Source organism: Saccopteryx leptura, chromosome 1 (assembly GCF_036850995.1).
Source record: "Saccopteryx leptura isolate mSacLep1 chromosome 1, mSacLep1_pri_phased_curated, whole genome shotgun sequence".
Lineage (NCBI taxonomy): Eukaryota > Metazoa > Chordata > Mammalia > Chiroptera > Emballonuridae > Saccopteryx > Saccopteryx leptura.
Genome location: NC_089503.1, coordinates 41,549,492 through 41,658,639, shown reverse-complemented (window position 1 = coordinate 41,658,639; position 109,148 = coordinate 41,549,492). Strand labels below are relative to the sequence as shown.

Genomic DNA, 109,148 nt, shown 5'->3' with positions numbered 1-109,148 from the left:
GAGGATTGAAGCATGAGAATGAGAGAGACAGGAGGGAATGGGAGGGAAGAGAGAGAGTAAGAAGCATCAACTCATAGTTGCTTTCACTTTAGTTGTACATTGATTGCTTCTCATACGTGCCCTGACTGGGGCTGAGCCAATGTCGACTTGCTCAAGCCAGCTACCTTGGGCTTTTCATGCCAGTGACCTTTGGGGCTCAAACTGGCAAGCTTTGAGATTGTGGGGATGATTCACCCACTCAAACCAGTAACACTGCACTAATGATCCCACACTCAGAGCCAGCCACTTTGGAGTTTAGAACAAGCAAGCTCAGTGTTCCAAGTCAATGCTTTATCCATTGTGCCACAACATGTCAGCAATTGCCACCTTGATCATCTGTTCAGTTCTCAGCAACACCTGCAAATCCACTTATTGGCCAATTTCTGTCCATGCCATCAAAGAAATGCCTCCAGTTTTTCTTCATTATTTCTTATTACCTTATTTCAAGCCTATATGCTGATATAACGCCACCTTACATGTGACTATTTCCTCACAGCTTCTGCATATTTACTAGCTCAAGATTGTGGGTTGATAGTGAAGACAGAGAGCAGCACAGAAAAGAAACCTTTTATCTGTCAGGGTCCTGCCAGGAGACAGAAACCAGGTGGTAATTTGAAAAGGGAAATTTTAATAAATGGACTATTAACTGATAGAAGGATTTAACTGCTAAGGGGTTAAGAATACACAAGGCTGAGATCTGGATCTTGTTGGAAAGTCTGTGCCCCATCAGAGGGCTGACAAAGATCTCTGGGTATCAGACGCCAGAGCTGACAAACAAGAACTCCTCCACAAGCTGCCATGAAACTGCCCAGGGTTGCACTTGAATTCACTGGGAATGCCACTTGGTTCCTGCTAGCTCACACACCACATGGGGGCAGGAGGCGGAATGCCTCTAAACTCCCTGGAAGCCAGCTGTGCAAAACGCAATGCTCTGGACAAAATTATGTTCATGTTCCATCCCCCTCCCAACACCCCCTACCAAAGTAGGTGTTGAAGTCTTAACTTACAGTGTGGTTGTATTTAGATTAAGGAAGTAATTAAGGTTAAACGAGGTTCCACAAGTGTGGAACTCTGGTCTAATAGGATTAGTGTCCTTACAATATCATTCATACCAGAGAACTTGCTTTCTCTTTCTGCCCAGAGGACACAGCAAGGACATGGCCATCAGTAAGAAAAGAAGAGAGCTCCCACCAGGAACCAAATGGGTTTATACTTTGATCTGGGTCTTCCCAGCCTCCAGAAATATGAGAAATAAATTTCTGTGGTATAAACCACCCAGTCTATGGCATGCTGTTAGGCACCTCACCTAACACAGGCAGGGTGCTGCTGAAAACATTCAAATCCAGGCGAAGTACCACAAAACTGGTCAGGAAACTTTAGTGGTACCACTGAAACTCTGCGGAGTGAGTGCCACTTGATGTCCTGATAATGAGAAGAGCACTACAGAGCTAGAAAGAGCCTGACCAGGCGGTGGCGCAGTGGATAGAGCGTCGGACTGGGACGTGAAAGGAACCAGGTTTGAGACCCTGAGGTCGCCAGCTTGAGCACGGACTGGTCTGGCTTAAGCAAAAAAGCTCACCAGCTTGGACCCAAGGTCGCTGGCTCTAACAAGAGGTTACTCAGTCTGCTGAAGGCCCGTGGTCAAGGCACATATGAGAAAGCAATCAATGAACAACTAAGGTATCGCAACGAAAAATCGATGATTGATGCTTCTCATCTCTCTGCGTTCCTGTTTGTCCCTATCTAACCCTCTCTCTGTCTCTGTCCATGTAAAAAAAGTAAAGAAAGAAAGAAAAATAAAACTAAGCCTTAGGAAAAAAAAGAGCTAGAAGGAAGAAGGACCAGCACATAGGACCTGGAAGAGGTGTCTTTGTTTACTGCTATCTCTACAGCGCCCTCTACCGACAAATATTAGCATTGTGCCCAGCTGGCACAGTAGAAACCTTAACAGGGTCCAGCTCCAGTATCACAAACAGGGCAAAGAATTGTGGATGTGGAGCTAAAGGTGGGATATAAAATTGAGACTCATAGACATAGACAAAAGTAAAGTGATTACCAGAAGGAATGGGGTGGAGGGAAGAGAGTAAAGCGGGCCAAATATATGGGGACTGAAAATGGTTTGACTGGGTGATGGGCACACAATGCAATCAATAGTTCACGTTTTGGAAATAGGCACCTGAAACCTATGCATTCCTATGGATCAATCTCACCCCATTCCATTTCATTTCTAAATTCAAAAAAAAGTACATAAAGTGATAACTGGGCATTGAGAACTCCAAAGGGAAGGAGATTAACGGTAAAACGGTATGTACAGAGGAAAGACAAATTTCAGGAGAAAGAAAAAGTAGCAAGAGTCACAGCAGAACTTTCTCATACAGTGCCCAGCAGAAGGCACTGACAGAAGGGTGGGCAGAGGAGATTGGGGAGGTTTGAGGCTGAGTCTCAGAAGAGTGAGTCTATGTCAAAAACAAAGCAGAGCAGGACAGACAGGTGGAGACCGTGACGAGGGACACTGACTGGTGAGAACAGGACACTGCGGAGGTGAGGGTGCAGTGGGGTGCAGTCGAATGCACCCACCTCACTTCACGAGTTGAGTTTTCATTCTGTTCAGCTTTTCCTTTGTGGTGAGGATGAAGTGGTAACTTCCAAGCCCCTTACATGTAGAACTGAAGCTGATGTTATTAATTTTGCAACTGAATATTTTATGAATTTTCCATTGAACTTTGACAAATTAAATTTTTCTGCATATTGAACTTCATGTGTTGTTCTTTTTCATAATATTCTCCTTATACTAAAGAGAGTTTTAGTGGCAGTGGCTAAGTATTTCTGCACACAGTAAAGAATATCTCCCCTTAGGTCAGTGTAGGTCAGAATTTGTGGCATGGCCCACCCACATTTCAGTTTTCTGGGAGTGCTTGTAGAAAAAGTGCCCTGCTGAGCCAAAAACTTGGAGAAAGAGTGGGGCTAGGAATTGGCATTTTTGAACAAATACCTCAGATTATTTTGTGCACAATACAAACGAGAACAACTGTGTCAGTTTTTTCTACCACCTAGTGATAGAATTTGTCAGGTGCTTGGAGAAAATGCCCCATCCATCTGGAACACATGAAATGAATGTCAAGCAGGCATCAAAAAAAAAAAAAAAAAAAAAAACAGAAAGAAAAAAGAATAGTCATTATGCTCTGACAGAGACATTAGTTAATATCATAGAATCACCAAATAATAAATATAGAAAATTAGTAGGAAATATTCCATAGAACAAAACATATAAAGAAAAATTAAAGCTATTCATCATCATCTTTCTTTTTTTCCAAATAAGTTAGTTTAAAGAAGTCCTGGATGTGTAAGTGACAGCAGAACTCAACAAATACTTAATGATTGAACAACTCAGGCACCAGCAGCTCTTCCTGGCTTAGACCTGTTTTCAGCATCTATTTTCCCACTAACCTTATTTTTAAACTTTTTTTCCATAGAAATATAACTTACATGTACTGAATAGCTCAGTGAATTGTTATATATATAAAAGTCCATGTTATCACCATAAAACTATGATGGCATCTTTCCAGTGCCCCAGAGGATGCCTCATGCCCTCTCCAGGTATGGTCCGCACCAGAAGTAATCCCTGTTCAGACATCCATCACTATAGATTAGTTTTGCCCATTTTTTGATCTTCAAATAAAAGAAATCATGCAGAATGTACTCTTTTGTATCTGGCTTTCTTCCATTCAACATACTTACTAGATTCATTCACTATTAATAATTAGGCTGGGCCTGACCTGGCGGTGGCGCAGTAGATAAAGCGTCAGACTGGAACGCGGAGGACCCAGGTTCAAAACCCCGAGGTTGCCAGCTTGAGCACGAGCTCATCTGGCTTGAGCATGGGCTCACCAACGTGAGCACGGGGTTGCTGGCTTGAGCGTGGGTTCATAGATGTGACCCCATGGTTGCTAGCTTGAGCCAAAAGGTCGCTGTCTTGAGCCCAAGGTAGCTGGCTTGAAGTCCAAGGTCACTCACTCTGCTGTAGCGCCCCCAGTTGAGGCACATATGATAAAGCAAGCAGTGAACAACTAAGGAGCGGCAACAAAGAATTGATGCTTCTCATCTCTCTCACTTCCTATCTGTCCCTATCTGTCTCTCTCTCTCTGTCTCTGTCAAAAATAAAAAATAAAACAATTAGGCTAGGATACTAGTCGCTGAGATTGTCCTTGAAAACCAGGACACAGGGACTCATAGGAATCTCTATGAGTATATATCCATGACAAGATGGCTTTATTTTAAAGCATAAATAAGTGAAAATAGCTGACTGCCACTATTGCCCATTGTTCAAGTATGGCCCTGCAATGAACTGCATGTCCCTCCCAAGAAGACAGACCACAGTAAGTGACAAAGGAAGAGGACTTGCAACGCTTGTCAAATTCCCTGTGAGGAGTTAGCTCCTCTCGGTGTCTAGAAATTGCACTTGCTTTCTCTCTGCTGATTCTGTCAAAGAAGAGAAGGAGTAAGATGACATAAGAAAATGGGGAGTGAATTTCCAGCACTGAACAGCCCCAAGGTAGTCAAAGAATTACAAGAGGACGTGATCACTGGCCCACCATTTCTGCCCTGAGGAAAGTAGGAGAACGAGGGTGTGGACGTCACACGCCCTCCTCTGTGGAGCAGTCCCCCAAGGTGTGGACGTCACACGCCCTCCTCTGTGGAGCAGTCCCCCAAGGTGTGGACGTCACACGCCCTCCTCTGTGGAGCAGTCCCCCAAGGTGTGGACGTCACACGCCCTCCTCTGTGGAGCAGTCCCCCAAGGTGTGGACGTCGCACGCCCTCCTCTGTGGAGCAGTCCCCCAAGGTGTGGACGTCACACGCCCTCCTGCCCTCCTCTGTGGAGCAGTCCCCCAAGGTGTGGACGTCACATGCCCTCCTCTGTGGAGCAGTCCCCCAAGCACGCTCACGACCAATGGCTGAGCAGGGTTGACAACTGCCCCCTTTCTCTGCCATGTCCACTTCTAGGACCACGTGAGCCAAGGCAGCCCAGGCACCTGGACTACCAGACCTCAGCGCCCTGCCTTTCCCAGGAATGGAACTTGTGCGGGGCGGTCCAAATGCCGCTTAGCATTGCTTTGGATAAGAACCAAAGACACAGGGAAGTCCTTGACAGTTACCTGCCCCACAACATTCATCTCACTGTACCAACCAGAATTTAAAATGACCCAGATCCAGAAAGAGGAATCACTCCTAATTTGGGCAGCCTCGAATCTCACCCAGGAATCCAAAACACTAGTGTGATCCTGGGCTGGTTTGCTTCATCCTGGGTCACCACTGCTTTCTGATGTCCTAGTCAGAATCCTCCGGTCTCATAGCATGGTGGAAGTCTTCCGTCCTCGTCCTTCTCTGGGTGATTAGCGGAGCACAAGCCCCACAACTCTTTCCTGGTTGTTATTCACCATCCTCCACACCTCAGCCCTCAAGCCTCCTAGTGGATTTTAAGCCCCTCTAACATAAACTAACATTTGAGTAGTAAATTATAGCTTATAAAACACTTTCATTTCTATTATCTATATAACTTTTCACTTGACAGTGGTTATTGTTCTAGAGAGAAAGTCAAATATGTGGGTAATTACTTACAACACAATTTAATAAGAACCTCTAGAGAAGTACACGAGTGGCAATCCAAACTTTGCTGGGAGGCTGGTGAATAGGAATTGTAGTAGTGGCTATTTTCTTTTATTGCAATCCAGACTATGCACTATACTGTACACACCTTACTTAAGCTATAGAGAAAGTCTATGCAGTTCTCAATTGGAGAACTGAGGTTTAGGGGTATGTACTTAGGCTGTAAACGAGGCAGAGCCAGGACTGCCAGCTGGCGTGTCTGACTGCAGGACCTAGAATATGCTGTAAGGTCAAGGGGAGCAGCTGGCGACCCCTCTCCTTCCCGCATCTCCAGCACTTGGTGTGAACAGTCAGGAGAGCACGTGTGTCTGGAGATGGATGACCCGTAAAAGGACAAGCACTACGGCTCATTCATCCCTGTGTACACGATGCCAGATCCAGGCACTAAGTAACTGCTTTCTCAGTGATAAACCACATGAAAATCCCTGACTTCAAGCCACAGCACTCTTTACTTTTGGCTCAGTTTCCTCTTCCTCTTAAGAATCTAATGTCTTCAAAAAGCTGCCCATCTGCACTTTCTGTTTCCTTACTTCTGACTCACACTGAACCCACTCCCGCCTGGCCTCCATCCTCAGCTAAATAGCTCTTGTCACCACTGACCTCCCTGTTGCCAAAAACAACTGACATTTTTCTTTTCTCTCATTAGTAGGATCTGACCAACATTCAGCTGTTGCCCGCTCCTCCTTCCTGGAAGGGTCTCTCTCTTGGCTTCATAATACCACACTCTCCTGGCGTTTCTCTTTTCATTCTCCTTTATTTTCTTAGCTGGGTCTTCCTCATTTCCTCCAAACTCTGAGTGGTCTCAGACTTCGTTCTGCACTCTCACTTTTTATTTCTCTATACTCTCAAACAAATGTAGACGTGTCTATATGATGATGGCTCTTAAATTATATCTTTACCCCAGAACCTCATTTCTGAGCTCCATGCTTGTCTATCTAATGGGCCTCTTGACATGTCTGATTGGATGGCTTCCAGAGATCACAAACTTAACATGTCCCAAAGCAAACTCTCATTTCTCTCCAGATCTCTCACCACTAGGCTTCTCCATTTCAGTGACAGGACCATTCTCTCTGTTGCTCAGCCCAGAAATTAGAGAATGTGCTTGCTGCTTCACCTCTCTGGACCCCTACATCCAATCCACTGCCAAGTCCTGTGATTCTATTTCCAAAATTCATCTCTAGTCATCAGCACTCTCCCACGTACTCCCATGCTTCTAGCTGCATCAGTTCTCACCTGGCTCCATGCAGTAGCCTTCTAACTAGTCACCCCATTTGCATGGTTTCCCGATTACTCTAGTTGACTGCATAATCCATTATGTGAGTCTTTCCTAAATCACTCTTTCTTTTTTTTTTTTTTTTTTTTTTTTTTTCATTTTTCTGAAGCTGGAAACAGGGAGAGACAGTCAGACAGACTCCCGCATGCGCCCGACCGGGATCCACCCGGCACGCCCACCAGGGGGCGACGCTCTGCCCACCAGGGAGCGATGCTCTGCCCATCCTGGGCGTCGCCATGTTGCGACCAGAGCCACTCTAGCGCCTGAGGCAGAGGCCACAGAGCCATCCCCAGCACCTGGGCCATCTTTGCTCCAATGGAGCCTTGGCTGCGGGAGGGGAAGAGAGAGACAGAGAGGAAAGCGCGGCGGAGGGGTGGAGAAGCAAATGGGCGCTTCTCCTGTGTGCCCTGGCCGGGAATCGAACCCAGGTCCTCCGCACGCTAGGCCGACGCTCTACCGCTGAGCCAACCGGCCAGGGCTAAATCACTCTTTCTTGAGAGGCACCTTCCCTGATCACACTGGTTGGCTGGTCCCGCATATTCTTTCCTTCTTAATAATGTCTATAAGTGGGATTATTTTATTAATTTCTTGGTTATTCTTCTGATTTGTGTTTAGATTATCTTTTGGTCCATCTTCCTCCTGGAAGTATAAAATCAATGAGAGAAGTGACCATTTCTGTCTTGTTCGCTGCTAATTATCTAGTACTATGTCAGCACGAGGCATATAGTGGGATCTCAACAAATGCTTATTGAGTGAATTAGTGAATTACTAATAAAATGGTTTTCTTTCATAATAAGTCAATCTAGTTCTAAGGAGCAAGAAGGAGCTAAAAAAGAGGGAGACACCAATGATAAAGAAGGAAAACACAGGGCTCCTGTGGTCCCTCTTCCTATTGCTCACCTTGCCTTTCTATGCCCAGTGTGGGGTCTAATGGAGCCAGAGCAAGAATGGTGGAATGGGTGATTCCCACCACCTCCTGTGGGTGCTGTTCTCCCAGTGGGAGGGGTCACCCCAGAGCTGGGTGGGTGTGCCCAGGTGGGTGTTTAGCCCCTCTTTCCTGGCTCCTCTCAGAGTCATTAATCACTGGAAAGGGGAGGGTTGGGAGGGTGGGCCCGTTTCTCATCAGCCCCTCATTCACTTCCTATCTGCCCTCCTCCATTCCAGTGATACCAGAGAGCTTTCTCAGAGAGTCACAGACCATTTCAAGTATGGAAACAGCTGCCATGGAGTGGAGGACTCGAGGGCTGACAAGGAGGCCAACAGATGGGGCCAAATCACCACAAACTTCGCGGCCTGCCCAGCAAGTACTGAGCTCCTTCACTCTGCTCTCTCAGGATTCGGGGCTGCGAGCCCCTGAGGGCAGCGACACCCAGCCATTGAGTTCTACATCCCCAGATGCTGACAGAGGGCATCTAATAGATGTCTAATAAATGATTAAGAGATTGAATTTGTTGAATATTGTTTGTATTTCCTTGGTGTGAAGACTGCCTGTTTGATACCACAGGGTGATGGATTAATATCCACGTGACGTCTGAGACTGTGCCTGTGTGTTTGGTGTGGGAGACACATTCTCAGTGACATACAAGACAGTCACTGTGCATCAACTTTTCCCCTAATCAGACCTGCTCCTCTTCTGGTGCCTCAGGTTATACTTGTGCTCCGTGACCTCCTGTGTCCAGACTCCCTCACACCCAGTTTCTTGTGTACTGTCACCTTCTAGGCCCCAGGACCTCGTTCTGTTAGTGTTGCTCCTCAGTGGTCGCTGTCTGGGGGAAGGGCACGCAGCCACGGGAAGCCTGGGCAGAAGGATCCTGCTCTAGCAACTGCTGCCTTTTCTTCGGTTCTTTTCTCAGCAGCACATACTAATCCAATTATTAACTAATCATTTTCCATGCCATCTAAAGAATGCCTCCAGGCAGTGTCCATTGCATTAAGTCTTTGTCTTATGCAAAGATCCAGGCACAAGACATGTCAAGGTATGGAGTCGTGGTAACACTATCAAGATTAAGTAGTTGAACTAACTTCCATAGTGCGTTTAAACAGGATGTTCCCTCCACCCAGAACACTCTTCCCACCTGCTCCTCGGTGGCTGTTCACTTCCTTTCCTGACCCCTCATTTGAGCTCCCTCTCAGAGAGGCCTCTCTGACCACTCTATCCCTTTCTTGCTTTGTCTATCAAAAGAAAAAAAGAAAGAAGGGAAGGGAAGGAAAGGAAAGGAGAAAATTAGTGGTTGCCTAGGAACTGCAAGGAGGGGACATGGGGAGTGACTGCTAAAGAGCACGGATTTCCTTTAGGGAAGATGATGAGAATGACACAGAGATCATGGCTGCACCGCTTCGTGACTATAATAAGCAACACTAAATTGTATACTTGGCAAGGATGAAGTTTTTCGTATGTGACTATATCTCAATTTAAAAATTGTATGAGCAGCCTGACCAGGCGGTGATGCAGTGGATAGAGCATCGAACTAGGATGTGGAGGACCCAGGTTCGAGACCCCGAGGAGCTTGAGCACGGGCTCATCTAGTTTAAGCAAAGCTCACCAGCTTGGACCCAAGGTCGTGTTTTAGCAAGGGGTTACTCGGTCTGCTGTAGCTCCATGGTCAAGGCACAGATGAGAAAGCAATCAGTGAACAACAAAGGTGTCGCAACGAAAAACTGATGATTGATGCTTCTCATCTCTCTCCATTCCTGTCTGCCTGTCCCTATCTATCCATCTCTCTGACTCTCTCTCTGTCTCTGTAAACTAATAAATAAATAAATAAATAAATAAATATTGTATGAGCAAAATTATTTTACAAATAATAAAGTCGAGGGGTAAAAGGAGAAGGCGCTTGTTAAATACTGTGTGCCATGGACATAAAATGAAATACTATGCAGGTGTTTTAGATAATAGTCATATTATGTAGAATAGCATTTAAAAATTCTGTTTAGTAGTATAGTGATAAGGCAATAAAAGAGTGTATTGTTTATCTTATACTGTACGTAGAGAATTTTCTAAGAAATATTCTCATTAACTTCCTAAGAAAAAATTAACTCTATTATGTTTAGTATGAGATACAACCCTTTTTTTTTTAGATTTAGATAATCACTTTATTTTTCAGATACAATATTCCATCACTATTTAAGAAAGATATAATTTTATTTTAAGAATGCATTGTGGTATTTATCTTTTTTAAACTAGTTGATGGACCACAAGACACAGCGCTGTTCTGAGGAGAGGAGTTTATTCGTGTGGACACATAGAAGGCCCCAGCCTGGTCAGAGCCTAGTCACAGCTCCTTGTCATGTTATCCACCTCATTCAGATGGTGCCCTGAGTCCCACCCTACCCAGTCTGGCCTTTCAGACATGCCAGGGAGCCCATCACAGCCAAGGTAGATCCAGGAAGAGCTTGATACACCATCCTCAGAGGAAAATGCCTGGACGAGACAGAGCCAGGACAGGGGTAAACAGGGACCGAAGCTGGTGTCAATTTTCTTTTATATTCACCTCACTATATAAATAGGACACTTATTTCTCTCTTTCCTTCCGTTTATAGTCTTAAGAAGGCTCAAAAGAAGTTTATAGTCTTAAGAAGGCTCAAAACGGTAGGTAGTGTCAGTTGCTGGACACTCTTTGAGCTTCAGGTTGCGTGGATGATTAAGTGTGCTATCCCCTTGATGTCCCAGGCCCTTTGGGTCTCTCACTATCAGGTCAGTGGGTACATGTCACTTTCCTCTGTACTCAGGGTATAGTTGGAGGGTTGCTAAGAGACTGGAGATTGAGGATCTATCAGTGTGTTCTACATTAACTCGTTAGCTAAGTTCATCATTATGGGGAAGGTCAAGGGGCTCGGCTGTGGGGATCTGCAGACATCAGAGTGCTGGAGCAGAAGGAAGCATTTGTGTTGGGGGAGAGAAAACCCATGCCACAGTGATGGCTGGGTAAGTACTGTTTCTTACTTTATGGACCCTTGATCCTGGATAACAGGTAAGTCTAGGTATGAAGCCTCCAAAAAAATGTAAGAATCTTCCCATTTCACTACGCCCTCCCACCCAGTGGTTCTCAGTCCGGGTGCTCAAATATTTTATTTGGAAACTGTCCCAGGGAGCAGGAGTGAGAGACTGGAGGTAACACAGGGCAAGAGCAAGTCCAAGGTGAGGATGGCTTATAGAGCTGGCTGTGAGTGACAGTCTCGGAGCTGGAGCTCATCCCCCTGGGACCTGCTGAGGAACCGAGTACAAAGTGTCTCCGCACCGCCCAGGAGGCAGATAGAAGCACCTACCAACCGGCTCCCTCTGCATGGTCGTGGGTGAGCCCTCGAATGTTCACTTTCTTGCATTTTGTGTCTGTGCACATGTGAGTGCCCATGAGTTGCCCTGGGGCATGGTGTACAAGGTCACAGAGTGGACTCATAACAAGGTGCTTCCAGGCTCCACCTGCATGAAAAGCAACAAAGCCCACATGGAACTCACCACTGTAGCAGTGGCTGTAGGAAGATGAGGGGCCCGTTGAGTCTGAAGGATGTTTAAACCTTGTCCGATACACCAGTGGTCCCCAACCTTTTTTGGGCCATGGACCGGTTTAATATCAGAAAATATTTTCACAGACCGCCTATAGGGTGGGACAGATAAATGTATCACGTGACCAAGACAAGCGTCAAGAGTGAGTCTTAGATGGATGTAACAGAGGGAATCTGGTCATTTTTTAAAAATAAAACATCGTTCAGACTTAAATATAAATAAAACGGAAATAATATGTTATTTATTCTTTCTCTTCGGACCGCTACTAAATGGCCCACGGACCGGTACCAGTCCGCGACCCAGGGGTTGGGGACCACTGTGATACACCACACCCGGTGCTTTTCTAAAGCATGTGGAAAACACAAGCCTCCCCAAGGTGTGGACACAGTCAACTCACTCAGGAATGAAGGGATTGATGGAATCTGAGGCTGAGGATAAAAGAAGAAGAGGAAATTACACTGGTTAGCAAGGAGAGTTGAGAGGTGGAGGCAACTGGGAAGAACAGAGAAATGCAAATGCCGTGGACGTGTGAAGGCAACCAGCCAGGACTCTTGGGATCCCACACAGACAGAGCCAGCCAGAGGCATGTGACCTGGAGCAGTGTTCTCTAAGGCAGTGTTCCCCAAGTCCCGGGCCGCGGACTCCGCAGAGAAAGAATAAATAACTTACATTATTTCCGTTTTATTTATATTTAAGTCTGAACAATGTTTTATTTTTTAAAAATGACCGAATTCCCTGTTACATCCATCTAAGTCTCACTCTTGACACTTGTCTTGGTCACGTGATACATTTATCCGTCCCACTCTAAAGGCCGGTCTGTGAAAATATTTTCTGACATTAAACCAGTCCACAGCCCAAAAAAGGTTGGGACCACTGCTCTAAGGCACTGGAAACGCAATGGGGCTGTCATAGAACTAGGTACATGGTGGCATTCCTAGCAGCAAAATTATATCTTGCTATCCACCACATCAAATTTTGCTCAAAATAACTTGTTTTCTTAACCAAAAATAGTTTGTTAGAAGCTGGAGTAAAATTAAGGTACCATGATGGCCATTATGGCCATGGAATCCATGGACCATAGGAGTGACAAGATGGCCAATGGAGATCAAGTTCTGATAACAGTGACCAGCAACTTTCTGTTAACTCGGCTTTGGCCCCAAACCTCACAGCCTAGCTCTTGTAGCCTGGCCTGCCCTGCCTGGCCTGAGCTGGAAGGCTGGGTGTCTTCTCCTCTAATTCCAAACTCAATCGCCAGTGCCTGGACCGTAAAGGCCATTGTAGGCAGCACCCACTAGCACAGGAGAGAACCGGAACTGGTGCTTGACCCAGCTGGAGCCGATTATACAGGCACAATGCACCTAGAGACTTTTCTCCTTAATATTTGTTTTTTCCCATTGATTTGAGAGAGAGGAAACAAGTAAGAGAAACCTGAACATGTCCCATTTAGTTGTACATTCACTGGTTGCCTCTAATGTGTGTCTGACTAGGGACTGGGCTCGTGACCTTGGTGCACCGGGACAACGTTCTATTCAGTGAGCCGCACGGCCAAGGCCATTTCTCTAAATAAACTGAGGCCAGAACAGATGCGCAACTGCCCTATGTCATTGCTTTTTGTTAAAGCTAAGTTGCTATAAAAATTTCAGAAGCTTAAGAAATATAGAAATCAACGTTTCACCTAACGGTTTTGGGCAAGTAATCCCCCAGCCAGGGGCCTGGGCTCCACACTGACTTACAGACTCCAAGTTTCTGCTTGTCAGACTTCAGACTGAACCTTGCTATTCACAGGTGGTCCAGGGACAGGAAGCTTCTGCCCCCAGGATCCTGTCAAAGTGCGACAGCTCAGCCTCCACCTCAGGACTGTGGCAGCCAGAACAGCTCCAGCACGTGTGGGCACCAGTGCAAAGTAAAACACGGTTCCTTTGCTCAGAAATTATTAAAAATTCCGAAAGATGAAAGCAGAGCACTAATCCAAGCACAGGGCTCAGAGAAGCTCAGGGCGCTGCGTGAGCTGCACAGCCAGGGGCTTAAGAGCACTGAGACGATGTCACCAAAGCCAGGGTATCCTACTAGTATCAGGTAGAAATACGCCTCAGTCCCTAGTGGAATGTTACATAACTGAATATTCAGATTAACCAGAGCCGTCCATCTGGAATGAGGGATCACCTGGCCAAAGGGAAACCACAATCTGGGAGATGCTCTCTGTGTTTAGGGCAGAGCTGTGCCAGTGGGTGTTTGCCCTTGCCCTCTGGAAGAACTGCCGAGTGGGGATTTTCCGGGCCTCCCCTGGGTTTGTATTTGATCCTCAGACCAGGGCACCTGGAAACTCCAGGTTCATCATCTCAGCACAGCAGCTCCCTGCTGTGGGCCTGTTGTTATCCAGGAAGTTTACTGAACCCAGATTCCCTAAATGAAGGTGGGGGAGAAGCCTGTTGTGGCTGAGACCTCACTCTGAGAGATTTCAGCCCCTTGTTCTGCCACAGAATGGTTAAGATGGTAAACTTTTTTTTATCGGTATTTTACAATTTTAAAAATCCTTGCCTGACCAGACGGCGGCACAGTAGATAGAGCGTCGAACTGGGAAGCAGAGGACTCAGGTTCAGGACTCTGAGGTCGCCAGCTTGAGCGCGGGCTCATCTGGTTTGAGCAAAAAGCTCACCAGCTGGACCCAAGGTCACTGGCTCGGGCAAGAGGTTACTCAGTCTGCCCAAGACCCACGGTCAAGGCACATATGAAAAACAATCAATGAATAACTAAGGTGTTGCAAAGAAAAACTAATGATTGATGCTTCTCATCTCTCTCCGTTCCTGTCTGTCCCTATCTATCCTTCTCTCTGACTCTCTGTCTCTGTAAAAAGAAGAAAAAATCTTTGATGTGCTGAACCTGAAGGGACAGACACTGGTAGAATTTCTGCAGGTGGGCACTGGGCCAAAGGGCATGTCAGGGTTTTCGGGGCACAACCAGAGGACCTCCTGTGGAGTGGACCATAGATACAGAGACCCCAAGATGAGAGGCTAATTTGGGCTCTAAGACTGAGAAAGTGAATTTGGAGACAGGTCACAGAGGGCCTTAAATACCAAGCTCAAGGGTCCGGGCTTTATTCTGAAACAGACGGGAGCCACCAAGGCTTCTGCTTGGGAGGAGGCCTGATCAAGGCTGTGCCTCAAGAGGACAGGGATTCTGCCAGATCTCCAGGTGACTTCCCAGAGACCAAGACAGGGAGTCTTCCTCAGGGGCCTTGGATTACGTATAAATGAGCGCTCTACATCTAGGAACAATGTGGGGGTGGGAGGACAGTTGAGGGAGAATAAATTAGGATCTTGACGTACAAGTAGCAGGTCTGGGTACTATCTTTGGCATGTTATTTTCAAGAAGCTCCTGGAAATTCTGATGTGTAGGTTTGTGAACCAGCTGACTGGGTGGTACCTAAGGGTGCTTACAGTTTCATGTGCTGAGACTGGGAGGTGGTATGGGAAGACAGAGTTTAGAAGAGAAGAAAGGTCTTATGACACTGAGATAGCTATGCAAGATGTAATGGGGCCCTGGCCTGCTGACTCAGTGGTAGAGTGTGCCCAGTATATAGATGTCCCCAGGTTCAATTGTCCATCAGGAGAAGCAATCATCTGCTTCTCCCCCCCTTCCCTGTACCCCACCCCTCTTTTCTCCTCCCACAGCCATGGCTCAAGGGGTTCAAGCACACTGGCCCCGGGCGCTGAGGATGGCTCTGTGGAGCCTCTGCCTCAAGTGCTAAAAGGAGCTTGCTTGTGAGCACAGCCCAGATGGGCACAGCATTGGCCCCAGACTGGGGTTGCTGGGTGGGTTCCGGTCGGGGTGCATGAGGGAGTCTATCTCCCCTCCTTTCACTTGGAAAAGAAGGAGAATAAAAGTAATGGGAATGAGGGCAGTGGCAATATAGAATGGGGAAAAAGTGACAAATGAAAAACATCACATTGAATTCAGAGGATTTACCTAGTAACTGACAGCACTAATAAAATTCAACTGAGCAAGTGAGCCAGGACATCTTTCTCAAGGGAAGAGATCAGGAAGGATTTTTATCATTCAGATTGCTTCTTCTTTGTATGGGGGATAGAGAGAGACCATAGTAACAGGGTATCTCCTTGGTGTTGACAAAAAATTCCAGACTAGTAGATTATGTTTCTGGCAGAGCCTAGAAATCTAGGTTTGGCACCATGTGCTTTTAACATGGTGATGCCATTTTGAGTCTGCCATTTTCTCTTTAGCAATTACCCCTTTCTGATCAGACTCTCAGCTTAATTAGGACACGGTAAAAAAAATTAAGGCACTTTTGTCACTGTCAGCTACCACTCTACAGCTCCTGTGATCCTTGGTTGGCATGATGTTTTACTTAATGCTGTGACGTGGCTTGTGGATTTGTCTTTAACAGCAGTGAGGGTTGAAAAGAGGAAGAGGCAAGGATGACTACAAGATTTTGAGCCTTGACCATGGCACTGACAGATGTAATACATGCGAATAAGTTATTGACTTCAATTTTGGGCTTCCTACTTTCTCTGAATCATGCAAAACAATTTACATGGGTCTGATCACTACTAGGTAAAACAATAATATTCTAGACCTTCCAAAGAACAGCTAACATTTATCACCCATACAGCTTGTCACAGCTACTATGCACTACTGTAGTGTCTCATTTAATTGTCACTATTAGGTAGCTCTGACCTCACTTGATGTGCTGTATGCTTCACATTTATTATCTTATTTAATCCTCAAATTACTCTCAATGAGTACTGCAATTATACCTATTTTACAGATGAGAAAACTGACGCTTAGAGAAAGAAACTTCCCAAAAGGTTAGTTAGAAAAAGAAAAAGAAGATATTCAAAACCATACAATCAGCCTCAGAATCCAAGCTCTCCAGCACTATGCTCCCTGGCTGCCATGTAAAAGAAAGGTCAAGTGTATAAACAAAAGAAGTGCCTTACCAGGTGGTAGCAAAATGGATAGAGCATTGACCTGGGATGCTGAGGACTCAGGTTTGAAATCCCGAGGTTGCCAGCTTGAGTGTCAGATCATACACATGATCCCATGATTGCTGGCTTGAGCAAGGGGTCACTGGCTCAGCTGGAGCCTCCCAGTCAAGGCACATATGAGAAAGCAATCAATGAACAACTAAAGTGCCACAACTACAAGTTGATGCTTCTCAACTGTCTCCTTTCCTGTCAGTCGGTCTGTCTCTACACTTCTCTCACTAAAAAAAAAAAAAGTAAGACAACCATGAATCATAGTCTGTCTCACATTTTTAAGGAAGTCACAGATACAAGTTGTATTGGAAAACACTGCCTAATATTCAAGTAGACTGTTCAGATTTAAAGACTCAACTGAAGGAGATTTATTTTGTTTTGTTTGCCTTGGAAAAAAAATTCTGGTGATGTGATTTTTTTTTTTAATGCTCGAAATTTCCCTCTGTACCCTTTTGGTAAATAAGAATTGTTACATACCCTAAAAACATCTTTGGAAAATGACTGCACAACTGTGCCAGGTCAGGCTGTCTCCTGAAATTTCCCCTGGGCTGTGTTTTGCACAGTCACTGTGGGATGACAGTCGGACAGTGAAGGGTGGGCTCTCACTCTTTTTTTTTTTTTTTTTTTTTTGACAGAGAGAGGGACAGACAGGAAGGGAGAGAGATGAGAAGCATCAATTGTTTGTTGTGGCTCCTTAGTTGTTAATTGATTGCTTTCTCATATGTGCCTTGACCAGGGGGGCTACAGAAGAGTGAGTGATGCCTTGTTCAAGCCAGCAACCTTGAACTCAAGCCAGTGACCCCACACTCAAGCTGGTGAGCCCGTACTGCTGGATGAGCCCACAGGTCAGATTTCGAACCTGGGTCCTCCACGTCCCAGTACAATGCTCTATCCACTGCGTCACCACCTGGTCAGGCAGGGCTCTCACTCTTTACCTTAGGTACAGACTCACATTCAACATAGTCCATACATCTGACACCCAGCTGATGCTAGTGGAAAGATGTGATATTGTGATTTTATAAGGAGAAATACATATTTGGTCTTGGTTCGTTTCTGAAACTGAGCTCCTAAAACTCTCATAATTTCCTACATGATGAGAGAGAGGTAGCTTTATTTGATAATGAGGTGACTTTGGATTTCAACCAAGAGTGTGGGGCTGGTTGCCAATGGAGCCAACCACCAATTAGAGGGTTGCAACTTTCAGCCTTACCCCACCCCCACTCCACCGTCAGAGAGGGGAGAGGGGCTGGAATCCGAGTTCAATCTCCAATGGCCAGTGATTTAATCAATCATACCTATGTAATTAAGCCTTCCTAAAAACCCAAAAGGACTGGGTTCCAAAACTTCTGGTTTGGTGAACATGTGGATTCAGGGAGAGTGGAGCTCAGAGGGGGCACGGAAGTTCCTGCCCTTTCCCCACACCTCCTCCTATGCCTCTCTTCCTCTGGCTGCTCCTCAGTCACATCGTGTCGTAATACACTGGTAATCTAGGAAGCAGAGTGCTTCTCTGAGCTCTGTGAGCCACTCGAGCAAATTAATTAGCCCAAATGAGGGAACTGTGGGAAGCTCTGCTCTATAGCCTGTCGGTGAGAAGCACAGGGCATGAGTGTCTGAAGCAGGGGGCAGACTTGTGGAACTGAGCCCTGACAAGAGAAAAATCCCCAGATATCCAAATTAAATTACAGCTGGCTGCAGGGTGGGGGAAGAGACAACAGGAGTTATGCAGTTAACAGCTGTAAACTGAGACTAGCAAAAGACTACCCACATTCCTGAATGCATACTGAAACTTTGAATCCACTACCTAGAAGCTATCTAAAAAAAGTGGGCCACCAGGCACCACGGCACCCTGCTTCTGCATGAACTTCTGGACTCCTGTCCACAACCAATTCAGAAGTAGTAAACAATTTTTCCTTAAGGACTATGCACCTATCCTCAACTGCCCTCACTTGACCCTTTCCCACCCTCCGTTTTTCTAGTCAATGTAAATTCTTTCAAAACAGCTTGCATTTTCCTTCCCTAAACCACTGGACGAAAAAGTCCCATCAGCTCCAGGACTGTGGACAAATACTCATCTTCATCCTGCCCTGCTGCAAGTGGTTTAGACTGTATGTCCAGGGCCTGGTCCTTTTTCTGACCGGTACATGCCTTAATAAACCTTTTCTTTCATAAAAGCTTCTGGCTGTGAAGGTTTTTCTTTAACATCTCTTAACCAACAGAATCTGATGCTATCTCCGAGTAGATAGTGTGAGAACTAATTTGAATTGTAGGTCACTCAAGCTGGTGAATGGCTTAGTATGGAGAACTGAAAAACACACACACACACACACACTACAAATTGCTGACCAGAATCATTAGGTTTCCCACATTTCTAAGTTTTGTAAACTCTCATTTGATGATCTAATCTTTAACCCATCAGGTTACATCATACCTGAACATCATGTGGAAGTATGACAGCAGTTTCTGTCTACAGATCTCTGGCATGTTATGAATGAAAAAAAAAGTGCGTCATTCAATGTACCCAACACTTTGCTTACTCCACACTGACTCTATCCCATACATCCCTGAACACTGCTCACAGCATCATGTCTATATTGTACTCAATGAAACCTCGAATCAGATTTTCTACTTACTGTTACTATCACATGCTACGTGTGTACAGAGCCTGTCAAATGGTGATCAGTTTAAATAATACAAGCGCTTGCTTCAGGCTTTATTTCTACTTAGCCTTCCTTTATTGTGACTTTTAAAATATAATTTCTAAAAGTGCATGATTTCTTTGAACTACTCTCAATTTAGGAAAGATCAGGGAGAACATTTCCAGGAATTAATTAATCAGCTGTATATAGGTTCAGATTAGAAAATGTCAAATACTGAAAAAAAAAAATAGATTTTAAATTAGCTCAATTTAAACATGGAGCTACTCTTCTTAAATATCTAGTTTGAGTCTTCAGTGTTTCACTTCTTTTACGTGTTCATTCCATTACACCAGGTCATACTTCAGTAACTTCTCTACTGTCCCAGAAAACATATTAAAAAGAATTGAACTCTTGGCAATTTCATTATGTCTTCACATGACCAGAACAGGAAAAGGTCGGCTCCTCAAATCCACAAGCAAGGAACAAATAACACTTGTTCAAAATGAGACCGCAGAGCTGTGCACACTCACATTCTGATTCCAGGACACTTTGTGTCGGCAAACAAGGACTGGTTCCTTTCAAAATTCAACTGTGGTCGAGAAACACTAAGGCCACAGATAAGCTCTAAATGCAGAGGTTATAGGCACTGGCCAAGAACTCCCAGAAGGTGGCAGGGTTCCAGGGGCTGCCTCTCCTTCCATAACAAATGCATTCTGAAGATGCAGAAGCATGATTCCATTTTCCTCAAAATGTCATAATATCCTGCTGAATCTTCTTCCACTAGGCCTGCTGAGACCAGAGAAATCGATCACATTTCTCAAGCATGCTTTGTATCAAGGCTCTGAAAACCCAAGAAAAAAAACAGGTAAATTTAGTTCTCATTGTTCACTCTTCACAAAAAAAACTTTAAAAACCACAAATAATTGGAAGAGTCAAAAAGCTGACTGACTCTACACATCAAAAGACACAATCAACAGAGTGAAAAGGCATCCTATGAAAGGCACCCACCCTGCCTACAGAATAGGAGAAAATATTTGCAAATCATGTATTTGTTAATGGCTTAATATACAGGATATATGAAGAACTCATACAACACAAATATAGTGCAACTTGAATATGAGCAAAAGGACTTGAATAGTTATTTCTCCAAAATAATATAGAAATGGCCTATAAGCATATCAAAAAGATATTCAGCATCACTAATCACTAGGGAAATGCAAATAAAAACCATGAGATAGTACTGAAAACCCATTAGGATATTATTTTTAAAAAATACAGAAAATATGGCCAGGGCACACAGGAGAAGCACCCATCTGTTTCTCCACCCCTCCCCCTCTCCTTCCTCTCTGTCTCTCTCTTCCCCTCCTACAGCCAAGGCTCCATTGGAAGTTGGCCCGGGCGCTGAGGATGGCTCCATGGCCTCTGCCTCAGGTGCTAGAAAGGCCCTGGTTGCAACAGAGCAACGCCCCAGATGGGTGGAGCATCGACCCCCGGTGGGCATGCCGGGTGGATCCCGGTCGGGCGCATGCGGGTGTCTGTCTGACTGCCTCCCCGTTTCCAACTTCAGAAAAAAAAAATAATAATAATAATACAGAAAATAACTAATGTCAAGGATGTGGAGAAACTGGAACATTTGTGCACTGCTGATGGGAATGAAAAATTGTATAGCCTCTATGGAAAATGGCAGAGCAGTTCCTCCAAAAAATTAAAAATAAAATTACCATATGATCTAGCAATTCCACTTCTGGCTATAAGTACCCAAAAGAATTAAAAGCAGTATCTAGGTCCTGGCAGGTTGGCTCAGTGATAAGACTGTCGGCCCAGCCTGACCAGGTGGTGGCGCAGTGAATGGATGCCGAGGACCCAGGTTTGAGACCCCGAGGTTGCCAGCTTGAGCACGGGCTCATCTGGTTTGAGTTAAAAGCTCACTAGCTTAAACTCAAGGTCGCTAGCTCTAGCAAGGGGTTACTTGGTCTGCTGAAGGCCTGCGGTCAAGGCACATATGAGAAAGCAATCAATGAACAACTAAGGTGTCACAATGTGCAACAAAAAACTAATAATTGATGCTTCTCATCTCTCCGTTCCTGTCTGTCTGTCTCTGTCTATCCCTCTTTCTCTCTATCTCTGTCTCTGTAAAAAAAAAAAAAAAAAAAAAAAAAAAAAGATTGTCAGCCCGGCATGTGGAAGTCCTGGGTCCAATTACCGGTCAGGGTACACAGGAGAAGCAACCATCTGCTTCTTCACCCCTACCCCTCCCTCTTCTCTCTCTGGCCCCGGGTGCAGAAGATGGCTTAAAGGCCTTGCCTCAGGTGCTAAAAATAGCTCTGTTGCCAAGCAACAGAGCAGCGCCCCAGATGGGCAGATCATCAGCCCCAAACAGGGGTTGCTGGGTGGATCCTGATCAGGACATACATGGGAGTCTGTCTCTCTGCCTCTCACTTGATAGATAACTAAATAAATAAATAAATAATAAAAAAATAGAGTCTAAAAGAGACATTTGTACAATCATGTTCATAGTAGCATTACCTACAACAGCCCAAAGGTGGAAGCAACCCAAGTGTCCACTGCTCAATGAATAGATAAACAAAATGTAGTACATACAGATTATAGAATATTATTCAGCTCAAAAAGGAAATTTTGATATATGCTATAACATGGATAAACTTTGAGAACATTATGCTAAGTGAAACAAGCCAATTACAAAGGAGACTATACTTTCAGGGATCACTTCTAGTTTGTAACAAAAAGGCAAATACTGTATGATTCTACTTAAATGAGGTACTTCAAATAGTCAAAATCATAAACAAAGTAGAACGGCGGTTGCCAGGGGCTGGGTAGGGGGGAAATGAGGAGTTATTGTTTAATGGGTAGAGAGTGTTGCAAGATGAACAAGCTCTGGAATTGGGCTGCACAATGATGCAGATAGATAAACACTACTGAACCAAACACTTAAACAGGGTTAAGATGGCTAATTTTATATTACCTGTACTTGACCACAACTAAAAAAACAAACAAAAACAAAAATTCCTAACTGAGACAATTAGGTATCTGGTGCCAGTATCATTCTTAAAAAACCGAGTACACCTCAGATTTGGGTATTTATTCACATTAATCTAAATAGTGCCTTGCTCAGGCTTGTGAACAAAGTATTACCTTAGCCTCTTCCCTTAATCACCTTCATCAACAGTGATCCTATGTCCCCTCATCTGTTGTGAGGGGCTGGGGATAGATGATCTCTCTAGTCTTATCCACCTCTGTAAATCTTGGGGTTCCACATTCCCCAGTTCCCCCTGGAGAGGGCATGACAAACAGATATTACCTCTGCCTTTTCTCAGCGATCCTCAGGATGTCGCAGGTTCTGGTAAACCTCTCTGACAGCTCAAGGGTCAAACCACATTCCTGTAGCAGCGACCAGGCCCGATCTGGACCCATGGCCTTAGCTAATAGCAGTGCCACATTCTCCACATTGACAGGTGAAGGCCCGTCACTGAAGTTCCCATTTGGTGACTTCTGGGACGCTGGCTTTGCGCTCTTGTTCTGTACCAGATGTAGGAGAAGCTTCCACTCCTCCGTAGTCTCAGGGATCCAACCTACACAAACACACGGAACATAGAAGTGCTGGCTCGGACTGCTCTTGGCACTCTGCCTGCATACAGGAGACAGTCAGAATCTTTTTGTGAAAACATTTAATAGCAAAATGTACAAATATTAGAGAACATAATCTCATTACCCTAACAAAGTTATTCTCTGACCATCTGTTGAGGAAGCCACAAAATTAGCTTCAATGTTCTTTTATTGGTTCCCTCAGTAATTACCCAGGACGTATTCATTCTACGCTGGGCACTGGGTACACAATGAGGAAGTCTTGTGGAGCTTACAGTAAAGGAAATAGAACTTAGACAAACACATAAATCCACTATACTTATATAAGTGCTATGAAAGAAAAGATTAAGGAACCATTAGAATCGTAGGTTTTTCTGGAAACCCTAAGAAGAGCTCTATAAGGAAGTGACATTTAGGCAGAGAGCTGAAAGATGAGACAAGCTTAGACAGACGGCATGTGACTGTGGCCACATATACACAGACTTGAGGTACAGTATCAGGAAAGGAAGGTGAAGATGCCTACATTTGACAAAGGAAACATGGAGTATGTCCAGACACAGAAAAGAACTTGAATTCCAGGAACTCCAAAAAATGCCAATACTGCACAAAGGCAGTAGTAGAAATGACAGGGCCAGACCTTGAATTTAGCTTAAGAATGTGGATTTTATTCTGAGCTCAATGTAAGGGGTTACATAATCCAGTTATTGTTTAAAAAGAACCATTCTAGCGGCTGTATGTAAAATGGATTAAAGAATAAGGAAGAATTGCCTGACCTGTGGTGGAGCAGCAGATAAAGTGTTGACCTGGAACACTGAGGTTGCTGGTTCAATACCCCGGGCTTGCCCAATCAAGGCATATACGAGAAGCTACTACTATGAGGTGATACTTCCTGCTCCCCCACTCCCCCATTCTCTCTCTCTCTCCTCTCTCTCTGAAAACAAACAAACAAAATAAAAAGAATGAGCCAGAATGGATGCCGGATGACCAGTTATGAGATTGTTACAGTAGTCTAAGCAAGTAGCTAGGACAGAGTGATGGGGAACAAAAGAAAGTCAATAGATAGAAGATATACATTTGACAGTACAATCAATACAACTTGAAGGAATTATCATGACTCATGAGAAAAGTATCAAAAAAAGGCCCATTAAATACACCAATGCCAAAAATAGCTATTATTATTATTTTCTCTTTTTTTTTTTTTTTTTCAGGGACAGAGAGAGAGTCAGAGAGAGGGATAGATAGGGACAGACAGACAGGAACAGAGAGAGATGAGAAGCATCAATCATCAGTTTTTCATTGCGACACTTTAAGGTGTTCATTGATTGCTTTCTCATATGTGCCTTGACTGCGGGCCTTCAGCAGACTGAGTAACCCCTTGCTCAAGCCAGCGACCTTGGGTCTAAGCTGGTGAGCTCTTTTTTTTTTTTTTTTGCTCAGCCAGATGAGCCCGCGCTCAATCTGGCGACCTGGGGGTCTTGAACCTGGGTTCTCCGCATCCCAGTCTGATGCTCTATCCACTGCGCCACCTCCTGGTCAGGCAGCTATTATTATTTTTATTAACAAAGTATCAAGAGTACTTTTCAATACAAACTTCAGGAAGCATAAATACCCTCCCTTCCCAGATAAAAGTACTCTTGATACCCTTCCTGAATTTTGTATTGTTTTCTGTAACAAACATCACGTAACTTTAAAAATATAAATCATTTATATTTTAACTTTTTTGGTTATTGTTCAGAAGTGTAATTATGTCTACAGTTCTAGCCTTATAGAACCACCTGGCCCTTTTTCACTTCTGAAACAGAGATGATCTCAGCACTTTTGCTATAGATGTAACATCTGAAGTTCACCCTTGACAGTCAACTGGCTTCTCTGTGTTCTGTGTTCCCTTTCCCACCCTAGCAAAGCTGAGAAAGACTGCGGATCACACTGCTGCATGAAGAACCCTGATGTCTTGCTCTTGGCATCTGTGCACTGAAATGAATGAAGCCACACTACAAATCAGACCAAAACTATCTTTGAGTGCTGATGGACTCTTATACTTCAGATGTCAAAGTCTTAGCCTTCTGTTTGCCGTTTTTATATATGTTGGACTGATAAAAAAAATTAAAATTTTTTTTAAAGTATCTAAATACTTGTAAAAGCTTAGGGAAATCTGACTGCTACTCCACTTTAAGTTCATCTTAATGATCATTAATTTTTGGCTATGAAAAAATCAGTACAACACAGAGAAAAGAACCTGAGCACAAGGTTTAGAGACAAACGGGTCTGAACATCAGCTCACCAGTTGTATGATTTTGGGGACTTATACATCCTTTCTCTGGGCCTTTGTCATAACTCCTGTACAATAAAAATAATAGTAACTACCAAGGATTTGTTATCTCACTTAAACAGTAATTAGAAAAGCACACAGTATAGTGCCTAACACATGGCAGGCACTCATTAAATACAAAAGTTGTCTAGTTTATTTCTAATTATGATTTTGTAATTACTAGGCAAAGATAAAAAAAAATAACTACAAATTTGACAGCAAGCTAGAATTATATACATGATCACTTCAATGTTCACCAAATGTCTTTATTGAAAGGTCTGAAGTAACTTCTAAAATACTACAACCTGCCTGACCTGTGGTGGCACAGTGGATCAAGCATCGACTTGGAACGCTGAGGTCACTGGTTCAAAGCCCTGGGCTTGCCTGGTCAAGGCACATATGGGAGTTGATGCTTCCTGCTCCTCCCCCCCTTCTCTATCTATCTCTCTTCTCTAAAATGAATAAATAAAAATAATTAAAATTATTTTTTAAAAATTAATTAAATACTACAACCTAGGGTAACCAACTGGATTTACATACCATTGTCCCCTTCCATCAGGCTCATGTCATTCAAATACACAATGTTGGTGAAGGCCTCTCTTCTTCTCTCCAGCTCCAAACAGAGAGTAAGATATCCGGGCCAGAAACTTTAAAGAGACCAAAGTTGAAGAAAGGTATAAAAGGCAGTGAGTTTAGCTGGAGCTGTGCTGTCCATTACAGTAGATACTAGGTACATGTAACTATTTAAATTAAATAAAAGCAAATAAAATTTAGAAGTCAGTTCTTCAGCTGATCAATCCATACTTCAAGCACTCAGTGGTTACCTGTGGCTAATAGCACATGTTGGACAGTGCAGTAGAATATTTCCATTATCACAGAAAGTTCTATTAGACAGCCCTGATCTGGAGTGTTTAAGAAAAAAAAAAAAGCTAATGATAAATACTGACATTTGAGACCAAGCACCAATTATGATATATATAAGCTTATACACTTTATAAACTTTAAAATTCAACACAAATTAGCATATTTCTTCCCCAAATATGAAAGTTCTCCTTGACTCTTCCCCCTTTCATTTGCTATATCCAGTATTGTAAGTCCCACTGCATTTTCCTTTGAAATGTCCCTTGGATGTGGTCCTTTTGCTGCCCTACTAATCACCAATTCAGTCAAGAATAAAAGAACCCTTGCTGAGTAGCTCAGTAATGGTTAGCATTGTTCCAATATGCTCTATTGGTTGTGGGTTCAACCCCCAGTCAGGGCACATACAAGAATCAGACAATGAATGCAAAAATAAATGGAACAAATCGATGTTTCTCTCTCTCTCCCTTTCTCTTTATATGGTCAATCAATAAAAATTTTTTTAAAATAAATTACTGCAACAGCTTCCTAGCTGGCCTTCCTGTCTCCAATTGTTTCCATGTATGACACAAAAGATGATCTCCAAAAAGCTCCATTTTTATGTCATTTTCATACCAAAATGTCTAAAGTGTCTCCACTGATGACTAAATTCTTCTGACCAGCTTGCAGGGTGCTCCATGATCTCATCACCCACCACCTGGCTAATCTTATCCCTCATTATCAATGAACAAACTTGTAGCAAGTACCTGCCATTATGAGGGATCAGGAAGAAACAGATCCCCATCTCCAAAAGATTATAATCCAAGTGGAGCCATAAGATAACATAACCGGGCAAAAAATAATGACTAATGTGTGGAATGAATAAAAAGCACTGTCAGTTTTTCATGCCCTTATTCCTGTAGCTTCTTTCAACTACCAGCCCTCCTCCTGGCTCCTTTTAAAGACAAATCCTATCCATCCTTCAGGGCTTACCTCTAGAGCAGGGATAGGGAACCTTTTTGGCTGAGAGAGCCATGAACGCCACATATTTTAAAATGTAATTCTGTCAGAGCCATACAATGACCCATGTACATTACGCATTATCCAATAAAAATTTGGTGTCCCGGAGGACAGCTCCAGCCACCCGCAACCATGAACATGAGCAGTAGGAAATGAATGGATTGGAATACATGAGAATGTTTTATATTTTTAATGTTATTATTACTATTTTATTTATTTATTATTATTTTTTTTGTATTTTTCTGAAGTTGGAAACAGGGAGGCAGTCAGACTCCCACATGCACCCGACTGGGATCCACCCACATGCCCACCAGGGGGCGATGCTCTGCCCATCTGGGGCGTTGCTCTGCCGCAATCAGAGCCATTCTAGCACCTGAGGCAGAGGCCACAGAGCCATCATCAGCGCCCAGGCCAACTTTGCTCCAATGGAGCCTTGGCTGTGGGAGGGGAAGAGAGAGACAGAGAGGAAGGAGAGGGGGAGGGGTGGAGAAGCAGATGGGCACTTCTCCTGTGTGCCCTGGCCAGGAATCAAACCCGGGACTGCTGCATGCCAGGCCGACGCTCTACCACTGAGTCAACCGGCAGGGCCAATGTTATTATTTTTTTTATTAAAGATCTGTCTGCGAGCCAGATGCAGCCATCAAAAGAGCCACATCTGGCTCACAAGCTATAGGTTCCCAACCCCTGCTCTAGAGTCTCACCTCCTCCCCAAGTCCTTCACCAACAATTCTATTGTGCTTATTTTGATTCCTCCCTACTCGACATCCCAAAGCAATTATAATTCAAATCACAGTCTGGTGCTTAATGAAATACCTGCATGCCTGGGGTTAGCAACTAAGCAGAAGGGGAGAAAGAAGAATTGGCAAGGGCCAGTCTCTTCACACACAAAAAAAAACATATGCACAAAATTTAAAAGAAAAAATTTGTTTACTATCACTTAAAATAAAGATACTTTCCCATAGTGGAGAAGTAGCAAATGATAAAAATCAATTTAGGACTTAACAACAAAGTTATTCACTGAAATGATTTACTTCAGCTTCTAAGAAAATTCTCTTACCCATGAGATCTGCAGATGTCAGTCATTTTCTCTTTGGTTGTAAAATCTGCAGGTAGTTTAATTAGATGAAGGATCAGCTGACCATAACCCCAAGATAATAAGTGTGAATGAGGTCTGTGAAATAAAAAACTCTATAGATTAGATAGAAAATAAACTCTATAAAATGCTTGTTGGTCATGTAATAGGTAAGAGCAGAGTTTAATTATATTTGTTCCATGATTAGTATCTTTTTTCAAACATTTCTACTAGGCTTTTGAAAAATTAGAAAACGAGGTAATTCTCCTATAACAAATATAATACTTATTTTATTTTTAAAAATTAGACATTTTAAGTAATCAAAAACAAGAAAAAGAAGCCTAATTCCATCACTCAAAGACAACCACTGTATTTCCTTCCAGGTCATTTGTCTAGGCAGGTAAGATAGGCATTTGGGGGCTTTTAAAGTTTCTCTTGGAGGAAACCACAGGAATCATTCCTGATCCATTATAAGTATCAGTGTATATTTTCAATGATTTTTTTTAAGTGAGTGGAAGGGAGATAGAGAGGCAGACTCTCGCATACGCCCCAACCAGGATACACTCAGCAACCCTGTCTGAGGTCTATGCTCACAACCAAGCTATTTTTAGCCCCTGAGGCAGAGGCTCTACGGAGCCATCCTCAGTACCCAGGGCGATACACTCAAATCAATCAAGCCATAGGCTGAGAGAGAGAGAGAGAGAGAGAAATAGAGAGAGGGAGGGGGAGGGAGGACGTGGAGGAGGAGGGGGATGAGAAGCAGATAGTCGATTCTTCTCTGTGCCCTGACCAAGAATTCAACCCAGGACTTCCACACACCAGGTCAACACTCTACCATTGAGCAAACTGGCCAGGGCTGAATTCTATTTTTTTTTTTAACCCTAAATCAGGTTATGTCTAGAAATTTCTAGGAAAAAACACACACATACAATTTTTTCCCTTTTAAAACTGGTTTAATTATCAAGGGCTCTTAATGTGAGTCCATAAAAGAGCTTAAGGGGGGCCAGTTCAATTTTAGGAAATTATGTGCAAAATTTTGCATGGATATACATTTTTCTAAGAGAAATCATCAGGTTCTTACAGGAGCTATAACTCAAAAAATGTTCAGAACCACTAAGAAGTACACGCAAGCTCATTACTAACATGACTTGGCTCAGTCTCTCCCACAGCTGTTCCTGAAGCCCAGAATGCTATATGTGAACAAACCAGTTCCATTCCAAAAGAGCACAGAGCTCAGAGAGAGGACTTCTATACCTGGGGTTTCCTTCATCATCCATAATGCTTGTGCTTGGGGGGGCATCATGGGACACTGCCAAAAGCAGCCAATCCAATCTTAAAGACTCTGGTTGTAGAAGGGACTCAAGGAAGGATGGCCTAAGAGAAAGTAGGGGAGAAAAGTCAATCTTCACGCTGAGAAAGGAAACATAAAATGTGGGGATGTGAAAACGTTACTGAGGGATCAATACAGTGAATGAAATAGCTTGAAAACCCTTCTGCTACAATTTGTCTAGAAAAGCTAATGAAATTCTAACAGCCTTTTAAACAAAAAGTTGAGATCCAAGATAATAAGGAAAATACCAAAGGGTCAAAGAGAAGAGAAATAAAAGCAAATGTGAATCGATGGGGGGGGAGGGGTGTGTGCAGTGTAGGAAGAATGACCAGTCTCAATAACCAGAGGCCATGTGGAGATGGAAAATAAGGTCTCATTTAAAAAGAGGCAAATAGCTGGAACTGAGATCCACCCACAAAACACTGGGCTATCATCACTAAAAATGGTAGCCATCGGCAGAGACAACAAGGAAGCTTATCTGTCTATGACTTTACTATGATCTGAGAATCCCTAAGAGAAAGAAATGGAGGAAGGAAGAAGTGTGACATGTGCACATTTATGGTGTGTATTGTGAACCCTGAAAGAATGTACACAACTGCCAAAAGCCTCCTCTTCCACAGTAGATGCCTCAATTCTGTGGCAATTGATAGTAAAAATGCTTACACAAGAGAAGTAATACCCTATCAGAAGAAAGAAGAGTTTGCAAATATTCTCGCTTTCTCACCGTTGATCTTCAGGCCTTGATTTCACCAGGCTGTCTAAATAAGCCAAAAACTGAGCAGGATGATGGTGACAAAGCTGCATGACATCCGAAGGCAAAATAGATGGGTAAAACTTGATTAAGGATCGAAGGGCAGATTCCCCAAACTTCTCATACAATCTACATTTTAAAACAAAACATATTAGTAAAATGATATAATTTGGTTACATTTTCTAAGTACTTATTAGAAATCAAAGTAAATATACTAACAAGAAGCTGACCAACATGTAATTGAATAAAACTTTAAAGGCCAAACAAATGTACATGCTTTATTTAGTTCATATAAACAACATATATGACAACTTACTGAGTAGCATAAGCAATCAACAAAGGGCTGTCAAAAGGGACCGAGTCATCCAGTAACTTTAATCTTGCTGGTAGATCTCCTTCTTCCATCTCTATATAGGTAGGATTGGAACTTGCCATTTCTGAAAGATAAAGCATACCCTTTTTCCTTCACTTCATAGCTGTAAATATTCAATTCATGAACACCTTCATTCAACAACTGTTACTCATGCACCTACCAGGGCAAGGCCCAATGCCTGTTAAGCATTGTAGGCAAGACAAAAAAAGAACAACATACAACCTCTACTTTTAAGAAACTTAGAATCAGGCCCTGGCCGGTTGGCTCAGCGGTAGAGCGTCGGCCTGGCGTGTGGGGGACCCGGGTTCGATTCCCGGCCAGGGCACATAGGAGAAGCACCCATTTGCTTCTCCACCCCCTCCCCTCCTTCCTCTCTGACTCTCTCTTCCCCTCCCGCAGCCGAGGCTCCATTGGAGCAAAGATGGCCCAGGCACTGGGGATGGCTCCTTGGCCTCTGCCCCGGGCGCTAGAGTGGCTCTGGTCGCAGCAGAGCGATGCCCCGGAGGGGCAGAGCATCGCCCCTGGTGGGCGTACTGGGTGGATCCCGGTCGGGCGCATGCGGGAGTCTGTCTGACTGTCTCTCCCCATTTCCAGCTTCAGAAAAATAAAAAAAAGAAACTTAGAATCAAATTGGAAGACCGGGCATATTTAAAGTTTTAAACAAGACAAAGTAACAACTGATATACTGTATATATCTACTATCCTTGAAAAACAGATATAGACAGTTATAGATAGATAGATAGATAGATAGATAGATAGATAGATGAATAGTTCCAAAAGATGGAGTAGCGGTACTGATCTTAGGGGAAAAAATGAGGAATTTATATAGATATATATAGATGTAGATATAGATAAAGTTAGTACAAAAAATTAGCTATATATCTATTATCAATGTCAAATTCCTCAGTTTTTTTTCTAGAACCAATGCCCCTACTTTTAGAACAAAATAAATTTATCAAATTTATTGAAATTAATTCACAGGGGTGTTTTTACCTATTTTTTTAAAAACAGTTATAGCAAATCATCTTTCTCTGAAGGAAGACTTGACTTTTGGGAATAGCCAGGTCATTTAAAGCTAAGCGTGATAAATAAAGTGAATGATGATCTAGTTAAAACTACTGTAGTTAAAAAGCTGTTTTCAGCTCTGGGCCGTTGGCTCAGTGGTAGAACATCGGCCCGGTGTGTGTAAATAAGTCCTGAGTTCGATTTCCGGCCAGAGCACACAGGAAAAGCACCCATCTGCTTCTCCACCCTTCCTCCTCTCCTTTTTCTCTGTCTCTCTCTTCCACTCCCGCAAACAAGGCTCCATTGGCCAAACAAGGCAAAGTTGGCCGGGGCACTGAGGATGGCTTCATGGCCTCCAACTCAAGGCACTAGAATGGCTCTGGTCGCATCGGAGAAAGGGCTCAGATGGGCAGAGCATCGCCCCCTGGTGGGCTTGCCGGGTAGATCCCGGTCAGGCGAGGCGCATGCAGGAGTCTGACTGCCTCCCCGCTTCTCACCTTAGAAAAATAAAAAAATTAAAAAAAAAAAAAGCTGTTTTTCATCTGACCAGTGGTAGTGCAGTGGATAGAGCATCAATCTGGAATGCTGAGGTTCCCAGATTCTAAATGCCAAAGTCACCAGCTTCAGTGCACAATAATCAACATGATCCCAAGGTCACTGGCTTGAGCAAGAGATTACTGGCTCAGCTTGAACCCCCAGCCCCCAGTCAAGGCACATATGAGAAGCAATCAATGAACAACTAAAATGATGCAATTATGAGTTGATGCTTCTCATCCCTCACCCTTCCTATTGGGGGGGGGGGGGGGAAGCTGTTTCTCATAATTACAGCATTATTTTAAGGGTGGGGGCCTACTCAACCTACCATTTCTGAATCGCCAACTTTCAATTTCTTATATATCTATTTTTAAAGATAACATTTCTTCCCAGTGTTTTGTTGTTTTGGGGGGTTTTTTAGCTGAGGGGAAGAAAAATAGACGGATTCCCATGTGCGCTCCAACCAGGATCCACCTGGCAAGCCCATCTGGGGCCAATGCTCGAGTACCAGGCTACTGAGCACCTGAAACTGATGCGCTGCAGCGGAGAAATCCTTAGAGCTCGGGACCATGTTTGAACCAATCGAACCACCAGGTGCGGGAAAGGAAGAGGGGAAAAAAGAGGGACAGAATGGTGTGGAGAAACACATAGTCACCTCTCCTGTCTGCCCTGACCGGGAATCAAACCTGGGACGTCCATATGCCAGGCCGACATTCTATCCACTGAGCAACCAGCCAGGGTCTTTCCAGTTTTATTATTTGCTATATGATTGCATCAGGCAGTAAGCACTTAAAGAAATTCAAGGAGAAAACCATCATTTAAAGCTTGAGAAGTGAAGGAAACTTTATGATTGGGTGAAAGCTAAGCCAAACTTAACCCTAAATTCAAGCAACCAGTGTATCATCCCAAACTACACATCACGCCTACTTTAGACAGCTCTGGTAATAACTTAACAATCAATCAGGCTGATTGAGACTCTTTTCTGTTCTTTTCCTGTGACCAGGGTTGGGCATGATCACATAACAGGGATATACATGGCAACACTAAGTAGTAATGTCAAACATCTTAATCTATTTGAAGATAAGTAATTTTTCTTATTTCACATAAAAGACAGTCTACCTCAAAATCAGAAAAAGAAACTAAAATCATTTCTTACACTTTTAACTGTTAAATATCAGCTGAAGCAGAACCATAACTACAGATCCATTTTCTAGAAAATAAAAAGATCTTTAAGTCAGTAATACAGATATGTATCTCAACTTGTAACTATTCACTTTTGGTAATGAATAAAAAGTGTGCTTAAAAGCTAAATCAATTATTAGACATATGGCATCTTTTATTCAAGCAGAAGGTTGAAGAAAATTCACCTCTTCCAAAACCTGGGCCTATGCACTAAAAAGGGCATGCATGGTTTCTAGGGTATGAGAGCTGGTTTTATATAAGGACAACAAATAGTGTGACCTTCAATCAAGTGTGAAGTAGAGATTACTGGCTGTCAACCAAAATCTCTGAGGCAGATATGCAAGCTTTCCACGCTTGCATCCATTCTCTCTCTTCTGGACACCTGGTTAGATTACATTAGTCTCCTTTGCAGTTAAATGGGGCCATGTGACAGAATTCTTACCAATGCAGCATGACAGAAGAGATGTAAGCCACTACCAGGCCAGGCCCGTAAGAGAGCGTGTTTGCCCCTTCCACATGCTTTTCCAGGGACATAACAACCCAACAATAATCACAAACCTAAAGGAGGATGAGACTCAAAACAAAAATGGAAGGAGCCCTGCCCTGGTAGCTCAGGTTGTTAGAGTTGTCCCAATATGACAAGGTTGCAAGTTCAAACCCCAGGCAGGGCACATATAAGAATCAACCAATGAATGCATAAATAAATGCAACAACAAATCGATGTTTCTCTCTCTCTCCCTAAAATCAATCAATAAACATTTTTTAAAAAACAGAACTCGGAACTCTGAATTGCCACATGGAAGAGTGCTACCCACTGACCTGAAACATATCTTGAACTAGTAGTATATGAGCAAGAAATAAATTCTATAAATCTGAGTTACTATTTCATAAGATACTTATTTCAGCAGGTTAGCTTACTTAACTAGTATAATCTCCCTGTGCCTTAGCTTCCTCACCTATCAAATAGAATAACATCATCTACTCAGAAGTCTGTTGTAAGGATAAAATGAAACAATGCCTGTAAAGAGTTTAGCAAAATATGCGGCATACAATAAGTACTCAATAAATGGTCAAAATTATTTCAGTATTAGTAGGTTACAGGAATTTTCTCATTTTTAGATATATCTGCATTTATAAGTCTTACTTTAACCCAACTTCAACATTGCTATGTCATTTTCTGAATATGACTGAGAGAAAGAAAACTAATAAAATACAGCTGCAAATTAAACCAATATTTGAAAAACCATTAAAAATTAAATTAAACCCTGGCCGGTTGGCTCAGTGGTAGAGTGTTGGCCCAGCATGTGGAAGTCCTGGGTTCGACTCCCAGTCAGGACACACAGGAGAAGCGCCCAACTGTTTCTCTACCCTTCCCCCTCTCCCTTCTCTCTCTCTCTCTCTTCCCCTCCCGCAGTCAAGGCTCCATTGGAGCAGAGTTGCCAGGACGCTGAGGATGGCTCCATGGCCTCTGCCTCAGGTGCTAGAATGGCTCCGGTTGCAGTGGAGCAATAGCCTAGATGGGCAGAGCATCACCCTCTAGTGGGCATGCCAGGTGGATCCCAGTCAGGTGCATGCAGGAGTCTGTCTCTCTGCCTCCCCGCTTCTCACTTCAGAAAAATACTAAATAAATAAATAAAAATTAAATGAAGTGGAAAACAGAATGAAAGTTGACCAGAGAACTGAGGCGATTTTCTACTTACTTCTTATACAGTGTGTCCGTCAAGTCATGGTGCACTTTTGACCGGTCACAGGAAACGATAGAACAAAAAATGATAGAAATGTGAAATCTGCACCAAATAAAAGGGAAACCCTCCCAGTTTCTGTTATGATGACATAACGCCGTGTATACAGCGGAGCAGCTCACGGCCATGCCAGTCGAGATGTAGATGGTTCAAAGGAAAGTTCAGTGTGTTTTGTGGCTCGCTGAATTCGAATCCGTGACCAAAGTGCAACGTGAATATTGGCGCGTTTATAAAGAAGCGCCACCACATAGGAATAACATTACTCAGTGGGATAAGCAGTTGAAGGAAACTGGCAGTTTGGTGGAGAAACCCCGTTCTGGTAGGCCATCAGTCAGTGATGAGTCTGTAGAGGCTATACAGGATAGCTACCTAAGGAGCCCTAAAAAATATGTGCGTGAGCCCACATCGAACTGCACTGAATAGGTATGAAACTGGGAGACTTTTCCTTTTATTTGATGCAATTTCACATTTCTATTGTCTTTTGCTGCTTTCCTATGACCGGTCAAAAGTGCACCATGACTTTACGGACACACTGTACTTCAAAGTCAAAAATACCGAGGCACGCTAAACCAATTTCTATCTTCGGTAAGGTGATGTGATTATTACCTTTCAATCCTTCAATAAAAGTGTCCCAAACACAAGGACTGTTAGTGTAACTAAGCTTGATACTCTCCTTTGCTCTCTTCAAGTCCAGGAGAAAAAAGTACTTCTTTAGGAACTGACAAGCCAGAATCTCAGGATAGCAGTGTTGCAAAGTGTGGTCCAAATGTCCACTTGTGCTTTCAATCTCAGAATTCAGGACAGTCAATTCCAAACACAATGTTGTCAATTCAGCCAGGTCCTTCCAGAGACCATTTGCTATGCTGCATGGAGAACATACTCGGAAAAGGTCATTCAAGGGCTCCTTCAGACTATCTACAGAGTCCCGTGCCATTTGGTCAACAGTTTCTTCAATGCTTAAAGAGTCCCTTTCTTCTTTTTCATCATTTTTATCTACTATTCCATTTTTTGACTCTTCAATTAATAGCACATCCCCGTTCAATGTCATGGATGAGTTGCCAGAGTCTGAAATGACTGAAAAATCTTTCATGGCAAATGTTTTTTCTAACTGTGGAAGCCACTCCTGTAAAACCGTTCTCAGAGACTTGGGTTCAAATAAAACCAGTGGGTCCTCCAGCTTGGTCCTATACAAGACAGACAAATAAAAAATTTGTTTCAGGTGTTATTTTAAAACAAATTTTTCATGCTAAAAAACCTAAGAAACACAATATACTTATCTATTTTGTTTCTACTCTTTAACAATTAGCTTGGCAACATGATGATACATAGAACATTAACTGTATACTAATTCTTTAATCTCAATTCCAAATAAGACTACCTCTGCCCCACATCATCTCAGGACCACTAGTGATGATCTCAAAGTCATCCCATTCACCATAAACCTTCCTCATTCATACTCACATTGCTTCCGCTGTTGCTATTGTGAGCTCTTGGAGTACATCTTCTCCTGGAGGTTGACTAGTTACTTCTTTTTTTTCTCTAGAAAGGTGTGAAAAGAGTGAGAGGGGATTACAGCTTCCTTAGACAAGAATTTATAATTGCTTACTAAGGAGTAAGTATTGTACTTAATGTTACATGAGATAAACAAATGAATGTACAAAATGGTCAATGGCCTTAAGATGAGTAAGCTCAAGTCAGAAAAAAAGGCAAACAACTAAGGGCTGTCTTAAATGCCACTGCAATATCTGTCTGGTTTTCCTTTATAAATATATGGATTCACTAAGTTATTCTAAGAATAACACACCTTCTAGTTCATATGACTGTCCAGATACACCAGGTCAATGGGTCTCTCTCAATTCCTGAATAAGTATGGAGCTTGTCCACTTTTAATGCTCAGATCCCCTGAACTGTGAGACAAGAACAGACTAGATGGACAAGGCACTTCACTCTGTACCTCCACAAGGACTACTGCACTGACATATCACAAGGAGGTACACAGCAAGTCATCAACAGAATGCTCTCATCTTATAGGCCAGAGAATATTAGTGACTTACCCAAAGTCACACATTACTCAGAAGCAGAGCCAGTACAAGGCCTATATCCTTGGTCATGGTACCCTTAATTTAATACTCCTTCTCTAATATCCAAAAAGTTTTAAGAGATCTGGAGGGGAGGAGGTTGTGCAGGAGATAGATGGAAGAGATGGTAAATTAAAGCTCTGTCTTAACAGATTTGCCCTGGGTAGAAGTATGTTTCCAGTACTTCATTTGTGGTACTCACAATTTTCATGAGCTACATAAACAATCAACAATAAACAGGGTAATAGCTGTGCCTTTTCCAACAGGACACAGCCTATGGCTTTTTCCAAACTGACAGATGACTCTTCTAGCATTTACACAGATTTATATGCGAGAGCTTACTCCGTGTCTTCCTCGCTTGGGCTGGTGACTAGACTCACATCTTCTTCACATAACTGTTCATCACCCAAGGGTTCTGGTCTCACTTTCAGATCAGGGCTTGTATGAAGGGTGCCAATTTTCTCAGTAGTTTTACGCACAAAGCTAGAAACACTGGAAGTCAAATGCCAAAAGACCAGCATGAAAAATGAATCTCATTACTGACAAAAAGGAAAATTCAGTATCTAGTTCTCTATGTTCCTATCAGTCCCAGAAAAGCAACTTGGATTTTACAAAAAGACTCTGTTTACAGTTATTTCCCTAATCAAGTACATATTTCACATAAGGTCCATATAAAATTTACTTAAGGACTCACTTCATTTACTAAACTGCCTTGAGTAAGTGCTAAAATCAAGGTGCTTTAATTCTAGTTTGTCTGTGATATTTCTGACAGCTTTGGCAAAGGAGGCCACGTGACCACCTACCCAACCTGGCCAGAGAATTAACAAAACTGTTCATGAAACTCAGGTGCCAACTAGTCACACCATATTTTTCTTAATAAGTAAAATGTATACCCAGTAAGACAGACAAGCAGTAACCCTTTGTGTAGTGAGTTTTTTTCATGTTTGCTGACTTCTGGGAGTGAGTTTTTCAAAAAATGAAATTAGTTCCAGTTACAGTTTTATTAACTTCAAATCATGTTTGTTTGATAACCAATTTATGGAAATAAGAAGAACATACATTTGCCTTTTTTTAATGTTGCCTTATACATTTTTAAAATAAAAATTTTTGTACAATCGTACCGTGGATGGTTAGGAGGCATGAGGACGTACATGAACATTCGTACTACTCAAAGGGTTAAGTTACTGTACAAAGTCTTCTCTCTCAAACTCAAATGACAACCCTGGTCCCATGCAGTTGCTAGAAAGACTTCTAAAGTTTCCAACTCAGAGCCCAAACTGCGAAAGAATCAAGAAATGACTAATGATATATGGAAACTGTTCCTATGAAGGATGAGAAAAAAAAAATCAGATTTTTAAACTTTTGCTGCCTGTAGTTTAAAAAACCACATCTATAGGCCCTGGCCAGTTGGCTCAGTGGTAGAGCGTCGGCCTGGCGTGCAGGAGTCCCGGGTTCGATTCCCGGCCAGGGCACACAGGAGAAGCACCCATCTGCTTCTCCACCCCTCCCCCTCTCCTTCCTCTCTGTCTCTCTCTTCCCCTCCCGCAGCCAAGGATGGCTCTGTGGCCTCTGCCTCAGGCGCTAGAATGGCTCTGATTGAGGCAGAGCGAAGCCCCAGATGGGCAGAGCATCGCCCCTGGTGGGCATGCCAGGTGGATCCCGGTTGGGCGCATGCGGGAGTCTGTCTGACTGCCTCCCCGTTTCCAACTTAAGAAAAAAATACAAAAAAACAAACAAACAAAAAAACCCCACATCTATAACAACTCAGTTATCCAGCTACTCAAAGATGGAAGCTAAATTCCCTAAGAGGGAAATGAGAAGTTAACAGCTCCCTATAACACGTGATATGAGAAATAACCCAGAGACATTCTTTTTTCTTATTTAAAATGTCTTTCTATTCTCAGCACACAAGTACGAAAGGTGACACACGGAGTAAAACCAGAACGGGATTAAATGCCAAGACGGATCAGTTTACCTTTCCTTGACCGCCTGAAGAGACACAAGGGGAGATGGAGAGCGAAATGGTAATGGAATGCCGAAGGGGAGGAAAGTTTCATTCTTATCTGTCTCAAACGTCACTGGACCATGAGAAACATTGTCTGATGAATGAAATCAGGGGAAAGAAACAAAGTCTAATCACGTGGGGTTTCTTTAATCTTTAAAGAAATTCTGAAATAAATAAACCAAAGGAAATGAAGAATTCAATACCAAAATCACACTGACCCAGATACAAATGAGCAGAACACAGGTTTACAAGATGGCATGGGATGGTCCACATATAAACACTCAGGCATGTACCTTCATTTTCCTACTAACCCTGAATCCCCATAAGTCAAAAGGAAGTTTAGAGTCTTTATTAATCTCCTCTCAACAGTTCGGTCCCAGGAATGCTCAAACATCAAGAAGTATAGGCAATGGCCCCAAAACTGTAGTAACTTTTTCATTCCTGATGGAAAATAATTTGGTTAGTCAGAATAAAACTGTCCCTCTCCTTTGGTTAATGATTTCCTTCCTTATCCGTTCCAGCATTTTGATGCATGATTAAAACTAGGTACTTTACCAATGAGCCTAATCATAAGGGGGGGAAAAATAACTAAACACAAATCTACTCTTCTACTGGTGAGCAGATCTCTAAGTCTGGATGGAAAGTCCATCAACAGAATAAAAATTATTAACACCTTAGAGAAAACTCTGTGCATGAGATAATCTCGGCAAATGAGTCACAGAAAGTAAGTGCTTCACATCTGCAATCAATAAAAGACAGTCATCACCTTCATTTCCGTGTGAGCTGCAACACTGATCTGGCTGGTCCTCTTCTTGATGTGCGATGAATTCTTTCAGTCTCTCGTCTTCTGAGAGGGTCTGGCTGTGGAGGGAACATGTGTCTTCATCTGACTGACTGCCTCTTCGACTGCTAATGATACGGTAAATACCACAGTCCAAGATGCTGAAACTTTCCTAAAAATAAAAAGAATTCCAAAACAATCAAAAGTAAAACTTTCCTTTAGAACATAAAACAGCTTTTTAAGAGAAAAATCAACAGTAAAAGCAGGTCAAGAATAACAATTATGGTTTATTACGACAAAGCGGTGAACAAAGTGTAGGCTCCTGGCAGCTGGGTCACTCTCATTTGCTAGTGGCATCATGCTGCCCTGTTTCTGCAGCTTGTCTACACAAAGCCTCAGTGAGAATGGGGACTGAATGAGACGATCCTCAGCTGCACTGAGACTCAAATAGCATCAAGAAACTAAAATCACAAGCTGTAAAACCATAAGCATCTTAGAAGAAACCATAGGCAGTAAGCTCTCTGACATCTCTCACGGAAATATATTTGCTGATTTCTCTCCACGGGCAAGTGAAATAAAAGACAGGATAAACAAATGGGATTATATCAAACTAAAAAGCTTTTGCACAGCTAAAGACAGTAAGAACAGAATAAAAAGACAAACTACACAATGGGAGAACATATTTGACAATACGTCTGATAAGGGGTTAATAACCAAAATTTATAAAGAACTTGTAAAATTCAATACCAGGAAGACAAACAATCCAATCAAAAAATGGGCAAAAGAAATGAATAGATAATTCTCCAAAGAGGACATACAGATGGCCAATAGGCATATGAAAAAATGCTCAACATCACTAATCATTAAAGAAATGCAAATTAAAACCACAATGAGATAACACCTCACACCAGCCAGAATGGCGTTCATCAACAAAACAACACAGAATAAGTGCTGGCGAGGATGTGGAGAAAAGGGAACCCTCCTGCACTGCTGGTGGGAATGCAGACTGGTGCAGTCACTGTGGAAAACAGTATGGAGATTCCTCAAAAAATTAAAAATCGAACTGCCTTTTGACCCAGCTATACCACTGTTAGGAATATACCCCAAGAACACCATAGCACTGTTTGAAAAGAACAAATGCACCCCTATGTTTATGGCAGCATTATTCACAATAGCGAAGATCTGGAAACAACCCAAGTGACCGTTAGTGGACAAGTGGATTAAAAAGCTTTGGTACATATATACTATGGAATACTACTCAGCCATAAGAAATGATGACATTGGATCATTTACAACAACATGGATGGACCTTGATAACATTATACTGAGCGAAATTAAGTAAATCAGAAAAAACTAAGAACTATATGATTCCATACATAGGTAGGACATAAAAATGAGACTCAGAGACATGGACAAGAGTGTGTTGGTTACAGGGGCGGGGGGAGGAGAGGGAGGGGGTTGGGGAAGGGGAGGGGGGCACAAAGAAAACCAGTTAGAAGGTGACAGAAGACAAATGAACTTTGGGTGATGGGAATGCAGCATAATCAAATGTCAAAATAACCTAGAGATGTTTTCTCTGAACATATGTACCCTGATTTATCAATGTCATCCCATTAAAAATTTAAAAAAATAAATAAATAAAATACTCAAAATTTTAAAAAAAAAGAATCTAAAATCACATATTGGGAACAACTTGTACTGGAGGCTCTATAAGGTGCATTTGCAAACAAAATGTAATTAAAAAAGGCTCCAAGACAAACCTAAATGTAGGCTTCATGTGGCTGTCCAAGAGCTGAAAAAAAGAACCCTGGTGACCCCTCACAAAAAAGTCTACCATATGGAAAGGGAGAGAAGCATTGGGCTCCTAGACATGAGTACAACCTAAGGTAGAAAATATTACTGTATCAAAAAACCTTTTTAAAAGTGAGAATACCTACATGTGATGAAATAGAGCTTCTTCTACTGCTACAAGCTGAATCCAAAGGTTCAAATTTTAAGATCAAGTCTTCCAGTTGAGAAATCAAATCATTATAGGTTGTGAGGTCCAGCTGAGATTTCAAATGCTCCAACTTATCCACAGTCAAAGATTTTCTTCCCTAATGAAAGGACAAATAGAAACCCAATAGAATAGCCTACTTTGTAACTAAATCTATATTCAAATGGCCAATACACTGAAAGGGGGTCTAACAGAAGATATAAAGCCTCAGAAGTGCTTTAAAAATGCTTCACAGCTAGTGAAAGACAATGAGAATCACCTCAGGAATTAATCATTTATTTAGGAGTAACCGTATGCAGTCATGCCCCTTAAAACAAGGTCTGAAATTCAAATAAAGTTTGTGGGTAAACTTGATTTTTTTTAAAATAGAAAAGTACACCCTTGGCCCTGGCCGTTTGGCTCAGTGGTGGAGCGTCGGCCTAGCGTGTGGAGGACCCGGGTTCGATTCCCGGCCAGGGCACACAGGAGAAGCGCCCATTTGCTTCTCCACCCCTCCGCCGTGCTTTCCTCTCTGTCTCTCTCTTCCCCTCCCGCAGCCAAGGCTCCATTGGAGCAAAGATGGCCCGGGCGCTGGGGATGGCTCTGTGGCCTCTGCCTCAGGCACTAGAGTGGCTCTGGTCGCAACATGGCGACGCCCAGGATGGGCAGAGCATCGCCCCCTGGTGGGCAGAGCGTAGCCCCTGGTGGGCGTGCCAGGTAGGATCCCGGTCGGGCGCACGCGGGAGTCTGTCTGACTGTCTCTCCGTTTCCAGCTTCAGAAAAATGAAAAAAAAAAAAAAAGAAAAAAAAGAAAAGTACACCCTTGTGCTCGCTTCGGCAGCACATATACTAAAACTGGAAAAGTACACTCTTTTTCTTATCCTCCATCCACCCCTAGATTTATGTCATGCTGCCTTTGGGAATTCATTGCTGCTTTATCTGTCGGTCATACAGCAAGGGCTAACAAGCTAAGCAACTCTGTAACACAATCCTGCACCCTAGAATGGTTTTTAACAACCCACATGACCATGTAAGCACTCTAACTCACTCTGCTGGCAATGACAGAATTTTGAAAAAGACAGCAAGTGCGAGCAGCCAGGTTCCACAGGCCTCTCCTGAGCAGGCGTTCCACACAGCGTTCCACAGATAAGAGGGAAAGATGGGAGATTTTCCCATTCAGGTGCAGACAGAAAAGCTCATTCTTGTAGACAGCCACATCCTGAATATCTATAAAAACCATAGGGGTGAACATGTAGGACATTAACCAAAACTCCTTTTCCATTTCTTCAAGGGTTAAAATTGTTCTAATAAATTCACTTTTTATATAGATTTGGCTTGATTAAATTTCATCTTTTTATATTTACATTTCAATAAAGAAATCATATTTTAGACACTATTTAAAAAAAAAAACAGAATAAAAGTTACAGAGAAAGAAACATCTCTCTCTGATCTTAAATCCTATGTTTAAAACGCTATTTTCACCTGACCTGTCGTGGCACAATGGTTCAAATGTCGACCTGGAATGCTGAGATCACTGGTTCAAAACCCTGGGTTTGCTTGGTCAAGGCACATTTGAGAAGCAATAACTATGAGTTCATGCTTCCCACTCCTCCCCCACTGCCTTTCTCTCCCTCCTCTCTCTAAAATCAATAAATGAAACCTTGAAAAAAAATAAAAAGATTTAAAATGCTATTTCCTATGAAATGAAACTGGGACTTTAAAAGAGGGTATTCTACATCAGAGACCAGACTATAACATTTCTGAGTGTTATAATTTAATGTCAGTGAATGGATTTTAACATAGTATGTAAATCAAGAAACAGTTTATGGAAAAACAGATCATGAAAGTACTTAAATATAGAATAACATGAATGGGCTTTAGAAACTGGTTTTGATATTACTTATACATAGAAACTAAAAAGAGTCTCATAGAAACAGTGGAATCGTGGTCTCTAGGGACTGGGGGTGTAGAAGAATAGAGATATGATGGTCAAAGGATACACACATGCAGCTAGGAAATGAATAAATTCTAGAGGTCTAATGCAAAGCATTGTGATCACAGTCAATAATACTGTGCTATATACTTCAAAATTATCTAAGAGACTAGACCAGGGGTCGGGAACCTTTTTGGCTGAGAGAGCCATGAATGCCACATATTTTAAAATGTAATTCCATGAGAGCCATACAACGACCCATGTATGTTACACATTATTCAATAAAAATTTGGTGTCCCGGAGGACAGCTGTGATTAGCTCCAGCCACCCGCAACCATGAACATGAGCGGTAGGAAATGAATGGATTGTAATACATGAGAATGTTTTATATTTTTAGTTATTATTTTTTTTATTAAAGATTTGTCTGCGAGCCAGGATGCAGTCATCGAAAGAGCCACATCTGCCTCGCGAGCCATAGGTTCCTGACCCCTGGACTGGGACCTTAAATGTTCTCACCACAAAAGGTAATAATCTTTTGCAACATATAAATGTATAAAATCAACACATTCTACAATCCTGAACTTATACAATGTGTATGTCAATTTTAAAAAGTCCAAAAAAATAAAACAAAAAAACCCACTAAATTTTCATGGGACACCCTTAGGGTACTCAATCCACAAGAAATCAATGTTGATTAGATTGGTAAATGATGTCTTCTTTCCTTTTCTGTTTTTACAAAGCAGAAAATGACCCAAAAGTCAGATATACTCCCTGAACAGCAATGCTGAAAAACATCTAGATTTCCTCTATTTCTGGTTTTAACCAAAAGAATACAGAAATTAATTTTCTCTGTCTCAGCCATATACAATGGCTATTGTCCCCACAAAGACTTTTTGAACCCTAACTATTGAGACACAAAATAAGAGTTAAAGCAAGACTTCTAAAAGGAGTACAGATTCAGGATAAGTAGAAGGGGTGAGGGAGGAACACATTCAATCCTTATTTAAAAGTTTAAAGGGCATGAAAAACTAACACAAATTCACAAATGTATGCTTGTGAACTACCTTACAATGTGAAACACCTATGATGTTAACGTTTATTTTATTTTTTTCCTTTGTTGAATTTATTGGTGACACTGGTGTCAAAAATTATACAGCTTATCTCCCTAAGTCCAGTCTCCAACCATCACCATTTTTCCCTCCTATACTCTCCTCCACCTCTCTCCACACCCCCCATGTTGTTTAAAAGAAATGTCACCTTGTTCTATTTTTCTACTTTTTACACTATAAGAGAATCCTCCTACAAGAATTCAATCTTTCACAAGTATGAGATTTAAGTTACATAAAAAGGAAAAATATAATTACCTTTGACTTCACTCCAAAGAAGAACTTGAACATTTTGAGGAATGAAAATATAAATTCCTCTTTCTGTCCAAGTCAACACACAGTGCTCACTGCAAGAGGAAAAGGAAGGAATCAAAAGAATTCTGGTTTGCTCAGATACAGAAGTTTATGATAATTCCCTGAATTCAGATCCTACATCAGCTATCAAAGTAAAATCAGTCTGTATAAAGAAAATACAACAGTGAATCAGCAAATCAAGTCTTAAAACCTCTTTTCTGCCTATAACAACATAGAACTTTAAAAAAAATTGTATACGATGCCAAACTGGTATAAATTCAGATACATATGCTAAATATCTTCTAGAAAAGGAAAAAGCTGGTATTTTTGCTGATGTTTGTTAAAGCTGCTAAACTTCCCACATGGTATGATAGCAGTACATTTAAAACAAAGTCTAAACAAAACACCTCACCACCAATCACTGCTTCAATGAGCCGCTTTTAGGAATAGTAGTATTTAAATCCTTAGTTTAAGCAAGAAAAGGTTGAAAATTCCCACTCAACTATGTGCCGGGAGCTTCACTAAAGACATACTATCATCTCACTCTGTAGTAACTCAAAGATAAATATGCTACCCCTATTTCATTAAAAAAAAAATACTGAAGCACAGAAACATGAAAATGTATGCCCATGGCCACTCATACTTCAGCATGAATGCAAAATACTGAGTCAGAATTTATACCAAGGACCACCTGGTTCCAAAATCTAGGCCCTGGCCAGTGGCTCCGTGGATAAAGCATCAGTCCAGCACATGGATGTCCTGGGTTTGATTCCTGGTCAGGGCACACTGGAGAAGTGACTGTCTGCTTCTCCTCCTCTCCTCTCTCTCTTTCCTTCCCACAGTCAGTGGCTTGATTGGTTTGAGTATGGCACCAGGTGCTGAGGATAGCTCGGTTGGTCCAAGTGCATCAGCCTCAGGCACTAAAAATAGCTTGGTACTTGAGCATCGGCCCCAAACAGGGGTTGCCAGGTAGATCCTGGTCAGGGCACATGCAGGAGTCTGCCTCACTGTCTTCCCTCCTCTCACCTAAAACAAATAAACAGAAACAAACAAACAAACAAAAACCAAAATCCAGACATTTTTCTGTAGGCCTCATAAAATCCATTTCTTCTCTCATTTATCCTCACTAAGCCACCTCATGACCTGGGATCCTGGTTATTCCATTTAACTGCATTCCCAAAATGCCACAGATTCCCTAAGTGCCAAACCCAATAACCCTTCCTTATTTCCCTTCCTGATCCCCAAGCAGGGCCCTACCCTGCTGGCTATTCCTTCCTTCCTGAATCCCACTCCCTGGACTCTGGGACACTGCACTTTCTTGGTCCATCTTCCTTTCCAGTTCCAGCCCTAGTACTCTTCATCTCTGCCTATCTCTTTCTATACTCCTCTGCTCATAGATCTCACTCTCTCAAGGCTGCTACTATTTTTAACATATCACTGGTAATCTCTGCTTCTTGCCCCCCACCAGGGCCCTCTCCAGCTTACGATGTCCTCATTCTAGCCACCTCTCAAGGATCAGCAGAAGCTGTACTCACCTCTGAAATCCTTCTCATATGGCTGACAGCAAGTGCTTTTCGTCCTGCACCCAACCTATCTCTTGTCTGCTCACATGACACTTAATCATGTACTGTGCTGTCATAACTCTTATTTTATTATTGCTGCTAAACTAAACTACATCTCTCCAAAAATAAAAATATACATATATATACATATATTTTACATTTTAAAATATATATACACACATATATTTTAAATATATAAAAAAAATATATATATATATATTTTTTTTTTTGGTGACAGAGGAAGAGAGGAAGAGAGAAAGAGAGAGGAACAGACAGGAAGGGAGAGAGATGAGAAGCATCAATTCTTTGTTCTTCATTGCAGCACCTTAGTTGTTCATATGTGCCTTGACCTGGGGGCTACAGCAGAGTGAGTGACCCCTTGTTCAAGCCAGCGACCATGGGGTCATGTCTATGATCCCACACTCAAGTCAGCGACCTCGGGGTTTCAAACCTGGGTCCTCTGTGTCCCAGTCTGACACTCTATCCACTGCGCCACCGCCTGGTCAGGCCAAAAATATAGTCTTAACAACAGGAACTTTTATTTTTTTAATGCACCCAAAAGTACTAAAAATGGTACCATGTAGCCATGAAACTAAGAATGATAAATTTAACACAAATATTAAACACTATGCCAATATAAAACCAAAATAATCTCTGTCACAAAGATGGAAGACATGGTAAAGAATCCTAGTCCAAAGGAAGTAAAACTGGAAGGTTGCCTTCAGGAGCCAAAGGAAAAAAAAAAAAGAGAGAGGCCAGAGGATCCCTGAGTAAAGAGATAAGAGGATCATGATTTTGATACTGAACTTGATATTCAGCTTGGAAAGGTTCCTAAGGAATAGCAACCTATATTAGATGGAGGGGGTAGGGAACAGATAAGAGCTGACACTTCCTAATTTATATCCTTCAACCCTTTGCCCCTTCACTGATAATAAACAGACTGGGACACAAGCTTAACAGCACTGTGTAGGGAGGAAGTGATACCAGTGTACCCAAAAAGAAACAAAGTATATGTTTGCTCTATTATGGGATTTGTGGGTGTTAACAGTAAAGGATACTACACGACTCAAGCATATAGGTAGGAAATAATAAACAGAAACAAGAGCCCTCCTATTCTTGGTTTCTCAAAAAAAAATCTTTGTTGAATTCTTTAATTTAGCTATTATTTGAGAGCCTTCTAAGTGCCTAGCACTGCACCCATAGTAAAGGAGTGGACAATCTCATGCTGGGATGGCGATCTGTCGTGAGTGAAATAACGGTGATGATGACGGAATGAACAAGGTGTGACAGTACACAGGAATAAGTGCCTACTCTAAGCTGCATTAGGAGGCAGTGGCATTAATTATTGATTATGCTTAGCATAGAGGCAGAGCCAGACATGAAAGGCTTTGTTTGCTTGAGCAGAAACTGTGCGGGAGCTTTAAATAGCTTTAACTCAAAGGAATAATAACTCTACCAGGAGAGCAAAGCAAACTGTGGCCTCACCATTAGAAAACATACTTTTGGGTAAGGGACTTATAAATATTTATTGTCTATATATATACATATATATGCCAGGCACTATACCAAGGACTGAGAATAAAATAGTGAGCAAAACAAAACACCCTCACAGAGTTTACTGTCTAGCAGTAACACAGGCATAAAGAGTGCATTAATATAAAATTTTAAACTGTGATTAAGTGTCATAAAGAGTTTTTAGTATGCTTTACCTAATTATGTGCAAAAAATAGTGGTCTTTCTCCAGTAACTTCAGGATGCATTATGGATTTATGAAAGTGTTATATTGTCTACAACTTCTATGTACTTCAATGTAGTAGTGAGACATATACATATATTAGTTAGAAGCAATTAGTTAACATTTCAAGAGAAGGTAGTTAGCCTTTGAAAAAAATCCAATCAACAGTTTAACCAGCTCTAAATAACATTCTCTGAATCTGCATTAGAGCTCTTACACTAAGGGATATTAGATGGGAAAAAAAGAACAAAGAAAATTTTTTTACAAAAAGTCAAAAGTAAAGGTATATTAGAAATTATTTTCCATTGTTGAAATAAGTAGAGTTCTCACCCCATTAAAATTAATAAAAATTTATTTATTAAAAAAGAAAAAAGAAATAAGTACAGTTCCAGGCACACAGATTGGCTAGAAATCGTGGGCAACCCCCATGCTTGCAGAACAATGTGTAAGAACTGGCAAGCCCAGCGGCTGACCGCCTTTAGTGGCACTGGGCATTGCCACGTAATAGTGCATTTCTGCAATATCGAACCTAACTAGAAGGCCAACTGAACTCTTCTGTTAAACATGGTTGGCTGAATCTACTCAGGCAGATCTTTTATGCAAGGTACCTGTCAGAGTACCTGCAGGACAAAGAGCTGAGGTTTCACCAAGCTTACAAGAACAAATTCTACAACTACTTTTGTCCCTGCCTGCTCAGATACACACATATGTGCAGCAGACTTCAGACTGAGACTTGCTTTTACTGTAACATCCCACAAGGTAGGGGACATTATGAATGAGTACCTACACCTCTTAGCTCTGTCAGAAGTTCTCTGGCAATTATAAAAGTCCAATTAATTTGGGTCAAACAGAAAATGAAGCCTATTTCTATGATCTTTTCATTCCTCTTATGTACAGAACACTTCATGTAACAGTCATATCCTAATTTTCAAAAAATCATTTAGTACAAAAACAATCTTAAAAAGATAACTGCTCCTGAACAAGGAACAAAGAGAAAAACTTAAGTGTTCTTTATTTATATATAAAAAGATCAAATGAAGAAACTTACCTAAGATGCAAGAGTTTGGGGAAAGATAAAGACTGGGAGGACCCAACGGTATGATCATACTGAGGTTCTGACCTAAGAAGTAAAAACCTCTGTTAATGATTTCATCACATCATAAAAGTATGTGTTTCCCTACACAGGAAAATTTTTGCCTCCAAACACACCCAAAAGTCTAACTTCATCTGCTCTTATTCAATCTGCTTTAAATCTCATAAAAAGATACTCATGAAAGACTTTCTGGTTTCTCTGAATCTTTTACTAGAAACCCTGCTTAAGTCTTAAAAAGCATAATAAAATCTTTAACGCATATAGACTATCAGAGACTTCAATGCAACCATCCGGTCTAAGTTCCTTAAATACTCCCTACCAGCCATATAAATCATTACCTTACCTCTGAGTAATCACAGGGAGAGGTGGCGATGAGAGGAGTTTCTTAAACTGATGTGTACTTATAACTTCCCCATCAAAGTTCACTTCCCACATCCTAGAGCCAGGGCGAGCACAATATATTAGGGGTTGCTGGCCTGCAGAACATCTTCCAGGGAAGAAACAAGCTCCATATTCTCCATCTCTTTCCTTGTTTCCAATTTTCCAAAATTTTTCTCTAATACCCAAAAAGGAAGAGAAAGCATGTTTACCTACAAAAAGTCAAAAACAATGGCACTACAAATCAGCATGACCATAGTATAGCCCCACCCCGCCCCTAACATCCTTTTCTATTTATGTTAACAATATACTACTGGACAGAACAGAACAGAAAGATGAAAACAGAGTTCCAGTTCTGATTTGTATGAACTATTTCTGTGACAGCAAGCAAACCACCTCATATTAGTTTATTATCCACAGAATCAGGGGCTCAGAATTAATGAGTCCCTTTCAAATCTAAAAAATGAGTGCTACCAAGCCATTTCAAACACCATAAACCCTAATTGGTTCCCAAATCACCTTGTTCTTTGGCTACTCCATGGAACTAATAATCTACCTCTCCAGCCCTGTCTCCAAGCCACAAACACCCAATAAACTCCACACTTTCTTCAAAATGCTAAGTCCTTCTGAAACTCTGTGTCTTAAAATATTGTTTCCTTATGATTACATGAGATATATAAAAGAGCTTATCCCTGTCTGGGAACATGGATGGTGATGATGATGAAGATGTCTTTTCCTAAAAACTCATTTACTTACTTTTCATGACTTAGCTCCTTCATTCTCCCTCGGAGATTTCTCTGATTCCCATATGCTGAATCACATGCTTCCCATGTTATGTTTTCATAGTGCTTATCATGTTATACTTGGCAATTTTGTCTATTTGAACAAATAATGACTGTCTAAGAGAAAGGCCATCTCTTATTCCTCCTTAGTGGAATCCCCAGTACAGCACCTGGCCCATAGAAAGCACTCAATACAATGTAATGCTCTACACCAGTGGTAGTCAACCACTAGTGGGTGTTCCAGCTTTTATGGTGGGCAGTAGCGGAGCAAGCAAAGTATAAATAAAAAGATAGATTTAACTACAGTAAGTTGTTTTATAAAGATTTATTCTGCCAAACAGTGAAAATCCGACATAAAGTACTTGGTAAGTAATTATTATTATATGCTTTAATTTGCTATAACTCTGCTTTATAAATTTTATAAAGTAAAGTTACTTCCCTACTTTATAAATCACCATTACTGTGGAACCAGTGGGCAGTTAGAAAATTTCACTACTAACAGAGATACAAAAGTGGGTGGTAGGTATAAAAAGGTTGACTACCCCTGCTCTACACACTCAAACTCTTTTATTGAAGACCCTAGCTGAATAATTCACTGGATCAAGCATCCTCCTGGTACATGAAGGTCACGGGTTTGATCCCCAGTCAGGGCACATATGAGAAGCAACCAATGAGTTGCTTCTAACAACTAAACGGAACTCTCTCTCTCCTCCCCCTCCCTCTCTCTCTTGCAAATCAATGGAAAAATCAAACTCTTGTATTGGAGAATGACCTAATATGATCTCTAGTGTGAATGTACTATGTGACCTTAGCTAATTCAATAAATACCCCTGTACTTATTTCCTTCATGAAATATAATATCAGCTGTACTCTAAGAACATGAAAGTACTTTGAAGTGTGCAATATAGAAAGTTGTAATTTCATTACTTATGTTCCTTATTCTAAATGAAATATATTTCTTGCTTATTTTATATCCTCTGTGATTTAACAGGGTGCTAAAGATCCAGAGAGGTAGAATGGATGTTTGCTGAGTGAACAAATATGATCAACTCATTTGTTTGCTTATTAATCTCATTTTGTTTTCAAACAATGTGACAGGCACAAGGCTAAGTACTTTATACACATTATCTTAGTTAATCCTAAAAACTATCTCTACATTCCAGAAGAGGAAACTGATATTTGGCAAGGCTTAAAAAAGTGGCAGAGGCTCTGGTCAGTGGCTCAGCGGATAATGTTGGCCCAGTGTATAGACACCCCAGGTTTGATCCCCAGTCAGGGCACACATGAGAAGCAACCATCTGTTTCTCTTTTCTTCCTTTTCCCCCTTATTTCTCTCTTCCTCTCCCACAGCCAGTGGCTTGATTGGTTTGAGCGTCGGCCCTAGGCACTAAGGATAGCTCAATGGGTCCAAGTTCGCCAGACTCAGGTGCTAAAAACAGCTCAGTACTCAAGCATAAACCCCAGACAGGTTGCCAGGTGGATCCTGGTCAGGGTGCATATGGGAGTCTGTCTCACTATCTCCCCACCTCTCACTTAAAAAAAAAAAGTGGCAGAATCAGAAGTTGGAATCATATTGTCAGGCTCCATTCTCCAATTTCCCTCCACTATACCATAGCTCTATGTTTGTTTCTGTTGTTCTGTTCCTTCCTGGGATCCATCTTATTCATTAACAATACTGACCGGAAGTAGACAGGGCTGGTAGGAGTAGCAAATTTGTATCTATCACTTCTGTCAGTTTTTTAAAAAATGCTGTTTGTTAGGAAGAAATATAGATTGATACAAATTAAAAAAATTTACATAAAGAAGTTTTTAAAATTATGGTACTAACCATATCCCCCAAAGCTGATTCTAGAATACAGAAAGTGAGCATTTCTAAAATGTGTTATTTTAGCAGTGGGTTCTGTTATTCTTGTAACTCTAGCCACACCCCTACAAAATGGGAAAATAATGATTAGCAACTCTATTATAGAGGGAAAAATAAACTTCCACTTATTTATCCCTTAATTATTTTATTTTACTTTATTTTATTTTTGAGAGAAGCAGGGAGAGACAGGAGAGGGCTCCTGTATGTGCCCTGACTGGGAATTGAACTGAAACCTCCACACTCCAGGACGATGCTCCAACCAAGCAAGCTATCCAACCAGGGCTTTATTTTTTATTTATTGACAGATTTTTAGAGAGGGAAAGAGGGGAGAGGGAAAGGAAGCATTCATTTATTGCTCCTCTCAGTTATGCATTCATTGGTTGCTTCCTGTGTGTGCCTTGACCAGGGATAGAACCCACAACCTTGTCGTTTAGGGACAACCCTCTTAACTAATTAAGCTAACTAGCCAGGGCCTTAAATCTTAAATGCTTTTTATATGTATAATTTCATCATATCCTCAAAACAATCCTAGGAAGGTGTTTTAGTTCAGTGTTCTGACCACTTGTTAGAATTTCATCCAAACTTCTGAATTGGGTCATTTGGTAAACTTGAAAACCTACATATGAAAAATAGCTAAGAACTTTTTACCAAACATTTTATCCAATTCTCAAGGGTGGAGTTAATGGCCAAAGGTCCAATATCAAAGTATGTGTTAGATGTAACTGAGGAACTGGAAGGGCACACAATCAAGACAGAAAAGTTCTAAGGCTCTTCACAGCTAGGCCTTAGCTTTCCGATCTAAAAAAATGAAAGGGTAATCTCCAGTTCCATAAGTCTAACTGAACTAGAGTCTAAAATAAGTCAGTATCAAAAGCATCATCCTGGCCCTGGCCGGTTGGCTCGACGGTGGAGCGTCGGCCTGGCGTGCGGGGGATCCGGGTTCGATTCCCGGCCGGGGCACATGGGAGAAGCGCCCATTTGCTTCTCCACCCCCCCCCTCCTTCCTCTCTGTCTCTCTCTTTCCCTCCTGCAGCCAGGGCTCCGTTGGAGCAAAGATGGCCCGGGCGCTGGGGATGGCTCCTTGGCCTCTGCCCCAGGCGCTAGAGTGGCTCTGGTCGCAGCAGAGCGTTGCCCCCTGGTGGGCGGAGCATCGCCCCTGGTGGGCGTGCCAGGTGGATCCCGGTCGGGAGCATGCGGGAGTCTGTCTGGCTGTCTCTCCATTTCCAGCTTCAGAAAAATACAAAAAAAAAAAAAAAAAAGCATCATCCTTCCTACTAATTCCATGTAAACTGACCTTTTGTATCTCAAAGCCTTAGCTGTCAGCTGTCCAGCTAGGTTCTCTGATACCAGACAACTGCCACCTGCTATAACTGGACTCCTCTCCATGTGCCTTTCTCATTCCAAGAAAAAAAGCAAAGTACATCTCTCCCCATCCTTTTCTCTATCATCCCTGACAGTCAGCACACGTTTCTTCAATCCTTTTGAAATCAAGTTTCCTCCTTTCTTGAATAGCAGTCTCCTGAGATACATGAACCCCTGGAAATAAAGGTTTTTCAAGCCTGGATAATTCTAATGGAATCAATTTTCAAACCTTGATTTTCTATATGTACAACTTCTTAAAATGATCTGAGAAACCTACCTACTTAACTAGTGTGACACTGAAGGCTGTCGTTCTCAGTGTAGTGCCAGTTTAACAACTTGATCTCCCACAACTCCCGGACTCAGCCAGATAGAGAGGTTCTAAAGTATTTCGTTCTCACTTTTCCCCCAAAGGGCTGTTCCTTCCAGCTAGAATACCACTCTTCTGCACCTCGTCCTCCAAACTCCACCTAACAAAAATCTTTATCAAAATTACTGAAGCTAGCTAGTGGATTCACGGGGGTCCCTAACACAATTCCCTGTTCTTTTGTGTATGTTCAAAATCCTCCCAAAAATATTTTTAAAATATGGAAGGTCCTAAGGAACATGGGATGGAGGGAGCTAGTGAAAACTTCCCTGCAGTGAGAACGGCATGGCTGAGGAGTCTCAGCACGCTGAGACACAATTTTCACATCAAGCTGCTCCCTACTCAGTTCTGGTATTTCAGTTACCGCTAATATTCTCCTTTGCCATCCAGTGGACCTTTGGCTCTATCCTTGAGATTTTGGTAGAATTTATCTGTCAGCTAAATTCTTAATTACACTTCACCTGATTTTATCCTTTAGTAAAATTCCATTAAATACACAACAAATTCCATTCCAGAGGACTTCCTGATTCCGCATTCAGGCAGGGCTTTGTTTGGCCTTCCTTCATGGTACTTAGACCATGCTTCATGCAGAGTTAATAGAATATTTGTCTTCACCACCCACTGGACTGTCTCAAAATACTCTTTCCTGTATTCTCTAACATCAGCTTGCACACGACTAGCTCCTTATCATTATCTGTATAATGATCTGTATAATTAAATTGAAGGGTTTGGGCTAGAAGACTTCTAAGTCCCTTCCAGTCCTAAAATTCTGGATAGTTTATGACCCACACTTGGTCAATATACCTCTCAGTGTCACACAAGAAGGATCGAGTGAGTGAAGATATAAGTAGTCTTCCATCCAAATAATCTAACTGGACAACACTGGAGTCAACTGTTGTTATTGTCTGAATGGGAAACATCACAAAGGTAGCAGCTGCCTAAAAGGGACATGACAGAGAAATGAATTTATTTGTTACATATACACATAATCTCTTCTTTGCCTTTTAAATGAAAATACCATGGATAGCAAAAAAATAAAAAACTTTTAATGGGCCAAAATTTCATTTGCCTGGTGGGATATGAAAGTTATATGAAATAATTTTGTACACAACTGCAGAAGAGAATTAAAGCTCTGTAGACAATACTTCTCCACTTGGAGGAAAGACAAATTAGGGCTATACTGTGTGTTGGGTTCCAATTTTATTTTGGATCAAAAATATAAGAAATCAAGTGATAACTATGATAAGTCATCATGACCAAACCAGAAGAATATTTGGATATGTTAATTAAAATAAAGCAATTTAGCCAATGGCAGTTAGATCTTCCTCTTTTCTGCCAGGATCCTACACGGAAATAAGTCAATGAAAGACAAGTCCCCCACTTCCAATATAATAACCTTTGGAAGAGAGAGACAGTGCAAAGGTGGCGTAATGACAGACTGGAGCATTCTGGTAGGGTAACCTGAGACTCACCCCCTACTCCAACAGTAACTAGAATGGGAAACCTGGGATCCTGCACAGCTGAGCACAATCCAGGAGGTGCCTTTAAGATTCCATTCACAATAAGTTACATATTTCCCAGAGAAAATATACCTAGATCCATGAATTTCTTCTACCCTTAGAAAAGGAGCCTGGGCAATAGGTGTCATTTCTGTTTGGCATTTTAGTCACACAACTTATAAATGGGCATCTTTCTTCATAGCCTAAAGAATGCTTTAAGTTAGCCATGTAGGTCAATTATGGAGTACTATAATAGACAAAGTGCAAATTACTGAAGTTAGCTCACAGAAGCCATTCTGCAACAGTATCAACATAAGCAGGCTCCCCTATGTACCACATACAAACAAGTCTCCTCAAAATCAATACTCTGGTCTCTAGACCAGTCCGCCATGAAATTCGGTAGATGAAAATTCTGTCCTTTATTTGAAATTCTGTGAAACATCTTTCATCTCACCCATACCCAAAGAACTGGACTGGTTCTCACCTTTGCTTGTTTAGAGGTGTTGAGTTTGATGGCTGAAACTTTTCCCATATGATCGCCTACAAAAACTCTAAGAACCGCTGTATCCCAACAGAGAGCTGTAACTTTACGGCCTTTGTGTTCTGAAGACACATAAATTCGTTCTGGCTTTCCACGACGCTCTTGATTTAATTCCCAAACAACTACCAGACCTTGACTGCAAGAATTGAGTCACAGAAGCAAATTTTTGGCAATGGTGAAAATAGTACAATTTAATAGCATCACAGTATCAAATACATTAAATATAAGGTCTACCGGAAAGTTCTGTCCATTTTTGGAATGAAACAAAATACAAATTTTTCTTACCGTCAATAAACTTTATTAAATAATATAATTGCCATTACTATTAATGATTTCTTGCCAGCGTGAGGGCAATTTGTATATCCCATTTTTGAAAAATGTTTTATCTTTTGATGCGAAAAACTGAACCAGTGTTTGTTTGATATCTTCATTTTTGAATTTTTTGCCCTTCAAAAAACTTTGTAAGAACAAAAACAAGTGATAGTTGGAGGGTGCGAAGTCCGGGGAATATGGTGGATATGACAGACATGCTTCTGCAGCATTTCTTCCTTGTTGAAATTCGTAAAAATACAGTGGCGTAAATGAACTTTATCAGTAGCCATGGGTACACTATGGCTTCACACATAAGACTAACGTGAATCAACTTTGTTTTAGTTAATTTGCTACGTCAGTATGTATACATTAAGTGATAAAAATAGAGAGGCACACATGCGCCAAATAAACATGTGATTACATGTCAAAACCTGTGATAGAAACAGACAGAACTTTCCAGCAGACCTTATATATATGTAAACTTACTCTGCAGAAAAGAGGAAATAGAAAGCTAAGGTATCCATTTCCTTGTATTAGTCTACCAATCCAGTATAATGGAACTTAGATGTTCTAAAATATCTCTTTTAAGGACACTGAAATGTCTCATGTTAGTATTTTCCACAAACACTAGGGGAACTGAATGTCCATGCTGGTTTGCTGGAGACGGAGAGGTTTCCCAGGACCCAGGACTTTTCAGTGCTAAAAACTGACAGTCCTAAGCAAATTGGGACGGTTGATCATCCTAATAAACACACATCTACATTTGTTCATTTAAAATGCATTTGGACAAGATCAGATATTTTCTGGGGGGTTTTGTTTGTTTTTTAAGAGAAAGGGGGTATAAGTAGTGGGAAGCATCAACTCGTAGTAGTTGCTTCTTGAATGTGCCTTGACCAGACAAGCCCGGGGTTTCGAACCAGCAACATCAATATTCCAGGTTGACGCTTTATCCACTGCGCCACCACAGGCCAGACAAGATCTGATAGTTTTTGTTGTTGTTGTTGTTTTTAATAAATAAATTTTTATTAATTTTTAATGGGGTGACATCAATAAATCAGGGTACATATGTTCAAAGAAAACATGTCCAGGTTACCTTGTCAAGATCAGATAGTTTTAAAACAGTTTCTCACCTGGTAGCTACAGCAACATAATCATCATCATGTAAACAACAGGCAACTTGAGAAATTGAACCTTCCTAGAAAACAAGAGGAAAATTTTAGGCAGCTTCTCAAAAATAGTCATTTTTTTACTTTCAAATCTCAAATTTAACATTTTTCTTTTACTTTAAATTATTATTTATTATGGAGAAATTGGCATTTATGAAAGATACTCTGAATAGCATATGACAGGGCTACCCTTAATCTTACCCTGTGTGAAAGAAAGAGCCTGTGCTTCCAGCCTTCTTTTTGAATGAGGTTGAGACCTCCTCCTGAACTGCCCAAAGCCAACCATTTCCGAGACACAGCTATGCTCGTGCACTAAAAACAAGTAAACAACAGACAAGCATGAGATCACCACAGTCATTTTTAATCAGATAAATTACCCACTGAGGTTCTGTGTACCAGGTTCCCCCCACACACACCCTGCCCAGCTGGACACCACATAATGGCACTCATGCTCTCATTCTAGTATACTGATAAATACAGAAGAACATTTGGATTTAAATTGTTCACTGAATCTCAAAATGGCTGAACAGGCTCAATTATATAAATGAGTAATCTTCCCTTGGCAAAAGCCCATTACTAAACCATTCTTCTTTTGTGTAATTTAGCCTGGTCATACCAATCCTGACCACAATGATGGAGGATCAAGTAAGTCTCCCAGGCATAAAGCAATCACTTTAGTCATTTGCTTATTTAAATTATTTCTTATTTGTTGGGTGATGGGTATGCAACATAATTGGATGACAAGATAGCCTGGACATGTTTTCTTTGAATATGTGTACCCTGATTTATTGATGTCACCCCATTAAAATTAATAAAAATGTATTTATTAAAAAAAATTATTTCTTGGCCCTGGCCGGTTGGCTCAGCGGTAGAGCGTCGGCCTGGCGTGCGGGGGACCAGGGTTCGAATCCCGGCCAGGGCACATGGGAGAAGCGCCCATTTGCTTCTCTACCCCCCCCCCTCCTCTCTGTCTCTCTTCCCCTCCCGCAGCCAAGGCTCCACTGGAGCAAAGATGGCCCGGGCGCTGGGGATGGCTCCTTGGCCTCTGCCCCAGGCGCTAGAGTGGCTCTGATTGCGGCAGAGCGACGCCCCGGAGGGGCAGAGCATCGCCCCCTGGTGGGCAGAGCTTCGCCCCTGGTGAGCCTGCCGGGTGGATCCCAGTTGGGCGCATGCGGGAGTCTGTCTGACTGTCTCTCCCCATTTCTGGCTTCAGAAGAATGCAGAAAAAAAAAAAAGTTATTTCTTATTTGTATAATCAGCAGAAAATATCCAAAGCTTTTAGAGCAAGTAAGACTGCAAAGGACACAGATGAAGGTCAATGTACTGTGTCTCTACACTCTCAATCTGATGATTCCTCTCCTTATCCACCAGAGAAAGCAGTGGCCATGCAGCCCTGTGGTTAAAAGTACTGGTTGGCTGACATTCACAACCCTCTTCAACCTTACTGTTTTCCACCATAGACGCTAGAAAACCTAAGCATTTATTTACCTAGTTTCTCTTGCAGTTGTGGGGAGCCATGTGGCTTAAATTTATCTAATAAAACTAAGATGGAGAGGCTTCTTAGAAAGCTCTGTCTTCCCAGATAAAAGGCAAAGTCTAAAAAAAAGAAAGCCTTTACCTTTGGCCCCCTTTTCCTTGCATGAGATACTAATGAACACATCAAGATCGGAGACAAGATACTTGTAACTATCACTAAAAACTAACATATGGCCTGAACTGTGGTGGCCCAATGTATAAAGCGTTGACCTGGAACGCTGAGGTCGCCAGTTTGAAACCCTGCACTTGTCTGGTCAAGACACATATGGGAGTTGATGCTTTCTGCTCCTGCCCCCTCCTTCCCTCCTTCCCTCCCTCCTTCCTTCCCTCCCTCCCTCCCTCCCTCCCTCCTTCCCTCCCTCCCTCCCTCCTTCCTTCCTTCCCTCCCTCCCTCCCTCCTCCCTCCCTCCCTTTCTTTCTTCCTTCCTTTCTTTTTCTTTCTTTCTCTCTCTCTCTCTCTTTCTTTCTCTCCTCTCTAAAATGAATAAAAAAATAAAAGTAAAAAAAAAAAAGAATAACTTTAAGAAAAACCCTAACATATGGATGATGGCAAAACAGAAAGATGGAGAGCCTGGGTCCTCAGAAATATCACTGGGCTACAACACTAAACCCTGGAACACTAACCCCCAACAAGGTCAGTAACACCTTTAATGCTTAAGCCATCACTGGCAAGGTATTCTGTAACTTGCAGCTAAAAAAAAAAAAATGTCTGGTATCGACTCTCATAATTACTGCTCATATTACTCTGCCTATTACTTATTATTCTCCCTTTGCTCAAAAGCAAAAATGGTACTTCGGGTCAGAGCAAAAGCAGAAAAATAAAATTATTTGGAAATTGGTTATGAGATGTGTTCTTCACCATGTCATCCCTGAGTTTATTAAACACACATACACAAACCCAAACTTTGGATTTGAGGGAGGAACATAGAGATAATAACTTTTGCCACAGAGCTAATAACTTCTGTTCTGTCCCCTAAAATGGAGTGTTCATCAAACTCCTTGCTTTGGAGTGAGCTTAGTTTAAGAGCAGAGGTTCATGTTGCTCAAAACTCATCTATACTATCTTATTTTTAATCAAATACATTACTTTCTGAGAGAAAACAGAAATATTACTAAGAGGAGAAAAAACTCAGCAATCAATATCATGGTTTCCAATAATGGGAAAGAATTCAAATGACAGCTAAAAGATAAATCAAGAAAAAGCTATGCATATGCTACATCTATATTAGGCATTACTAGCACAGGTCAGGTACTAGCCAAATTTTCACAAAACATACAGAACTAGAGGGCAGGGGACACATGTAACAGGAGCACTCAAATGTATGAATATGAATGTAAATATAAATATGAAACCAATACAAGCACCAAGAAATTCACTTTTAGCTTAACCAGTGGTGGTGCATGGATAAAGTGCCTACCTGGAATGCTGAGGTCACTGGTTTGAAACCCCAGGCTTGCCCGGTCAAGGCACACACAGGAAGCAACTACTACGAGTTGATGCTTCCCACATCTCTTCTCCCTCTCCCCACCTCCTCCTATCTAAAAATCAATGAAGTTTAAAAAAAAAAATAAGTACTCATTTAAAAAAAATAAAAGAAATTCACCTTTAGTCTGCTCGAGTCCAGCCTCAGGGCTGAAAGTAACGGATCCAGAGACTCAAACTCTGCAAGAACATGGGTGTAGGACTCCGGTATCACTGGCACAAAAGTCATGTAGCTAGAAAGTTGAAACTATGTTGGCTGATAGACACAGTATTTCTGAATTAAACCTGCAAAAATATAATTTAAGAATTTCACCACTCATTCGACATGCATTTAATGAGTATATGGAGAACCCAGGGAAATATGGAAAAGGGGCAAGGATCCCACTCTGGACATGCTCAGCATCTAGGTGGAAAGAAAACACGCGTGGGTAATACGCAAACATCACATTGCACTGCCATCATTCCCTGACTCTGAATCACTCAGGGAATCCAGTCCAGATTCGCAAGACCCTCCATAATCCTATCCCACTCTATTTATCCAACAATGAGTAGGTAGAATGAACACTGCAGGATTTAAGAAGAAAATTGGTGAAATTCCTCTATGGTAAAATAGCAACCACTGCTGCATTTCTTCTGTCTTTAAGTTTCTCTCATTAAAGGGCACTTTTCCGCAAAGGCCTCTTCTAAGTAGAAACCCTTATCGGCAAATTCAATGGTTATCAACCAACAATTTAATAGTACCAAAAGGAATGCACCTCTGGATCTCTTTCTCTTGCTTATCAGGGATTCAAGAACTATCTGTTGAATGAATGAATGAATGAATGAATGCACCTACTCAGTAAATGAGAAGGTGAACATAATTAGAACTTGAAAAGGTGTAAGAGCTTCAGTAAGAGACCTGATAAAGCCCTAACCAGGTGGCGCAGTAGATAAAGCATCATCCCCCACACACTGAGGTTGCGGGTTTAATTCCCGGTCAGGGAACGAGTTGATTGATGTTTTTTCTATCTCTCCTCCTCCCTCCCTTTCTCTCTCAAATCAATGAAAATTTTTAAAGAGAGAGAAAGACCTGACAAGAAGGTAGCAAATGCCAAACACCCAATGAGGCCTTTATAAATTAGTATAAGAGTTCTTAACTGTTCAACAACTTGCAAGTATACATTTTTGTCAAATTGCCCCAATTTCCAAAAGAGGAACTAAAACTTAAGAAAATTGTACCCATTAATTTTAACCTTTCTCAATCTTTTGTTACCTGCCAAATTAAGAAGCAAATACTACAAAAATATTCAGAAAAATTGCTTATACTTTTTCTTAATTATTTATAGTTTGTTGTTGTTGTTTTTCAGAAACACATGACTTAATTCATTGATTTGTTGAACAAATGTGTAACCAGCGCCAACTATCTGCTAGACATTGTTCTAGGTCCCAGAGATAAAAACAGGACAAAATAAAGTCCTAACACTCATGGAGTATACCTTTTAGTGGCAAAACACATATAAGCTCAAGATATTTTTATTGCATACACATGATATAGTCCTTTTCTAATAATAAATATCTAGTATCTGCTGGTAATACTGTTCTTAATACAGCCTGACATCTGCGAAGAGAACAGTGTTCTGAAAAAAGAAAACTTTAGGTGTCCTATATAGGCATACTTCAGAGATAGTGCAGGTTTGGTTCTGGACCATCACAATAAAGTGAGTATATTAATAAAACAATCTTTTTGCTGGTGGAAAGTCATGCCTACAATTTGTAAAAACATGTAATATCTGCAGAGCACAACAAAGCAAAGTGCAATAAAATGAAGTATGCTTGTACTTAAAATATTTGAAAATTCCTGACCTTAGAAAAATTATTTTTTTTCAATCAGTAATTTTATCGAGTACCTAGTAAAAAAAAAAAAAAAAAAAATAGGCACAGCAGTGAGTACAAGACAAACAACCCCAGGAATCACAGCGCTACATCATTTCTGTGAAGTCCTGTGGGCAGATACATGAGAATAGGGGTGGGTGGTGAGGAAGTCAAGAAAAGGCCTTTCCAATTACTAAGAAATCTGGTAGAAAGGAAACAAAAACTCTCTTGAATTTCTGACCAGGGGAAACTCAAAACAAATTAGTAGGCACTAGCTAAAAGAAAAGTGTCTTTAAAATGAAAGGAACTCAAGATACAAGAAAAAGATAAAACCACAGTACTAGATCCTAAAGGAAGGAAGGAATGCTATCAAGACCACAGTGTCTATCTCTTCTACTCGTGATCTTGAAAACAAACTCTGAAGTGGGTAGGTCATTTGGCCTTGATCTCCGTGAAGAGAAAATGTCCTGAAAGTTACAATATAATGAGGTAAAAAAAAACCAGTTTGTTCTTCAGATTTAAAGGAGAAAACAAGCCTGACCTGTGGTGGCGCAGTGGATAAAGCGTCGACCTGGAAATGCTGAGGTCGCCGGTTCAAAACCCTGGGCATGCCTGGTCAAGGCACATATGGGAGTTGATGCTTCCAGCTCCTCCCCTCTTCTTTCTCTCTGTCTCTCCTCTCTCTCTGTCTCTCCCTCTCCTCTCTAAAATGAATAAGTAAAAAAAAAAAATTTTTTTTTTTAAAAAAAAAGGAGAAAACAGCCTAACCAGGCGGTGGCGCAGTGATTAGGGCGTCAGACTGGGATGCGGAAGGACCCAGGTTTGAGACTGCAAGGTCGCCAGCTTGAGCGTGGGCTCAACTGGTTTGAGCAAAGCTCACCAGCTTGGACCCAAGGTCCCTGGCTCGAGCAAGGGGTTACTCCATCTGCTGTACTCTCATGGTCAAGGCACATATGAGAAAGCAATCAATGAACAACTAAGGTGTCGCAACAAAAAACTGATGATTGATGCTTCTCATCTCTCTCTATTCCTGCCTGTCTGTCCTTATCTATCCCTCTCTCTGACTCTAAAAAAAATAAATAAAGGAGATAAGAATGGAAAAGAACCAGCATAAGCAATATCAGTTCTCAAGAGAAATGGCCAGGTCATAGTGTTAAGCCACCTTCAAATTTATACTTTTATTTGTGCTTACTCTCTCCCAGAGATGCCTCCTTTCCCTCTGTATCTATCCAAATGCACACAGCCTTCCAGGTGCAATGTAAGCCCTACTTCCCAAAATTCTCAAGGTGGAAGAAGACTCAAAAGTAGTTCAGTGCATACACCCACCTGGATCCCTGAAAATTTTCAGCAGTGAAAAGGAAGTACCTCTTCTCTTGAAGCTGCCTATTCTACTTCTCCACAGGTCTCACTCTTACAAGGTCCTTTTAAAAATATTGGGTTTAAACCTTGATTACTTAGAGCTTTTACTAAGTATTCCTAACTGTATGTAGATTCAACAGCTGAAGAGAATAGTTTACTCCTTTCAAAAGAACCCTTCAGTATTTGAAGTATTATCATGTCTTCTAAAAACTTAACATGCTGAGTTTCTCAATCATTGCTGACATGACAATTTCCCAGTTCCTCTCAGTTCTGGTCAACCTTCTACACAGGCACTATATCTGAAAATGTGCTGCCTAGAACTGAACATAATACTCCTTAAGTAGTTGGATAACACAGAATAGAGTACAAACACTAACCTCGATCTGGATATTAAGTTTCCACATTACTATCTAAAACAGCATCAGATGTGTTTTTAAAATCACTATAACACATTTTGATTCAAAAGAAAAAGTGGTCAAGGCCCTAGCCGGTTGGCTCAGTGGTAGAGCATCGGCCTGGCGTGCAGGAGTCCCAGGTTTGATTCCCAGCCAGGGCACACAGGAGAAGCGCCCATCTGCTTCTCCACCCTTCCCCCTCTCCTTCCTCTCTGTCTCTCTCTTCCCCTCCTGCAGCCGAGGCTCCATTGGAGCAAAGTTTACTGGGGCACTGGGGATGGCTCTGTGGCCTCTGCCTCAGGCGCTAGAATGGCTCTGGCTGCAACAGAGCGACGCCCCAGATGGGCAGAGCATCGCCCGGGTGGATCCCGGTCGGGCGCATGCGGGAGTCTGTCTGATTGCCTCCCTGTTTCCAACTTCAGAAAAATAAAAAAAAATAAAAAAAGAAAAAGAAAAAGTGGTCAACCAAAACTCAAAGAAATTTTCACATAAAATGGCCAGTACCTATATACAGTAGAACTGAACTCAAATGGAAAGCTGCTATTAATCAAATATGACAATGAATATAAAACATACCTAAAAATTTAAGAGCTCTGTACAAACAAGAACAGCAGAATGTTGATAATTGTTCAAGTTCGGTTATGTGAATATGAGGGTTAATTAAATTATCCTACTTTTATTTATGTTTGAAAATTTCCAGAACTTTTTCAATACATACTAAAAGGGAAAAAAAGAGAGCTCTTACAATCCTTCAACAGTTACCCTTCTTACATAATCTATGATCACATCCCTATTTGTCCAGCTTCATCTTCCACTTGATCTTCTCCCCAACTATACAGATCTTTTGTTCCTCTTTCACTCTATAAACTTTCTGTGCCACAATGATTTTAATACACGCTGTTTCTTGAATCTTCCTCCATCTAATAAAACCCTGTCTTTCTGCAAATCTAAGTTTAAATACATATTTCTTCCGTTACATGTCCTACCTACAGCCTAACAAAAATCTAAGCAAAGGGTGGTCATAAATGCTTGTTACCATCGTCAGAAAGACAATTTCTTTAAGGGGTTGGCTTGCCCCAAGTCACAGAGATCTTAAAAGGTAGAGCTGAGACTAGCACCCACTTCTCCTGAGTCCAATAATTATCTTTCCATTTCCCCGCATTACTTGTTGGTAACAACCGAGTAGTAGGATCAAGAAAAAGGTTTTCTCATCGCCCTAGTACTGTATTCACTTTATTAATGGACCAGTGTTTGTTGCCCACACCAAATGCAAATCACAGCATTCTCTTTCCGCATGGAAGGAAATGGAGGCGAAATAGAAAGGAAGCAAAAATTAAAGTTATTACGTGAAGGGAAAGTAGATTGGTTCTTTCTACACAAGGTGGAGAATTCTCCACTTTAATCAGAGAAATGGCGACTCATTCATGCCTTCAATATGCCTCGTACGCACCGCGGGAGACAGTCCCTGGCTACAAAAGAATCTCCCCGCCTAGCGGAACTACTAACTTCAACAGCTAAACTTTAATACTGTATTCGTAAGTCTTGAGGCGAGGAGCCTCGGTAACCAATTTCCAAAGCCAGGTCTCAGCTCTGCTCTACCATCTCCAGGCAGGTAAACCCCAATTTCCAAAGGTACACACGATCCTTCCCGGCTGGGCACCGGGACACTCACCGAGCACTCGAAGCCGTATCGAAGATTGCCTCTCATCTCGCTCCGCCCTGCTCTGGCTTACGTCATCCCGGAGCGCGAGGGATTGCGGGGACAACGCTGTTAACGGTAATTCCTCGTCACGTGACGGGTTACGCCCCTGCTTGCGCGTGGTCCCTCCCCTTCGGCCGCCGTCGCAATTACGCTCTCTGCGGCCTGCAGTTAGCGGGCAGCCACAGACCGAAGACGAAGTGCCGAGCGGGACTGGAGGAGCTCTAGGCCAAAGGGGTGAGCCAGCAAGGATCTCGGGACCCTTCACCGCTTGAAGCCGGAGAGAGGAAATGAAACAGGCGGGAACCGGCGGGGGAGGGAGGGAATTAGCGGAAGGTGTCATGGCGGCCGTGCTCTGGGTCACGTGCCCCGCAGGCCCGCCTTGGTGCTTCCGGTCACGTGCCTTCAGAGTTCTCGCAGCCAGCGATGGAGGCGAGGCCCCGCAGTGATAGAGGCGGTGGCGGAGGCAGCGGCTGCTGGATTTCGGCTTCTTCCCGGCAGCGTCTCTAAGAAGCTCAGCGGAACTCGGCTCGACCCAGCCCATCCACTTACTCCCTGCCCAGTGCCGTAGTTCCTATCTGGTAAGTTTAAACGGAAGAATGGGGATGGGTGGGTAGGTAAATTGCTGGCAGGCCCGGGGTCCGCAGGACGGCGCGGGTTCTGCCCCCTTTTTCCTGTGTACCTGTCGTCGTCCCCACACTCCCAAGCCTGCCATCTGTGGAGCCCGTTATTTTCCTGAAGCGGGGAAGAGGTGACCCTTAATCTACTTGCCTATAGGAAGCCTACTTCTCTACTGAGAGCAGGGACCAGAAGATTGACCCAAAGCCAGGATCAGACTTGGCTCATGAGAATGAAGAACGTGGAGGCCTCTTCCTTGCAAAAGAGCCCTTTCCGTTAGAAAATGTGCTGTTTAGTCTTTCGGTTTTTGTAGGAGAAAAGGCTTTCACCTCAATGTCTGCACACTTTTTGCTTCATCTGTCAATCTTACCACTCTTAATACCTTAACACGTGTGCCAGTCCCCACACCCTTCTCCCAGTTGTGGACTATACCCAGTTTGATCATCTTAAAAGTAAACCCCCAACACATGGAAACATGTATATAATTATCGACCAAGAAGGTGTATCTGATTGACTCTTAAACGCCCAAGTTTTAGGGTCTGTAAAATGGAAGGGAGAGAGAGGGGAAAATTAACTTTTTGCTCGTTTTAAACATACAAAACGAAGTACTTTAAAGTATACCTTGCAGTAGGTATTGACTCCGTAAAGGAGTGGAACAGTTCCTCCGCAAGAATTTTTACTAGGAATCCTAATATATAAAGCAAAATCAAAACTAGAACAAATGAAACGGAAATGTCACAGCAGAAGGGAAAGTAACCTTTAGTTTCAGGCCTATGGCTTACAGAAGGACTGGGCTCTAGAGAGAACTATACCTTTCAGACTTTATGTATTGATTTTTAGAGGAGAGAGAGAAAGGAGAGAAGGAGCTGGAAGTATCTGCTAGTAGTAGTTGCTTCTTATATGTGCCTTGAACCATCAAGCCCAGGGTGGTGAGCTCAGCATTCCAGGTGGACGATTTATCCACTGCACCACCACGGGTCATGCATACTGCTTCAAGAGGTGTCTTGTGCCCTTCCTTCTTTCTCTTCCTGCCTTCACTGTGGCAGTGTCAGACATCCAGACCCTCATTTCCCCGTTTTGATTACCAGCTGATTGTTCTCTCGGTTTGGTGTTATTGTACTCTTCTCAGCATGCAGTATTTATGAGTGAATATGGGCATGCCTTTCCCTCTGTCTTGCATTTCTCTGTCGCATTTTCCTCCTCCTCCCTCTCCCTGCCCTGTTGTAAGATAAAAATTGCTTTAAACTGCTACATGAGTTATTCCCTCCTAATATTTCTTTGTGTGTGTAAACTATCTTTAAAACAGTACATTTTGGTCACTCTGTGTACTTCCAAGGTCTTATTCCCTGTAATGCTGAATTGTTAAAAAAAAAATTTAAGTTGTTTAATGACAAGCAGCATTCCAAATCTCCATTTTGTATTCTAGCAAATACAGCAGCTCTTTTAGAGAGTGATAAGGAGTTTATATTTCACTTGTTACCTTACCTTTTCCCCCCCATTTTCCTCTGCACATTGGAAAGGGGATGTAGGAAAGGAAATGCAGAGATATGATCATTTAAAGGTTTCTGGTGAGTAGTTTGAAATTCTTACTATTCCTCTTATAAGCCATTTATTGGAATGTATGAGGAATGGTACTTTGATCTGTAAGTGGAGAGCTGTAGTGCTTTAATCCCAGATATATGTGCAAAGGTTTCTTGTGTCTAACCAAGATTGTATCCTTTTAACCACAAATATCTTAAGTATGTGTCACAGATATTCACTGAATTCTTCCTATATGCCAAAATAGACTGCTGGATACTGTGTTGCACTGAACAGAATACATGCAGCCTGTGCAGTAGGAAGCTTGCAACCTGTCAAGGAGACACATTAAAAGGATTACTTTAAAAATTAATTACAGTTGTGATAATTGCTATAAAGAAGACTAGAAGACCTTGCCTAGTAACTTAAAGCTTAGAGTCGGAAAAAATGAGTTAGTCAATCTGAAAGGAAGAGAACGCAGAGGCTCAGAGCAAGGGATGTACATTTAGCTTCAGACAAATATTTCACTGGAGATGAGTTAATGCCTTTACTGGAGTATCTTGCTATTTAAAGAAGTTTTGTGGCAGATTATTTCATAAAGTAAATAATCTTTTATGTAAAGCCAGATCTTCATCAAGCCAGTTTGTTTAAATGTAACTACACCAATATTTTTCATAAATGAAATATTCTGTGACTTTTATACAAATCTACTGGGAAGCAGTTTCTGCTACCCAAGGCACCACCTTCAAGAAAAATCTAGAAATCAGAAGTTATTGTAGGATACCCCTACTAGTTCTATTAAACTCCCTAAAACTGATCCTAGAACAGTAAACAATTGCTGTAGATGACCAAGGAAATTTGCCAAGTAAGGTAGCTGTGAGACAGTTGATTAGTTATGCCCAATGTTTAATAACCTATCTCTGGTTTGGTTTTATGGGGTGTTTTTTTTTGTGTGTATTTTTCTGAAGTTGGAAAAGGGGAGGCAGTCAGACAGACTCCCGCACGTGCCCGACCGGGATCCACCCGGCATGCCCACCAGGGGACGATGCTCTGCCCATCTGCGGCGTTGCTCTGTTGCAACCAGAGCCATTTTAGCACCTGAGGCAGAGGCCATAGAGCCATCCTCAGCACCCGAGCTAACTTTGCTCCAGTGGAGCCTTGACTGCGAGAGGGGAAGGAGAGGGGGAGGGGTGGAGAAGCAGATGGGCGCCTCTCCTGTGTGCCCTGGCCGGGAATCGAACCCAGGACTTCTGCACGCCAGGCCGACGCTCTCTCTGGTTTGTTTTTAAAGTTACCCTAAATGGATTTCCAGATGAATGATTTTACATGCTTGATACAGGATGGGGCAAAAGAAGGTTTACAGTTGTTAGTACATAAAACAGTTTATTCTTGTATTATTGTTTAGTAACTTAATTATTGTGTTAATTTACATGTGAACAACTAGAAACCTACTTCATCCCACCCTGTACATAAGAGGTTGTTTTTCCTAGTTGATTTAAAATAGCTAATAAAATCAGTTTTATTAATCTAACTTATTTTCCACTTTAGTTTCTCTGTCTTCACTTATCTTTTCTTCCTTACATTCCATCTCAGAAAAGTTCTTTTTTTTTCCAAAGCTACACTTATTATTTCAAGTGCCTGTTAGTCCAGTTAACTGCACACTACCTCTATCAGCTGTCCTTGCTCACTGCTTTTCCTCTGTATATGAACATAAGTAAAATTATCTTATAATTATGTACTTATCCTCCCTTCCCAGCTCTGATTTTAATTCATGTTTCTTAGAATGTGGTTTGTGTAGTATGCAGTATTTTACATAGACTAGACATGTTTTCTTAAAATTTTAAGTTAAATGTTTATTAAAATGAATATTAGATTATTAGTATTCAAGTATTTCGTGGTTCCATTAATGTTATGAAACTTACTTTATGAATTAAATTTTTGAAGCTAAATAGAAAATATTACAGAAATTGAAAATTGTTTTAATTCTTACTCATATTAACACCTCTGACACTTTTCCACGTTACCTTATAAACATATGGTTTGATAGAGAATAAACTCTTGAAAAGACATTTTTAATTCTGCTTTTCTCATTACAAAATATATACTTATTGTAGATAATCCAGAAAACAAAGAACATTCAGATTTTCTGTAATCCTGTCACTGTAGGTTACCACTATCAAATTGGGCATATATTCCATTAGGCGTACACATTCATAAAGTAGGATAGTGGAACTCCAAGGTCAAACTGACCCAGATTCAAACCTAGTTCTGCTACTCCTTAATGTATTGGAAAAGTATCCTGATTACTCAGACCTAGTTTCCTTTATCCTAAGAAAGGAACTAATAATAGAATCTACCCTAGGATTTTTAGTTGGGAACTGAATGAGATAACACCTGTGAAGAAGTTAGCCCAATGCCTGGCACATATTATTAAAAATTCAGTACATTTTAGAGTTTTTAAAATTTTAAAGTATGAATTAAACTTTATACTTTTTAAGAGGCAATGATCCTCTAACCAAAATCTTAGCAGGACATTGGTTTAAAGATAGTATCATATATTAAATTTTTTAACCTTGATGCAGTGTGCAGATGATGTTTTGTTGAGTTGCACACCTGAAACCTCTACCCCATAAATTCAATTTAAAAAGAGAAAAAAAATAATTTAAATCTTTGTTATATATGATGCCCCAACTCTGGAGAAATAACGTGGGGAAATATTTTCATTGGCAAGTGAAGAACAAGATAATTAACTGGGATATACTTCAAGGTTACATTTGTAAAGTGGGTACAGATAAGATAAGCATAATTTAAAATTAAGAAAATAAATGCTGCCCACGTTATAAAAACTATCTCCACTCACATGACTCAACTGCACCTCATGATCATATCCAGAACTGAATTCTTTGACTTCAATTTCGAACCCATTCTTCAGTTTTCATAAATGGTGCGTGTCTAGTACCCATGTCAGTAAGTGAGGTATGTGAAAGCATCTGTGACACCATCAGCATTTAGCATCTATTCATCCTGCTTCCTTAGTACTCCTCTGTCCCTTCTCTCCATTCTTACTGCCACCAGTCTGGTTCAGACCCTTTCTGGTTCCTCCCCAATGTTTCTCATATTACCCACAGATTAATTTCCTAAAATACAAATCACATTCCTTTTGAAAAGTCTTCAGTCTGTTCTCTACCACATATGGTTGTATTCTCCACTGTCTGCCTCCATCTTAACCATCCAATTTTATAGCTCACTGATCCCCATGGTGAACTTGATGCTACATTCAGAGCACGCTACTTACCATATCTATAGGAAGTCTCAAGCCTTTGCCCCAAGCCACTCCCTTTGCTTGTAATGCCTATTTTCCTTTCTCTGCCAAAATCATCGTTCAAGACCCAATTTATAACTAAAGTATATAAAAGAATGAACTACTAATACATGTGATATAGTCAATAAAAAAAAACAGATTAAGTGAAAAGCCAGAGACAAAACAATATCTATTGCATGATTTCATTAATATGAAATTCTAGAACAGATAAAAACTATTTTATGTTGATAGAAATCAGAAAATAGTTGCTGGGCCTGACTAGGTGGTGGTACAGTGGGTAAAGCGTCAGGCTGGTACTCAGAGGACCCTGAGGTTGCTAGCTTGAGCCCAAAGGTCACTGGCTCAGCTGTAACCCCCCTCTCAAGGCACATATGAGAGGGCAATCCGTGAACAACTAAGATGCCACAACTATGAGTTGATGTTCCTCATCTCTCCTCCTGTCTGTCTCTCCCTCTCTGCCTCACTGTCTTTCGCGCTAAAAAAAGAAAAGAAAAAGAAAAAGAAAATAGTTGCTGGAAGGTGAAAGGAAGAGAATTACCTGAAAAAGAACATGAACGAATTTTCAGGAGTGAGGGAAACGTTATCTTTTTTGGGTAATGGAGTATGGCTTGTATACAACACATCAAATACACACCTACGACGTATGGATTTTGTTGGTTGATTATACCAAATATTTTTTACTTGTCTTAAAAAAATACGACAAACCTTTAATGAAGCCTCCTGTGTGAAGAAATTGACTTAAGTCCTAATTTAGAACATTTTTGTCTCCCTTTTGGGACTTCACGCACACATCTTGCTCACTAGTCTGGAAGCTCTTTGAAAGCAGAAATCACAAATGACGTTCATTCTTGGATAACTACAGACTCCTTGGCTCAGTCCATATTTGTTGAATAAAGGTATTCACATTGACCCTCTTCCTTTCCATTCTTGGGGTATGGCAGCTTGTAATGTAAGGGAAGATACAGCTACTCAAAATTTAGGTGATCTTGCCCTGGCTGAATCACTGAGTTGGTTACCAGGGCATTGTCCTGAAGCATAGAGATTGCCCGTTCTGATCCCCAGTGAAGAATAGATTGATGATCTTGTGTCTGTCTCTCTCTCTCTCTCTCTCTCTCTCTCTCTCGCCCTCTAATGTTAGTAAAGTAAACATTAAAAAATTTAGATGATCAACTTCAGAGAAATTAAGAATTCACTCTTTTAACTTTTTTTTTTCTAAATCACTGCTTGAGTGAATAAGAAGTAATAGGGTTTTTTGTTTGTGTGTTTTCAGAGAGCGAGAAAGAGAAGCATTGATTTGTTTTCCACTTAGTTGTGCATTTGTTGGTTGCTGCTTTTATGTGCCCTGACAGGGGATGGAAATGACAACATGGACATGTCTAGACAATGCTCTAAGCAACTGAGCTACCCAGCCAGAGCCAAGAAATACTAGTTTTTTAATCCACTGGTATTTTTCATCAGTCCTAAGAGGTGATGGTTTAAGAAGTAATTTGTTTTTATTTTTCAGATGTTTTTATACAATAGTTGGTGATTTCTATTATTTTTAATGCCTTCCACTCCTCCTAATGCTTAATTTCCCACTACATCCAAATATAAGTTCTCAAGTTATTTTGAATAACTAATGGCAGATTTAATATTTCATTGTTCCCATTTGTTTTCACTTCCAGTTAAAATGTTTCAGTAAAGCCTGACTTGTCTGCTCAGGGCCAATTTTATTCTTATATGATACCTAGATATGCTAATTTAGAAGTAAATCTTTTAAAATTGTAATTTAAATTGTTCTTTAGGGAATGAAAACTAGTTATAACTTCAGAAATAGCATATATATGACATTTTGCTACCACTTTCCCCATCCCAGCCCACAGTAGACATCACGATCAATCATGACATCTTTCCTATTGAACCCAGAGAGCCTCACAGTCCTTTCTGACCTCATATTCCAGACATTCACACTCAAGCCTCTAGCATTGGTTGAGGATCCAGGCTGTTTCCTAGGTACCACATTAGCCATATAGGTTCTTCAACCAAGATATGTAGAATAGTTGAAGACATTTGATTATTAAAAGATGGGGAGGGCCCTAGGCCAGTTTGCTCAGTGGTATAGCGTTAGCCTAGCATGGGGATGTCCCAGGTTCGATTCCCAGTCAGGGCACACAGGAGAAGCAACTGTCTGCTTCTTCATCCCCCCACCACTCCCCTTCCCACAGCCATGACTCACTTGGTTCAAGCGCATTAGTCCCCAGTGCTGAGGATGGCTCCATGGAGCCTCTGCCTCAGGCGCTAAAATGGCTTGGTTGCAGGCATCAGCCCCAGACAGAGGTTGGTGGGTGGATCCCAATCAGGGCACATGTGGGAGTCTGTCTCTATCTCCTCTTATTTAGAAAAGGAAAAATAAGAAAGATGGAGAAATGTCATCTGAAGTGTTAAGTATTAAATTCTTTTAAGTTTGGAGTTGTTGCATATAGCCATCATATTGATAGAAGCTAAGGAGAAGACACTCTCGAGTTATTTTGAGGCTTTTGGGAGCAATAGCTGAGGCTTCTCTGACCAGGAGGATAACAGCCAGCCTGAGGAAACCAGTCACAGGGCCCTGGGTCCTCGGAGTCCCCAGGCTGCTGTGGGACAAGACAAGCAGCTGCCAGGACCGACAAGCTATTCTGGAGCATGACTTGCCTGGCCTTTCTCTACAATCTGATCAACAGACTGGGAAAGGCCCTTGTCAAGGCACCTGAAGAGTCCCCAAAGGAATTCAAAATATGGAAGTCAAACTGCAACACCTCTGAATACCTGCACTACGGATAAGAAACATCACCCTCAGGCCCTGGCCAGTTGGCTCAGCGGTAGAGCGTCGGCCTAGCGTGCGGAGGACCCGGGTTCGATTCCCGGCCAGGGCACACAGGAGAAGCGCCCATTTGCTTCTCCACCCCTCCGCCGCTCCTTCCTCTCTGTCTCTCTCTTCCCCTCCCGCAGCCAAGGCTCCATTGGAGCAAAGATGGCCCGGGCGCTGGGGATGGCTCTGTGGCCTCTGCCTCAGGCGCTAGAGTGGCTCTGGTCGCAACATGGCGATGCCCAGGATGGGCAGAGCATCACCCCCTAGTGGGCGTGCCGGGTGGATCCCGGTCAGGCGCATGCGGGAGTCTGTCTGACTGTCTCTCCCTGTTTCCAGCTTCAGAAAAATGCAAAAAAAAAAAGAAACATCACCCTCCACAGATGAATATGGCAATAAAATGATCTTAACATATGTGAGGAAAATGGTGATGACATCCCAGGGAATGATAAGAAAGCTAGGCTTCTCTCAGAAGGAGACAGTTGGAATCAGATGAAAAAGATTAGCCTACTTCTAAAAAGCACAAAGTAGAAGTAAGAGAACCAAAAGAGAAGAAAAAGTAGGAAACAGCAAATAAGAATTTTTCGCACTGTGAAACTTACTGAAAAAATTTTTTGGCAGAAAAGTTGAAATTATAAATTGTGAAACAGCATCTCTATGAAAATACATGTTAATTAACTAATATGTATTATTGCAGGAACTTTCCACTATAGAATTCATTTTTTATTTAAAATTCAAATAGTGACTTATGATTGTGAAGTTGACAATACTTGGTAGCATTCTTGCTGTCATGGAATTGGTGAGGAATTCGTGACATGCTTTGAGAGTTTTGTCATATGTTGATATGCCAGTGTTCTATAAACCTTTTTTTAATAAATACATTTTTAAAGTAAATATACTATAACGTACTATGAACTTGTAGGGTGCTTTTCAACCGTGTTTGTATAATACACGTTTTTGTATAAGCATAAATAGGTCGTGAAAATAAAATTATTCACTGTTGCTGTTACTGCACAACATTAAAATTTGAGTATGTCTGTGACAAATACTTTCTTTGTCATGTGGTGTTTTAACAGTAAGTATTACCATTTAGGGAATGCTTCCTGTGTTCCAGGTGCTTGGTGTATACGTTATCTCTTATCCTCAAACAACCTAGTAAAGCAGTTATTAGTAGTCTCATTTCATAATAAGGAGAGATTAACTTATCCAAGGTTACACAGTTAGTGAGCAGTGAATTTGGGATTTAACTCAGGACAATTGAACTTTAAAACCTTTACACTAAATCAACTCTACCAATCAAATTTTAGGAACTATGGTTGGCGTCTCCTGTGGTAGTTAGTGGAGATCCTCTCCTCACTGGTTCCTTGTGTTACTGCACTTGTTATATATACCTTTATTGTGAAAAATACATTGTTTGCTGAAGACAAGGATCTTCTGCACAGTTGCCAGATATAACAAATAAAAATACTGGAAACCCAGTTAAGTTATAATTTTAGAAAAACAAGAAGTAATGATTTAGTATCTGCAGTATTTGGGACATAGTTATACTAAAACTTTATCTGAAATTTAAATTTACCTGAGCATCTTATCTGACAGTTCTATTTATACGTGTTTTCTCAACCTAGTGGCTATTTTAATGCTTTGCGTATAATAGTAATAAAGTCAAAAATCAACAAGGTTGTAGTCAGGAAGATAATCTTTGATTTGACCATTATAATCCAAAATGCAATGTCCTCATCTGTAACATTTTGAACAATCAAAAGGAGAATTTTTTTTTTTAAAGATTCCGTTTTCAAACATACTGGAAGAAACCTAGACCAGGAATTAGGAAATGTGGGCGTGATCTCAGCTCTGGAAGTGGTTCTGGGAACAGTCACAGAAACCCTGTGGCCCTTAGTTATTACAGTTCAAACAGTCTGAACTAAGTATTTATTAGGGTCCTGTGTAATTCTGAAGTTCTCCAATTTTAAAGATATTTCATAAAAGGCCATATAGTTGTAATCAAATTGTGCATTTAAGATTTAAGAATGTAACTGAGGAAAATAAAAATAAATTGAAAATACTCTGATTAGCATATGTAGGAATGGTTTAAAAACTACTAAATGTTATAAACTTTTCTATAAGTTCACACCTGTGGTTTGAGGAAAATGAAATTTGATTTTAGAGGAATAATGTCATACAACTTTATGTTAACCTTTAATGAGGGAAGAGACTTTTTCCTCTCATTATTAGTTTAGGCTTTAGGTTTGGAAGGTACTGTAGAAGTCAATAAATTCTGCCCTGAGATGTGAAATCTTTTTGTCTCTATTAGCACCTTCTAGCCATCATGGCAACTTCATCTGAAGAAGTTTTGCTGATTGTAAAGAAGGTGCGTCAAAAGAAGCAGGATGGAGCTCTGTACCTCATGGCGGAAAGAATTGCTTGGGCACCCGAAGGCAAAGATAGATTTACAATCAGCCATATGTATGGAGATATTAAATGTAAGTCATGTTTGTTAGTAATTTTAGAAGATTGCTTATAAAAATCTTTGTGGGTTTTTTCCTGTCATGTACAAAAAAATCAACCATATAAAAATAATTACAAAGTGGAATCACTGAATATGTTATTCTGAACACAGTGCCTTAGACCCCTAGGTCAGCAAACTACTGCTCGTGACCCACATGCAGCTCTTTGGCCCCTTGTGTGTGGCTCTTCCACAAAATACCACGTGCGGGCACTACCTCGATAAGGAATGTACCTACCTATATAGTTTAAGTTTAAAAAATTTGGCTCTCAAAAGAAATTTCAATCATTGTACTGTTAATATTTGGCTCTGTTGACTAATGAGTTTGCCCACCACTGCCTTGGACCGCTTGCCATCCTGACTACTTTGAATATGTTATTCTATAACCTTTTTCTACTTAATAGAGTGTGTATATATGTAAATCCTTACATGTGTAAATCCATCTCATGTAAAAATCTCTATCTATACCTTCTTTAAAGAATTGCAGAGTAGTCTACTGAGTGGATGTACAAATTATATATTTAACCAGTTCTGTATTAAAGGACATTTAAGAAGGTTCCTGAATTTTGTTATACAATGTTATGGTATTGGAGCTGTGTACTAATGGCTTTGTGAGGCTGTGTGTATGGAATACATCCCTGCAGTGGTTTTACTGGTTTAAATAGTTCATGCATTTAAAGTGTTTATAGCCCTGGCTGGGTAGCTCAGTTGGTTAGTATGTCATTCCAGTGCACCAAGGTTGCAGGTCCGATCCCCAGTCATAGCACATACAAGAATCAATCAAAGAGGCAGAAATAAGTGGAGCAACAAATTGGTTTTTCTTTTTCTCCTTCCCTCCATCTCTACCTCCTTCCCTCTCCCCTTCTTTCCTTCTTTCCCTCACTCTCCTCTCTCTCTTTCAAAATCAGTAAAAAGAATAAGATGTTGATAGATATCAAATTGCCCTTTAATAAAATTTTATCATCTAAACAAGTTGTTTAATTTTTAGTTATGTGGCCATCATCTGTTGAAAAGATATTCAATAGGAGAAATACAGAGCATAATATTTTTATATCCTATTTCTTTTTATGATTTTCAAGTATGAGGGCAAAAATCAAAGGGTTGTGTACTCTGTGGCTCAATAATAATTAGGTTTAAGAGCGCCAAGTGAATCTTGGATTTAGAACCTTAATCTAAAAGGGAGTTCTGCATTTCACCTAGCTAACCCTTTGAGTAGTGAGGTTTTTTTCATGCTCGCTGACCCTCAGGAGTGAGTTTTGGTGGTGGTGGTGGTGTTTTTTCAAAAAATGAAATTCGTTCCAGTTATAGTTTTATTAACTTCAAATCATGTTTGTTTGATAACAAATTTATGGCAACAAGAAGAACATACATTTGCCTTTTTTTAATATTGCCTTACACATTTTTAAAATAAATTGATTATACTCTGGATGGTCAGGAGGCACGAGGACGTACATGAACGTTCATACTACTCAAAGGGTTAAAGATCTTGATTAAGAGAGACTCCAGGGGAGTCTGGACAACCAAGTCCTTGACAAATTATGGTTATCTTAACTGTGACCATTAATCTGGATTTATTTATTTTCTTGGTTATAAGATTCTTCTCCTGGGTAAAATTGTGTGTAGATTTCAAGGAACATGACACTTTGAAAACTAGACAACCCTCAATTTGCAAGTACTCAATTTACAAATGTCCTCGGTGTATGAACAGTTGCCCGAGGACTTACCTCTACTTGGGGGAAATGGCCAAGATCTTCATCTTTCTCCACTGAAATAACTTAAAATATTAACTTTCAAAAGGAAACTATTTAAAATGTATCATAATTCAGTACTGCCTAAACTATCTGCTCTTTTGTCCATTATCCTGGTAACATTACCTCCTTTTAAAACTTCGTAGGGAAATGCCTCACCAAGTTTTTGATAATCTTACAAACTAATGTGTACTACCATAGATTCATAAATTGGGAACTTCCTGTATTAGCATGCTAGGTCTATAGATTTGCAAAACACACTCATTGTGATCCCCCAGCATGGAATGAAGAGTATACCTTCCACCTATTTCTCCACAATTCTAGGCTATTGGGGAGCAGAGTACATACCGAAATGTAGATCTGCACCGGATCAGTTTTCATTTTAAATTGAATATTTGATAGAATGCCCATCTCTGAAAGAAAGCACTGAAAGTTATCAATAATAGATTACTTAGGTGAAAATCAGCAGTTAAGTTAGCTTATTAAAAAGAACTTCAGGAATAGACCTCTCAGGCTAGAGCTAAGCTAGAGCAAGGATAAAGCAGCAACTGAAAAAGAAAAGAAACCTAGGAGTGATTGTTTTGGGGAACAGGGTTACGAAACGGGCTGGCTGACAGTGTAAGTTGTTTCATGCTGCTACTTTTGGCAGTAAGATACCGGATTTCATCTAAGCTATTGATCTGGAAACAGCCCCTTCATTGAAAAAGGTTGGTTTGGGCTGAGTTCTAGGAAGCATGTTTATACTACCTGAGTCATCCATTTAATGGGACAAAGCCCCTCTGGTTTCAGTTTCTTTTTTGAAGAAGACAAGCACTACTCTTTGAGAATACAAGTTCTCCATGATGTGTAGGTATGTTTTGACATTTCCAGTCCCAATTTATTATGAAGATCTTCAAAGTTATAGAAGAATTTAAAGAACAATACAGTGTGTGGCCCTGGCCGGTTGGCTCAGTGGTAGAGCATCGGCCTGGCGTGCAGGAGTCCCAGGTTCGATTCCCGGCCAGGGCACACAGGAGAAGCACCCATTTACTCCTCCACCCCTCCCTCTCTCCTTCCTCTCTGTCTCTCTCTTCCCCTCCCGCAGCCAAGGCTCCATTGAGCAAAGTTGGCCGGGGTGCTGAGGATGGCTCTGTGGCCTCTGCCTCAGGCGCTAGAATGGCTCTGGTTGCAGCAGAGCATCACCCCCTGGTGGGCATGCCGGGTGGATCCCGGTCGGTCGGGCGCATGCAGGAGTCTGTCTGACTGCCTCCCTGTTTCCAGCTTCAGAAAAATACAAAAAAAAAAGAAAAAGTGATCAACCAAAACTCAAAGAAATTTTCACATAAAATGGCCAGTACCTACTAGATACAGTAGAACTGAACTCAAATGGAAAGCTGCTATTAATCAAATATGACAATGAATATAAAACATACCTAAAAAAAAAAATACAGTGTGTACCTATATAACAAATCCCACCTAAATAGTACAGTTATTATTTTGCTCTATTTATTGTGTGTGTATACTTTAACTGCTTATAATATTATCACACCAAGAAAATTTTAATAAATATTAAGACCATTTTATATTTCCCCAGTTGTCTTGGAAATGTTTCTTAAGAGTTGTGACTTTTTAAAAAACCAATACTCAATCTGGAGTCATGTGTATTTATTTGTAGTTTTTATTTTAGCCTTTTCTTTAAAACTATAGGCTTATGGACCCTGGCCGGCTGGCTCAGCTGGTTGGAGCAATGTGCTGAAGTGCAGAGGTTGCCAGTCCAATACCCAGTCAGGGCACATACAGAAACAGATAGATGTTTCTCTCTCTTTCTCCTTCTTTCTAAAAATCAGTAAATAAAAATTGAAAACATAAAGAGAGCATTGGCTTATGGAATATCACATACTCCAATCATGCCTGATTGACTCTTAAAGAAATAGTGTTTACTTCCTATTCTATCTTAGAAAGCCTATTATGTCAGATTGTCCTTTTTTTTTTTTTCTTTACAGAGACAGAATCCGAGAGAGGGATAGACAGGGACAGACAGACAGGAATGGAGAGATGAGAAGCATCAATCATTAGTTTTTCGTTGCGCATTGCAACACCTTAGTTGTTTATTGATCGCCTTCTCCTGTGTGCCTTGACCGCGGGCCTTCAGCAGACCAAGTAACCCCTTGCTCAAGCCAGTGACCTTGGGTCCAAGCTGGTGAGCTTTTACTCAAACCAGATGAACCCGTGCTCAAGCTGTCGACCTCGGGGTCTCGAACCTGGGTTTTTGGCATCCCAGTCTGATGCTCTATCCCACTGCGCCACTGCCTCGTCAGGCAGATTGTCCTTTTTAAAATTATTTGTTTGTTTGTTTTAGTGAAAGGAGGGAAGGCAGAGAAACAGATTCCTGCATGCACCCTGACCCAGATCCAGCAGGCAAGCCCACTAGGAGCTGATTCTCTGCCCATCTGGGGCTATTCCTTTGCTCAGAAATGAAGCCATTTATTTAGCACTTGATGCAGAGGTCACACAGCCATCCTCATCACCCGAGGCCAACTCACTCAAATCAATCGAGCTGGGAGAGGGAAGAGCAAGAGAAAGGGGAGAGGTGGAGAAGCAGATGGTTGCTTCTCATGTGTTCCCTGACTGGGAATCAAACCCGATCTATACACGGGGCTGATGCTCTGCCACTGAGCCAGTTTGCCAGGGCCTGTCCTGCTTTTAATGGGGCTAATTTGATCACTTGGTTAAAGAGGTGACACCAGCTCTCTCAAAGGTAAAAATTATGCATCTTTCTTTGAAACTATTAAACCAGCCATGGACTGTGTTTGGGAGTTTTTTGAATCATGACAAATAATGGTGATTGGAAGAAGCTGTTCAGAATGGATTCAGAACTCCTAATTGACCCTTTAGAAAAGCTTTAAAGATATCTGCCCCAGTTGAATGGAAACAAAAGCCCTTTAGAATCTGGAGGTGGAAGCTGTGGGTGAGAAGTGCCACACTAAAAGAATACTAAAGAATGAAGCAGAGTGTTAGTGAATTTGTTGAATCATGCTCCGGATTATTTGATAAGAGCGTATTTCTGCAAAGTAAGTAACCTATTGTATGGCAGTTTCCACAGTGTGTGTGTTCTCATCTAATTAACCTCATGCTTCTTTTTAGGCCAGAAAATCAGTCCAGAAGGAAAAGCTAAAATTCAGCTTCAGCTGGTCCTGCATGCAGGGGACACAACTAACTTCCATTTTTCCAATGAAAGCACAGCAGTCAAAGAGAGAGATGCAGTGAAAGACCTGCTTCAGCAGCTGCTGCCCAAATTCAAGAGGAAAGCAAATAAAGAACTTGAAGAAAAAAACAGGTGAAGAAGAGAAAGAATAGCCTTTTGAGAAGATCCTAGGTTTTCTCTAGTCTTGTCAAATAATAGTTTGCTATTTCTCACCCCTTGTACTTTGATAATACAATACAGGAAGATACAGGCTGTCGTACCTTTACCTCTGTGCTTGGTTTTCAACTTTAGCATCTTACTTGCTGTTTCACTTTGGGCAAATGAGAATATAAACCCAGAAGTTAAGCTAACTGCCTTACAAACCTAATAATCTGATTAGGAACAGAACTGAGATTCAAAGTTACTAAGGTCTCTTCATTCCTTTTTCCAGTTTTTTTGTCACAGAGAAGATACTAAACCATTAGAAGTGTGTTTGTGACTAAGATATCTGAAGGGAATCGTACTATTAAAAAGTTGAGAAGGCATGTAAAATGATGAGAATTTCTGATAAATTCCATCACCAGTATTTTTCAGGCCATTGGTGCCTATCACCATGAAAAATTAGTTACTTAAAAATCTCAAGCGTACCTTCTCTCTTCTCCATTCACCTTTATTTGTGGAATAGAATACAGTACAGTACCAATAAAGATACAATGACCGTATCACTGGAATACAGAGATGATATAACCAAATGCACTTCTTCAAAGAGTTTTAGTCTTTGCTTCTTCAGACTTCTGTTTATCTCCCTCCCCTTTATTTGTTCCTCCAAAAATGTGGGGTTGCTTTGGGATTTGGTTTGGTTTGGTTTTTTATTTTAATTACTAACAAATGAACTAAATGACCTCTGCTGCTCAATCCTCATAAAATGAAAGTTGTGTGTTTCAGTATTTCATATTGTTAAAGTCTTAAAATGTTACCTAAATGGTGTTTTGTTCTAGAAAGTTCAACATATTCAATATGGTCTATCCCCAGAATGCTGCAAGAAGATCCTGTTCTTTTTCAGCTGTATAAAGACCTTGTTGTGAGTCAAGTAATCAGTGCTGAGGAATTCTGGGCCAATCGTTTAAATGTGAGCTCAACGGAGAGTTCTTCCACATCCAATCATAAGCAGGATGTTGGCATTTCTGCAGCATTTCTGGTATGTGACCTAGATTTCTGAAGGTGGGGTGGGGGTAGCATAAAGAAAGCCTGGTTATATATTAACAGTGCCATTCTTTTATAAAATTTAGTATTTCTTTAATTAGTAGATATGTCAGTATTCATGGTATTCTTCTAAAATATTTTTATATATTATTTTTAAAATTCATATTTTTGCTAGTTATTTTTCTTGGTTTCTGGACTTAACTTTAACATGCTGGAAATCAAATGGACTTCTGAAAGAGAATCTCTTAGCCATTGGACTGATACTTATTTCCCCTAGTATATTTAAATTTACAGCTTTCTGATACTTTTTTTTAATGGTTGCTGTATTTTGCTTACAATACGAAGTTAATTATACAGTGACTATCATGTTATAGAAAAGGTGAGATTTGTAAAATGTACCCTACAAAAAAAGTAAGAGTACCTAACCTGTGGACTTAGACAATGGGATTCAGTTAGTCTTTACTCTGATGAATCAAAGCAATATTTATACATTTAACAAAAAATTGAGTACCAATTATATGTTTGGCATCATTCCATGTGCTTAGTAATGAATTTATAAAGCCTTTCTTAAAGAAACCAGTGAGATAAGGCAAGGCATGTTGTTGTTTTGGTAACTGTACAGGTTTATGTTAAAGCTGCCCCAGCTTTCTGTTTTTAACCACACATAAACATGCCTGTTTGGCCATGTAGGATTTTCAAGAAAGCAGGTTTTAGAGGTCACTAATATGTGAAAGCAGGCCAGGCTTCTTTGTCTCTGCAGAAGTAATGGTAGGGGACTTACCTCTGTCTTTGTAGTTGGTTAAAAAAATCTGTTTTCCTACATATGTCTGGTTTCTGTTGTCTACTTAAACATCTTCCCCTGGTATTTTAATGAATATGTGTATGTATATGTGTGTACTTATGGTCTTTATTTAGGCTGATGTCCGGCCCCAAACAGATGGATGTAATGGTCTGAGATACAATTTAACCTCTGATATCATTGAGTCTATATTTAGGACCTATCCAGCAGGTAAGAAGAATCATTTCTTTCAGATAGTTAAAATATTTGTTTGGATGAATTCAGTAATATATCAGTTAAAAACAAAATGTTCAACTTTTATTTCTGATCAAGTGCAGCAAAACATGTGAAGTACTTTACCTAGTCCCTGACATATGGAAGATATAAAGGTTTCATATATAATGTGCTGTCATCAATCCATTGGAATGGTGACTTTCCCATTCTGTTTCATCAGTGGTTCTTCAACTAACTATATTTACCCTTAACCAAACCTGAGCAAGATGATGTCCTCCAGAGGCACCAGTTAATAAGTCTCTAGAGGAGCACTAACTCAAATTGTCTTTCTTGTTGCCTCCAGAGTGACCTTTCTAACTCACAAATTATTTTTCTTGCAGAAACCATCCTGAAAACATAAATATCTTGACCCCAGCCCTAATGATTTATGATGTGCATTCAAGGTTGCCAGCCACTGGTTTAGTCATTCTTCTGACCAAACAGTGCTCTTTTAATCATGTGCTGCTCACTCTTTCCGCTTTTTCACTCCTGCCCCTTTATCCTTAGGAAACATACCTGTCGCACAGGACTAAGCTCAGGTATTGTCTCATTGCCACCTCTATAAAATCCTGACTTCTTTGGACAGACATCAGCCTTATCCTTTTCCTTCTGCAGGGCCTTTGTCTGCCTCAAAGTTATGTTGCAATATAATTATTTGCCTAGCTTTCTGATAATATAATTATATAATGTTTACTTTGCGCCAGACACCATTCTAGACCCTTTATGTATTAACTCATCTAGTCATCACAAACAGCATATGAAGTGTAGGTACTATTGCTTTACCCCCATCCCGGAGTAAGGGCAGACCTAGAATTTTAAACTCAGGTTCTGTGGCTCAAGACACTGTGCTCTTAATGAACCGCTGTGCTCATTGGACTGTGAGCTTCTGGAGTGCTGAACTGATAGTCCAGTAGGTACTGAGATCTTTATTCCCCCAGCACCTTACACATTGCCTTGGATTGAAAATGCACATAACACAAATGATCAAACAAAGGAACTCATGTTTGGCTCCAGGGTTCTTGGTGTTTCTACTAAAACTTCAGAACTTGTTTATTCTCTTGGTACAAAATAATGTTTTATTTGTTAAGATGGATAAAGGTAGTACCTCACCTAGTCTCTCAAGTTATATTTTATATTTATAATTAGATTATTATATACAAAATGTAAAGTTGAGCAGTTTTATAATCCTGTTTTTGCTATTAGTCTATATTTCAGCTAATTTGAGATTTTAAGAAATGGAAATGCAGTATGTAACTATTATGTATTTTCTTCCACAGTAAAAATGAAATATGCAGAAAACGTTCCCCACAGCATGACAGAAAAGGAATTCTGGACACGGTTTTTTCAGTCCCATTATTTTCACAGAGATCGGCTGAATACAGGGTCAAAAGACCTCTTCGCAGAATGTGCCAAAATAGATGAAAAAGGTAACTTTATCTCTAACACACTCTACCATGTAATTAGCTACTCTACACTCAATGCTATTAGTGAATTTTTTAATTTCTGAAACAGATAAGACTTGATCAACTTCTTATTCCATTTATTTTCTAGGATTAAAAACAATGGTTTCATTAGGAGTAAAAAACCCACTACTTGATTTGACAGCTTTGGAAGATAAACCTTTAGATGAGGTAAGTAATAGTGAAAGGATTTATGAGAGAGAACAGTTTTTTCCTAGTCTTCAACATTTTATAGTTCTAAAATTGCCTTAAGTGAGGCTGTTCTACTTGTGAGAATGTAAATCAAACAAAATACTGTTATTTGGAGTGATTTATCAGGAGTGTTTTTCAGTACTGTTCACTATTAAAATTGCCCTGGAAAACAAACTCCTGTATGAATTGCTAAACTGTTTTAAAAAAGAATTATCTTGCTCCCCTATCAATTGTTCTCTAGGTAATAATGAATGCTTAACATGTTGATGAGTCTGCTGTTACTCTCAAGCTAACATTTATCTCTAGAAATGTGGATAAATATTAGTGAACAAGGGAAAGATAAACATTTGTTGATTGCACGTTATTTACCCACCATGAGCTCACTCATGACCCTTACCCCACACTAGCCCTGATATGTTTCAGTGGCCAAACCATCAAGTATGAGCTACCTACCTTAGTATTATTACTCAAGACTTACATATTTGTACAGTCACAGAGAAAGAGAATATCTTCTCATCGAGGCTAATTCCACCCCTGCCTCTATCTTCTGGGCTAAGAAGAACCTGTCTTCCTCAGTTATTTTTCTCACACTCTTATATTTTAATTTTCTTGCTCTTTTGCCTCCCTCCCCTTTTTTAGCTCCTTTTCTGCTGGATATATATACATGCTAATGCCTTCCTATCTCTTTTCTCCCCCTAACTTTTCCTGTAATTTTAGTGTATTTAACTCAGTAGGTGAGAAAACTAATGTTAAAATTCTGTCCTACAATCTAAATTATATATTAACAAATAATAATTCTTGGTGCCTAGGTGAATCGTTTTCATAATGAAATTATTTTTTTCTTGATAATTCTCAGCACTCAGTCCCTTCCTTGGTGAATCTCAACATGTTACAAACATGGCCCTCCTGATCATCCTAGGAAAATGAAGTTTAGAAATTACAGCTTACTTACTGTGATGAGAAAAAAAATCTTAGTGCTTTTTTTTCCCAATAAAAAGATGGTATATTGTTGCATGCATACATACAACTTTCTTCTTCGCTTTGCCTATTATCAGTATCAATCCAAGCTAAATATACTGTAATCATTAACTTCATAGACTTTACAACCAAATTGCCTGGTTGAGAGTCTCTTTTTTTATTTTTTGTAAGATTTCTAAGTCCAGTTTTCTGGACTTAGATGCTAATAATATTGACCATAGAATGATGTTAATAGTACAGACTGGAGAAAGATGTGAAAATTATTGAGATGTTAAGGGTACAAACTTAAAACTAGTAGACAAATAAGTTCTGGAACTCTAATGCACAGCATGGTCAACAGTACTATATTATAAATTTCAAAGTTGCTAAAAGACTAGATCTAATTGTCCTCACCACAAAGAAATGATAATTATGTGACAATGTTAGAGGTGTTAGCCTCAGTGGCAATCATATTACAATACTTAAATGTATCAAATCAATACATTTTACTCCTTAAACGTACAAAATACCTGTTTTTAAAATTGGGGGTGGGAGTACTGACTTGATAAGATTTTTATAAGTTAAAAAGAGTCTGGTACATAGCAAATGTACAATAAGTAATAGGTGTTGCTATTATTATCTACCTTTCTTTAGTGCCTGCATAGTATTCCATTCTGTGGATGTATAAATAATCCCCTCAATAAAAATGTTGGTTGAATCACTTTGTCCTTTGGTGCCTCTTTTTCCTGTCATCCTCTAGTTGTTGTAACTGTTTGTCCCAGGATATTTTCTTGGGTCTCCTTCTGGATACATTCTCTATATTCCATTGCTTTAAATTCTAAATATGTTATGATCACCAAATAGCACTGATCTGTCTAATCCCAGAACTCCAAAATCATATATCCACCTGTCAACTTGATATCTTCACTTAGCTATTTCACAGATACCTCAACATAGTATGTCCAAAATGGAACCTTGATTCCCATCATCTGTTTCTTCATGGAACTTCCCTATCTCAGTAGAAAGAACATTACCGTGGATTTAGTTTCTCAAGCCAATATCTAGAAGTCTCCTTGATTTCTTCCTATCCTTCCCCTTCTAACATTAAGTTCTTCAGCAAATCCTCTGCAGTACATCTCTGATCTGTCTACAGCTCTGTATCTCTACAGTTACACCCTCTTGTTTTTAGGCTACCACAATCTTTGGCTTGATTGTTTGCATTAGCCTCCTAATTGATCTTCCTATTTCTACCTTTGTTCCTTTTTTTTTTTTTTTTTTTTTTTTTTACAGAGACAGAGAGTCAAAGAGGGATAGATAGGGACAAACAGACAGGAACAGAGAGAGATGAGAAGCATCAAACATCAGTTTTTTGTTGCGACACCTTAGTTGTTCTTTGTTCCCTTATGTATAGGTCATACTCTTCTACCAGTAAGAGTTGAAAGTCAGATCATAATATTCCCCTATGTAAAACTCTTCAGTGGGTCTCATTGAACTTAGAATAAAATCAAAACTCTTACAAGGTCCTTCTTGATTTGGCCTCTGCTTACATCTACCTCAGTTTGGGCTGTTTCCACTTATTCATGCTTCAGACACAATGACCTTCAGGTCTATCCCAAGCTTTTTCTACCTCAGGATTTTATACTTTGTATTTCTTTTTCCTGCTCTTCTACCTACCTAGCTTCTACCCCTTTTAGATATCTGTTCTGATGTCACTTTTCCAGGGAGACTTTTTCTAACCATCCTATCTAAAGTAGCTTTTCCTCCCAACCCAGTCACTGCATCATCTCACCCTCTTTATTTCTTCATAACATTTGTCATTTTCAAAAGTGATCTTGGGTTTGCCTGACTAGGCGGTGGCACAATGGATAGAGCATCGGATTGGAACGCAGAGGACCCAGGTTTGAAACTCCAGGATCACCAGCTTGAGCACAGGCTCACCAGCTTGAGCACAGGGTTGCTGGCTTGAGCATGGGATCATAGACATGACACCATGGTCACTGGCTTGAGCCCAAAGGTTGCTGGCTTGAAGCCCAAGGTCGCTGGCTTGAGCAAATGGGGATACTTGCTCTGGCTGTAACCCCCCCATTCAAGGCACACATGAGAAAGCATTCAACAAACAACTAAGATGCCACAACAAAGGATTGATGCTTCTTATGTCTCTCTCTCTGTCTCTGTTACCAAAATAAAAATAAACATCTTGTTTTACTCATCAGTTGTCAGCTTTATATCTCACCAATCTCTGGCCCATCGTTCATTTTAGTTACAGTGTACTGAACTGCAATCAAACTCATGACACAATATGTATTATATTGCTTTTTATATTTTGTATTATGTTGTACCTTTGGTTAAGTAGTTTGCTCCTCATGGACTGTTATCTCCATGTCTGCCTTATAGTAGTACTACATGAAGATTCTCAAACCTACCCCTCCTCCTCCAATGGGACTGTCTACTTTCATATAGCACCTGAGTCTTAACTACATGTACTGGCATAACCTAGCATCCCACTAACTAGTAATTTGGCTCCTGTGGCATGTTCTAATTTCTCTAAGAAAATTAGAACTTTATTTTGATTTTTAATCTACTAAATTGTTTCTTATAGGGCTATGGCATTTCTTCTGTGCCATCTACTTCTAATTCTAAATCCATAAAGGAGAATAGTAATGCTGCGATCATCAAGAGGTTTAACCATCACAGTGCCATGGTCCTGGCAGCAGGTCTTGTCAACTTTTTAACCATGGGGCCTAATATTTAGCATGCACTCAATACATGTTGGAAGTATTATCACATTTAATTCCCCAAGTACCCCATTTTATAGACTGACATTTTAGAAAAGTGATAAAGCCAGAATTTGAATTCATATCTTTCTGACTTCAAAAGCCCATGCTGCCTCCTCCACTATATTCTGTTTCTCCATTTACCTAACAACTAGGTCCAAAATTGTAGCTCTGGCCAGATGGCTTGGACAGTTAAGAGTGTCATCCTGATACCCAGAAGGGGTAGGTTCAATCCCCAAGCAAGGCACGTGCCAGGAACAGAAAGATGTTTCTGTCTCTCTCTTTCCCTTCCTTTCTCTCTCAAGTCAAAATTTTTTTTTAAATACAAATTGTAAACATTTAAAATAAAATTGCAGCGCTCAAGTTAAGATTTTTCTGATGGTAGTAAAAGGAGTTAGTGGTATTTCTTCATTTTTTATATATATTATATCACTCTAAACATGTCTTGTAACATAAAATTAGAACTTTATTTTGATTTTTAATCTACTAAATTGTTTCTTATAGGGCTATGGCATTTCTTCTGTGCCATCTACTTCTAATTCTAAATCCATAAAGGAGAATAGTAATGCTGCGATCATCAAGAGGTTTAACCATCACAGTGCCATGGTCCTGGCAGCAGGTCTCAGGAAACAGTTAAGTATACACGCAAGGTGCAGTAACTGGGCTTTCCAGGATAGCCACAGTGAGAAGTGTTGGTGTTCTGTCTGTGGTTTTCAACGTTCATTTACTTTCCTTTGTTTTTAGAGAAGCACAAAATGAACAAAACGGTGAGCCCAGCAGAATTGATGGGAATTCCGGAGATGCAGACAGCTTTCAGCCAGCAATCAAAAGGGTATGGGAAAATGTTGGGAATGCTTAGGGTCAGGTTTCTCCGTATACCTTATGTAACTGTTAGAACTTTATGTTGACCCTTGATTATTTCAAATGACTCAGTTCTTCTGACCAAGGTGTTAAGCATTTTACTTAAATTGTAGAACATCTTAAAGAGTATTTCCTCAGTTTTGACTTACCATGGACTCAAGTCTCTTAACCATTTCTATTATTTAGGGGTTTTTTCCCCTTCACATTACACAGACACACATTGAAGTGTAGTTTTGTTTTTTGGGAAAGAGTATTCAACAAAGTCAGGGAGAGAGGAAGAAGAACTGAAGGTTTGTGTATAATTTTAAAAGATAGGATTTGGCCTTCATATTAAACCTAGCATTTCAAGGCTAGATATGTCTTTTCATTAAGTATGAAGAAACCACTTGAGGGTGTGGGAGAATGTGAACAGAGTTATCTATTTTTGCATATTTTTTTCCTGCAACTTTGCCAAGTTACTCTATCCACCTATTTTAAGTTCCTTCCCATTTATAAAAATAAATTATAGCCTGACCAGGCGGTGGTGCAGTGGATCAAGTGTTGGACTGGGACCCGGAGGACCCAGGTTCAAATTCCCGAGGTCACCAGCTTGAGCCCAAGGTCACTGGCTTGAACAAGGGGTCACTCGGTCTGCTGTAACCCCTACCCCCAATCAAGGCACATATGAAAAAGCAATCAGTGAACAAAGGTGCCGCAATGAAGAATTGTTGCTTCTCATCTCTCTTCTTGTCTGTCCCTATCTGTCCCTCTCTCTGCCTCTGTTTGTGTCTGTCATACACTAAATAGATAGATAGATAAATTACTGGCTGTTGGTAGCTCAGTGGATAGAGCATCAGCCCGGCATATGGACGTCCTGGGTTTGGTTCCCAGTCAGGGCATATTGGAGAAGCAACCATCCACTTTTCTCCCCTTTCTTCTCCCTTCTCTCCATCTTCCCCTCCTGCAGCCAGTGGCTCAGTTGTGACTTCTGTGCACTGGGTCAGCACTCTATCCACTGAACAACCCAGCCAGGGCGACACAGAGTTCATGTCCTCAAAATGTTTAGGATTTATGGATAAGCCAAACTCAAAAGAATAATTACAAAACAAAATTTTAAGTATAGTTGTGTTATTTACAACAGGAACCAAAGAGAATTTAAATAAGTGAATAGAATAATAGTTCACAGAGCTGATTAGATGATACAATTTCAGAGAGAAAAAAGTTTAGGAACTTTATAAAATGCGTTTAAAATAATATACTAGGCCTGACCAGGCGATGGCGCAGTGGATAGAGCATTGGACTGGGATGTGGAGGATCCCGGTTCGAGACCCCGAGGTCGCCAGTTTGAGCGCAGGCTCATCTGGTTTGAGCAAGACTCACCAGCTTGAGCCCAAGGTCACTGGCTGGAGCAAGGAGTCACTCGGTCTGCTGTAGCCCCACGGTCAAGGCACATATGAGAAATCAATTAATGAACAACTAAGGAGCAGCAACGGAGAATTGATGTTTCTCATCTCTCTCCCTTCCTATCTGTCTGTCCCTCTCTCTAACTCTCTCTCTCTCTCTGTCTCTGCCACAAAAATAAAATAAATTAAAATTTAAAATAATATACTAGCCTGACCAGGCAGTTGCGCAATCGATCGAGTGTTGGACTGGGATGCGGAGGACCAAGTTCGAGACTCTGAGGTCGCCAGCTTGAGCGCGGGCTCATCTGGTTTGAGCAAAGCTCACCAGCTTGGACCCAAGGTTGCTGGCTCGAGCAAGGGGTTACTTGGTCTGCTGTAGCCCCATGATCAAGGCAGATATGAGAAAGCAATCAATGAACAACTAAGGTGTTGCAACGAAAAACTAATAATTGATGCTTCTCATCTCTTTTCATTCCTATCCCTGTCTATCCCTCTCTATCCCTCTCTCTGACTTTCTCTTTGTCTCTGTAAAAAAGTAATAATAATAATAAAATAAAATAATATACTAAATGGTAATCTTTTGGTAAAGGGATTATGGTTGAGTCTTACACTTTATTTTATATAGTTCAATAACTTAAGTATGTGTACCTGTAACATTAACAGATATTTTCTGAACTAAGAAAAGTGAAACAAATTAAGTTATAGATATTAAAGAAGAAATCTAGGAATAATGCTTTTCTTTGTAATACTATTGCACTGAGTAGCCTTTATTCTTGGTAGTGAAAGCATGGTGAAAATTCATTTTGTGGATTTTCACAGTAGTCAGTAATAAGTGCTGACTCTAGATATTTTTTCAAGTCAAGAATTGTCTGTTCTACAAAGTTTTGTAGAATGAGAGATTCAGAAGTAATGATACAGTTCTTATATGGAACTTTCAGTTACGTGTTGAAGTTAAATGACTTAACTATGTATGGTCAAGCATAAGTTTAGGATTTGGATTATTATTAAAGGAGGTTGGATAGGGACACAGCTTAGGTAAATCAATAGCAAGAATGAGTATGAGCTTGACATATGTGAAAAGTAATGACATTAGTATGCCCTGAAGTTGCCTAAAAGGTATAGAGTTGAAAAAGTATAAAATTAGGCTGAGTCTGGGTAAGGTGGGATGACTGATTGCTGTGTTACTCTGAATATCATACTGAAGTCAGATTTGTTCCTACACGGCAAGAGAACTCTTGCCTCCAGACTCTTAAAATAGGAGCAATTTAAAATACTTAGTTTTCAAATTGGTCTTTTTTGTGATCCATCTCATAACCTAAATCAGGGTTCGGGAACCTATGGCTTGCGAGCTAGATGTGGCTCTTTTGATGGCTGCATCTGGCTCGCAGACAAATCTTTAATTAAAAAAATAATAACATTAAAAATATAAAACATTCTCATGTATTACAATCCATTCATTTCCTACTGCTCATGTTCTTGGTTGCTGGAGGCTAGAGCCAATCACAGCTGTCCTCCGGGATAACACCAAATTTTTATTGGATAATGCTTAACTTACACAGGTCATTGTGAGGTCAGGAAGTAAACATCCCTCTTTTTAATCAAGTAGTCAGCTAGGTAATTGCAGAAACCCTTTTGACTAAGAAGATGGCTAAAAGAAAAAAAGGTGAGGAGTATCGTACTTTTCAGCAGGAATGGACAGAGGAATTCGCCTTTGTGGAGAGAGCAGGTTCTGCAGTCTGTCTAATATGCAATGATAAAATTGCATTGATGAAATGGACAAATATAAAGCGACACTTCAACACACGCCATACTACATTTGCATCAAAATATTCAGGCCTGACCTGTGGTGGCGCAGTGGATAAAGCATCGACCTGGAAATGCTGAGGTCGCCAGTTCGAAACCCTGGGCTTGTCTAGTCAAGGCACATATGGGAGTTGATGCTTCCAGCTCCTCCCCCCTTCTCTCTCTCTGTTTCTCTCTCTCCCTCTCCCTCTCTCTCGCCTCTCTAAAAATGAATAAATAAAATTTTAAAAAAAATTAAAAAAATTCAGAGGGGGACAGCAGGAATAAAGGATGTCAAGAGCTACTGTGCAGAATGCAAGCTAGTCAGCAGCAGCTCTGTGTTTGGACCCAACAAGGTGACTGGAATTCGGCTAGCTTTGCTGGTGCTTTAGCAATTGTGAGAAATGGAAAGCCATTCACAGGTGGGGAATATGACAAAACATTCATGCTTGATGTTGCCAATGAACTTTTTGACAACTTTTCGGATAAAGACAGAATAATCAAATGAATAAGACATGCCTTGTCGTCAAGAACTGTTCACGATCGTACCATCATGATGGCAGATCAAATTGAGGCAACACAAGTGAAGGACATAAATGCACCATCATCTTTTATCTCACTTTGGATGAGTCAACAGATGTAAGCCATTTATCCCAGTTCAGCGTGATTGCAAGGTATGCTGTCGGTGACACACTACATGAGGAAAGTCTTGCCGTTTTCCCTATGAAAGAGACAACAAGAGGGAAGAATTTATTCAAGTCTTTCACTGAGTTCGCTAAAGAAAAAAATCTGCTGATGGATAAACTTATTTTAGTGTGTACTTATGGTGCTCTGTGCATGGTGGGGAAAAACAGGATTCATAGCGCTTCTTCGTGAACATAAAAAGAGACCGATCCTAAGTTTTCACTGCATCCTACATCAGGAGGCACTTTGTGCTCAGATGTATGGCGAGCAGCTTGGTGAGGTGATGTTGCTGGTTATTCAGGTGGTCAACTTTATTGTTGCCCAAGCTTTAAATGATCGCCAGTTTAAAACACTGCTGGATGAAGTTGGGAATAATTATCCTGGCCTGCTTCTGCACAGCAGTGTGTGTTGGTTGTCAAGAGGGAAGGTGCTCAGCCATTTCACGGCTTGTCTGAGCGAAATCCGGACTTTTCTTGAAAGGAAAAACGTCGAGCATCCTGAGTTAGCTAACACTGAGTGGCTCCTGAGGTTCTACTATCTCGTGGACATGACTGAACATCTGACCCAGCTCAATGTGAAAATGCAAGGCATTGGAAATATAGTCTTATCCCTTCAACAAGCAGTGTTTGCATTTGAAAACAAGCTGGAACTCTTCATTGCGGACATTGAAACAGGTGGTTTACTACACTTTTAAAAACTGGGAGAATTTAAAGATGCATGCACAGTAAGTGACCCTGCTCAACATCTTGATCTCCAGCAGCTAGTGGGCTTCACATCTAATCTCCTGCAGTCATTCAAAGTGCGCTTTGGAGAATTTCATGAGCGCACTCGTCTTTTTAAGTTCATCACCCATCCACACAAGTGTGCAGTGGACAGCGCCGACCTGAGTTACATCCCCGGTGTCTCCATCAGAGATTTTGAGCTACAATCTGCTGACCTGAAGGCCTCAGACATGTGGGTGAATAAATTCAAGTCACTGAAGATTTGGAAAGACTTGCACAACAGCAAGCAGAGTTGTCGAGCAAACACAAGTGGGGAGAAATGAAAAAACTTCAACCCATGGACCAGCTGATTGTCAAAACTTGGAACACGCTTCCCGTCACGTACCATACACTGCAGCGTGTGAGTATTTCTGTACTGACAATGTTTGGCTCTACGTATGCATGTGAGCAGTTTCTCACATCTAAAGATCGTTAAGACCAACCTATGATCATGTTTAATGGATGGAAGTCTCAACGCCTTCATGAAGCTTAACCTCACCACGTATCAACCAGACTACAAAGCCATCAGCAAAACCATGCAGCACCCGGCCTGACCTGTGGTGCGCAGTGGTGGCTACCTGGAAATGCTGAGGTCACCAGTTTGAAACCCTGGGCTTGCCTGGTCAAGGCACATGGGAAGTTGATGTTTCCAGCTCCTCCCCCGTCTCTCTCTCTCCTCTCTAAAATGAATAAATAAAATAAAATTTTTTTTAAATTAAGGGATATTTAAAAATAAAGTGATAAAAAAATTAAAAAAAAAACAAAACCATGCAGCACTAATGGTAAGAAGTACTTTATTGATCATTGGTTAGCAACAGCATAACAACGTTATTAAAAAGAATTCAGAGACATTGTACTCTAAAAGTGTTGGTCTTACATAAAATGCACATATTTACTTGTATTTAGTGTTAAACATATTGTATGACTCTCACAGAATTACAATTTAAAATATGTGGCGTTCGCAGCTCTCAGCCAAAAAGGTTCCCGACCCCTGACCTAAATGGTTTGCTGTCAGTCTTGGTAACTGCAGATAAGAATTGACCAAATGAATTTCATAGCTATGTATAGAAGGAAATATTATATAGTGTTATTTTCACAAATGTTTACATAGATTGTTTTCACGTGTCTTTTATAATTAATGTGTTTTATAAGGCTCTAGAAATTTAGCAGTTTGTTACTAGCACAGGAGAAAACAGATTAGTAAAACTAAAATCAAGACTTCAGAAGTGGCCCTGGCCCGTTGGCTCAGTGGTAGAGCGTCGGCCTGGCATGCAGGAGTCCCGGGTTCGATTCCCGGCCAGGGCACACAGGAGAAGCACCCATCTGCTTCTCCACCCCTCCCCCTCTCCTTCCTCTCTGTCTCTCTCTTCCCCTCCCGCAGCCAAGGCTCCATTGGAGCAAAGTTGGCCCGGGCACTGAGGATGGCTCTGTGGCCTCTGCCTCAGGCGCTAGAATGGCTCTGATTGCGGCAGAGCGACGCCCCAAGATGGGCAGAGCATCGCCCCCTGGTGGCTGCCGAGTGGATCCCAGTTGGGCTCATGCGGGAGTCTGTCTGACTGCCTCCCCATTTCCAACTTCAGAAAAATACAAAAAAAAAAAAAAAAGACTTCCGAAGTAAAACCAAATACATGGAGGAATTAAATATACTGCTCACAAAAATTAGGGGATATTTCAAAATGAATATGAAGTGATAAAATATCCCCTAATTTTTGTGAGCATTATATATCAGTGGTCCCCAACCCCCGGGCCACTTACCAGTAGCGGTCTGTGGGCCATTTGGTACCAGTCCTCAGAGAAAGAATAAACAAACTTACATTATTTCTGTTTTATTTATATTTAAGTCTGAGCGATGTTTTATTTTTAAAAAATGACCAGATTCCCTCTGTTACCACCGTCTAAGACTCACTCTTGACACTTGTCTCATAAGTTCGACAATTATATTTAAAAATACCACAGTTTTTACACCAGTCGCATAATTTTATTTTGTGCATTTATCCGTCCCACCCTAAAGGCCGGTCCATGAAAATATTTTCTGACATTAAACCAGTCTGTGGCCCAAAAAAGGTTGAGGACCACTGGTATATATGATAAACCATAGCATTTCAGAATCAGTGGGGAAAGACATACTATTCTACATATGGTGTTAGGAGGTCTGATTAGTAATTTAGTAAATGGAAATTCAGATTCCCTACTTTACTCCTTATTCCACAATAAATTCCAAGTTAATCAAAGATTTAAGAAAAATTAATCCACAGAAGAATAAGCAAAGGGAGTAAATTTTTTTTTTTAAAAGAAAAGAAAGGACCATATTGGAGAAAAAGTATTTGTAACACATAATAAGGGGGGAAACAGTAAAATACTTTTTTCCCTACCAGCTTGTCAAAACTTAAAAGTTCAATAGTGATTTGTGTGGTTTGAGTGTAGAAAAACAAATATTCTCTGTAATTGGTTGGTAAGAAAATGACTTCATCTGTTGAAGTGAAGCTCATGTGAGAAGTGAAGCTCATCTTGGAAGACTGCATAATTTATACCCTTTGTGCAGTTTTACTTTTTTTCAGTCATGTTCATTACTCTTGTTAAAGAATGTTATGATAAAAAAAAGCTCTGTGTTAATAATTACAGGCAAAGTTACAAGAGTCCATTGAATATGAAGACTTGGGAAAAAATAATTCTATGAAAACGATTGCACTAAACCTCAAGAAGTCAGATAGGTAAGCTTGGTCGATATTAAATTAACTTGGGGCAGAACAGTTATATAACCCAAGTTATTCAGCAAGTATAAGCATTCAGGTTAAATCAGTTTGTTACCATAAAAGTGTAGTGTCCTTTTTCCTTAAAAACATACTTTGTACATCTCAGGAAAGGATCCTAAATGGTTAAAGACAGGAAAATAAATATTGGCTTTCTTTGCCATTTTCATCTTATTGCCCTTTACATGAAGTAAATTATTTTATTGAAATCTTTAATTGTATTATCTTCTTTTTTCCCCTTCTTTGGTGAAAATGTTTGAGACTGCTAAAATATTTGAAAGATAGATGTTAACCACCTTTATTCTGTGTAATTTCTTTCTTCTTTGCTAACCTTTAGGTATTATCATGGTCCAACTCCAATCCAGTCACTACAGTATGCAACAAGTCAGGACATTATTAATTCTTTTCAAAGTATTAGACAAGAAATGGAAGCTTACACACCCAGATTAACTCAGGTAGGTAACTTGCACTGTTTGAAAACCAAAATTCCCAAATATGATTACTTCCTCATTTTATGTATGAAACCAAATTTAACTATATAACTAGTATTTTAATTGGGTTTAAAAACATTTTTGGTAAATGAAAAATATTAAGAGGTAGGGAGAAAAGGTGTTTGGCATATTCAAGAAGCATCTGAGGATAAGACAATAGTGAAAAAATAATGAATTTGGTGACTGTTAATTTTTTTTCTTCCATATACACAGCTTTACTGGTAAAATCTTTCTCAAAAAATTTCTAGTCATCACTCTAGATGTTCTACCTGACCTCGATATATGAAATATTTCCCTGCCTTTATTTATACTTTAGTTGATCATAAATGTCTGTAAATTTTTTCATATTTCTTGATTTCTTCACCTTGGTTTAGGGGTAAACCTGATCAGTTTTCCACACTGCCACTGCAGGTTAATCTTCCTGAAAACACAGATCTGATCTTATCACTCAGCAGCTTGAAAACCTCTCTGCCCCTCTCTGTTGCCACAGTAATTATCTGAGCGCCTTTGTCGGGTATGCCAGACCCTTTAAGTCTGGCCCTCACATCCCCAGGTCCAACTCCAGCCATATCTCCACTGTTCCCTTCCACACATAACAAAGAGTCCTGTACTCCAGCCTAACATAACAAAGACCCAGAATTGTTTGACCATGTTATCTTCATTCTTCCCGTGCTTTTGCTCACACATCTCTCCTTAGCCTATTCTGCCCATGGGCAGCTAATTGTAATTATTCAAGGCTCAGCTCAGACTCCATTACCTCTGTAAAGCAAACCTCAACATGTCCAGTAATGAGTTTTTCCACTTTTCTGTTTTTATGAACCCTAAGGCACTGAGTTCATATCTGTATTATAGTGCTTATCACATATTGGGGCTTAGATGTACTTTTTATTTTGAAGTGATCTCAGATTTACAGAAAGTTACAAAATGTTTTCTGACCAATTCTGAGCATAGATCTTCTAAATATTTTAATGGGTATTTCCTAAAACAAGACATTCTCATAAGTAATACAGTCAAATTATAGAAACAGTGAAGCCTGACCAGGCAGTGGCGCAGTGGATAGAGCATTGGACTGGGATGTCGAGGACCCAGGTTCAAGACCCCTAGGTTGCCAGCTTGAGCATGGGCTCATCTGGTTTGAGCAAAAAGCTCACCAGCTTGTACCCAGGGTCGCTGACTCAAGCAAGGGGTTTCAGTCTACTGAAGGCCTGCGGTCAAGGAACATATGAGAAGGCAGTCAATGAACAACTAAGGTGTTGCAATGCGAAACGAAAAACTAATGATTGAAGCTTCTTATCTCTCCATTCCTGTCTGTCTGTCCTGTCTGTCCCTCTCTCTGACTCTCTCTCTGTCTCTGTAAAAAATATTTAAAAAATAAAAAATAGAAACAGTGAATTAACATTAATAAAATATTATCTAACCTAAAGGTCTTACAAATATTTTGCCAGTTGTACCACTAATGTGTCTTATAGCAAAAGAAAATTTCTTGGTCCAGCAATCCAAGTCAGGTTCATGAGTTACATTTAGTGCTCATGTCTCTTTAATCTCCTTTAAAATGGAATCGTTTTTCAATATTTCTTTGACTTCATGACCTTGATGTTTGAAGAGTACAAGCCAGTTTTCTATAGAATTCCCGCATTTTGAGTTTCTCTAATGTTTCCTTAAGACTAGATTCATGTTATATATTTTTGTCAGGAATACCACAGAAGTATGTCTAAGTGATGTGTCGTTCTCATATCAGGAAGCACATACTTACTCTAACTTGTGATATTAACTTGGATCACTTGATTAGGGTAGTAATCTGCCTGTTTTCTCCACCAATAAGTTACAGTTTTTCCCTATGTAATTAATAAGTGTCTTGTGGGGAGATATTTTTAAAGACTATGTAAATATTCTAAATATTCCATTTCCCATAAAATTTGTACCCACTAGTTTTTAAGAATAGTACATTGATTCTTGCTGAAAAGTTATTGCCATGGTGGTGGTTAAATGGTGATTGTCTAATCCCATCATTCATTATCAGTTGACATTCTGCTAAAAAGCACTTGTAGCCACTTGTCTAATTGATAGTCAATTATGTTTCTAAATGTTGGTACTGAAACAGTGGGGAATACATTCTTTCCTCTTTTAGCTACTTGTATTCACTTTTTTGAAAAATGACAAATGATGTATTTCTGCACTGTTGGGTTTTTTTCCCAGCTGCCAGCAAAGGTCCAGATTAACATTTTGTTTTACTTGACTTGTTTCCTTTCCTTAAACTCAGTTTTACCTTTAATGGTAAGAGTTCACAAATGAAGTTGAATTGGTGCTTAAGAAAAGGCTTGACTAGGCAAAAGTGTGTGTGTTTTGAGGTATCTGTGGACTTGCTTATTAGTATTCCTAGAAAATTGGTAAGTATTTTTTTTCTACATAGATTGTGTTTCTGGCCATGGTAAAATAGTAGTTTGCTCTGTTTGTTATAAATATATATTTATACAGTAATAAAGACTTACCGGATATTTTGCTATAAAACTGAAATCTTAAGTACGAAAGATAGCAAAAAAGAGGGAAAGCACTTTCTGTGTTTTCTTCCAGGTCCTCTCCAGTAGTGCCGCCAGCAGTACCATCACAGCACTGTCACCTGGAGGAGCACTTATGCAGGGAGGCACACAGCAAGCCATAAACCGTATGTGCCAGGCTGCCTTCCGTCGCTATCCCTTTCCTTAAATAAGCTCTAAAGAGCAAGTTGAGAGGAGGGCTGAGGTTTTACTGGGTTTTCTTTGGAACATTTCTGGGATTTATATTTTGTTTTTATTCATCCAGATCCTGAAACATCTAGGCAATAACTTGGGTTTCAAACTTGTCTTAATATTACAAAAAGTGGCTCGTTATTAGTCTTCCTATTTCATCCTGAAAGCTTTCCTTTTTTTTCCCCCTACCTCTTAGCATAAGAAGAAACCTAAAAGTTTTTCCAAAGTCCAAAGGAATTTAGATTCTGTGATCTATCAGCCACATAATTGGTAAATTATCTCAGAATAGCATGTCCTATTTTGGCATTGACAAAGAGCGCATTTTCAGATTCTTCTCTGACTGGTTCTTCCTTCAAAGACAAGACACACAGGAAAATAGCTTTTATCCTGTTGACCTTCCTTTTGCAGAGATGGTGCCAAATGATATTCAGTCTGAACTGAAACACCTGTATGTGGCTGTTGGGGAACTTCTTCGGCACTTTTGGTCCTGCTTTCCTGTTAATACACCATTCCTAGAAGAAAAGGTCAGAACCAGTTCCAAACACAGCCAGCTAGTATAGTAGTGTGATTTGGTGTCATATTATTTTTGAAATTGGAAAGTTGTATTAAGTGTTTACCATGTACCAGATGTGGGATAACTACTGGCATACATTGTTTAACCGTCACAGAGTCCTGATGGAGTGTAGGTATTGATAATAGTTTTAAACATTAAGAAACTTGGGTCCAGACCAGTTCCATAACATATGATCATACATCTTCAAACTTGTCTTTACCTCTAAGCCACTGGGAGTAAAGAACAGAGACCCAAAACAAGTCGCATCGGTAAAATGTTTATTTGGTACATTATTTAGGGGTAATGAAATCTAAACTGAGATCGATGACAAAGAAAGCACTAGCTACCATCTTTCCCCATGTAAAAGACACACCCTGCCTGACCTGCGGTGGCACAGAGGATGGGGACTTGGCCTAGAACACTGAAGTCTTGGTTCAAAACCCTGGGTTTGCCTGGTCAGGGCACATATGGGAGTTGATGCTTCCTGCTCCTTCCCCCTTCTCTCTCTCTCTCTCTCTCTCTCTCCCCCCCCCTCCCTCTCCTCTCTAAAATGAATAAAATCTTTAAAAAAAAATAGATGCACCCTTTTTTGAAAAATTTGGGGTCTAAAAACTGGGTGCATCTTACACAGTGGTTGTAGATTTTATTGCATTTCCTGCTTTTTTGCGATTGTTTTTTGCGCTCATTGTTGAAGACAGCAATTCTTCATCAGACACAAATGAGGACGAGCTAATGGATAGGAGGGTTTTTTTGTTTGTTTTTGGTTTTTTTTATAGGGACAGAGAGAGAGTCAGAGAGAAGGATAGATAGGGACAGACAGACAGGAACGGAGAGAGATGAGAAGCATCAATCATCAGTTTTTCGTTGTGACACCTTAGTAGTTCATTGATTTCATTGATTGCTTTCTCATATGTGCCTTGACCAGGGGCCTTCAGCAGACCGAGTAACCCCTTGCTTGAGCCAGCGACCTTGGGTCCAAGCTGGTGAGTTTTTTTTGTTTGTTTGTTTTCTCAAGCCAGATGAGCACACGCAGAAGCTGGCAACCTCGGGGTCTCGAACCTGGGTCCTCGGCATCCCAGTCCAACGCTCTATCCACTGCGCCACCGCCTGGTCAGGCTAGATAGGAGTTTTGACACACTGATAAGTTATATGAATTTTTTAATGAATAAAACTTGAGTCCAATAACTTTATGTAATACTTTTTTTTTTCAAATTTCGGGCCCCAAAATTAAGGTGCATCTTATACATGGGGGAATACAGTATTTAACACTAAAACCCTTTAACCAATTAAAGGACAGTTGACAAATATGAAAGTACAGTATTTTATCGATTTTTTCTTTTTTTTTTTTTTTAAAGGAAGGGAAAGAGAAAAACATTGATTTCTTCCACTTATTTATGCATTCATTCATTGATTCTTACATGTGCTCTGACCTGGAATTGAACCTGCAACTTCGGTACGTTAGGATGACATTCTAAACAACTGAGCTATATGGCCAGGGCTTATAAACAATTTTTAAGAGAAAGATAAATATCCCATTAAAAATAATAGGCAGGCCCTGGCCAGTTGGCTCAGCAGTAGAGCATTGGCCTGGTGTGTGGAAGTCCCGTGTTTGATTCCCAATCAGAGCACACAGGAGAAGCGCCCATCTGCTTCACCCTTATCCCTTTCCTTCCTCTCTCTCTCTTCCCCTCCCACAGCCAAGGCTCCATTGGAGCAAAAGTGGCCAGGACGCTGAGGACAGCTCCATGCCTTCTGCCTCAGGTGCTAGAATGGCTCCAGCGGAAACTGAGCAACACCTGAGATGGGCAGAGCATCGCCCCCTGGTGGGCATGCCAGGTTTATCCCGGTTGGGCACATGTGGGAGTCTGATTGCCTCCCCACTTCTAACTTCGGAAAAATACAAAAAATGAAAATAACAGGCAAAAGAATTTTTAGCCTGACCTGTGTGTGACACAGTGGATAAAGCATCAACCTGAAATGCTAAATCGCTGGTTTGAAACCCTGGGCTTGCCTGGTCAAGCCATATATGGGAGTTGATGCTTTCTGCTTGCCACCCCCTTTCTCTCCTTCCCTCTCTCTCAAATAAATAAAAAAAATTTTTAAATTTTTTTATTAAAAACTTTAACAACCTGACCAGGCGGTGGCGCAGTGGATAGAGCGTTGGACCGGGATGCGGAAGGATCAGGTTCGAGATCTCGAGGTCACCAGCTTGAGCGCGGGCTCATCTAGTTTGAGCAGAAGCTCACCAGCTTGGACCCAAGGTCACTGGCTTGAGCAAGGGGTTACTCGGTCTGCTGAAGGCCCATGGTCAAGGCACATATGAGAAAGCAATCAATGAACAACTAAGGTGTCACCACAAAAAAATGATGATTGATGCTTCTCATCTCTCCGTTCCTCTCTGTCCCTATCTATCCCTCTCTCTGACTCTCTGTCTCTGTTAAAAAAAAAAAAAAAAGGGTAAAAAAAAAATTTTAACAGACAACTTACTAAAGAATGCAAGTGGCCCAATAAACCTGAGGAAATTTTAATATTCACTAGTATTCAAATAAATTATTTTTAACAGTACAGCGGAAAAGTATTTTTATCTATAGTCTACGAAAGAACAAAAAACCTTAAAATGATTGTTGGCTGAGTTGCTAAGAGGTCTTTCTTTCATACAAATACAGTATGATCTCACTTATACGTGGAATCTAATGAACAAAAGAAACTGATGAGCAAAGTAAAAAGAGGTGTGAACACATGGAACAGACTGACAGCTGTCAGGGGTGCTGGATGAAAGAAGATGAAGGGACTAGCCAGAAACATGTATACACAGTACATAGACAAAGGCAGCAGTGTGGTGATGGCCCGAGGGAATGGGTGGTGGGTTGGGGGGTCAGAGGTGAGGGAAATGGGGACAGATAGAGACTTGGCTAGGGGAGGAGGGCACACAATGCAGCAGGCAGATGATACTTTGTTGAATTGTACACTTGAAACCTATATGGTTTTGTGAACCATTGTCACCACAGTAAATTCAGAAAATAGTTCTTTCTTCCACTACTAGTGCTACCTTTATAAAAAATGCCTGGTTGCGCCCTGGCCGGTTGGCTCAGTGGTAGAGCGTCAGCCTGGCGTGCAGGAGTCCTGGGTTCAATTCCCGGCCAGGGCACACAGGAGAAGCACCCATCTGCTTCTCCACCCCTCCCCCTCTCCTTCCTCTCTGTCTCTCTCTTCCCCTCCTGCAGCCAAGGCTCCATTGGAGCAAAGTTGGCCCGGGCACTGAGGATGGCTCTGCGGCCTCTGCCTCAGGCGCTAGAATGGCTCTGGTTGCAACAGAGGGAAGCCCCAGATGGGCAGAGCATCACCCCCTGGTGGGTGTGCCGGGTGGATCCCTTTCGGGCGCATGCAAGAGTCTGTCTGACTGCCTCCCCATTTCCAACTTCAGAAAAATACAACAAAAAAAAAATGCCTGGTTGCCTGACCAGTGGTGGCACTGTGTATAAGAGCATCGACCTGGGACACTGAGTTCCCCGATTCAAATCCCCGAGATCGCTGGCTTGAGCGTGGGCTCATCAGCTTGAGTGCAGGTTCAGCAGCTTGAGAGCGGGATCATTGACATGATCCCATGGGCGCTGGTTTGAGCCCCATCAAGGCACAAACGAGAAGCAATCCAGGAACAATTGAAGTGATGCAATTACGAATTGATGTTTCTCATCTCTCTTCCTTCTGTCTCTCTCTCTCACACTCTGTCTGGCTTAAAAAACAAATCTAGAAATTTAATATTTAGAAATTTAATCTAAGTAAATAATTAATGGAAATGTGTGTTAAGAAAAACAAAACTAGCCTGGTGGCTCAGTTGGTTAGAGCATCGTCCTGACATTGCAAGATTGCTGGTTCAATCCCCAGTCACAGCACACTGAAGAATCAACCAGTGAATGCATGGATGGTTGGAGCGATGGGGTTGATGTTTCTCTAGTCGTAGAGATGTTCTACCACTGTCTGCAAAAGAAACTGTGGAAATACCCTAAAGATATATCCAGAAAGGGATTGGTAAAAGGAGCATTTGTTATGCTCATGTTTTGAAATACTTTACATCCATTTGAAATGATGATATGGGTATTTAATGACTGAAAGATGTTCCTATTAAGCCAAGTGGAATGTTAAAACAATATGTACTGGGTATTGTATTTTTAAAAATCTAATTATATTGGATATTGCTTCTCTGCCTGGTTGAGCCAATTAATCTAGACAAGAAAAAAGTAACCTGCCTAATATGTATGTTTCTCTTGATTTACTATAGGTGCTTTGAGAATTCTCTGTAATTCGTTATTTCTCTCACCTTTTTTAGGTAGTGAAAATGAAAAGTAATTTGGAACGATTTCAAGTTACAAAGCTCTGCCCATTCCAAGAAAAAATTCGAAGACAGTATTTAAGCACAAACGTAAGGCAACAATGATTTTGGCTTGATTTTACTTTTTTATATAGTAAAATGATGAAATTAATTTTGTTTTAATGTGAATGAGTAGATACATTGTAGGGTTTTTTTAGTTCTATTTTTTAACTGTAAAATAATATCTATGTACCCACCAATCATGGTAAGAAATAGAACCTTTCCAGTACCCATAGGTATTCCCTGAGGGCCCCTTGTCCATTTCCTACTCCTCCCTTATTTCCCAAGACCAGGACTGATGAGGCACATTTCTTTCTTTTTTTTTTAAGTAAGACACACTCCTTCATGCACCCTGACTCGGATCCAGCTGGCAGCCCCGTCTGGGGACAGTGCTCAAATCATCCGAGCTATCCTCAGTGCACAGGGCTGACGCTTGGACCAGTCGAGCCACTGGCTGTGAGAGGAGAAGAGGGAGAGGAGGAGGAGAGGGCAGGGAACAGAAGCAGATGGTTGCTTCTCATGTGTGCCCTGCCAGGGATAGAACCAGGGACATGCAGTTATATCCACTGAGTCAACTGGTCAGGGCCATAGGCATTTCTAATAATCATCTGCATGCTTTTTTTTTTATAGATTTATACTCTACGTGTGTGTTCCTAAAAATACTTCTTTTGAAAACTTGGGTAGTAAGCACAAACCTAGCAATACAAAGAAAGGCAGAATTGCCAGTTGATAGTAAATTGAGCAGTTCCTGCATTGTGGTCTGAAGCTTCCCTGGTTGTTTATATCAGGGTGGGCAGTGGATGAGGTACTGAATGAAAAATGTTCCTTTGTGCGAGGATTTTTAGCTTTGATTTTAATGCAAGGCTAGAACAGTCACACAAGATTGTTTTTGTGTGTGTTATACAAAGCCTCTCAGAGATGATGGGAAAGAATAGTAGATACAGACTTAGGATTCAGTATTTCAGTAAGTAGGATAATCAAAAGAGGGCATTTTACAACTGAAAGCTGAAAAACCCTCATGGGTAAGATTTTTAGTAAGTCTTTTACCCTAAACGTTCTAAGTGGGGTGTTTTTGTTTGTTGTTTCAAAATAAAACACTATTAGTTATAATCAAAAAAGCAGCTTAAATTGTCTTTCTGCAGCAGGACAAAGATGATTTTTATGTAGTTTCCAAACAGAACTAAATAACACACCTTTAATGATAACAGACATAAATTAGGGTATGTTTTTTTAACTCTACCTTAGATTGGATCTAAGTCATTAACATGCTAAAAGGATTTAGGGCTTCCGGAATTCTGTCCCCATACTGCTAGAATTAATTTGGAGACCACAAGATTTCAACTTCTAATCACATAAACACTGTCCACCTCCAAGGAAACAGATATTCCAAGACGTTTTACTACCCAGAGTCCATCATCTTAGACCATTGTGGTCCTGTTGACTTTAGTTATGTCCATGATGAGGGCAAATTTTTTTCTTCTCGTGCTATGTAGTGCAAATGTTCTGTAAGGTAATGCAGATGCTACCGTCCTGACCGTGGTCAGTAGACTAATGTTAAATATAGAAATGAAATGACCAGTTTAGCTGTTCGCCTCTCTCATTTGACAGAAGAAACTAAGGCCTAGAACACAGTTACGGCTTTCATCTTGTCCTATAACTGCTTAATGACAGGGAAGACATTATAACCCATAAAGAACAGGTGGATTCCCAGCATCTGCTGTACTCCACCATCTTTCTTTCTGTACATGATGTGTCTGGTGAGACTTTCACAGAGGGCTTGCACGTTGCCTTACTAGGGAAACACAAGTGCGTTAGAAACTACACTGAAGTACATGCCAGATCAGAGGCAGCAACATTGACATCTTAGCCTTTGCCCCGTTGTTGTGTGTAAGTGTCTTGCTCGCTCTGTTTTTCAGTTGGTCAGTCACATTGAAGAGATGCTCCAGACAGCCTACAACAAGCTCCACACATGGCAGTCTCGGCGGCTGCTGAAGAAAACGTGAACTGTCTGTGGCTCTCACGGGTTTGTGAGATTGGGAGACCTGTGACCAGCAGTGACTGGAAACCTGGCCTGAAGACATGCAGATGATCACACAAGTGACAAGAAACATCTGCACCACGCCAACTCTCAGAGCTGATGCTATTGTACTTGCACATTGTGAACTGAAAGGAAAGGAACTGATTAAACTAAAAGCTGGGGAGGTAAATTAAGGCAGAACCAAAATGAGCTAAGTTGCAAATATATATATATATATAAATATATTTTAAAAAGACACTGTTTACTGCAGTTACTCAGGAACTGCTTTTGATTCATTTTAAGCTGCTTTCAGAAATTTAAAAAAAAAACACTTTTTAAAAGGGTGCATTGATAAAATCTGAAGTTTTTGTTGTTTTCTGTGTAAATTTCTTTTCTAAGTTTATGGCACAGGGTATATACCTTAAGTATTTCTCCTCCATCCTCCACTAGGATCCTCAAGTTTTACTGAATTCTGTTTGTACCTTACATCAGCAAGTTAGAGAGTACTTTAAAATAAGGCAGAGGGAGACTGTTGCTCAACCATCAGGAAACAGTTGTGCTCAGAAGACATCATTGGTCCTGTGTTTCCTACGGAAATAAGAAACAATAAATATTGCACTGAATGTTTATGGTTTGGAGTCCCTAAATGATAACAGGGAACATATTTGCAGAAAGTAATGTGGGGTTTTTATGCAGAATTTTGTCAGAAGACAATGGTGCTGCATGTTTTCTTTTTGAGTGCAAATGTACATTGCTAAGATTTTTTTTAAGATGGCATGTGCTTTGAAAAGAAATTGCATTTTTAAGAGTTTAAAAATCTTATCAGTGAGAAATATAAGAAATCTTATTTTCACCTCTTTAGAAAAAAAATAAAAGATGTTTCTCATATCTCCTTTTCTGCAGTATCTGTTACTGTCCTTGGCTAGTTGATAATCATTGTGTAGTGACTGAAAAGACTAAATGCAAAAAAAGAGAGAGCGAGAGATGTTCTTATATTCTTTCCAGACTCCGAGCTGTGTCATATTTTCTTCCTAATAGGATCAACTGATTAAAACTTTAGATGTTACATAAAAAAGTAAACCTTTTTAAACTCTTAACTGTAACATATCTTGTGATTTCTCCTTATGTGTGATATTTACTTGGGTGGACTGCTCATGGTTACTCTTTTAAAGCCATTATACAAGCTAGTTATCTTTCATATAATGGCTACAGTAAGTCTGAACCTGTTCAGACTTTGAACTAGTAAGAGGAAAAAGGCAACAGCACTTTCTGCTTCAGTCCTCCCATTTCCCGTTCAGATCAGTATAGTGATGGTGTGATCCCTACACCTTAGTTTCACAAAGTGCTGTTCAAACGTGCTATCACCACAGCTTCTCTAAGGACTAGTAATGGATTAGATAGAAAGATGTTTGAGTATGT

General features: G+C 40.7%; 2 protein-coding genes and 1 pseudogene across 3 annotated transcripts; 2 read left to right on the top strand and 1 right to left on the bottom strand.

Annotated features, from left to right (window-relative positions):
* Positions 1 to 19,327: 19,327 nt before the first annotated feature.
* Positions 19,328 to 66,114, bottom strand: HPS5 (HPS5 biogenesis of lysosomal organelles complex 2 subunit 2). 2 transcript variants are annotated; one of them, XM_066364825.1, is made up of 23 exons: positions 65,994 to 66,114; positions 60,838 to 61,001; positions 57,899 to 58,009; positions 57,662 to 57,726; positions 56,163 to 56,355; positions 54,984 to 55,117; positions 49,773 to 49,985; positions 49,385 to 49,456; positions 45,004 to 45,092; positions 42,755 to 42,933; positions 41,669 to 41,827; positions 39,717 to 39,903; positions 38,921 to 39,044; positions 37,288 to 37,437; positions 36,329 to 36,406; positions 35,474 to 36,051; positions 30,348 to 30,468; positions 30,005 to 30,160; positions 29,205 to 29,324; positions 27,936 to 28,049; positions 25,562 to 25,668; positions 22,430 to 22,700; positions 19,328 to 19,951 (listed from the first exon to the last, which is right to left on the bottom strand). In XM_066364825.1, the coding sequence occupies exons 2-23, from the start codon at positions 60,943 to 60,945 to the stop codon at positions 19,891 to 19,893; spliced, it is 3,390 nt and encodes a 1,129-aa protein (XP_066220922.1). In that variant the 5' UTR covers positions 60,946 to 61,001; positions 65,994 to 66,114; the 3' UTR covers positions 19,328 to 19,890. The 2 variants fall into 2 exon arrangements, 1 of the variants encoding a protein (XP_066220922.1); XR_010748954.1 differs by lacking the exon at positions 19,328 to 19,951 and adding an exon at positions 23,487 to 23,644 and having other exon boundaries at positions 22,572 to 22,700.
* Positions 66,115 to 66,160: 46 nt separating this feature from the next.
* Positions 66,161 to 108,617, top strand: GTF2H1 (general transcription factor IIH subunit 1). The gene is made up of 15 exons (XM_066364842.1): positions 66,161 to 66,601; positions 76,614 to 76,782; positions 81,677 to 81,869; positions 82,749 to 82,914; positions 83,835 to 83,928; positions 85,248 to 85,397; positions 85,522 to 85,601; positions 89,858 to 89,985; positions 90,098 to 90,185; positions 97,446 to 97,534; positions 97,911 to 98,028; positions 100,636 to 100,726; positions 101,199 to 101,314; positions 105,671 to 105,763; positions 107,629 to 108,617. The coding sequence occupies exons 2-15, from the start codon at positions 76,629 to 76,631 to the stop codon at positions 107,713 to 107,715; spliced, it is 1,647 nt and encodes a 548-aa protein (XP_066220939.1). The 5' UTR covers positions 66,161 to 66,601; positions 76,614 to 76,628; the 3' UTR covers positions 107,716 to 108,617.
* On the top strand, positions 66,620 to 74,865 carry LOC136387977 (UPF0690 protein C1orf52 pseudogene; annotated as a pseudogene).
* Positions 108,618 to 109,148: the final 531 nt, after the last annotated feature.

What these genes read in the sequence shown, in the direction of transcription:
- HPS5 (XM_066364825.1), bottom strand. Translation starts at nt 60,945, where the DNA reads ATGACTTTTGTGCCAGTGATACCGGAGTCCTACACCCATGTTCTTGCA. An exon ending in TGGACTCGAGCAGACTAAAG is followed by an intron (nt 58,010 to 60,837) that starts GTGAATTTCTTT and finishes ACTTGTTTTTAG; the next exon opens with TGCACGAGCATAGCTGTGTC. An exon ending in GGCTCTTTCTTTCACACAGG is followed by an intron (nt 57,727 to 57,898) that starts GTAAGATTAAGG and finishes CTTGTTTTCTAG; the next exon opens with GAAGGTTCAATTTCTCAAGT.
- GTF2H1 (XM_066364842.1), top strand. Translation starts at nt 76,629, where the DNA reads ATGGCAACTTCATCTGAAGAAGTTTTGCTGATTGTAAAGAAGGTGCGT. An exon ending in TATGTATGGAGATATTAAAT is followed by an intron (nt 76,783 to 81,676) that starts GTAAGTCATGTT and finishes GCTTCTTTTTAG; the next exon opens with GCCAGAAAATCAGTCCAGAA. An exon ending in AACCTCAAGAAGTCAGATAG is followed by an intron (nt 97,535 to 97,910) that starts GTAAGCTTGGTC and finishes GCTAACCTTTAG; the next exon opens with GTATTATCATGGTCCAACTC.